This window comes from Maylandia zebra, linkage group LG11, assembly GCF_041146795.1.
Source record: "Maylandia zebra isolate NMK-2024a linkage group LG11, Mzebra_GT3a, whole genome shotgun sequence".
NCBI classification, from domain to species: domain Eukaryota; kingdom Metazoa; phylum Chordata; class Actinopteri; order Cichliformes; family Cichlidae; genus Maylandia; species Maylandia zebra.
In genome coordinates, this window is record NC_135177.1 from 20,222,658 (window position 1) to 20,330,100 (window position 107,443).

Sequence of the window (107,443 nt, forward strand, 5' to 3'; positions counted from 1 at the left end):
CTTCCGTGGAGAATAATCACTTGTAATTATGTCAGTAATTATTATGTCGACTTGCAGGGGGAAAAGAAAAGAAAAATCGAGGTATGTGCTAGTTTTGTTAGGCTGCATATCTTAGAAAAAACACCCCCCTTCAAAAAAAACTTTTGAAGAGGTGACAGACCACGCAGTAGAATATATTTAGCTCAGCACACATCAGAGCCTTTTTTTAAATTGAAAATAAAAGGAAGGAAACAAAAAGACACAAACCCGCAAACTGCCTCTTATTATCATGGGGAGTTTGTTTTAATTAAACCAAGCTTTATGGGACGTTAGTGATAAATTAAGTTCCCCTGGCAGGCTCGCAGGGTTGTAAAAACACAGTGAAGCAGCGCAAAAGTGAAGCGTTTTTTCTCATCCCCCCCGCAAAGGTGAGAAGATGTAACCGTCACCTAACAGATAAAAAGAAAACTTCCACACCTGTACAAACCCTGCCTGTGTACCTGTGTCCTCTGCTTCATTTTACTTTATTATCACAGACTTGTTCGACTTTGTCTGCACATCTCTCATCCCCCTTTTCCCTTTTTGTAGAGGAGTGAAAGGTTTGTGTGTCTGCCCGTTTGTGACAGAGAGAAAATGGGTTTAGGGAATGTCTCTGTTCTTTCTCAGCTGTTTCAAAGTAAATCTAAGACGAACAGAGGAAATAAAGAATTGAAAACATGAGCAGACAGAAGCAGGCGCAGATGTGTTTCTTTTAGTTTCGCTCGCAGGACGACATGGCGAGAAGGATGATGGAGTGAAGAGACACCAGACGTCCTGCGCTTTTTGCAGTCTGTGTAACGCCATCATTCTCCAGGTTTAGAGTTCAGTTTGAGTATCCGGTGTGCACATTTCCATCCGTAATCATTTTGTCCACTGCCTTGCCTCCAATAAAATGATCACAGACGTCCTATTTCCAAACGTGGAACCATTACTTCGCATACAGTTCGTGTTACTTCCTGTCAATCTGCCAGTGTGTCCTGATCAGAGATTTACTGCAGGTCACTGTGGATTGATGACTGCACGAGAACAGTGGTGGTTTATGTTTTAAACACTTTGACTTCATTTCTCTTCTCTCTGTAAAACCTCACCATAAGACTTTTAAAATGAGCGTTATGTCGGATTATAACCACATCCCTTCTCCATTAGAGACACACCCAGGTAATATTACACATCTCCTGTGCATAGACGGAGAGAGGAACAAGCGTTCTGCATCCACATATAAACACACAAATACATGTGTGCTGAGCTACAAATGCTGCTGTCATAACCCCGAATCGAGACTAAGTAGCTAAAATGGTACAAATTTTCACTCTGCAAACATTCACCACTTGTTTTGAATTATGAGGGACCAAAGTGTGAGGACATACAAGACCGAGTACAGACTGTCTCGTTTGTCTTCAACTGGGACAATTTTGAGCAAACAGAAACATGCATTTTTTTCCCTCTCCTGTTTATAGGAAGGTACTTAAGTGACCATCAGTGTCTTGTAGATTTAGAGTCTCTGGGGAACACAAAACATTCGTTCGTGCAATTTAGTGGTTAAGGTCCTGACCGAGCTGGGATATCCGACACCTTATGTTGTCCCATGTTTGGTCATGACAGGATACTTAAGAAGGGAATTTCTAGGATTTTAAGTTACCAAACCACACAGCATGTCAACAAAAAAAAAGGTGTTTATTTCACAATTTTTGAGTGTTGGTAATAAATACATGAGCACATGTCCAACATCCAAGTGTAGTGCATGAAGCACTCACACAGAGCACCTAAACCAGCTCCGTCTTGGTTAAAACACGGAAAACCTCCTGTCATATCTCTGCGTCCGGGTTGGTCCCTTTTACGCTGTAAACTCTAAGGAGTCCGTCTCTGTGTTCTCTTATGTGGAAGGCTTTGGTAGGTTTTCCCTTGAACAGTCCTATAGCTGGGTTAACAGTAGTGTTTCACAGTCGACTGGCTCTACATGCGATTCAGCATTTGATTTGATGACATGCTCCAGTCGAATCAAACTAGTATGCTAACGGTTTACTACCAAGCTGTAGCACAGGTGTCGGCACAGAGCAGACCTGTAAAAATAAACAGTCACTCTTTTTGTTTTAAATAATCACATCATAAACATCTTCAGTGTCAGTTACAAGCACTGGTGTACAGACAATAGCATGAAGTGTAGAGGTGAGTTTGTGTGGAATGTGAGAATGACAGAGTGGATCTCTGGCTTTAATGTTTAGTCCATGAACATGTATCGCTTGAGTGCATTTGTGTCTTTTTTTGTTTTCCTTGTTCTCATTCATCTGTGTTGCATGTGTTTCAGTTTTGTAGCCTGCCGACCTTTTTGGGGTCATTGTGCAGAGAGGCGTGCTGTGACACAGTAGTGTTCCATCTGCATACACAGGACCACGCTGCTTGTTGTGTCAGTGCTAGTTTAATGACGGAGAGCGATCGGTAGTCCACAAGAGCTCGATGTATGGCCACTTGGTCTGTAGGCAGCGCTTCACTGGAGTGTCATCCGTCCGCACCATGGGGTCCTCAAAACCAAGCACCAAAGCAGTCCCCTCCACGTACTCGACCTGAGAGTGCACATAAATGCAGGTTAATACACAGCAAATATCCTCCCCCCAACATCTCTTGAATGACCAATTAACCTAACCTCATGCATGTCTTTGGGCTGAGGGAAGAAGCCAAAGTACTTGGAGAGAGCCCATACAGACATGGAAAATATGCAATCTCTACACAGAAAAGGCCCCTGTTGGGATTTGAACCAAAGACGTTCTTGTTGTGAGACGATGGCGCTAACCGCCCTAAATGCAAATCAGTGTACTTCAATTCTGACTGTTCCTCTGAGGGTGTCAGCAGAAGGGATGCAAGTACACAGCAGTCTTACACAGAGACACAGGCACACAGTCAGCAGGCCTGTTATTCCCATTTGGAGCTATAGGAATGGAAATGCCATCACAACCTGCCTCTTATGTGAGTAGGTGTGCACTTTTGTGTGGGCACACATGGTGCCATTCCTACAATTTCAGGTAGTGGTATGGGAAAAAAATTAGCAATTTTACACACCAGGAAACGTGACAGATGAAGAAACTGATATTTTTGACTGCCAGGTTTGTGCAAAGCCACCAATGGCATCTGCTGATAATCATCCATCAAACTAATCCTGCTTAACAAGCCTGTGTTTGACCATTTATCACAGAAAGCCTGCTGACAGTGGCCTTCGTGTTGAAATGGCTCAGAGAAATGCGAGGCTAAGCCAGGGTTTTCTTTGGATGGACGGACAGGCTATTAGGCTCGCAACAGCTACTGTTTATTTTGGAGTGGCCGGCTGCCACCAGCTGTGTGTATGTGTGCGCATGTATGTATGAATGATGACGGGAAAAGGAGCGGAGGTAATTGGGAGAGAGACAGAGAATATGAAAAGGGAACCAGTGCCATTAGTTACCGTGAAAACCCTGAGTGTCTTACCCTCTCTTTGTGGTTTGACTGTTTAAGACCATTGTAGTGGTAGACGGGAAATGAGTCTGGGATTCCTGAATCCTGAAAAACAGGCACAGAGTGAACGGGGTGAAAAACATGCTGTGTTGTTGAAGACTCTCTGAGCAATCTTTTCTCACTGAGATGGAGGCAGAGACCCACAGAGGCAGAACCTTTGCCAGCTGAAAAGCAAAAGTCAAACTGTCACATCTCTGGCTGCAACCGAAGCTTAATGTTAAATCCCAGGCGTTAAACAGAAATGCGTGCGTAACTCTAAATTACCACAAAACAGCCTACGCTACAAAAAAAATGATCAAAACAATGAAAGTGAGCCAAAACACTTCCAATGACTTTTCTTGAAGGTGCAGAAAGCTAATTGGGTGTGTTTTTTGAGAGCGTGTCCAGCTTCTCGTGTTTATATGGTATATATGAAACTCTAACCCTCGCCCCAATCCCACGTGTGTCTGCATGTGTGTGTGTGTCCAGTTGGCTAATGGTAGTATAATTTTTTTGCGGCTCGGGGCCATTCTTCTGGCGAGTCCCTAAAGCCCTGATCACTTTAACACAGTTCCCCTCCATCTCCCCCACCTCCCCGTCTTCCTCATTCGCCCGGCCTCATAAAAGCATCTTACTGCTCTTTCTTAAAACTTCTCGGCAAGCAGCATCATATGATGGTGAGCACACACAGGCACACATGCATTTCACATGAGACACCACAGGAATGTTATTGGCATAATGCTAAAGCAGCACTCCACATATTCTTTGAAAACAGACCTAAGTGTCACCCATATGTGTTTGGGCACAAGGCCTCCTCCATATGTTTTAACTGTGATATGGATTGTATAACGGATGGAAGGCATTTATCATGCAGGGGCTGTATTGTAGAAGCTGTAGTTGACCTCCATCTTCATGCACACACACACACACACACACACACACACAAGCACACATACCTGATCAGGGAAAAACTCCAACAGGAATGGGCCCAGAAGAATTATGCCCAAGTTCTCTGGATCCAGCTTACTCTTAACCAGAGTCACACTGAGAAGGAGAAGAGATTAAAAAAAAAAGGGGGAGTAAACATACAGTGAGCAGACGAAAACAGACTTACAGACAAAAACAGACCAAAAACAAAACCCAGCATAAAATGCCCCAACAAAACAGATAAAAACAAGTTTCAGGAGAAAGGAACTATCAGCACAAAGGAAACAAGATTTGTGTATGAAAGTTGATCCAAATTTACAATCACCTCATCACTCAGTGTGGATTCATGATGCATGTTTTGGGAAAGCGCGTGCATATTTTCGTGAATACTGTGGTACAACTAAATATACCTCTGTCCAGACATTCCTATGTGTTAGATCAGTGTTATTATTATTCCACTGTGATAGAAAAAAAATCTGATCAGATTGCCCTTTTAAGGCAGTGAGGAGAAAAGTGAGGAGTATACGCAGACACAGAAGGAAAAGAACGATTATTTCTTCATCTGCCGATTTGTTACCAACTGTACATGCAGCAGGAGCACGCAGAGTAAGACTCAGTGTCACTGAGCAACCCTCTGAAATACTAACAGCTTCTAGCTGACCTTCTGCACCTTTTGTATGGAGGAAAGAAAAACACGATGAGAGGAATCAATAAAAAGAAATAAAAATCCCACAATGAAAAAGTTGTGTTGATGGGGCTCAGCAGGGTCAGTTGTTTTTGGTGGGTTATATCAGTAAATGCTGCATGACTTACATCACTTAAAAACTGACTGGACGTGAGATTAATCTGCACACACTGAGTATGCCACATTAATTTCTTCTCAGATCATGTTTGTTTGTTTAGGAATTGCACAAAGACAGTAGATTAGCAAGATTGGTAATATTTGATTAAGATTACACCTAAATATCAAAATGTAGACTACTTGAATTGTTCGTCAGTGAATTTCTTGCACTGGATATGCTGGATTTGCTCAAAACATAGTAAGGGTGCAACAATGCCATCTAAGTGCTTGTAGATCGCAATAAGGAGACTCGTTTATATTCTTCTCACCCTATAATAACATTTCACCTCACTTTTTGGTTCCCATTATGCATCACAGCTGATTACTTAATTTCCAGACATACAGAAAGTGAATCCACATGGAATCCACATGTTCACCAAAACAGTCTATAAGTACATTTCTATTAGTACTTATAGAATCAAAATCAAATTATATAGAAATGTATCCATGTGTTTAAAATCTCAAGAAATAATAATTTGCCAAACATAACAAAAGTCTTAGAGCTGCTGACTGTCAAAGGTCACAGGATAGATGGAAACAAAAAACTTTCACTGCTCTCAATGACGATGTTTACTTCCTAAAGTCTCGATACTGCTATTAAATACTGATGTAATCAAGATGCTATTTTTAACATAGGAATCCCGGTGAGATCTTGTAGTGTGGTAAGGAATGAGACTCTCCTGTTAGCACTGGGAGTCTCCCGTCAGTTTGCTGTGTTTTGTTGTGATGTATCGGCCATCTGGGGGTCTGTAGACCAGATTATTGGTCCGGTTACTTGGCAAGTCCAGTAACTACAGCATTAAGGCTTACTGTTCCTCAGAGGAGAACGTGCTTCTGTTTGAAGCGGCACTTTAAAGTGTTTCCTCGATCTCTCAGTCTTTCTTCCTGCAGTTAACGATCTCCCCGTAAGCCTCAATTTCTGACTCTTTCTTCCCCAGCCTTTATAGCGGGCTCTCTCTGGTCTTGCTTTATAGCAGCCTGGTAGTGAAACATGAGCAAGGAGGTGCTGACCTGGCCTGCCAGTGACTTTGGAGGTAGAATCTAAGAAGCTCTACAGGTGCCACATGGAGACGGACACACACACAAACATGCACACACAAACAGAAAGCGTTGAACATGCAAGCACTTACTATTCAGGCTCTGAGACAAGGTCAAGAGCTTTCATCACATCCTCCAGCAGAGACTCTGGGATGAAACCATTATCTACAGAGAGGGAGCGAGAGAAAGAGACATAAAGAAAGGGTGCTGACTTTAGACAAAACATAAGATACAAACTTGAATTAAAAAACAAGGCAAAGCCTTCACCTACACACATGTGGCATAAGAACTATTTACATCACAAGCCTGGGCAATGAACTCATCTGACACACATTTCACACAGACACCTTGTCTTTTCTCTCTGACCTACATTCCTTAAGCGTGATGATCGCTTTACCTGAGAGGAGAAGCTTTAAACACTAACATGTGTTTCTGTCCGCTGCTGTCTGGCCGTGCAGTTTTATGTCATTTAAACATCAGCATGTGAGCCTGTGCGGTCTCGTGTTTAGATATACACATAAACCCCAAATGCGATCGAAAGAACACTAACTGACAAGTGTGCTGCTAGTTCGCTCTCAAAAACTCAATCTCGTTCTACCAAGACGGAGAGATATTTTCTTAGAGTGGCAGCTGATGGTGTGACAGCGAGCAGAGGGCAGACAGCAGGGACAATGGCAAACAAATGTTTTTTTAAAAAAAAGTGCAGTGGGTTACTGAGTTTGTAGTTCTTGTGAATCACTGTCGTGCGTGTGAATGTTTCTGGCGCCATTTTTCCACAACACAAGGGGCTGTGTTGACCGTACATGCGACACAGACAGATTTATGGCCCTGTTACGCAGCACTCATCTGTACAGTGCATTCTTCCTTCATGTGTGTATACGTATCCCTATAAGATTGTGGGTCCAACTACTGGAGTCCACGCATGTGTTTGTTTGAACAAGTGTTTGGGAGAAAAGACCATATGGCATGCAGAATGTCCTGGCAGATGATAGCAGAAGCGGATTTGACAACAAGCAAAGTGGTATTCTGTGCAACAGGAAGAGACAAATGAAGAACAAGGAAAGTGCAGACGATGGTTGCGTTTACATATTTGTTGTAAAAGCTGTTGGAGCCTGCAAGCTTGTTGTCAGCTGGTAGGATTTAATCATGCGGTAACATCACATCACACCACATTAAAGCTGCGCTATATCATATCCTCAACGTAAAAACGTGATATAAGCAAATGTAATTTGGAGATATAATTTCAGCAGCCAGCCACGTGTCAACATCCTATGACAATTGACCTGAAAAGGGAGCTACTTCAACAACCTCCAACAAAAGCACAATGCTTTGAAAAATATGCACGACAAGTGTTCCTGCCAAAAGCTAGAAACAACACTCGCTTCACCATTTGAGGCAAAAAACACTGTTGAGAACAACCAGGCTACAAAAGAGGAGACACTAGCAGCTGGTGATGCGAGACCCAGATGTAAACAAATGACTCCACCGAGCTTTGCTGGAGCACTCATTAGCTGCACGCCATATGACAGGAAGAGCAAACGGTGGATGGAAATTACTGATGCGGTCAGATCGTGGAAAAGCAGCGTTTTAAGCAGCTGGTTAAAATCCCTCAATCCAAGATTCAGGAGTCAGTATCCCAGGTAGAAAATATTTTTATGTGACCACCTTGCACAGCTCTTGAAGTGTTACACAGGAAAGTTTTGTTATTGTTAAGTGTTAATCAGTTATTATGTACTTTCCATTTAGAGTTTCCAGGTAAAATACTACCAAGGCTATTTTTGGGCTTATATATAATTTACGCTGTTATAACACCACTGCACTATAGCGCTGGCACCTTCAAAATCAGAAAGCGTGTCATCAATGACAGTTATTAATTGTTAAAAAAATAAAAATAAATAAATGCTGCTGCCTGCAAGTACGGATAGTACTTTTGTTTTCCTAGATCGTCATAAATATCTGGATATCATTTAGAGATACCCGCCCCTATACAAAATACAGAAAGACCTCGGCACATATCGTGAATAATGCAGCTTACAGCAATGAAGAACAGCACAGTTCCTTTGAAAATAGGAAAACATAAATATGTGTTATAACTGGTTCCCAGCTGCACACTTTAATAATAAAATAGTTCATGCTCACGTCCTGTGTACGACTCCTGACATCTCTTTACTGCTCACTTCACTCTCTTGTATTCAAGCAGGAGGAAAAACACTGCACGGCAGATGTTAACACTAAATGTTTCATTGCATGTTTCTCTTCTCTGAGTGAACATAAATATCTAACAATATAATCCTGAAGCTGCGTGAATGAAAATTACACACAACATTTTCATTTCTACTGACATGACAACCTGCTGCCTCTGCTGTCATTGTCCCACTCTCTCTGTGTCTTTCCTGTGGTCTTTTTACACAGTGACTTGGAAGTGACAAGAAAGGTTTAAGAAAATGAGGAAGAGAGGGGGAAGAAGCAGGATGGTTGACTCAGCTGTTAGCTGAGCTGATCTCACTAACCTAAACAACAACAATGAAGATCAGAGGAGGGACAGGGACCCTTGTTCTCTTTGCAGAAGAAAATAATGGTGATGAGAACAACAAAGAAAAGAGGTTATGACTGCATCTGCAAGCAGGGAGAAGGAAGGAAAAGACAGTTGGGCCAGGATGTCTTTTTCTCAGTTTGTGTGTGTAGCTGTGTTAGTGAAAGTTCGGAATAACTAAAGTACATCCGTGTGCCAGGTTACATATAACTGGTGTATTAATAAGCAAATAAAGTAAAGTGCTCAATCAAAACCTGTGCACAGCTGGTGACAGACAGAAGGTGAATAACATGTGGACTGTATATGAATCAAACTGAGGCAAGCCAATCAATACTTAGTGTATTACTGGATCAATACTGGATAACAGCCTCAGTGCTGGTTCAGGTGTTCAGGGCAGGGAGCCGACCTCTTAAATTCAAGTCTGTGTTATTCTAAGTTTAGTATGTCAGCCATCAGCAGCAGTGCGCCCATAAACTCTTACATTTTGCAAACAGAACTTATATAGCATGGAGAGAGCTAACAACAAAGGGTGAGTGGCCTGGATGCATTTCACTTTTACTGCTAGAACAAATTCTGTTAGTGGTTTTTTTTTTGCACTGTAGTCTTTGATGGTGAAATCCTTTTTGGTTTCTCTCCTCCAGTTATTTTAGTTTTTTTTTTAAATTATTTATTTTATTTGGTCAAGTTTAGACTTTTGCTGCAAAGCTTTTTAAACTTCACCCATGCCTGGTCTGCGGATAGTGAAATAGACACATTCACAGACTTGGTGAAGCAGGGAGCAGAGGAAGAAACTATTGCAAACATAGTTGAAAGTCTCTTGTGTTTTATCAAACTGCTCTCAAATGAAATAAGTGCAAGTAAATTAGGCATTAAAAAACATTGAAAAGTTTAAAAAAAAAAATGCCCATTTTACTTTTTTTCCTTGGCCTTGTTCCTCAAGTAAAGCCTGATGCTGCCTTACATATAGAAGAGTCATGCAGAGTCTCTTCTTCTCCTTCTGTAGTGAGGACTACTAATTTAAAACTGGTATCAGTCAAAGCTTAAACAGAGCTATCAGTAGTACATCTTAAATGCAAACACTTGATTTTCCGTTACCTTCAGGATCAAATGACTGGAAAACCCTCCTTGCCTGTTCTGATGGAGACTCTGGACCAACCAGTGACATCTCCTATTTGGAGACAGTAGGGACAAAGAGACAAGACATTAAAGACAAGAGCAAGTAAAAAACACGTGTGCACTAGAACGTGAAGAGGTTTAACCCTAAAGTGACCACACACACATCCAATATTTGTATGCAGAGTGAGGAGAGAGAAGGAGAAGAGTTGGGTCATATTTCTGTCATTTCAGATGATCGTCTATATATCGCTATCTTTTTCTTTATCTATATCTCTACTAAGAGCAGATTTCAATTGGTCCTGCCCAAGTTGAGCAATACTAATGCACCAAACCCACTCTATATTCTAAACATGCAGCCAATACAGAGCACCACTCATAGCAGTAGGTTTGTGATTCACTGTTGGTACATTAAGCATGTATGTGTGGAACCTAAGGGGCCTGTGCAATCACCAGAGTTCATTGGGTTATTAACTGATTTGCTGATAAAGTTAGATGGCTTGTTTTCACTCCAAACACAGTGTCAGGAAATCAAGTCTTAAATATCTAGCTTGTGATTTATGACGAGCTCTGCAATGTTTGTATGTTGGTAAAGTTTGGAGAGAGCAACGCTGACAGGCGCAGCAGATGTGAAGAGTTGTGTTTATCCATCTATAAGTGGTTGATACATCGTACAGCATGCTTATGCAAAGCCTTCATTACTCTTTCTATACTGAGGAAATTGGGAATAAAAAAATAAAACCAAAAAAACCCCCCACAACTTATCAGACTGTTAGACTCTGAAATTCTTCCTCCCACTGCATTCCATTTCCTGACTTTGTAATTGACATTTTGTCTTACTTCCCAAAACTAAAAATATGAAAGCATGAACTAAAATCTTCAGGGGTGATAAAGGTTTAGACCCCTTTTTTTGCACACAACTGAGTTCCAATAGTAAAATCAGGAAAGTATTTTGACCCACAAGGAGGACATGACCGCAAGGTTTTTTACCCATTTGGAGTATAAACAATTTTGCCTCTGGACGCTGTTGGATGATGTGTTTGAAAATCAAGTTTGTTTAAAACATACCAAACCCTTAATACAGCACTTTAACCCCAGAGGCCTGCGATAGATCTTGTTGGACACTCCCCCCCAAAATGAAAAGAAACGTCCTGACTTATCTTATCTTGCATTTAGGTATTATTTGATATTTTCAAACTTGGTGTCAGATCTTGTCAAGATTATACAGGTTTTAGAGTCGAATAACCAAAGTGTCTGATAAGCAACACTGAAAGCAATCAGTGATAAGGAGAGCGAAGGTAAATGTTAAAGTGCCCTATAAATATTTTTCATGTGTAAACACTAAAAAGAGTTTAAGAAAAAAAAAAAAAGCTCACGGGAGATGGAGGGAATATTTTTAAGAGAAGAGAAGGTAAAGATGAAATACTTGTTCAAAACGTGAAGACAAGAGTCGGAGGGTTCTCACTGTTCTTCTTTACAAGACTGTACTTATGACAATGAATCACTGGACAAACACATAATGTTTTGGGAGAGCAAATGAACCCTCCACATCTCCTTTAGCCAGCCTTTATTAAAGCTTGAGCCTCTGATCCACACAAGCTGCTTGGGTTTCATGGTCCACTTATTACTGTATTCGGGGCTTATTTAAGGAGAGAGGAGGCTTTTTTTTTTTTTGGGGGGGGGGGGGGGGGGGGGGGGGGGGTTAGGGAGACACGTCCAAGAAGAGATGACTCCCAGCTGCAGGCTCTTCAGATGCAAAGAAAAACAGTCACACCAGCAAACGTACGCTCACACACTTTTCTGTGACAGAGTACAGCAGAGGCCTGATGTGTTAACATTACAGGCTCCATAAATCTGACAGAAGATTTTTCATTAGTTAGATGCGTCTATGCTTCACTTCCAAGATTGAACAATTCCCAGAGGAATCAAGTGCTGAAAAAAGTTCAGAAGGAGTTGAACAAACGTCCGTATCATGAAACATGAACTGTTTTGATAAAATGTAATTAAACCTTCTACCCCAACTGAGAAAAGAATCCTCATTTGAAAGACACGGGGCTTAATTAATTTAAGGCTACATATAGAGGTCGAATAAGCCTCGTGAACTGAGAGTCCGTTTGCAATGTTCACCTGATAATCTAACATTTACAGATTGCGTTCCAACGAAGACACAAACACTACTAAGTGGTCATCAACACACTAAACAAAACATATCATTATGGCCGACCATTATACACAGACTCACACCAATATGAGCACAAGAAAGGGACTAATAAAGACAATGACTCATGTGAGCGTCAAGACCATGCACAGGCACATAAAATGACAGCAAAGCCTACATGACTGTGTGTGCAATGATAGGTCTGCTTGGCCATCTTTGATCTGTGTTTTATTAGAGGCCTGGGGAAGACGCTGCTGAGTTGGAAAACATGTCATGGAGCTAACAAACTCTGCAGGGAAGTGTGTGCATGTATGTTGTGTGCCTCACAATTTCATTCCACTCAAACTAATTGAGTAACAGTTCATGTCAGTGTGTATGTGCGAGCGTCTATGCAAGAGGTAGTGTCAGTGCAACAAATAAATTGCATCCTGTGATGAAATTCGTTTGGTACAATGCTAATGCAGAGAACCAGTGCAATGATACACTGCAGCACCAAAGCCAGGTCTGAGATGCAAACGCTGTTTGTGAAGGAGCACATTCCAATCTCTGCAGTGCAACCTTTTCTGTGCAAACCCGTGACCTCAGCAAGGGAGCGAAAACAAGCTTCTCTAAAGGAACAAAGCAGGAACTACAGTCATGCAATCACAAGGACTTAAATATACAATGTAATGTAGAACATTTGCTCCAAGTAAAACTGCAATACATTTACGGTCCTTGCCAAAAAATTTTAAGAGACCGGAAAGAGGATCCGAGTAAGAATTCAGGAATGTGCGTTTGTCTTTTAATCAACCGTCCTTTTCAGCAAATGTCTTTTTATTAGATCAAGAACATTGTTAGACAAAACAAATTACAGATAGGAAATAAAATTTGTAATTATGCGTATTTTAGGTAATTAACTCATGTTACACAGAGAGGAAGTCTTACTTTAGCCAACAAAATATTTAAGATCACAGACCTACTTGTGCAGTAGCTATTAAGATGATGATAGACGAATACTAATTATTTAGGTTTACTTGCAACCTTCGATTTCATGTAACAGGTGATGATGTTCTTATTCTTTTCAGATGAAAATACTAATTTCTTTTTAAAAAGTCATGAAAGCAAACACATACAGCAAGAAAAACCCTAAGAACAAACATTAAACTGGATGAAGGAGTGTTTTGTGTACTATTGTTATCTGATGAGCACAACCCAATTTTAGGAAGTAATGCCTGTTGGATTTTGCGATTGCCACCTCCGTACCCAATGCCGTAAGAGTACGAGAAATGAGTGCATATCTAATGAGATCAACCATAAACAATCTAATTTTGTATTTTATCAACACAGTTAAAAACAAACAAACATTATTTTTCCTCCCTAGCTTAAGAACAGCAGCTCAAGATTTACTGCAACATGTTAGATAAAGTACAATGCTCGGCTGATCTTTATTATTTGTGTTATGTTCAAGAAATGTTTGCTGACTACTGTCTTCAACGTCACCTCTATCCATCTGCTTTCATGCTGCACTGTGCTCACCAGGCTGAGAGGCTCTCTTAGGTTGACGTCTCATGTCCTTCCTTCTTCCCCTTTCATTCTTTCTCCCTGCCCAGCTCGCCCCCCCTCACTTACCCTTTTCTGTGCTAAATAGGTACTCCAGTTTTGGAGTATTTCCTCCCCTCCCTCCCTTAACTTTTGTTCCATTTTCTTTCCACCTTTCAGCCTTTATCTCCACATGCATGTAGCTACTTCAGGTAAGACAGGTAGACATAGCACTTTACTAGAATTACTCTCTTTCTCACCGGTCCATGCAAAGAGCTATTGTGTTGCTGAGAGGCTTTGAGTGGCCATAGAGTGCGTCTGTAGAGATCAGTTTCAAAACAACAAAGCAGAGGTCTTGGGCAGTGTCTCCCATCTTGTTCCTAGCAGGTAACGACAGACTCACTACATGACAGGCTGAGAAGAGAGTCTGTGAGTGAGGGCTTGTTATGTAGACTGTATGTGCCCCTTTAGTTCATCTTAACTAGCCTGTGTGATCACAAGTACAGAGAAGAACAGAAGCTCCGTGTCTCTCTTGCTACATAATGAGTGAGTGCAGTTTCAGGTGTGACAAAGCAGGATAAGCAGTGATTTATGAAACTGTCTTAGATGGGCAAAAACGTGTCTCACCAGAAAAGAAAGGAGACACCAGAGAATAGTTATACAGTGTAATGATGCGTCTTATAACAAAGAGCAGCACCTGAGGGAAAAGGAAGAATAATGCACACATACAGTGACAAAGATAGACTTTTATCCTACTACAAAGACCTTTGGTCTGACCTGTCACAGATTATTAATGACTGTTAATGTACACCGCTTTGTTAGTTTGTGTTTGCGTGTGGCCCGCGCCCACTGATCATATGGAGACCAGAAATTAATCGTAGATGACCAAACAAATTTCATAAAGGCCCCGCAGATTATTTTCCTGTTGTTGTTTTAAATATTAATTCTTTAAGAACGCAATACATATGTCGTTTTGCAAACATGCACTGATTGAGTAATGATTTGCAATTTACTTTATTACATCAAACACACGAGTTGAAATAATATGTTACACATTACACTGAAGAATACTGTGAGCTGCAGACAAGATATTTGAAAAGGGATGGCAAATGCACCTTAAGTTTGGAATATTTTATGTTGAAGATTTAAGCCATATTCCAGTAGCAGTAAAACACCAATGAATTAAAGCTAACTGTGTCTGCACACAGCTTCTTCCTCCTTACCAGTCCCTGAAAGACATCCTCTGTCTTTGCAGACAGAAGCTGGAGTCTTATGGGACACAGAGCGCCATAGCGGCTGCTCGCTCTCCTAGTAAATCACTGACCCAGAGCACAACTACTGTACACACATGCACACACATAACTCCCCGGAGAAGCGCAGATACAGCCTGTGAACCTCATCACTCAGTGAGGGCAGAGTAAAGAGCGATGAGAAATGTCACAGGGGGGCTACCCCCACCTCCTTTCCTGAGTGACCACCACACTGCTCTTTAAAGTGCATCCTTCCTTTCTACTTCCTTTCCTCCTCTTTCCTTCCCATGAGGGATCAACAATCTGAAGAGACTGGCTAAGGTGCGCTGGGGAGTCCTTCACTTGGGCAATAGACCAAGCTTCAGCTACTTCAAAGAAAGAAGGAAAAGGAAGGATGGAAGAATCTTTTTTTGTTTTTTAAAAAACATACTATATGATACGTCTCATCTGTCACCCATCTCTCCACTTCTTTGCTTTCTGTCCTTTTTCAGGCATCTCAAAAAACTCTCGTCCAGAAACAGATCCCATTACATGCCATTATACACACTCAGACTCTCTCTCTTTCACATGCACACACACATTAATACAACTGAGAACAGAGTGCAGGAGGTATTGTGGGTACAGATCAAAATTGGCAGGATGGTCTTTGTGTAGGCAGATTAGATAAAAAAAACAAAACAAAACACTAATGGCATTAAGCCGATGGCCTGAAAGCCACAGTCACACTGACAACCACTCAGGGGAATACACACCCGTCCCCAGTGACAGAAAGAAGGAGCCACTGACACATCAGAGGCGGGGATCAGGTTTTCTGTTTTTGTGGCGATGGTTCTATATCGGAGCTAAAAGCTACATAACCAGGCACGTTTATTTTTGTACCATAAAGCCCAGAAAAGTATTCTCGAAACACAGATTCACTTCACAGTAGGACAAGGTCACACTGAATGAGGCCCCACATCTGCCTTCCTGACCTCAAGCTCAAAGTTGTAGAGCTCATTACTGTTGGCATAGTGTACAACTAGCCTATGTTCCTCAGTACATGTGCATACATGAATGAGTGTGTTCAAGTGTGTTTTTAGTGTCTAGAGGTACAAATACATCCAGATGAGAACATGGGAGTCATATTTCCTTCAAGAAGCCATCCACCTAAAGCAACACACACACACACACAACTAATGCTAATCAGGATTAGGTTTCATGTGCTCTGGAATGTGTGTGTATATGCGAATATGTCACTAGTGCTGGGGGAATTGTAGAAATTGGTAAGTCATCTGTTCACGCATGACGACTTTAGGTCATAGCGGAGGCAAAATACAATCCACTCACATAGTGGGCATGAGATTATTCTCGTAACTGAGCTTTTAATCAATGATATATTAGCAGGGTAGCGTTATGATGGAGATGATTACTTGGGAATTTTTCCCCCCTTCTGGTGCAATTTTCACAACAGCAGAGATAATCGATTTGCTACAACTGAAACTTCCAGCTTTAATTCACAAGCTAAAGCAGCATATTAAATTACATGTTCACTAATGGAGAAGGCTTGAGTGTATAACTCAGATGCAAGTTGATACAAGTAAAAATGGGACAATAATTCATTCATACTCCCAAAAACCAAAGATTTCTTTTTCCTCCCCTCAGATTTCCAATAACATGTTTGGCCACAATTAGAGCCCCTCTGGTATATCAGGACTGAATCAGTATAGTGTGTTACAGAACACAAATCTCCAGAGCGCCTCAACTTGTAAAGCAATCTCACACAGTGCTACAGTAATATACTAGTGCATCTCATCTTCCTCTTTACAATGTTCCATAGGTTCTCATTTGGGTTCAGGTCAGCTGATTTGGCTGGCCAATCACAGACAATAATAACATGATCAGCAGCATGGTAGCAGTTTTGGGACTGTGGCCAGGTGCTAAGTCCTGTTGGAAAAGGAAATTGACATCTCTATAAGATTTGTCAGCCAATGGAAGCATGAAGTGCTCTAAAAATCTCCCGGCAGTTGGCTGTGTTGACTTGGATGTGATAAAAAAAAAGAAAAGTAACAACTGTTAACATCAGCAAGTGACATATCCATCCTTGCCACTGTTCCTTCAGACTCCAGGACCTTGATTTTCAAATGAAAAGCAAAATGTACTTTCATCTAAAAAGAGAACTTTGAACCACTGTGGAATTTTTTCCAGTTTTATTTCTTTTTAAACCTGGTAAGACGTTTCTGATACTGTGTCTGAGCGGTTTAATATTAGGAATGTGACAGTTGCTGCTCCTTTCCAGAAGAGATCAACCTCAGTCAGCTCTTTGTGGAGCTCTCACCAGTTCTTGAATGGACTTTTCTCGACAAGGTTAGGGTACACCTTTTCCTACCATACTTTTCCCTTGTAGTCGGCTTGCTTTGAAACGTGACTCTTAAAACAGCCAGCCTTTTCAGCAATGACCTTCTGTGCCTTACTGTCCTTAGAAGGGTGTTGATAATCGCCATCTGAACAGCTGTGAAGTAACCAGGCTTCTCTGAGAGAGAAGACTGGACAAGCTTTTATACTGCTTGATTGGCAATTTTCTCAAACTTAAAATATTCTAATAATCTGGGATACTGGACTTCAGATATCAGAGAGTTTTACATGCAATTAATATAGAATATAAGTCTATATTTTTTAACCAAACTACCAAAAATATATTTTCATAATATCCTAATTATTTGAGATACAAGAGTATGTGGGAGTGCATTGACATCTGGGATTATTAACATTAAAATAACTATTATTTCCCAAGTACTAACAAAACAGACACTGGATTAAATACTTAGACCAACATTCTTTGTGCTGTTTGGGGCAAAGTTTTATCTCACTATCTTGTTTTTAGTGTCATTCAGATTATTTTGGCATCTTGGCTCACAGTAAAAATCTCATACCAAACCACTGCCAATAATCAGTTGTGTTCCATTTGCTTACTTACTTACTGACATTTCCTGAAATGCAATGGAAAAATCGTACATGCACTGGGAGCTACTTCTGATTGTTGTTTCAGAGGCTTTAAAGCTCTCGTGACAACGCTGTATAAAAAAACTTGTGCCAGAAGAGAAAAATCTGTGATCCATACTGATGGATTTAACCTGACAGTGAAGGTGGTTAGAAGTGCAGACTCTTGCTGGAGCACAAACTCAGCAGTTTGCATGCTTGCAATACTTTAAAATAAACCACATATTGTTTAGTTGATCACAGATGGTTGATAAATTAAAACTTTGTGTGTTTGTGTTTGAGAAGTGAGAAGGAGCGAGAATGCAGACCATGTCTGTGTGCCAGTATTTGTTAAGTTCATCTTTGGGAACTGAGCATTTTTTTCCCCCATACTTGTTAGGTGAAAAGCCAAGAAAGAGCACCGGCCATATATGACTATCTTCTGTACTCATTTTTCTCCCCCCCTCCCTCTGGTTTTCCCCCCACATTGATATCTGATCTGCACTATTTTAAAGCACCTTCCATATTCTGGTTTTTCTAACCTGCTGAGAACACTGGCTTATGTTACACATTGTATGTCTCTGTGTGTGAATTATATGCTACCTCTCCAATGGATGTGTGTATTGAACTTGCCTTGGTGAAAAATACAGAGAGGTGAGTTTCACTGCCAAGGATCCAAATAGGGAACTTTGGAGACTTGAGGAACGCCCCGACCTGCAACACACACACACACACACACACACACACACACACACACACACACACACACACACACACACACACACACACACACACACACACACACACACACACACACACACACACACAGAGAAAAGGAATGCATAACCTGTGAGTGTCTATTTCAGTAAATTTCATCATGAATCAGTAATTGCTTGAAATGTAACATGCAGATTTTCCATTCAACATTAATATTTAAATAACAGCGGCATGTTATTTCTCTAAAACCCTCGACAATAATATGCATAATGAAATGCTGTAAAATGACAATGATAACTTAAACCGCCATGAATAGCATATAAATGCGCTGCTTTGTAACGTCGATCTTAAGAGCTCTTTAGTTACATTGGCAACCATCTACTTGCCATTAACCTATTACAGCTGCTTACTCACTTTACCTGTTCACAGGCTCCATATCTCAACTTCAGCTATTTTTGGCTTGCTTATATTGATAAATGAGCATTCCTGTTTTTCAAGCCAGCTGAATTATTTTGTGGTACAAGCATTTTTATACGTTTTCGTTGTGATTGGTCAGCCTTTCAGTACACGTTTTCCAAAAATAACTGTTCCTTCCAAACATATTTTCCCCTGGGAGTACAAACTTTGGCCTATGGTTCACAGTTTGAAATGTCAGAATTACAACTAACAACAAGTGTTTGTGTCTTTATTTGTATTTGTAGTCCTCCTTTCAGTTTTCACAATGGGCGTCTTTATTTGCATTCAAGCTTTCTTGAACAAACACAAATCCTCTGAAAGCTCACAAATGACCACCACTGGACAATTTGTTTATACTTTTAAATTATGCTTCGTGAACCTACAGAAAAAAGTTGGCAAGCTGTGTAAAATGTAAATGAAAAAACTGAATGATTTGAATCCATTTCAACTCCATAGCTAATTGAAAACATCTTTAATGCTGGAACTGTAGAAAACTGTAGTGGTTTTTGAAAAACAGAATTGGGACAGCAGCTTTAAGAGACTGGAAAAGTTGGGCAATACTAGACAATCACTTTGTGGAGAATTTTATAACTGATTAGAAACTGGAAACAGTCAGGATGATGGCTGGATATAAAAAGAGCACCCCAGAGATGCTGAATCTTTCAGAAATAAAGATGTGGAAGGCATCATCATTTGTTGAGAGACCATATGGTCATAATGTTAAATAATTCAAGAGTGTTTCCAAACATAAACTACCAAAGACTCGGGGCATTTCATCATCTACAGTTCGTACTACGGCCAAAAGATTCAGAGAATCTGGAAACATATCTGTACGCAAAGGACAAACCAGAAAACTAACATTTTTCTGATCACTATTATTATAAATGGACATAGACTATTGCTGGTAAACACAATTTGCAGCTGTATCCACAAATGCAAGTTAAAACTATGCAACCAGAGAAAAACAAACATCCTGACAAATCCACATTTAAAATTCCTTTTTGGAAATCTTGGACATTGTGTCTCTGAGGAACAAATGAAATGGACTGTCTGGCTTGTTATCAGCATGAATTCAAAATTCAGCATCTATGATGGTATGGCATTATGTGTTTGCATTGGTGCATAAAGTAAGGGCATCTCAACTTAATTCAAATGCATTTATAAAGCACAAAAAACTGAATAGATAAGAATGTGCTAAACATAGGAGCACAGGAGACACAATGGGCAAATCAGACACTCAAATGCCAATTAGTACAAATAAGCTTTGACTCAATGAAGGAACAGATTTGACTGTGAGGGGAATGCTGTTCCACAGTTTGGGGGAAACACAGTGAATGCATGACCTCTCCCAAGTTTAAATCTAGAGCGCAGGACAGTCAGAAGCATCCGATCGATTGAGCAGAGGGACCTGGAAGCAGCGCATTGATGTAAGAGGTTGGACATGTAATAATGAATCAGACCATGAAGGGCTTTGTAAACAAACAGAGCCTTGCACATCGGGCAAATAATCATTATTTCTTAGCAATATATGCAGGAATCAGTGCTACACTTGCTAACCACATAAAAATGTCAAATGCATTTTCAAGAAAGACCTCGCTTGCTTCACTAAGACAATCCTAAACCACAATTTGGACTCATTACAAAAGCATGGCTCTTTAGCGCCCCTGCAGGCCAATCTGTTGCAGAGCGGATATTTTTCAAAAGCCAATACAATTTCTAGGCTTCAAAATTTGATGTTCACGTAGTCAAATGACATGCAACTACATGTAAGTTTCATTTGATTTGAAAACGATGTTTTGTGACATTTTAGAGAGCTTCCAAGCTTTGTGAAAATGTAAGTGTATCTGTGTCTGTACCTTGCAGTAGCGTAGTGATTCCATCAGTGTGAGAAAACCAACACATGCCTGTTTATGAATTCCCTGTAGTTCTGCAAGACAAGAATGGGGAGAAAAAAAAACAACAACAACAACAACAAAATAAGAATTCCAATGATGTCAAACTGGTATTCATTTTTAGTTTTGTGCAGTGCTGTGAGGTTTAAGAGTTATGACAGTCTGGTGACCAGAGTTTAAATCTTAGACCACAAATGACTTCTGCAACTCTCATATGTGTAGATGTTTCTTTTGTGCGGATTTGGTGTCTTTAAGCATCTCCGTGCAATGCTTAATTGAAGTCTTACTCATTCCAGAGCACTCCCTGTCTCCATCCCAGACATTAGAGACAGCATGACCAGTTATAAGAAGGTTCACCAGGCTTTGACTGCAAAAGAGGGGAAAAGACGCATCAAGAGGGTGAAAAAAAAGAAGAAAAAAAAAAAGAAAGAAGATTTGCTTCACTACCTCCCATGGCCATGTACAGGATCTATGAGAGGCTCCATTGTGTCCTGGATCTCATTCCTTATATTTTCAATGCCCTGCACAAACAGAACCAAAGGAAATTAATGTATTTAATTTTTGGTTAAACTGATGAATGACGATGATTTAATGTAAAAAATCAAGGTCTTAAAATTCAGTAGCAGTTTCATTCACATCATAATTATTTCAGTATTGCATTTCTTTACCTTAGTGAGGATGACAGAATAAAGGAAAAGCAAGACTCCACAGCACCCCCTCCAGGTGTGGTAGAGAGACAGCACCTCCTCTCTGAGATGGGCCACTGACATGACCGTCCGTTTGCTGCAGGAGGGAAACAAACACAAGAATGATGTATGAAACACATGTGCTGGGCTTCAGGAGGTGTCAATTTGACAAATGCACTAACTGAGTTTGTGATGCCCAGATGCCCTTTCACAACAGGGCAGGCATCAAATAAATGAGAGGTTGAAGAATAATCTGATCTTTTGTTTGGAGCCACTTCCCTCCTTTGTTCAACCTTGGAAAGTTTGGTAGTGAAGCTATTCGTCTTGGTTTGCGTGCACTTCCTCACAGTGAGTCAGCACTGCTTTTTGCTGACTACCGTCTCAACTGCCAGTGCGCTATTTGATGAAATTTCAATATTTGTCTGGCAAACACACCACTGCATTTATTTGGCTTGTGTTTGTGTGGCAGACGGTGTGAGAGAAAGGTAGTTCTTTTTTATTAGGCAATCAGTGAAAATGCTGAATCAGCAAATTGTGAGCAGTGAGTGAGTGAAAAAGGTAACACCGATGTGAAAGCCAATTCTTGCAGGCTTAGATTAATCTAGTTGAAATGTGCTGCTCTCTAGTACAGTAATGCATATTGACATCTGTCCCACATTGACTTACAAAGTCCAAATCCCTCCAGAATACCAACAGTAATTACTTAATATCAGGATTTTATGGGAATTAAAGAAGCTAATTGTTATATATGGACAGAACATTTACTGTCACTTACTGGAGAACACTGTGAAATTGCTCAAAGCCAAGCTCCTCAGCAGCCAAAGCAGCTAGGCACAATAAAACACACAGAAACCATAGTGTTAGAGCATGTCACATTAAAATACTGGATCAAGTGATTAGTCATTAAAAATTTCTATTTAACAATTAAATATTAAGACAAGTCTTCATTTAAACAGTAAAAATACTTCTGCAGTTTCATTTTCAACGTGCATCTTTTATGGAAATGTGACAGACGTAGGACTCACTGGGTTGCTGTTCCTGTGGTGGCTGACTGCTTGCTGGCTCTGGCATGTCCTGTGTTTGCGACTGTGCCTGTGTGATTGTTTGTGTGCTAGTGTGTGGGCTCTGTCCTTTGGCCCAGGTCACCAGGCAGAACCCCGTAGAGGTGCTGGAGCAGACAGACTCCAGGATTTCGCTTAGCGTCGAACAGAGTGCCATTTTCTGCTCCTCCTCTAACATACACAAACATAAAATGTGCTTTAAAAAAAAAAACAAAAAAACAAAAAACAAAAAAACAAAAAACCAAAACCAGGCAATTCAGTGAATGAGTTGTTTTTTTTTAAGAAATTACCTGACATTTGTCTCCAGTTGGAACTCTCTCTGCTAAAGAGGACATTTTTTAGGAGGAAAGCCTGCAAAGAAACAAACTCTGTAACCAAATTTGCAAGAAATATTGCATGGTGCAATGTGCTTTATCTCTTAGACATTGTTTGTCCAAAATCAGCAATCACAGACTAACAGAAACTAATATTTACTTCATTTTATACAAGTAACCATTTGTATGGGGCAGTGTTGGGACTAACGCATTATTAAGTAACGCGTTACAGTAACTACGTTATTATTGTGGTAACGAGCATGGTAACTAGTTATTATGCCAAAACCAGGAACGTGTTACTTGTTACTGGGATTTAAATATGCTCGTTATTCGTTACTTCGTGTGGTGGCTATCGCGGAGCTTCCACAGATTCAATAACATTTGCAAGTGGTGAATGCCAGCAGGTGGATGGAGGAAAAGGGAGGCAAGAGGAGAGACCCGAAGCGGCCGCCGGTCCGAGTGTCAGGTGAACTGAACTTCAGGTAAGAAGTTATGACCTGCAGTCCATCTGGGTCAGATATAAACCAAGTTTAGGTGGAGTTTATTTTCGTTATGCTGACTTTTTCGTACTGCGTGCTAGCTAGCATGACAGAGTTTCTATACAGCTGGGTGGGTGCTATGTTACTGATGTTGAACTTTATTTTGTTCATAAGGTTAATTATTAGAGTTGCCAACCGTCCCGTAAAAAACAGAATCGTCTCGTATTCAGAGAAAATATTACGCGTTTCGTATTGAGGTGAAAAGGAACAGTTTGTCCCGTAATTCAGCTACAATGAAAAAGACACAAAGCTGGAGTTATTCTGTGTTTACGCTGCACAGCTGCCCCTTTTTCCTCTCATTCTCTCCTCTCCTGTTTCTACTTCAATCATAAAACTTATCAGTGATCAGCGTATCGGCTTTAGCGCAGGTGGCAGAGCAGGTCAGCCACTAATCAGAAGGTCGGTGGTTCGATCCCAGGCTGCTTCCTGGCTGCATGCCAAATATCCTTGGGCAAGATACTAACCCCATGTTTGCCTACTGGTGGTGAGGGCCCGGTGGCGCCAGATTAATTTCTAGTACAGCTGATGTTTGCTGGAGCCACAGCTGTAAAGCTGCTGGTCATGATGTCAGTTTGGTTATGTGGTGAGAGGGAAACATGAAGATGAAACCAGGAGACGTCCTTACTGAATCATCAGAGCTGAACAGGTGATGGAGAAACAGGTTTACCTTTTAGGTGACATGAATGAGTTGAAGGGAAGTTATGAACTGTTTCTGAGAGACAAACAACACCAGGATCCTTTTTTTACTTAGCTGACAGCTGGTAACTGTGCAGGGGCGGGTCTAGCAAAGTGTTGCCATGGGTCCATGTAGGGCATTAACGGGGAAAGGGGGGCACAAGGAAATACTTTTCTTTCTTATTCTCATTTAAAATGTCTAGCTTTTAAAAAAATAATTATCTGAGTTTTTACAACAAACGATTGATAGATTGATGCATATATATATACCATCAGAACAGTGTACATCACTGTCACAACAGCGTTTGTTTTCATTCAAAGGCTTTATGATTTTTCCTATAATGGTGGGCTAGTCATATTCCCCGGGACGATTTTTTTTTTTGTCCCAGTCCAGCCCTGTATGCAGCTCATCTGCAGTCTGGTGTTACCTACATCTTCCTATTCCGAAGGCAGAATTTCCGAGTTCTGAGTACAATCGAAAGCACCTCGACTGCAGTTTTTGTGTTGGATGTAAAAAGCAGGCTAGAATCATGCGGCGGTCAACGACGGTCCAGGCATGGGATTTCTCTCGTGGAAATGTGCACATTATTTTTTTTCCTTTCTATTGGTAGGTGGCACAGTGCACTTGTGGCAAGTAAGCAAGCTAGAAGACTGGCAAACTTGCTGGGTATCCAGTTACGGAAGCAACACATTAACAAGAGAATTCTGAGTAAAACCAAAGTTACTTTCCCTAGTAACTAGTTACTCTGAAAGTAACGAGTAACTTGAAGTAACTGAGTTACTTTTGATAGAAGTAACTAGTAATGTAACTAAGTTACTAATTTAAAGTAACTTACCCAACACTGGTATGGGGTGGCCAGTTATACAAATTTTATTTTTGATCAAAACAAGATGGTCAAGATTAGATTTTTCACAATATTTGTCTCACTTTGTCTTCTTTTATAAATCCAGTGTACCTTTTTTCCTCATGATGGGATCTATTATACTTTTCCTTAATGGTGGATGTTTACATAAAACAAGGAATATGTTTCAAAATGTGAGGTCAGCATATGTGCATATAACGCCTCTTAGCTAAACGCTCAGGTGCTCTAAAGTGAGCCACACATGTCTGGCTGTGAGTAGCCCTACCTACTGTTAAATAACACTCTGTGTTTTAAAACAGAAAATTGTGTTCAAGGGAGGGTAAAAGTGGCTAAAAATGTTTTATAGAATGTGGATAAACTGAAGAGCTACACTACAGCCCAGTGTAAGATAAAATACAATTATTTTAAACTATAAGTCAAACAAAGCTATTTTTGAGACGAAGACCACATCTCCTTTAAAGCAGAAAACCTTATTGTCATCACATAACAGTTGGGGCACATTTAGTTCAGTTTGCATTTATTATAATCTCAATTTTAACCAAAATAATTGCATACAGATATTTTATCATAAATGAGCAGGACAAATTGTCAGAAGGCTGAATACGATCTTACCTGGACAGGTGCAATTACAGCACAGGGCCCTCCTTCAAACTGCTCCAGTGCTGTGAGCTCACTTTCACTAAAAACAAATCCTGTGATAAACAGCAAAAAGATTTTGTGTCAATAACAACTTACAAAAACAAAACAAACAAATGGATATCCAGCTGAAGATCTGAGGGCCACAGACAAAATCAGGGCGTAAACCTCAACAGGCAGGTAAGTATTTATACTTTCATTTTCAGTATTTTACATTTTAACTTTGTTTCAGCTAGAATTTCAAACAAAATCACTGCTTCCTGTCTTTTGGTCTTAAAGTCTGGATACAGTGGATTATTGCTTCATACCCCTTTTGGGGGAAATTAGTTTAAACTCTTATCAACATACTGAGAAAAAGTATCATACCTTGGGCCCATCTGCGGAAAATGGAGACAGACACTCCACTGGAGGGTCTCCCCCAAACCAAATCCACCACATCTTTATTTAACTCTGACATGTTAGCTTTCAGTGTTGGATGATCCAAAGTCAGTCCCTCTTCAGTCCAACAGCCAGGTGGAGAAAAGATAGGTCTGTTTACGCCAACTTGCTTTTTCCTCTTGCTGCTGACAGTTTACTTTCCCGGGCAGGTCGAAACCTGTGGCATTGGCCACAAGCTGCCTGTACACGACAGCCTGACTACAAGTACTGACAGCACACTGGCGGGTAGGAATGACATCAACGTAACCACAGAAGCCTACCAAGTGATAGAAAAGACACCGTGCAGTTTATGAGAAAAACACATATTCATGTTTCGGTCTGTGGCGGAAAATGTCCATTAGGAATGGCAGATTACTTTCATATCCTCGATGAAGACCAACTAGTTTTTTACTTTGGTAAATGAATACTAATTTATACTTCCCGGGGTTATAAACCAGCTAAACATCTACCAGTTACTTAACGGCAATTTAAGAATCGTATATTAAAAACTGATAACTAGATAACAATTTTCTTGTTTTTGGCGACGTTGTTACCTTGCAAGACATTTAAGAAAATAATGCACCAAATTTTGATCTTAAGAACCGAGTTAGTTTGGTAATGTCAACAGTTAGCATTAGCATCACTACTAGCAGCTAATTTTTCATTGCTTTGTCACTCATTTACTTTGCACATTAAAACGACGGCTAGAATCGTTACATGAACTCGTAGGTTTTCGTTAGCTTTATATTAGAGGCCTTAATTACCTTAATACACAGTCCGGTAATGGTATCCTGTATTGATGAAATTTTCTGGTAGCAATTTCACCGTCAACCGCGTCTCTGTCATTCGTTTATTTACAACGGAATTGTGTGGGAAAAAGAGAAGAGCGTACAATTGACGTACTTGCCCATTGGTTGAAATCCAGAAAGTTCCAGATGCGTCAAGGGCTGCGGCGTCAGCGCGTCGCCTCAATAGTCTAGAGACTTGTCAATCATATTAAAGAACCCCGCCCATAAATGGAAAGTGGTTTAACCGAACTAAAGCTCTCCTTAGCAACTTGGAGAAAAAAAATATCATTATTAAAGTCTCGGAAATCTTCTCAATTAAATATTTTTTAAATAAACGGGCTCATACCAACAGGCATATAAAATATCCTCGTTCAGCGTTTCATTTTACCAGCTTTAGTCAGGACCTTTGCTTTTTTGGCCGCTACCCCTCTCCGTAGGAGCAATAGAGTCACCATCCGGCGCATGTGCACTGTATACTTTAAGCTAACTTTAACTTACTGTCCACGCGTGTTTAGAGTCTCACTTTGGGAAAAGTGGGGTTTGAAACCAGGGATTTTAGAAATATACGACGCGTTTTTCTTCAGAATGGGTGGTCAAGCTAAGGGAAAAAAGAAAAATAAACCGAAGAGGAAAGATAACCGTCCAAACAGGGGTGAGTTCACTGGTTTATCATTTTATTTACTGTGTATAACGTCAAATTCGTACACACGTTTATAGAAAGGAAGAACTGTTATGTTTTGTTTTGAGTGCAGCTCTAATAAGAACTATTGTTACACGTGCACTTGTGACATCTCAGCAGATGAAGGATTTGTTGGTTTATCACCTCAAGAAAGGATGAAGGTAAGAATGCAAGAAAAAGCCAAGAAGAAGACAGCGGAGAAGTACTCAGTAGAGCAACTCCTACAGAAGGTAATGTTTACTACATATCCACAACAAAGGCAGGACCCAAATATGTCATTGCCTTAATATCCTTTTATTCTTTAAATTCTAATCAGCTACTGAGCTTTCCTTATGTACTGTGGTGTACAGACTGAAGAATGCATGGACAGTTTTGACTTTGAAATGGCCAGCCTTTTCTGTCGAAGAGCCCTGGATGTGGAGCCCACCAACCTGCAAGTTCTAGACATGCTGGGACACGTTTCCTCTGAATTAGGAGACACACAGAAAGCTAAAGAAATATCCTTTCTCGCTGCTTGTGTCCATAATTTTGTAATTTCACTACACTGCTGTGATAATTTCATTCTACTCTAATGCAGTGATTGTTGTGGCTTTCTTGACTCCCCTCTCACGTATTTCTACGTGCTGTGGAGCTTAGCCCAGATGTTGGCCACAGTAAGTACATGTACCTGGGACAAATCCACACAGGCCGGGAGGCTGTGGACTACTATACCAAAGGCATACAAGTCCTACTGAATACATTGGAGAAACAAGGAACAACAACAACAACAGTAAGTGATTACACATAGGACTACCCCTCTCTGTTTCTCTGGTTATGGAAAGTGAACTAGATGTCATGACTTTGTGTTCAAGGCTCCTGATTTTTTTTCATTTTCAGAAGAGGGTGCTATTGGACAATGCATGTCTTAGTGACATGCATTGTTATGACAGATTTATGTCAAACCTATAAGCATCCTGTTGTTTAACTGTTACTGCAGACCTGTATTACTAATTTTAGATATTTACAAAACACTTTACCGACACTACAATGCACTAAAAACTATGAACTGTGAACTCAACTTTGAAACAAAACAAATTTTACACCGAAAATGTGAAAGAGTAAAATGGTAGTTTTGGAAATGGTCAGATGATGGTAGTTTTACAACTTCTGTCTTTTTTCCCCCTCAAATATAGTTATTTATTTAAAAAAGAAAATATTGCTCATTAAGCTTTTTGCAAAAGCAAAGATAAAATGTTTTCTCATTTAGAGGACATAATAATGTGCCATGCATTACAATGTTAACATTAAATTAGAACACATGGAAGGAAAATAGAATAGAAGAATAAGCTTAAAAAGGTTAGGATACATTGTATTAATTGCACATGTATTAATGGTCAATTTTACATTCACTTATTCAATATTGTTGTTGTTTAACTTTGTGACACCATGTTTATTAATATCATTGTGAGGTCTCTTTATTACTCTCATTCAGATGTCTTAAATATATTAGCTAGAAGTGTCACTTCTAGCTATATAAGTGTGTCAGTACTCAATAACTGTGACAATGAGTCAACATGAACAGAGCAATGACTCTGAAAGTAAATTGGATAAATTTAATTCACGCAGTTTGCAACTCTGATGTTACTGCTTCCTTCCTGCTGTGACATGTTAATATGATTTCAGAGGAAAAGGCTTATTCAGATGGTGTCCCTTTTTATTCTGATCATTTCAAAAAGAAAACCTGTCTTAGATTCTGTTTCATATAAGTCTCGTTCAGTCTCTTTTGATTTGTAATGAGTAATATGAACTTTAGAAACTAAAGAAGTCTGCCCTTTGATTCATTCAGGCTCTGGCTGGAGCTGCTGCCCCACCAGATGAGGACCCCGAACTCCCCACAGAGAAGGATGTTAGTGTAGCCTACTGCTCCATCGCTGAGATTTACTTAACAGACCTCTGGTACTGGAGCACACAGAGTTATGCACTTGACACTGATAGGCCTGCCTTTGGTAATATTTTGAGATTTTCTTTTTCTGTGTGTGTGTGTGTGCATGTAGCATGGAGGAGGGGGCTGCCGACAAGTGCAGGGAGTTCATAGAGAAAGCATTACAGTATCGCCATGACAACCCAGAGGCTCTACAGCTTATGGCCAGTTACCTGTTCAGTACAGAAAGAAACCAGGTCAGTCCTCTCTCTCTCTCTCTCTCTCTCTCTCTCTCTCTCTCTCTCTCTCTCTCTGTCACGCACACACACTTGAGATGAGTTATCACCACATTAAAGCGGGAATCTGCTGAGTTAATAATTCTGAGCAAATTGAATCGTATGCGATTAATCAGCAGATGGACAGGTCATGCCGATAGGAATGTTAATTACTGGGCGGATCATTAAGGTCATGCAGTCATCTGCTAAAAAGAGAAAAGATGAGGGAAAAGCATATTGGACTAAATTTAGAAAACATTCCACAGGACCTTTTGAGTGTAACATTTGACAGTGAGTTTAGAACAATATCCTAAATAAACTTTCTGTATTTTTACATTACATGTATATTTGTGCATGCGGGAGACATTGCTAAATGAAGAGCATCTTAAACCACTGTTAATAGAAGGCATTCAAGGCAAAGGCTTTTTTGAAAGTATTTAAACATGTTTATTGTTTACTTGAAATGTAATCTAATTGAAATATGGCCTTAAATTACCACGTGGAAGTATTTGTTGGCAGTGCTGTCTGCCTCAATCATCCTCAACATGCACTGCTGATACAACGAACAACATTCAGTTCACCTACCACTGTTTTTTGCAAGCTATATGTAATGGGCATTTTCAAACCTCTGTACTGTCTCTCCATACTCTCCATGCACTCATATCACCAAACTGAGCAGCGAAGGATCTGTAATACTACCTGTAAGCTGTAGGGGTCAGGCTGGTTCCAGTCTCACTTCACACCTTTCCACATCCTGTGACAAAGTCTCTTTTTCTTTTTAATTTTTTCTAAGAAACAAGAAAAAATAAATTGTTCCCAAATTAATCCAGGGGTTCTTGGTTTCTGTAGAAAATCCAATAGCTAGTCTGTGGAAGTAAATTATACAGTGGGATTAGTCTGTAGGAACTGATTTGTGTGAAGAGTGCATTCTCCAATTACTAACCCTTACTCCTTACTTACTCCTAACCCTTGCATAAGAAATGAAATGCATATTTTTTATAAAGCTTTTTATATTTATATGCTCTTTTTCTGTGTTCAGGAAGGCAAAGATTACCTGTTGAAGAGTGTTGGAATGTGGCTACCTGCGCTTAAACAGAGAGCAGCTTCGTCCAGCGCAGGGGAAGACATTCAGGTAGGCTGTAGCTGTGGGCTGGTATTTGTCTCACTTCCACCAGCCCCAGTAAGATCCTGGTTTATTTATAAAGCCCCTTTAACTAACAAGATTTTCACAGCATGCTATGCTTTATGCGCAAATATAAGGACAGCTGTACAGATTAAAAACAAAAAAGTAAGAGATAAAGAGGGAATGATAGAAGATGAAAGGTGGAGCACAGACTTCACAAACCTGTATGTATTTGTGTTAGAGTGCACAGAGAGAAAGCAAATAATAAATTCAACACCAGGAAGGGTTTTAAAGTATAAACAAGCAAAGTACAACGTGGAAATTGATAAAGGAAAAATGGCTATAATGTCAAAGCTGGATGGGCTTTGAATAGCTCAAAATAAATTGCAGATTCAAATAATAAAAAAAGTGATGTAAGAGGGTTTGGTGTGATGATTTGATACAATAATCCCAGTGACACCACTCTTATGACTCTTATCTTCGGGAGCAGGTTGATGTGAACACAGCCTGCTGACACTTTGGCTGTGATTAACAGCCACATAGCTGAAAAACGTTTTGTACCTTGAAATTGGATTGTGTTATTATCAGACAAAAGAAGAACTATGTTTGTGGATGCCTGTGAAAGCACTTACTGCAGAGGTGGTTGTATTGTCCTTGTTTTTTGTCTTCTTTCTTTCTCTCCTTCAGAATGAGATCCCTCCGTATGAGTCTCGCATCACCACAGCCAAACTGCTCATTGAGTCAGAGGAGTACGAGGTAAAATGTTTGCTGTGTCGTGCTCGTACACTCCCTTGTTGTTGTTGGTCTGTGTTTGTTTCGTGGTGGGAGGGCAGCCTGGCATTTTTTGTGTGTGCGCACATCTGTGTGTTTGTATGCTTTCCTTTCTGGTGAATAGCACTGAAGGTGGGAAGGCCATGCCTGGTCTTTATCCCCTCTGGAGTTTAGTGTCAATAATTGAAGAGTGGTATTTACAAAAAGGGATAGGGCTAAGGGGGGCACACAAGGGTGGAGGGATTGGGAGGAAGAGTAAAATAAAAAAAAAATAAAAAAATTGAAGCTGTGGTCTGATGAATTGCGGCCATATCTCGAAACAGCATACTTCTCTACTAAATCACTCAGGAATTTCTGGTATTAATGGCTTTGATTTCAGTGGCTCACTGCCTTCAGTTCAGTGCTAAAACTCCTAACGCTGTCATTAACGCTTGAAGTCATTTTCGGTGATTACCGCCACACCAACAGCAGTTTAGCTACTTTCTATTGTGATCCAATGATTAATTTTCAGTCACTCTTGTTGGGTGGTTTATGGTTATTACTTACGGGAAATGAGAACAGTGTCCTTTCCCCCCGCCTTTTTTTTTCTCCTCTTCCCCCTCCTCACACCCAAATAGCTCAGCTGAAGTTATATCTTTGGGTGCATGTGTGCGGGAGATGGGCTGTCAGGTGTATCAGTAAAATGACAACGTCTCGGTCCACAGTTTCTGACATGTCGTTTGTCTTCATCCTGCTGTTGGTGTCATGAAACCCGAACCACAAACCGCACCCATTCCTACTGCTTTATAACGTCAAATATTTTGCCATGTGCTCAAGTATGTGTACACACACACACACACACACACACACACACACACACACACACACACACACACACACACACACACACACATACACACACGCACGCACGCACGTGAAGGGCTATTTGGAGTTTCTGGCAATTGCATTTAAGGGTGAAAGTAGAGTAAAGGCAAACAATTTTCTGTCTGTCTCTCCCAGCCTGGGATTTGGGACTTGGATTTGATAGGATCCTCTCAGCTCTTTGCTTCCGGTACTTCTCTGACACACATACTCACACACACATTCTCTCACTTTCACATTTAGCATCTCTCACTTAGAAGGATCTATGCACAGTTTTATGCTCTTTGTAAACTTTGCGTAAAGTTGTTTACTTCCAGTAGAGTTATTAGTTGGAAGGCTGTCTTTCGAAAATGGTGCCAGAATATAACCAATTGTCTCTTTCTCCCCATTGAATAATTTGTTTGGTCCCCAAAACTGGGCCAAGGCTTTGAAATTTGCATTAATATATTTGCCAAAAAATAACCCCAAACATATTAAATAATTTTTTTTCTTTGTTTGTTTTCTGTAACTGCATACAGCAACGTCTAGTAAATAAATGTTAATTTTAGAATGGCACAAGGTGTAGCGGTACTACCATGTTCTTTGGCAGAAACTTCATCTCATGGTCTTTGTCTGTACTTTTGTGTTATGTGGATTGAATTCAAATTAACTAGGCCACAATAAGGCAGTGTTAGTGTGGTTATTATAGTGCATAGTGGTGGGAAATAGAAGTTTACTCAAAGTCTCCACTCTTCCCCAGAAGTCTCCACTGTCTGGTCTTATTTTCCACCCCACAAATTCAGATCAGCACCAAAATTGAGCGGGTTCTTTCTTTGCCTTATGCTCTATCTCCCTCCACCAATTCTCATCAAAATGAGAAAGATTTTGCTGAAAAACACTGGGAAGATGTTTTCAAGACAAACTGTCTTTAGTGGGTAGACACTGTCACATCTCTTGGGCACTTTACTAGGTCATAGACCCATCTCCCCACCGTCTTAAAACTCAAGGTTTCTTATGAGGGTAGGTGGTTGTCATTAAAAAGCGTCAGCAATAATAATGTCAAACTCAGAGCATGTGCAAATATTACAGTTTATTTATTTTTAAAATACATAGTTATCTTTTATAATAAAAATTTTGTCAAGACTGTGGCTTTCAGTTCTTTTTTGGAGGAAATCTTTAAAAATAAAAAACCTTTGCCACATGAAAAGCTGAATGTGATAGTAAATTTGACTGAGAAAGGGATAAGAGCATGAAAACCATGACATAGGCTGGTTGTACTTGTGCTCCATTGTGCGATTGTCTTGTTTACTTTAAAAAATGTGATAGAAAACATACCAAACACACCGTGTTAATAAATTCATGAAAACATCAGTTTCACAATTGCTGCTCTTCTCTTCAGTCAACTGTTTCTGCAAAACATGGATCTGTGCCACTTAAATTAGAAGAGGAGAAAAAAGTCACCAAAAAGGCTTTTGCGAGTCTTTTTTTCCTCCCTCTTTTGATTAGTTGAATAACTGCCAAGTTTGTTTGTGATTTCCAGAATGGAAATAGATTAAGAGCGCACGAGGGTGCTTGAAAGCAAAAGAAGTGAGAAGTGAGACAAACGTGTTGGTTTTATTGTCAAATATCCCCATATTTGTGAGAGCGCTTGCAGTGCTTAAACAGGTTTGTTATTGGTTTGATTGATGGAAAATTAATTAGGTTTTCATTTGGTTTTTGTCATTTGTCTTCATTAATGTTTGGTTCCAGCGTTTAATATGGGATACTTTGCTGCTGTTAAAAATCTTTAATCTGAATATATCTGATATTTTCAAGCAGTTTGAAGACCATGTTTTCTGAGGTTTCCTGATGTTTTATAGAATAAACTCTAAACAGTTTAATGCAATCAGTGTGGAGATGATTGGTTGCTTACTTGTTTGTTTATCAAGCAAAAATACCAACTATCATATGGTGCCCATCTTTTCCAATATGAGGGTCTCTGTAGTATATGGTAGGAAATATCATTAAAATAGTCACATCAGTCTTCAAGTTTGTTGACCTTTGAATGGGAGTGGGGGCATCAGTGATTTATAGGAATTATGTTAATATATATATTATTTACATACATAATTTATTTTGCTTTATTCTTCTATGGCATAGTTTGCACAAGGTGCTGCAAACATTTTAGACCAGACATCTCTGAATCTGCTGTTCCATCCCACAGGTGCTCTGTTGGATTGAGAGCTGTTGACTGTGGAGGCCATTTGAATGTATTGCCATGTTCAACAAACCACTGGGGTACACCGTGTTGTTCACATAAAGGAATTTACATGGTCACTAACAATACTTGGGTAGGCTATGATATTTAAATGAGGCTCAGGGGCCCAAGGCATATCAAGAAAATATCTCCCACACAATACACCACCACTTATCTTAGCATATCTTATCTTCTCATCAGACCAGGCTGTGTTTTTTCCAATCCTGGGTTGTTCAGTTTTGATGAGACTATGCACATTTTCCGTTTCCTGTTCTTAACTGACAGGAGAGACACCAGGCCTGGCCTTCTGTTTCTCTTCTGCATACTTTGGGTGTCATAAGTGGTTGTTTGAGTTACTGTTGTCTTTTTATTAGCTTGAGGCAGTTTGACTATTCTCTTCTGATGTCTGATATCTCATCAACAAGGCATTTTCTCCCAAAGAACTGCCACTCACTGGATATTTTCCTTTATCGGAGCATTGTCTGTAGCCTAGACACATTTGTGTAGGAAAATCCTAGTAGTTCAGCAGTTTGTAAAAATACTTCTGGCACCAACAACCAAACATTACAAGTCACTTAAATCACCTTTCTTTTCCATTCTGATGCACAGTCTGTAGCCTCAATGTATATCATTGGCTCATTAGATATTTGCATTAACTAGCAGTTTGAACAGGTGTGCCTAATAAAGTGGCTAGTCAATGATGTATTTTATAGTCTTGATTTAAAAAATCAAAAAACAGCGTGGTGACAGCGTTTTCCCTACTGTAACACGCGCACAAACATTACCGTGATCACCCATCACAACCACTGATTCACTTGCCACACAGCAGACAGACAGACAGACAGGTCCCCTCCCCTGACAGCCATTCAAGTGTCTCTTAGCTGAGGCGTCACAGAAGCTGATGGGTAGTTACGCACCTTGTCATTGTCACTCTTCTTTGGCTGTATTTTATTTATTGAATGTTTCTGTTCTTATATTTGTTTCACAATGTACAGCTTGTACTTTCCTATATTGCTTGCAAGTACAGTTAGCAGTGACATCCCCAGGATTTATTTACTTAAGTCTCGATGCCCCTGTTTACGTGCGTGTGCGTGCATGTGTGTGAGATATAGCTTGCCCTTGCTTGTAAAGTGATTTGTCTTTCTCCTGTCTCTGCTGTGCGCTCCAGTAAAATGATTCTGTTAAACAAAATTGCCTGAAGATTACACAAATGCAGAAATGGATACATGAGTGCGCGCGCGCACACACACACACACACACACACACACACACACACACACACACACACTGTGCACATGCCCACGATGGACATTATAAATGAGTTCCTCCACAGAATGCAGGGTTTTTTTTCTTTTGGTTCCTTCAACAGTCCTTAAAATAAGGAGGACAACATGTATGTATCGTCTTGCATGTGTTATTGGTTGTGTGTCTCTGTAGCGCACTGTTGTTTTTCTTGAACCACTTTTGCAATGTTTATTAAGATTTTTTTTTTTAACCTCTCGTCCAATTTTCTGCCTCCCCCCCATCCTCCTTCGTAGTACAGCCTCTTTTTCTCCTTATCTTCATGGGAATATTAATCTTGTTGTTGTTTAGAGCATGAAGCGGCCTAAGAATCTCTGAATCTTTAATTACTCGCCCCTGGGCTGACCGGTGTAGTTAGGAAGATGTGCAGTTGGAGACGATATAATGGTTATCATTGCTCACTTATCCTGGCTCCCAGATATCTCTTGTTCTATTTTTGTAGCTCCAAAACTGCCTGTTCTATCACTTGTTTAATACCCAAGCAGATCTTTTCTCCTATCTTTTATATCTAGTGCTTGGCTCGATTTACTGTGTGTGTGTGTGTGTGTGTGTGTGTGTGTGTGTGTGTGTGTGTGTGTGTGTGTGTGTGTGTGTGTGTGTGTGTGTGTGTGTGTGTGTGTGCGTGCGTGCGTGCGTGCAGCTTGTGTGTCTGTCACTTTGTAGTGATACAGTGAAAGTAGATAGTAGATCATTCTGAAGCTGGACATGAATCCATTCATCATCGGCTGGGATTAGATGTTTTTGTTTGTGTATTTTTAATCAGTCATTAATTAATTAAGGACAATGGTATTTCAGCTGATAATTGGTCTGGCAATCAATCAACTGACTCCCTGACATGCATATTTGCACAATCTTAATGAGATACTCTCAATTAACCTGACACCCCTTACTCTATGCAGCCAACAGACCTCTTTATTGCCACCGGAACCGCATAGACTTAATGAAAAGAGCAGAGAACTCCAACGAGCAGGAGGGGGGGAATTAGGAAGCTCTCCATCTAATAAGACTCCCTTAACAAGAAACAAGTGCTGCTTGTTGTGCTCATTGTTGTGTGCAGGCTTTTTTGTAGTGTGTGACTGTAAAGTGGTGTGTGTGTGAATGCACAGGTCTGTGCGTGTCTTTTATTCTTGCCTTTCACCACGGGTGATTGGCTAACAGTCGCCTCCAACCTGAAGTAGACAAAAATCAATATATCATCACCTGGGGCCTCACACACAAACACATGCACACACATATACCACAACCACAGGTTCCACAAGGAGGGAGACAGAGCAAAACAAACACCCAGCCTACTTTAGTCAAGGTCTGATTTCTGTAATGGAAACTTCCCACAGAAACTGACCCAGACAGTGCTGTGACAAAGGTCACCTAACATTAAACCCCTTTGAGACCTCACATCGCCTCCACAGGACACTACAGGGAGGAAATCAGACAAATGCTTTAGAGGAAGGGGAATACTGGCTCTGGGTTTGGTTGGTCTTTAGGTTTATCGTGTATCCTAAGGAGTGGAGGGGGCTACTATGAATATATGGTATTGACTGCTCTGGTCTTTCCCTGCTGCTCGTCTCCAATAAAGACAAAATGCTGGGAAAAAAGGCAATGGTAGACGGTGGCTAAAGTGACTATCGACTGTGTGATAAGTACTTGTAAGTGTATCTATTGACGATCATGTCTGTTGTCTTGTTGGTATTGACGGTGCTGTGTATGGGTTGCTGACCTGTTCGATGCTTATCAGACCCTCTGATCCATTTGATTGATTGGGCTGACTGGAAGATGTGCTAGATCGTGTGCAACAATATTGTCTTTACCTTTATGCATGTTGGTTTGTCAGTCAAACCTGAGAATAGAGGGAGTACTGATGAATTTCTACAGACAAAAATGAGTGTAGTATGATTGTTGTTTGTAATTTTAATACATTTTTAAAAATGGTAACTATCTGTTTGTCTCTCTTTAAATTAGATGGCAGTAGATGTGTTGGAGAGTCTGCTAGAAGAGGATGACGAAGTTGTCCAGGTAAGCGATGAAGTCCTGTTCCGGCTGTTGTAATTTAAGGTCTTTTTTTTTTTTATTCTACTTTTCATCGTAATTATTTCTCTCTCTGAACTTGAAAATGTAGCGTTTTGCTTAAATGCATGTTTTCTCTTTTGTTATGGGGTCTTTCAAACCGGTCGTGGCAGATATCTGCCCCTCCCTTAACCTGGTTCTGCAGGATGTTTTTTCCTGATAAAAGGGAGTTTTTCCTTCCTACTGTCGCCAAAGCGCTTTTGGCATTATATAAATACAACTGATTTGAATAGGAAGTTGTTGTGAGCACATTTTTCTTGTTTCCAGGTTGCTTACCAGCTTTGGTTGTAGAAAGGATAACATTACCACAGATTTTTAGGCAGGATTAACTTCATAAGCTACCAACCTGTTGGAGGTGTGATCAAAAAGTAGCACAAAAACTTGCCTGATTTAAAATGTGCCTTAAATGTAAGACTAGCCAATCTTCATGGTTATGTCAAGACAGCTTCTAGAATGGTTATTAATTTTAGATCAAGTCCTGTTCTGAGGTGTTACTCTGTGATTTCAGCTTCTGCAAACAGCAAAATTCAGTTGCAAACAGCTTCAGATTTTTTTTGTTATACCTTTTGTGTACCTATGTACAAACTTGCAAACAGCAGAAACAGTGTTGTATGGATCAAAGTGTGGATGTGATTGATACATCTGTAAGTAATCCTGCAGAGACAACTGAACTCACGTATTCGCTCGAATGTCTTTTAAAATTGGCAGATGTGAAAAACTTGATTTCAGTTTGACCAGGGAATACAACCAAAAATACCTACCATTCTACTATTTACCTGTCATAATACTGGTGCCAGGCAAAGTGGGGAAAGAAAGCAGCTGAGTCTGAATTTCAGGGTAGTCTGTCCAGACTAACTTTGGCGATTCTTAATCTTAATCCTGAGTTGCCCATTTTAAAACTTTTTTTTTTTTTTAAATATTTTGTTTCCAATGAGCCAAACTCTTGGTAAATTTTTTTTAACATGGTCTAGAGCAATAGTTCTCCAGGCTTTCTTGTGCTCTCTCAAAATTGTTCTTTGGAGATTGGCTACTTTTTCACTCATTTTCATTTGTTACACCACTTATGAATCATCAAGCATAAAAAAGCCCCTTTACTCAGGGAAAGATCCAGTGTTGTGTATACATATAACAGACAACTTGGCAAACAACCAATTTTAAATTGTTTCCGTAGGCACTTTATTACTAACAGTCTGTCACAAAAACACATAATTTGTTCCCCTTTCTTTTGTCGAATCGATGAAAAATAACAAAGATAACGCAGTTTGACAGGCATAACATACCATTTTTACAACAGCAAGGTGATTCACAAGAGATATTAGCTGAAAAACATTCTCGATATGGTGCGTAGTGTGTCCTTAGAAAAATTAAGGAAGCTGGACAAGTAGAATGCAAAGAAAGACAACAAAAGGACTAAAACAAAAAGTACCTGCAGGAAATGAACAGCGTCTGAAAGTCAAATGATTTAGAAATAAAAAATAAGCAAACATCAAGGACCTGACAAACAAATATTAAAGGTTGCTAAAGGAGGTCATACCAAATATTGACTTTCAAGCTTGTTAGAATTGCGCAAACTCTGTTTTTGCCTTGTATACAGGATTCCCATGTGTGTTTGCATATGTGTCAATAAGTCACTGCACTTGTTACCCATTTTCCTAGCAAATATCTAAAAAATGATTAGAGTGCTTGTGAGTTTTGCTCTCTACTGTATGTGTGCGATAAGATTTGATGTCATTTTTGAGTCCAGTTGATAAGATGTTTATATACAGTCATTGGTCCTCTTGCATACAGTCTTTTTATAATACAGTAGAAACTGCTGGGTAGGTATAAAGCAAAAGCAACTCTTTTTCATTTCAGTGGGAAGGATCATCTCAGTTTATATGCTTAGACAGTATATTAAAAAAATGAATGTAGACTCCAGGTTCGCAAAATTATTGAATTTTGTAAATTTTGGACTTTATGATAAAGCAGTTTGGGCGAGCGTATCTTGTGTTGGCTATAGTAAGAACTTGTCACATTCAGTTTCAAAATGCGAAGAGTGCAATGACCAAAATGCTCACCTCAAGGCTTCAAGACAGAAATACAGTAATCTTTGGATGACGTCATAGCGGTTCACACATCTAGAGCTTAGTTCCTTCTGCTGAGCTCTGTGTACTCCCTGCATTTGCATTGCTTCATCTCAGCACTTATGTGCTCACACATAGAGTCTGGCGCTGAACTTATTAGAGTGAATTGCAGTATTTTTCTGTGCTTTAGTATGAGCTCTGTGCTGTCAGTGTGCTCAAAATCCCCACTGTCGCTGCAATAGAAAGCGAAGGTGTGCCACTAAGTGTCAGACAGAAAAGCACGGTCGTGTCTCTCTCTCTCTCTTTCCCCCACTCCCCCTCAGGCTCAGCCTCCCACACACCCCTCAGCTGACAGATTGAGAGCAGTCATCAGGGGGCTGAACTTTTAAACTCACTTCAGAGACGCACTGCTGTGACACTCAATTTGAGCATGCCCACAGCCAATCAAATATTGGTACTGTCACCAGTTCTGGTGGTCAGAAAGTGTATCGTCTGATCACAACATGGGTACATTGTTAGAGTCATATCTGTGATGTCAGAAATGTATGACAGACACATTTAAAAGCATTATATTCTCTCTCTCTCCCTTTCTTTCACCTCTTTGTCTTACTTTTTCTCTTATTTCTCTCTTAAGTGCAGCAGATAAGAGGTTAGCGCTCTACTCCTTCTTCTTTCTCTTGCATATCTCAAAGTTGGAACCTTACTTATATAACGTTAAGTCTGCAAAAACAAGTGAGCTACTTTCTTGCAAATCTTGTTTCAAAGGTATTCTGTTGATTCATGATGCTTTTGTTCTTCCTTCAGTAGCACCATATGGAAACTGAGATGTGCCTTCACTTTGAAATTTCAATAGTCCCAGCGATTTGATTGACACACACAAAATGTATTTTATTACGTGTGCCTCGGTCTGGGGTTGGAGTAGGACACAGTGGATTCTCTGAAGTTCTTAATTAGCAAACTTTCACATGTTTTAATTCTGAGTGCAGATGCTCAGGCAGACTATACTACAGACGCAAATATTTCACAGTGGACCATCTGCACAGAATTTCCTAGCATTGTTCTGAGTGTTTAAAGACAGGCTTCTTATTTCTGAAGTTAAAATTTTGAATTTAAGTGACCCAATTACACTGTCTCACTTGAATTTACACATTTTATTCTAACTTCTGCATTCAGGGAAATGTTTTAGTGATAAAAATGTCGTACCGCTGAGCCTGCAACAACACTACATTTCTCCAATGCTGCTGTTGTTCTGATAAGTATGGCTGCAGGGGGTAGCCTCCCACTCAGCATGCTGAGTGGCAATTCTGAATTCAGTGTGCCATGCCTTGATGTGTTTGTTAGCTAAATGGTTGATTTGGCAGGGGCGCTGGTCCCTACTGCCTCTGCTCTCAGTGAATAATGAATAAAGCTAATATTTGTGTCTTGATGCTTGAAGAACAGTGGGTGGGTGATCTTTGGCCTGTGATGAGAGGCGATCTCACACCTCCAAGTTCACTGAGAGTTGAACGTGAGAGTGTTTAGAGGTAGAGGATGAAGCACAAGTTAGTGTTTGAGATTATGCAGAGGCAAAAATGTGTTATTGTGAAAAAGAAAGAAAATTAGGTACTTTGGTGTCTTACAGCAAAGTAACTTACAGTTAAAAATATCATTCCCTTTTTGAACTCTGTGGAGCAAATGATCTATTTTAAAAATATTGCTCTAGGTTTTTTGATATATATTCAGCTGAGACGAATCTTAGTGAACTGATTCTAATACTGTGAGTTTGCTAGGTACACCTTTTCAACTGCTCATTAACAGAAATATCTTATCAGCCAGTCATGTGGCCACAGCTTAATGGACATGTAGACACGGTCAAGACATGACTTGCAGTTCTCTGGATGAAAATACCTCGTTCATGCCAGAACTCAGAGGAGAATTGCCACACTGCTTCGAGCTGACTGGAAGGGAATAATAACTCAATACCCAGTTATTAATCCAGAGGTATGGAAGAGAACATCCCTGAATGCTCTTCATTGAAGCAGATGGGCTACAGTAGCAGAAGACCACACCAGCTGCTCAGCTAAGAACAGAATTTGCAGCAGCAAAATTGGACAACTGAAGGTTGGAAAAATGTTGCCCGGTCTGATGAGTCTCAATTTGTGCTGTGACCTTTAGATCGTAGGTCAGAATTTGGTGTAAACAACATGAAACCACTGATCCATCCTGCCTGGTATCAACAGTTCAGGCTGCTGGTGAGGGTTTAATGATTTTGGGGTATATTTTCTAGGCACACTTCAGCCCCTTAGTACCAAATGAGTATCTTTTAAATGTCACAGTTTGCTTCCACCAGGATATTGTGGTGTGACGTGAACAGTGACGTACAGTTCGCTGTGCTCCAATTGCCTCCTAAGTCTCCATATCTCAATCCAGTAAACCAGCTTTGGGATGTGGTGGAAAATTAGATTTTCATCATGGACGTGCAGCTGACAAATCTGGAGCAACTGTGTTATCCTATCATGTCGATATGGACCAAAAATCTCTGGAAGAATGTTTCCAGCACGTTTGTTGAATCTGTGAAGTGGAGTAACATAGTAATAGCAAGGTGTACCTAATAAACTGTCTGGTGTATATGGTACAAAACTCTGATTCATACATGATAAATAATTGTTTTAGCATATTAAGTAATACTTCAAAATGCAGTTTATTTAATCTGGTGTTGTGTCAAAAGATAAAAACATATTTTAAAGCACATATTTGAATATTCTCACATTGATAGTGAGCTAGTAATTCTCTGGTGGGCAAATCAAAAATCCACAATCATATTTATTGGTTTAAAACTGTATGGTATTTAAAAGCTTGACTCAGTAAATGAGTATTGCACAACTGAACAGATGTTTTTCTTCTAAAGCAGACGCAAGTAGTAAGTGGTAGAAAATCCCTCTTTGCAGTTTATGAGCAAGAAAAATACCATGCTGTGAAAACATTTAGACACTTAAAGAAATGAAATGGCATTTATGTTGCATTGTTCTACTCCTATTCACGCCCTTATAAAGGTCTTTATTGAATTTGTACAGTGCTTTGTTTATTATACACTTATGGATGGATGCATTTGGAAGTGTGTGTGGGTGGGTGTGTGGGTGTGGGTGTGTTCTAAGGTGTCGAACCATCAACAGTCTAATTTTTGATAACCTGCTCAACTTCCCAGGTAGGGAGGGGTTTTAATAAGCCTCATGACTGTGACTTATTCACGACTACAAATGTTTTTTGTTTATCAGTTCACTTCATTTAGTGGCTCTTCATGTATTCCCAATGTGTAGGTGATGCATCTCAGTTTGTTTGACTAGTGTGATGATCGTATACTGAGCCAAGTGAAAGAGATGGGGCCATTCAGTTGGCAGCTAGATTACCTGGTTAATTCTAAGAAGGTATTTGGATGTGGTAGCCTAATAACAGCCTGTGCTAAAGAACAGCTTATCTATGATTTAGATGCATTAGAGCTGTTGTTTATCTGTGACATCAGGATTTATTCTGTCTCAGAATAAACCTTTAGGATGTGATTGCATGCTTAGGCTCAAAAAGCCTCGACACAGTAAAGGCAGGGAGTCGGTGTTACTTTATTTGAGGGAAATCTGTGTATATTCTTGCTTTTCTGAGCATTTGATAAACAGAAACATCTATGATGTTTGTGTAAATGATACCCTAATCATCACAACTTCTAAACTAGCAATTATAGTTATTCCTAGGGATTTCTTTTCTTCCTTTCAGTATTGTCGCTTACAAAAATCAACAGATTGTAGAACGTCCTGCTTTGTGAAATATCATGCAGTCACAGATAGAGTCTAAAGTGTTGAGACTCCTTGTTCTTATTTTAGTGTGATAGTTCTTGGAGTCTTTTGCTATATGTTTGGGATCACAAAAACATACTTGTGAGGAATAATAAGGTACAACACTCGAATTATTTGTGGAATCAAACCATATTAAAACCATCATTTAATGTAATGGCTAGTGCAAAACTGCCAACAGTCTAAATTGTGAACATGATATGAATTTAAAGGCCCAGATGTTATTTTCCTGAGGCAATTCATTTTTTCATTATGTTATATTATGTTACAGTTGAGTATTTATTTTACTAATTGCATCTTTTGCTACAGAGAGGGGGAAAACAAACTGAAAATTGTGAAAACGAGAATTTTGAAGTTAATGGGAAGCTACACTTATGGGCTATCATTTGTAAATGAGTACATTATGTCATGATTTTGTCAGGGTGAATTATTATGTGAGTGACTGATTGCCTGTGCGTGTCTGAGACTGTGTATTTCTGGTTCCATGTAAAATGTGCGAAACCCGTTTGTCAAAGACGGATGTTGGATTTCATTCTCTCTGAGGGTCAGAAAATGTTTTCCCCTTGTCGTAACTGACTGTCACTCTAAATCTTTGCACCTCACAACACATAAACTGTCTGTGTCGCTTTGCCTCGCAGGTGTGGTATCTCTCTGGCTGGGTGTGCTACCTCCAGTTGGAAAAGGCAAAGGAGCAGCAGGAGAGGGAAGGAAGAGAAGCAACAGAAGAGGAAAAGGAGGAGGGGACGGCATTGAAGGAAGCTGCCAGATCATACTTGACTAATGCTAAGAAGGTAGTCCAGTCATAATGACCTCATATATATGTTTCTAAGCTAAAAAGCTGGGGTGTAGTGGAAAGAGTGAATAAAAACTGAAAGCTGTCATTTGAAATTATCCAAACCCTTTTATTAAACTTGGTACACAAAGTTAATAAAAGGTTAAGATGACTGCTTTAATGATGCACTGATGACATGTGTTCACTGGCAGTGGTTTTTGGAAGTGTCCCTGAGTCTATGCAGTGTTTTTCATTACACGGTCGCATTTGTTTTTAATGTAGTACTGACTAAAGGTCTGAAGAGCAAGGCAACTCGGCACTGATTTTTAGCCTTGTCCCTTGCTTAGAAAGATTCCTTCAGATTCTCTGCATAATTTAATGTTATGTTGCGTAGATGATGAAATCCACCATTTTTTTTTTTCAAGCACTGTTCCTAAACTTTTGAATCATTTATTCAACCAGAGTTGTAAAGAACTCCAAACCCACCTTAGAATCTGCTTGGAATACCACATAACTTAAATTAAGACGTGTTCCAGCAGGTTTAAACATTTGTTGAAAGTCTGTGTGCTACAATTATTCAGCTATTTGATGATGCAAGTCATTTTTTTAAATGTGCATTTTACATAAAAGCAAACAGGGTTGTAATATGAGCCATTAAATCTAAAGCTCAGTATAGCTGTCAATTATCTGTGATCTCAAAATAAATGATTCTTTGACACTGCACTGCCATTGTAACACATGTGTGTGTACTTCACTAAAGCATGTCCTTTCAGGACTTTTTTTTTTTAACTTCTAGTACATCACATTTATCCATCTTAGTTATCAGAATCCCATGGCCAGTGCCTCATTGTCTTTTGGCCGTATACATGCAAAAATGGAACAAAATATGTTATGGTCCCGACTTCTCAATGGTGATTATTTGTCTTACATTACAGTTAACGAAATGTTTTTCTGGTTCGGCAAAAACAAAGAACATGAAGATGCCACTCTGAGGTCTGACTAATTGTGATGAACATTTCTTCCTATTTTTTCTGTAATTAAAAATAAAATTCTTCCAAATAGATCAAGAACACAATCTTTAGATCAATCTATAATTAACGCATGATTAGCTGCAGACCAATATACAGTTTGTATTTTTATATTCTAGTTATGTGTTTCCTTTCGTAGTTTCTGAGTAGTAATTGTGGGTACAGATGGTTATATCCAGCACACTGTCACAATAGTTAATTCTTCTGAGAGCTGGTTGTCATAGAAAGGGTACATGCAGTACTGCGAATGTGAGACGATCCTAGCTAAGCTTCATTGTTGCTGCGGAAATGTCTTTGTATAATCTCAAAGAAGTGTAAATATACCCCCTACTCTCTTTCCTATTCCCCCTCACACACACGAGCACACTGTCTAATTCATTCTGTCGTTCTGTCAGGGAGTAATGCCTCTATGGAGCAGTGATTCATGTTAGTCTAAAATCCAATAGGCTTGTAAATCAGACAGCACGGAGTGACGGATGGCAGGCCCCACCTCTGATTTTTCTTTTTTTCTTCCACTCTTTGCTTTCCTCTCCATTTCACCTCCTCACCCAACTACACACCCCTTTTCCTTCTCTCCTACCCCACCGTGTTCTTCTAGAGATGAGTAGGGACAGCTTAGTGACAATATATTGACGTCTGTCTCTGTGGCCAGCGGTGTATTGATGGGCCTATCTAACAGGCTTCCACTGGTGATGTCCACAACTGAGATGGGAGCGAGGTGGACTTGGAGCTGCCAAGCAGGAGAATGGAAGAACCTATCAGGATAAAAATAAGTGTGTGCAGTGTGTGAGATTTAATAACTGGGGAGAAAAAATAAAACAATCAGAAAAAAAAATGGAACTGAGAAATAGGGTCATTTAAGTACTAAGCCATTCTTTGCATGGACAAAAAAAAGAATGCAAAGGAATAAAAAGGTGAAAGACTGGTAAAGAATTGGGTGAGGCATCGGAGCATGACAAGTAAACAGCAAAGCAGTTTCTTTGTAGAGTGAGCGAAGCAACAGGCGCAGAATAATGTGAAAGGTAAATGCACAAAGACCTTGAAAAGGTGAGATGGAATGTGGAGGGAAAACAGCCCCCTCGTGGTACATTTAATTCCACAGCTTGGTACACAATGTACAGATGTGTGCATCTGTGCATTGTGTAGCCGCGATGTGCAAACAAAGCTTGGATATAAAAACATTTTTTAATATATCCGAGCTTTGTTTCTGAGCATTACTGTGAGTGTTAATAATTAACGATGAGTCAGTCTGCTAGTTAAAATGGTCTCCAACATGGAAATGAGGCCTCAAAGCCCAATGGCTTGTTTTGGCGCCGGTCCACTTCTGTGCATACTTTATGGCTTTGTCTGTGTGTGTGTGCGCGCATGATATACTGAGCATTCAGGCATTCATAGGTGCTCTTATGTTGATGCATACATTTAATTTAGTTGTGTGTGCCAGCTTGCATGCATATTATTTGTTAAGAAATTGTTTGTCATTCATCTTTTTTCCTGATCGATACTTGTTCACTCTCATGCACTATATTCAGCTGTGAGGCTCTACAAAGGAATGATGGGCAAGAATGGATGGGTCAAGAGGACAAATAGGAAGTGTAGGAGGGAGAGCAGGAGTAGAAAAATAAAAAAATGGGGGGGTGAGGAGGGAACAGATTGGATGTTGGGTGTGTGTAGGTGCGGGGCGTGTAGCTGGTGAATAGTGGCGAGGGTAAAATCAATAGTAAACTGGACGTGAAATGGAATTTGAGTCTCAGCCAGATAGGGTGCGATTGAAGAGGGATCTGCAGTGTATGCACAGAGGACAATGTTATATATGTGTGTGTGTGTGCGTGTGCGTGTGTGTGTGCAAAGAAGCTGCAAGGCAGCTAGGGCAAACAGAGGTCAAAAGCTTTACTATTTGAAGTGTCTGAGACGGTATCCCATGAGCACAGATTGTGGGTAGGATTGGTCTAAGGTGTGCTTGTCATGTAATTTTAATGCCTTTCCCTGCAAGGCTGTGACTGGGGGACTGAGGTGTTAAGTTGTAAGCGTGTGCGTGTGCATATGTGTGTGTGTGAGTTTTTGGCCATCACTTCACATTCAAAGGAGCTCTAATTAGGGGCCAGCCTCAAAACTATATCACAATATTACAAGAAAACGTATTTATTTATGGTTATTTATCTAAAGATGTAGCAAAAAATACTGATCAAAGTTTTATCGATGCTTGCAGACACCAGCATTTGTGTATGTAAGAAATGAAGGGCAATTTTCATCTTCCTTTTCACATGAGCTACTGTCATTGATGGCACGCTTCCTAATTCAAAGTGTGAATCTGTTCAGTCAAGGTACCAGCAGCAGCAGCATTAGTGGTGACTAGGGATGGGTACCGGTGTCCGGTGCCATGATGGCACCGGTTCTGACATAAACGGTAGTAACCAGACCGAAAAGCAGCGCACATTTCGGTGCTTTATTTCGGTGCTTTTTTCCTGAGCTGTGATACACTTTAGATTCTAGCCAATCATTTTACGTTTCCGAGGATAGTAGGCGGGGCCAGGTACGTACGTACGTACGTTCTGTTAAAGCAGAGCTACAGATTAAAAATGCCCAAGGCGAAGCGGTTAAAAGTCTGGCTGTACTTCACAGCAAAATATGCAAACTCAGCAGCCTGCAACAAGTGCTTTAAGCTGATACTGTGATACTGTCAAAGGAGGTAACACCTCGAATCCGATGAAACACCTGGCGACGCATAGCGGTTTTTTTAAAAGCCCAGAAATGCGCCGTATTTGATAGCTTGCTGCGAGACCTCACACCGAGCACATCTACTGCGGGTGGGTTGCCTGTTATGCAACATCCCCCAAAAACACGAAGAGGAGAGTCCTGGCCCCTAGCCCTGCCAGTGTAGCAGGGATGATGACGGCAGCAGCAGCCGTTCTTCTCTGCGTGAGTAGGCTAACCACGTTATTACATTAATGCATGTAAGGTGAACTAGCAAACATCATCATAGCTACATGCTGCTGTCTTCTTGTTTGATGGCAGATACTCCCTTCACCCTGGCTAAAAAGGCTAAAATGACCAAAGAAAAAGTGGAAAACAGTTAAACATGAGAGGTTTAGGACAAAGTTTGTGTTTTTTCCATTGTTTAAGCACTGCTTCCAGCCAAGAGTGATACCATATATGCCCCATAGCTGCAGAAAAGGCTAACATTGATATATTTTTACAAAAAACAGCTGAACATGAGAGGTTTTTGGACCAATTTTGTGTTCTCCATTCTTTAAGCACCGGTTTGAGCACCGTTTGAGCACCGGCACCGTTTCAAAAGTACCGATTTGGCACCGGTATCGGATAAAACCTAAACGATACCCATCCCTAGTGGTGACACACCATTATATCCAAGTTAAATGTAAGCATAAAAGTAGCTGAATTTATGGGTTTTTCTGGAAATTGTAGCACTTTAGAAAAACAATGACTAAAGTAACTTAACCTTGTGAGTGTTCAGGAGCTATGCAATACAACTGAGAAACATTTTATACCTGGGAATGTTTTATCTTTTTAACCAGCTGCTTGAAGCCCTCCTTTACTACCATGTAGCTTCATCAGTAGTGGGGCTGAACGATATATCGCATTTGCGATAATATCGCGACATGATCAAGTGCAATTTTCTAACCGCAAAGGCTGCGATTATACTCTGGACATGTCCAAATTCATGGGCTGCATCCTCCTGAGGCCGCATTTGTAGACAGATTACGTCACAGCGACGCGCCGAAGGCTGTCCAAATTACTACCATATCCCAGAATTCATAGCGCGGCCCAGCCAAACTCCAGTTTCCAACAATGGCGGCCGCTACTAAGTTTTAAAATTACTCATACTAATCTTTCTGGGTCACAAAATAAACTTTTAAAATATTTTCAGGCGAGAAAGTAGTTGTGTAAACATCGAATATCTGCTCGGTTTATCAAGATATCCCATATTTGCAAAAGTGCTTCGACGTTTTCAGAGGCGTCTGCTACCCACCAGCTCGACAGCTAGCCGGGAGCTCGAGGGTTACTGATGCGGCCGAGAACGGCACAACTCCCGGCACATCATTTTCAGATCACCGCGGAGTTTCGCTGCTCGGGTTAAACGTAATATATAAGTCACTTAGACAACCTAAAAATGTTATTGTTGGGCTTTTTTCAGTGTTTTGTTTGTTCGTGAGTAAATCGGTTTGGCTGAGATTAAAGTTATTAGATTAGATAAAATAAAACTTTATTAATCCCCCGGGTGGGTTCCTCCTTGGTTTTCACACAGCTGACTAAACGTCAAACAGAAAACTTATTAAACAGAAGTATGAGACAGTCGAGAATTTACACCAGTGTCTGGTTATATTTTAGATAGCAAGAAGCAGACGGCCGAGTTTATTAAACTCCACCGAGACAGCGGTGACGCTAATCAGAACTAGCCTTCTGATTCAGAAGGCTAGACCGTCCAATTTCACGCCTTTAAATTTTAAAGGCGTGTTTGTGTGTGTGTTTATACAATTGCTATTATGTTTGCACTTTATGTGTAATGTTACTGACTGCAGAGATCAGTAAGATGTGTGTATTTTTTATTTATTAGTTTTATTTATTTAATATTATTTTTTAATTGAATGACTGTCTAGTAGTTCACAGATGTCGAAAAACTGAGTGTGGTAAAGCCACTGATTTTGTTTATGTATATTTCTGCAATCTGCACATTGTACTGACTTTCATTTTAATGTTTACACCAGGGTTCCTTGTCAGCACTTTATGCTCAGATGTTTGTAAGCTAAAAATAAACTATTGTGTATGTTCAAATATACTGTTGTGATTGAAGAAGTTAAATAAAAATGTCAGTCATCAATTCATGCATCACCTCATGTCATCATAACAGAGGTCTGTCTTCCAGGAAAGAACAGTTTAAAATTAATGTAATATAGTATTGGCCATACTATATGATGTATTGCTTGTCTTTGTTTAATAATACAGAAGACAAAGACCTTAAAAAATAATCGCATATCGCATCGCAATCGCAATATTGGGGCAAAAAATCGCAATTAGATTATTTTCCATAATCGTTCAGCCCTAATCAGTAGCTAGCAATGCTTGGTTGTTTATCTTTGGGTCGCGCATCTGCAGCTGCTAGTAGCTCCTCGTCCTTCATAGTGTGGTTCTAATCCACAGTGATTTTTGCCTTGAAGCATGTTTGCTTCATGGGAACTGTTTTCTGGGTTCCCACGAAAGATGTTGGGGGTTGTTGAAGCAGCTTCTTTTTTAAGTAGCAAATTGTCATCTGAGGCTGACATGTGGTTGTTCTGCACACTTTTCCATCATGTCTGAAATTATTAGGGGTTGTTATCGTGGATGATATGATGAGCTCTAAGCACCATTGCTGGTGACGGAGTGTGTTGATGTTTTTGCTGACAGTGATACAGAGAAGTTAAAAGGTAGAAAATGTTTTGAAACAATTACTTTAATTATAGCTCTCATGTTTTTGGGAGTGCTGTGTTTTGGCAAAGAAAAAGATGGTGATAACTTGATTGTAGTCACGGAGAAACTTAAAAGAAGAGTAAGATTTTACCATCATTCTTCAAAATAGTATATGTGTGTGTGTGTGCGCTCGCATCAGTACAAGTGCTTGATGAGCGTAATAAGACCTGTCTGCCTCCTTGACAGGAAGGTCATTTGGCAAGAATGTAAGTGAAAGAAGGCAAAAGGAAAGTGCACTGAGGGAAAATAGTCAGGACACAAGCTGGGAGAATGAAGGTATTACCAAATGAAATAAAGGCTGAGATGAAAGTGGAAGTTAAGCACAGGTGTGGAGCAAAAGTTGAACAATGATGGAATGATTAGGCTTTTACTGCGTAATCAGCCTGTCCTTTTGTGCGAGTTCTAAAAAAAAAGGTTTCTACCAAAAAATGAGAGGAAAATATATTTTCTGCGAAGGGTACGTTTGTGCTTAATAGACTTTCGTCCACTTCGTGCTGGACAATCCTGTTAATCTATGCTGACTCCTACCATAGGAACAACACATCAGACATCTTTGTCTTTGCTTAATTGGAGTGTTGAGTTAATGCATTTTTGACTTTTTCTTCTTTACTGTTCGATATTTCAAAACAAGCAGAAGGCCCCTGCAGGTTTTATTTAATGACCATAAACAGAATGAGGCTTCATTCAGCTCCCAAAGCACCGTTGCTTACTTGAAATAAACATAATTCTGTTTTGAATTAAATTTCATGGGCCCATTCAATTCTATTACCGGTGATCGGAGCTGATGCTGTCGTTATCATGAGCTCAAACTTGCCAACTCTTCTCAGCAGAAATTTCTTCACTGAGTGCTGCCATGTTGATTTATAGTGGATCGCGTTACTAAATGTCGGAGAACCTGGAGCTCAGTGATGAATTATAACTTTCAATTTATTTTTCTCCAGTTCCCAGGTGAACATGCACTGGCAACAGGCACAGCAGAAACATTCTTGAACCTTAAGAAATAACATACAATACTAATACATTTTATGTGCACTCGATATTTTTTTTAAGTTAATTCTAAAGATATTCGATCAAATTTACAACTCACCATCTTTTAATTAAAATTGTCATTTCAGGAATGTCCCATGATGAAATAACAAAATATGTGGCCACACTTTGAACTCTTTGAGGCTCTATTTAGTCATAACACTGGTTTAAGCTTAAAGATGCCAAGATTTTAGTTTGGAGTGACAAGAAGGGACAGGATTAGAGATGAGTACATCATAGGGACAGCTCAGGCGGAGCAGTTTGAAGACAAAGTAAGCGAGGCAAGATGGTTTGGACATGTGCAGGGGAGGGGTAGTGGATATATTGGACAAAGGATGTTAAATATGGAGCTTCCAGGCAGGAGGGAAAGAGAAAGACCTCAGAGAAAGTTTATGGATGAAGTGAGAGGGGACATGTAGAGAGTTGGTTTGACAGAAGAGGATGCTAGGGATGGGGTGAGGCAGATGAACTGCTGTGACGACCAGTTGATGGAAAACAACCAGTTTAAAATAAATACTTAAGGCACTTGTCAGTGTTGGTAAAGATGCTAACAGGCTGAAGAGTATCATTACTTTTGCAGGTATGCTGCTATAAACCAATATATGTTGGCAGAAGTTACATTTTGTTTTGATGATCACCCTGGTAGAACAAAATTTGGTACGTATCCTTTATATAGATACTGAGATATATCTTTGAATATGGGGCACAGCCAAGTCTTTGGTCATTACCCTCTTGAATGCATGCACTAAATGTAATGGCAAATAATCTAATAATTGCTGAGATATTTGGACCCACAAACATCAGATGGAGCTGTATTCACATCTGACAGACAGATCAACATTACCAACCTCTGAACAACAGCTTAAAAAAGGAATAGCAAGCGCGCATCGCTGTCGGTACACCTCTGTATGTGCAGGTGTATAATATGCTGCATGTATGTGAGTGTGTCTGAGTCGTTATGTCCCTATTCAAGCGTGCTTTGGGCAGTGACTTAGGGCTTGAAAGTAGAGCAAAGTGGACCATGAAAAAGTTATACGATCAGCCGCATTCTCCCTCCCTCTTCAGGCAGCTCTCTGAGCCGTGAAAGGGAGAAGAAAAAACATAGGCTGTTGTAAATGAGAAATGCTTGTTTTTTTGCGACGGCAGTGCTGATCTCAGCAGCACTCATTGCGGAATGTGTAAAGAATAGCTCTGGTTTGTTTAGCTAGCTGAAAGTATCACGTTGAATAATCGCACCCTGTCCAGCAGACACAATGTGCTATTGATTTGTAGTACGTATATCTACATATAAATACAATTTCCAAGTAACGCTCAGTATGGTAGAACATAGAGCACCTTTGCAGATGTTCACTGTATCTGCTAGATTATTTCCTTTTTGAAAGACATCCACTGCCCGCTACTTATTACCCAAGGCTGCAGTGTGCAATTATTCTGGGTATTGAGGCAAATCTAGTATAAACCCAACCCAACTTTGTTTGGTGTAGAAAAACATCTCTAGGCATTTCAGAGTGACACTGGCAGAATGTGTGTGTGTGTGTGTGTGTGTGTGTGTGTGTGTGTGTGTGTGTGTGTGTGTGTGTGTGTGGTGCTCTAAAGAGTCTGAGAGGGTCAAATCCCCTCTGCATCAGACCCTGTGCCTGGACCTAGGTCACACTCCACCTCCTTGGAGCTCCAACCTGCAGAGACAGCATCCACTTAAGTACACACACACACACACACACACACACACACACACACACACACACACACACACACACTCTGCACATTCTAACGCTCCAAATGAGTTCCCATGGGACTGCATGTCTCCTGTCAGGACCTGCTGTTGCTTAGAGACTGGTCCTGGGGCAAAGCAGTCACACACACTCTTCTTCACTCTCCTGGCCTTGTTACACTTTTAGTAAGAATGATGGCACTCAGCTGCTGATTGTCCGTGAGCATAAAACACTGTGTGCTTGGTTTTAACTGCATTTGGTAGACGAAATAGAGTTATATTCTTAGATTATATAAATCCACCAACTGCCTTTTCCCCCCTCTCTAGTTTTGTTTCTGGAAAGAGCAGCAAAAATATGAATCGCTGCATCCTCTCTCCCGTGTTTATGTAATGTATTTGCACACAGAAGCGTAGTCTTGTGCTCGCTGTCCTTATTGGTAGCCCGAGTAGTTTTATCACCCAGCTCCATTATTAGTTCAGCAATTACACACAAGCAGAGTATTTTACCAGAGATAAATCTACTAGCTGCTTAGAGAACGGGAGTTTTCTATCTTGCTTTCTCACAGCGTGTTTCACTGGGGTAACTCTGATTATAACACAACCATATGCGCTTCGATTCAGGATACATTTCTCCGTGTCTGTGTGTGCATGCATGTTGAAAGAGGAAGATAAATGGTCTTTCTGCCTCCTCGGCTGGATTGTGCATCAAATGTGCTGATTTGCCAAAATAAAGACAAAAACTGTTTACCAGCGTTTTGTGGGCTGCTGTGCTGACAGAATGCAGATGATTTTGGATATTTCAAATGTCCTAACCGGCACTTAGAGACTTAAAACCTGAGGGCTGCTTACTTCCCTCAACTCAAATCTCCTGCTTATGAATGTGGTAGTGACCAAGCTTCTGCTGAGAGCCTTTCACTCACCATATCATTACTTCAGTTGCCTCTACAGTATAATTTTGCACTTTCTGTTTGGATCTCTGCTTTATAACCTACGTTCTAGTCAACATTTTCATGGTTTCCAGTGTACCCACGACTCTATTATACGCTTGCATCATTCTTTGTTTTTTGTCTTTTTCGCTCTGCCAGCTGTACAATAAGCTTCGATGTGACGACCAGCCGATGTTGGAGCACGTGGAGCAGCTTCTGGGCGAGCTGGGGGGAGAGGTGGAGGGAGAGGATGCAGATCCAGCCTTGGATGAAGATTTTGAACCCTGTAGTGATGATGATGAAGAGGAGGATGCAGAAGCACCCATGGAACACTGACCGCACCTCCCTGCTTGTATTTTGTGATTTCACTTTTCTCCCATCATGTCTCTCTGTAGTTCATGAGATCTCAAAGGTGCCTTTTTTTAAATGGTTTTCCTCTTCCACCTGCTTATCAACGATTAAATCTGAAATCCACTGATATGCACAAAAGAGCGGCATTAAAAGCAGCAGTCTCCTCAATCTCTTTCAGCCAGTTGTTTAATGCTTTCACTGAAATAAGTCCGTACTTGAGTAATGCTTCCCTTAATCTCCTTGACAGAAGTTTATTAAGAAATGAGTTTTAAAGCTTTACATCTCAGCAGCAGCAGAAGCTGAGCACCTTTGAAGGCTTTTTTACCTCTTATGCGCACCCACGCTCGGTTTCTACAAGCAAACATACCCGACACATACAAACAACAACACAAAGGGAGCATGTTAATTACTTCAGCTCTTCCTCAGTACGACAGCAGGAGCGTTCCCCTCTGAGAGTGCAGAGTGAGCCATCTCATGTAAGAGTTACTCGAAATGCCAACTTTACATGCAGCTCTGTTATGTTAAGTTTATGTGCATTTCATTTCATTCTCCTGCTTTAGAGCTCATTTAATTCAACAAGACATAAAAGAGAATTTGACTACCTGATGCAGAAAGCGATTCTCTGAGCTTGACTGTTGAAAGTGACTTGAGCCCTTTCAGAAAGGAGAAACTAGCTTTTAAATGCTCAGGCAGGGTTATGTTTTGTCGTACCTCAATAACGGACAGAAGCTTTTCACTTTCTTTAGAGCCGAGTGCAGCAAGGTGAAGAGAGTGCTTTGAAATCTGAGTGGGTGACTGTGTGCGTGCGTGCATGTGTGTGGCAAGATAATTATGTCGCTCGAACAGTTTTATCAACAGCAGAAAAACCCAAAGTGTGAAACATTCACAACATGGCAGTTAACTAGATGATGACATGTTTGAAAGCTAATGTATGAAAAATTTGAATAGAGTTTTTCCACACTGCAACATCGTATTATCCTTTTGTTGCCTTTCAAACATGCAGGCAGTCAGTCGGCGTCTCTTAGCTGCCTCAGTTTTAAGCATCTGTTTGATTAGATTTTTTTAGCATAGAGAATGCGTGTCTCTATGTAGGTGTATGAGCTGTGACTTTTGCGCTTTGATATATTTTTGGTGCGTGTCGAGTTTTTCTCCCTAGATGCCTTTAGCAGGAGGGACTGCTCCATGCGACAGACATTCACCAACGCACAACCTCCACGGAGTATTTCTCCATGCACCATGCCTGTTAAACATGACACACCACAGGCTTTCGCTGCTGCACGGCCCCTTTGAAGAATTTCATAACCGGTAAATGGGAACGTTATCTGAGATCCCGATCCCGATAGTGACCCGACTGCAAGCTGAGAGGTCTGTTTGGGAATGCGGGGGTTCAGATAGTGTGAGTTGATAGTGCGCGTTAGTGTTTAAGGAGCATAAAATACAGCTCAGGAGAAAAGTTACAGATATAATGCTGTGTGTGTATTTGTATATGCAGCAGATTATCGTAGCTTAATGTGATCTGATGTGTTGTTATTTGTGGACTGGGCTTTGCTCAGAAATATTCAATGTCTGTGATGTTTGGTACATGGTAATGTACCAGTGCAGGCCTTGAGGAATGACTACCTGGAGCGATGCTGTCATCTAGCATTTGCCTTTTATAATTAAAACAAGCTCCACTGTGTGTGTGTTTTTTTTCTGTGCGTGTGTGTGTGTCCGTCCATGCGGCTCATTTGTGGTGTGGTGTGATTAATGACTCCAGGGGCGAGTGAGCACTGGCGGTCAGCCCTTTCTGGTTATTCTGAGCTGACCTAGTGTGAGTGGGCCATAGTCGGCACAAAGCCTTAGGTGATCTCAAAATCCTTGGCCATTCTCTCACCTGTGCATCAGCTTCAGCACCGCAGGAATACTTTCTCTCGCTGAGAGAGGGGTGTGCAGATACTACACAAGGACACACATTCAATCACCGGTAAAGGACACTCACTGTTTGCTTGCTTTCTTTCCAGCTCTGGCTGGAAATTCCTCTCTGAAAGGCCAGAATTGGTCTCTGAGTGTGCCAAAAATACAGTAATAATCATACTTCTATTAATATATGGCCATGCCTTTTTATCTATGAAGTGTGATCGCTTCATTGTGTATATAGGTAATGTCTGAGATGCAGTAAGTTGTTTTTACCTGTGTGCAAAAATGTCTTTGAACACACAGTGCAAAGGTCTCCAATCTCCAGAGAAACCAGTCCATAATTAGGGTGTGTGTCTGTGTGCATTTGTATGTGTGTTTTTTTCTTTCTTTCTTTTTTTTTAAATTTATTTAATAATCGACGGTAATGAGATGAGCGGAGGGGAGAATAATCCTGGATTAACAGCTTAAAAATGCATGTGTTGTCATAACAACCTCCTGATTGGGACTTAATCATTGAAATACAGTCACACAAACACTCATTCTCTCTCTCTCACACACACACAAACTCCCCAATCCAGGAACCACCAGTTGTCCGTGCATCAGATCGCTAGATACTCCTAGCTGTGTGCGTGTGCTGTTTATCCTGTGCTGGTGAATGTGTCGTTGACTTAATTAGAGAGTTAAGCAGGGTGCTCCTCTGAAGGGATTAAGGGGGAAATTATCAGAATCTGGAGACTTAATGCTGAAACCAGTTAAACGGAAGCAGGAGGAGGGGGATCAAAGCTCAGAGGAGAAAAGAGTTTGAGAGGTAGTTTGACTGTTTATACGCACATTCACATGTTCATTTATGTAAACTGTCCCCTTGAAGTCACGCTTAAGCACTCATATTTGGTTTAGGGTATACAAGCAATTTGTTCACCCTTTCAAAGCTGCTGTTTTTTTGCTCTTTTTGAGTCTTGGGCACTCGGGATGCTGGAGAGGCTCATGGATATTCTGGGATGCTAAGCAAGAGCCTAGGAGGCGACAGAAAATCAGATAAGCAGGACAAAGACGATCGGACAAAATCGTCTCGACTGACTTTAGGATTGACAGGAACTGTGCGTCCTTCATCCCCATCATGTTCTTAACGCTGTGGCTGTGCATCCAAATTGTGAATTAACAACGTAATGCAAGTGATGTTATCTAACCAAAGGGTTTTCCTGACAGCCATGAATACATTGACGTTTATCCTCTGCTGTGAAACCATTTCGCCTATAGAACAGTTTCCTAATAGATGAACTGTGTGCACGGCCTGGAAAACCCCGCTGATGAATTGACACACAAACCCCACAGCTTTGTGGGACTTGTGTGATCATTAAAATATTCAGTGAGGCGCAAGGTTATGTCCGTTATGATTTATTTGACTCTTAAATGTAAGATTTGTTGAGGGAAAACTTTGAGGGTTTTTTTTCCTCATTAGTTTTCTGGAGAAACTCTCGTAAATAACTCTCAGAAAAGTCATCTTCATCATTGATCTGTGTTTTTGGTCAATATGGCTATTTTAGACTCTTCCCACTGCTGCTATTGTCTGAGGATTGAATGGGTTTGTGCATCTCTGCACGCTCGCAGTTTGTGTGTGTGTGCATAGTAATCTTTGGTGGGAACATCTGTCTCTCAGAGATAACATAACCGAGGAATTAGGCATGCTGTCTTACCACCGAGCATCACATCTCACTATTACAGCCCCCTAAATTATACCCTATTATACCTCTCTGTGTATATGTGTGTGTGTATGTGTGCAGATGAGTGTAAGCAATGTGCTGACAGTGTCATGTCCTTGGGGGACTGTGCCACATGTTAGAGTATCGCTTAGCCCACCACCTTCCCTAATCCTTAAATCCATTGTAGACCAAAATTCACATAGTCATTTCCACATAATACAAGTCTTACGCAAACAAGTTTTGACTCAACGAGAAAGCCAAGCAAAAAGTAAATAATTGAAATAACACAAAAAAATAGACTAGCAATCTCTATGATAAATTGGCTTTACGTGGTTCAGAATTATACACAGTAATGCAACGTTTTTGATGTAAAAGCTCTAAACAGCCTGGATCCGCTTAGCTTTCCATATATTACACCTGTCTGAGCAGTATCTCTTATGCATCAGTGGTGACAGATTACTCTTTGAAGTGTACTCTTTTATGGAAGTTCAAAAGCTCACAAAAGCTAACAAGGTGATGCATCAAAATCACAGAAAATTCAGAGTCCTATATGATAAAATATGTGATTAAAGGATCATCTCGCTATTCAACTCACGAAAAAGAGAATTTCTACCCTCTTCTTCTTCTTTTTTACATTATTTTCCTTTTTGCTTCAGTGTCATTTGGTGGTTGAATAAAACAGTTAGAATAATACCCTTGCTGTTAGTATAACACCTACACCTAGGAGTGTACAGAGATCCAGTAAAAAGAGGGAAAATTGGAGAGAAACTGTATTACAGTCTCTTTTACAGCACAAGGAAAACTTTTAATGAATGTCACTGTGGGGGGAAGAGGAATAGGAAGGGCGCTGTAATAATAACACCACAAAAGCACATTGCGCTGCAAAGGTGTGTGCAGTACAACAGCATTCAAACATGTAAAAGATATGGTCTGAATGAAGGGAATTGAGATGACAAAGTGTAATGGTGCCTTTCCTTCTGCACAGTCAGAGAACAGCCGGGGGAGCTGAAGGCAGCCCCACTGACCTGGTTGAATCAAAGAGAAGGGCAGGAGGCGAGATCGCAAAAAAGGGAAAGAAAGGAAGCGAGCAAGAGACGGGGAAGTGTCTCATTTATACAACACTGCAATTTAGGTCGATGGAGCATTTCAGTAGCCGTAAGGGGCTCTTTTTGCTCAGTGCAATCTATAGCCTACCCGCAATCTAACAATCAAATGCGGTGCCAATAGAGGCGACCCTGCCTCAGCAGTGAGCTCTCTGTGACTGCTGGTGTATTTTGACCGAGTGCCAGCTTTAGTTTTTATTCCTCATTAATTCTCAGAAGCGATTGACTGAAGAAACCGCTTCCTCTCCATCATAAATCAACTCACACTCCTGAGTGTGTGTGTGTGTGTGTGTGTGTGTGTGTGTGTGCTCACACAGCAGCAAAACATGTACACACCAGGGGGCGAATCTTGGGGCTTAGGTAATGGTTTAATCAGTCACTGACAGAAAGTACAGTGATATTGCGATTGCTAATTTTCATGTGACCCCAGTTTGGATAAGTGTGTGCGTGGGAGCCTAAAAATCTAGTGATATAATAATGTGAAGATTCCGCTATTGCCTCGCTATTCATGGATAAATAGGCTTTTGAAATGACACGCTGTGTTTAGCGTTCAATCTCCACCTCTTAGGTTCTTTTGTGTGCGACTGTTTTCATGGATTTCCCCATTAGAGAGTCGGAGTTATGAACTGGAGCAGTTTGCTTTTATATGATCTCTGTGATTATCAGCATTTGAGGACGCAGAAGTTGCAGCACATTTGAATGTCTCCAAATTAAACTCTGGGAAAGAATGGGGTAATAGTGAGTGTGCGTGTCAGAGAGGGAGAGGTAGCGATAGAAAGGTTTGATGCTGTAACAGCTGCTAATTATTGCTGCTCTATATTTCACACAGTCTGTTTGATCTCCGGTCCTGTGGAGAGAGATAGGGATTCTCGGTTTCTGTTTCTCCCAAATTCGCGCGCTTTACACACAGGCTCAAGGGTCACAGGGAGGAGAAAGCAGACCCATGCTCTAATTACCGAATCTCTGCAAAAGATGACTTATTTGTAGCCAACGCTTCAGGACAGAAAGTGTACATTTTGTGTATTGCTTTTGAGCCTGTATTTATGTCACCCCTTGCTGAAGCCCCCCTCATGTGTTGGGCTGTGTTCACTGATATCACGGAGGGCAAATCAATCCAATCTCTCAAAGCGCTCTGGGTAGTCTAAGCCCATAGACCATCTGGATACCGCTCTGTTCTCTTCTGTGTTCTGCTCCCCGAGTGCCGGCCGCTGCAGTGATCAACTATTTGGCAAGCAGCTTTGACACATCACCAATCACCAGGCTTGAATACATAGCAACAGTTACCAGCATCCATAACCCTTGGCGAGATATGTAAGAAAGTCATCTGTGTGTGTGTGTTTATTCTTGTTTTAGTGATTAAATAAGTTTTTTCTTCTATATACACTTTTAAAAAGTGTTGTTTTGAAGCAGCTAGATGGTGAAATTTGGTTAAAGAATAAACAGATCTTTAAAAAATTGTAAAGGATAATAAGATGTGCAGAATGTTTCGAGTCTTCTTCTACGGCTGACAAAAGAGTCACAATTAGTTTTTCTTTCGTGCCTCTGGGATGGTCAGGACACACAGTAACTGCTTTCCAAATCAACAAATTGCTGCATTTCTAAAAAACATTATGATAGAATAAAAATCTAATAATTTTGTACCATTTTAAAATCATCCATGTGCACTCTTTGACAAAGGCTTGCATGAAAGATGTAACCACTGCAGAAAAACCATGCAGTATTAATTCTTAATTTGGACTTTATCAACAAGAATGAGACGGGGGAGAAAAAAAAAGCATGAAAGCCCATTTATTTTCACTCACGCTTTATTGTAACTTATCAGATTCATTCATTTCTGTCTTACAAACTGATTTGTTAAATGCTTCATGGAGGAAAAAAAAACAGTTTTTAATGTCACACATGGAAGGTTGTGTAAAAGGTCTATCACTGAAGCCATGGAGTGTGGGGTAAGCATTGTACTACTGGTCAAGGTTAAATTCACATTTTATTTTGGTGTTTCTCATCATTCTAATATTATCATATACTGTCAGAATATTTACACTATAGAGAGAAAGCAGGTCTTTACACGTGTCAGATATGGAAATTAGATGTTGTTCTTCCTGCTGTGAATGAGTGTGTGTCATCAGAATTACCTTACACCCGCACATACAGTCCACAAGAAGGTTAAAATGTCTTTGCCATATTCACCGGCCACTGGAGCGTTATTTATGTTAGCTGAAAGTCACTCTCTAACTCAGATAACCTGTATGAAATGGAGATAAGGGGAGAGTATTATCACTGTCTCTGTCCCTGGCATGAAGGATACTTCAAAAGGCAGCTGGTCTGTCTGTGGTTCAGAAGGAAAGAGAGAAGATGACACAAGCTTAGCTTGTCTTTGAATAGCAGGTGCACCTTTCTCTTTATTTTGCTTGTGAATGAGGAATGATGGAAAAAGCAAGGGATCAAAGTCTGTTCTTTCACTGTCTGTTTAAACACAGCAAAGGCTAAATGGAGAAACAAATTCTCATTTGAAAACAGTCAATAGTTTGGCTGTTTGTGTGTATGCATGCGAACGAGCATGTGTGTCTCGGTGTGTATCTGTGTCTGAAGGCATATGTGCAATAAGAGTTGGAGTTGATACTACTAAAAGCACTGATACATCCCGATTTCAAATAGCAGGCCTTTCTTCAAACCATACATTCCTCTTTTCTCTCTCCCACAAGCCAGTGCTGCCAAGAAAGATTAATAAACACGGCACCCACTCTCAAAATCATAACGCCTTCTGTTGAAACTTCACTGGCCACGATCTGTCCATGATAGGCTGTGGATTCAAAGGTTGCAGAGCTACTGGGGAGAGTGGAGAGATTGGGGTTGCGTGGAAAGTGGGCGACTGGGGAAGGAGAAGGGTGGGAGGATGTGATAGCAGGATGGAGGGAAACAGGGAGGAGATGGAGAAAGGGGCGAAGTGAACATGATGAGGGAGGGAAGGGTGGCGAGGGGTGAGGGGGTGAGGAAGTGGAACTGGCTGTGGGTGGATGGCAGGAGAGGGGGGTGAGCTGGAAGTCGAGGAAGAGTGAGGGGGCATGGATAGGCCTGTGTGCTGTAAAATGATGTGATGGAGATTCGAGAGAGGGGAAGATGGTGCGAGTGGGGTGAGGTTTGGGACACCCAGAGCTATGGGCTGACTAAAGTTCTCTTGTGGGTTGACGTGTGGAAGTGGGAGACTGACCTGGAGGGTGTGGTGTACTTGCTTATGCATCGTGTCTGTGTGAATTAACTGGGCTTGAGGCTGCGGAGATGAGTATTGCTCCTCTGAATTCCCACAGTTCTCTGTCTGCAGGTTGTGTGTGTAGTTTGCCTGCGTGTTTTTGTCTGTGTTTTCTTGTATGTTTTCCAGGACTTTCTGCATGTGCTCTCTTGCCTGCTCTTGCAGGAGACGATATTTGTCCATCTCTTCAGCGGTAAAGCTGATCGGCGGAGCTGTCTCTCCACCTGTCTGTTCATCGTCAGTTCTAATCTGTGATGGGCAGGCATTTGGCATGCTGCTGGGATTTGACCCAACTGGAGAGCATTTCTGACTGTTAGTGGTTGCTCCAGGATCTGTGCCACAACTCTTAGCTTCCTCTTCCTCTTCTCTCTCCTTCTCCTGACTCTTCTCAAGCAGCCCCTTTTTCTTCTGAGCCTTTCGCTGAATTGCAGGTAGTTTTCCTATAAGGGGCAGAAGCAACCTAGATGGTTTTTGTAGCAGTAACTTACTGGGGGATAAAGCTGAAAGGGTTGCGCCTGGGCCCCTCGTGTTGACAGAGGCAGAGGGCCCTTGGCTAGACTGTGAATCCTTTAGCTGTGAAAGACTTCGGTCACAATTATGTGTGTTGACACTTGGAACTGTCGGTGAAAAAGTGGATCTGTTGGGAGATGAATGTGTGAACGGGCTCGAGGAGAGGGCAGATGAAATAGACGTGAGGCTGCTCTGCTTTTTTGCCTGCTGACTGGCCTCTGCAGCCCCCGAGGACGTCTTGCAGGAGCTAACTGTCAACCCATCCATAGTGACTCCTGAGCAGGTGCTACTCCTGCTCCACTCCCAGCTCAGCTCAGACATGTTGGTGCTGCTACAAGGGCTGCAAGAGCGTGGGCTGTGGCATCTGCTGTCCTGTGTGTTGATCACACTCTGGCAGCTGTACGTCTGTCTGCTTGTCCACCACTCAGGGCTCGAGAAGTGTGTTGAACTTGAGCGTCTGGTGCCTGCACATATCCTTGCACCGCCCGGGCTGTCTCTGCTGTCAGCTCCTGTCCTGGAGCCTGATGTGGACCTGTGTGTCCCCCTGTCTTCCCAGCTGTCACTGCTGCCCCATGTCCATCTATCCCAGTCGACATCTTCAGTGCTAAGATGTCTGCGCCTTTTGCCCCAGCGCTTAGGACTGGGGCTAAACCTTGCAGCCTTATCCCACTCCACTGCTCTGCTCCTCGAGCTCCACCCAGTCCTTGACCTCACCTCCTCACTACCTCCAGGACAGGCCCCTCTCATCCACTCCCACTCTTCTGTACCTGAAGTCAGGCCTCTGTCTCGGCCACCTGAATGCCCTTGTGCTTCCCTCCCCCTCTCCTCCCAGAATTCACGATGCCTCAAACTCTTCCTCTTACTATGAATGAATTTCCTGTCCCCGTGGAGGAGTTTTCGCTTTTTCATCGAGCTGTTACAGCAGCTGTTGTCAGGGTAACAGCAGTCAATGAAACTCCTGGGGTTGCTATGGTGACCCCTTTCCCAAAACAGCTTTGAGTTACATCCTGGTGAGAAGGAATGTAAGGAGAAGTGAGACCGCCAGGGAAAAGTCGCCACGTCTCCGTCTCGCTTTCCCTCCTTCTCGGTGTCTCGGTCTGCTGTGTGTCTGCTGAGATGGGAGTAGACGCTGGAGTGTTCTGCCTGCTCTCTGTCTGGCTGTGACTGGCATTCAGTGCTGTGGCTCCTATGAGGCCTCCTCTTCCTGACAGAGACAGATACTGGCTCAGCCTCACATCTCCCCAGGAGACAGCTGCTCCCTGCTCCCCCCACCTTCCTCATCCTCGTCTCTCTTTGCCTCCTTTTCTTTCCCCATCTCCCTCCAGTTTCTCCTCTCCTCTCTCTTCCAGTGGAGACTGTAGAGATAACACTCCTCACTTTGCACCTTGCTGATTGGCGCTTGTCTGAAGTTTTTTCCTTCTCAGCCATCTTTCTCTTCCCCAGCTTGTGTTTCTTTGTGCTGGCTTTCCTCTTTTTGTGTGATACTTCAGAGACACCCACATACGGCTGTGGAGCACTGGCACACTTGCACATTGTCTCACTCCCACACTCACACCTGGATGGACTGATGCACATCTCCTGTGTGCCAGGCTGGGTGACAGACTCTAATTTACAGCTCAGGGCTGTGAAGGCTTTCTCCCTGATCCCTCTCGCACCCTCTAATCTGCCTCCCAGAGGATTCTGGAAGTTTGTGTCAGAGCTGTCACTATGAGTGGGGTCAAATGGATGGGGAGCTGCCCGCATGCAGTTCTCCATACTTAGCATGCATCGTTCTTTTTCTGGTCTTCTTTCTGATGATAAAAGGTTTTTGTTCTTTAGGAACAGGTGTGCTTCTGTCTCCACATCGATATGTTGCTCTGCTTTGAAAATTTCTGCAGCTTTTTTCTCCCTGTGTGCTCTCAACTCTTGTCTTATCTGTCTTTGTAAACACGATTGAGTGTCTGGTTTAAGAATAGCTGGTACGCGTAGTTTTGATTCATCTGAAAGGGAACACAACTGATTTTGTTGTGAGTCCTTCAGATCCTCTGCGACTTTTTCTGGCCGTTGAAGGTTCAAGCAGAGCGGGTTGCAGCTGTAGGAGATGTGTGGTTGAGACTTGGTGAACTTAAGCAAACTGACAGGCCATCTCAGACGGGTAGAGCCATCCTTCCCGAGCACACACACATCCTGACTCGCCTCCCGCTCGCTCTCCGTTTCTTGCTTTTCCTCTGACTTGCCTTCTGTGTGTTTGGTATCCGTGTGTGCTACTGCTGATCCTATGCCCCATACGGTCACCTGAGACGCCGAGAACAGCGAATCATGACTCTGATTATCAGGTGCTGATGTGGAAATAGGAAAGTGTTCTTTTACTAAGTCTCTTTTTTCAATCTGTTCCTCCTCCTTTATGGCCTCTCTTGGGAACGGGTGCATGTCGCTTGGTAAGACACTGTCAGTGCCAGACTTATCCTTTTTTTCACTTGCGCTGTGTTTCCTCTCATCTGCTACCCCAATTTCCCTGTCAATATCTTCAATTATTCCCCTTATCCTTTCTTTCATTTGTTCCCTCTTCTCTCTCTCCTCCTCCTCCAGGTCTGAAAAAACAGAGGCAGAAGGCTCCAGCCTAGGCCCCCTGCGTGAGAAACAGAAGGATACTCCAAGTCTGCCTCCCACTCTCCCCTGTGAAGAGAGAGGCAGCTGAGGATACAGGCTGTGGCAAGACTGGGGGCTCACTGCAGGAGTGTTTGTATCGGCTGTCTCAGTCACTAGTGGGGATTCTGCTAGAGCAGTGGCCGGTGGTACTTGGGAAACAGAGTTGCACAGATTTTCTGACGGGTAGCTGACAGTAGTTGTCCTGGGCTGTGTAGAAGTGGATTGCTGGGGCTGGCACAAGGGTTCAGGTCTGTCCTTAGGGCTGCGGTCTCTTTGTGTCACATCTTTATCACGCTTCTGACTCACAGCTCTGACTGTGCGTCTTAGGCCATAGGTCCTTCTTTGGACTCTGCAACGAGATGTGATAGGACAAGCATATGTGACTTTAGCTGATAATACTTGTCTAAGTTTTCCTGGCATCACTCTAGATTTACACAAAGCCACTTACTGTGGCATCGTTTTTGGGTGAGGTTATGCAACAATGCAAACTTTTCTACCACAGCTCAAAGCTGCTGTTACGACACTTACTCTTAAATTTAATGCAGTCATGAAAACATTAATTGTTTGAATAATATGGAAATCGATAGAGTTTTAGACTAATAGATGGCAGAGTATATAAAAAGGAAAGGGACCTAAATTTTTAGTATAGACTCTATCTTTATAACCTAACAAGGAAAAAGAAAGAAAGCAAGAAGAGAAGGAAAGGAAAGGTGCGTTCTATTGGTAGTCACAGTAATGCTGTTCACATATTGCTACCTGATTATAGGAAACACATTTAATTGCACAGGGAATAGTTGCAATCAAGTTGATTATTGCATGATGTATTGTCTTATTGTATTAGTTGTTTTGATTGCTTTAGGTGAGCAAGGCGGGAAGCAAGTTTCCTCTCACAATTCACTTTGCTCATTTTATTTACTCATGGTTATTCTGCTGCTAATTTTTCACTAAAACCTCATGTCCTCCACCTACAAATGAATCAGATGCTCCGAGTGTCAGCAAGAGTGTGTCTTCATGATATATTTACTTCACCTGTGGACCTGTGGCCTAGCTAAGCCAGCTGAGCGCTCTCACATCTGTGGATGCATCCATCAAGCCTACGAATTGTTGACTGGATGTGACGCACTCTGACCCCCTCCCCCAGGACTCTTGCCCCTGGTCTCATTACACACATGCTGCCACATGCACGAATACACACTCCTCCCACTCACCGCTGAGTTTCCTGTTGCAGCTGTGCGAGCTGGTGCAGACGCCGAAGAGCCTTCTCCTGCTTGCGCTGGTCCTTCCATGATTTTGAGGCTACGTTACGAGCAAACTCTCTGTGCTTGAGCTCCTTCAGCCTCTGCAGGAAATGGCAATAAAGAGATAAAGAGGGATGGAGAGAGGGACAGAATCCATATGTGGACGGAGAGGGGAGATGCAAGGGTGGGAGAAAGAGGAGAAGTAAGAAAGAGTTAGTTTTAGGAAGCTCTCTGCAGGCAGCTGTCTTTCAGATCATACACATCAGTCAGCAGTGTTTGCAGATGTTCTCCTCCAAACCTCATGTCCAATTAACTCCATTCAGTCTTCAAGAAAGGACCCTTCCTTCAACACACAGCTTGAAACCAAACACCAAAACTAGTGAATAGTAGATTACATGTGTGGTTGAGATGAGCGGAATAGGCAGTTTCATGATGCTGCTGCTCTTTCTGAACCATTAGAGCAACATTTTTCATTTTGGTTAGCGCCCTTCAGTCCTACTGTGTGCCATAGATTCAGTTTATTAGTTATCACAGCTCAAATAGAGGTACTTTTGAATCTATGAAACAGGGAAGAAGACATTTTGTTTGATGATGTTAGAATGACACACTACCAAACACAAAGGCACAAGATTAAATGCTGTAAAGGCCTGACATTTTCTTCTAGACTGCTTTTTGTGTTGTGTGTGTCTGTGGGCACTTTGTAAGCAAACTGGTTGGTCTTTACCTCCATTATATTACAGGATAATTATTAATTAGTTCAGCTTTACACATGTGTGTATTTATATGAACTTATATGTCTATAGCCATAGGTGCACCAGTTCTCTTGGGGAAACAATGATTCATGCGCCTCTCTCCAGTTTCCATTTTCTGACACACTTTAATCCCTTCTTTATCCATGCTTGGCAGGTATATGTGCACGGATGCTGGTGTCTTTCTTTTTGTCTGTGCATGTCTGAAGGGTAAGGAGGGACTCGGGAGTTTGGGGATAGCTGCAGTATTGTGCACCACCATCCATCCTATTTCCCCTTTTTATTGAATCACATATTCTCATAATCTCAGCTGCTCCATAGCTTACGCATCCAAGATTTGTTGTTTACAATATATACTCTTATCCTGTAGTGCAAGTTGCGACAGGATTACACCGCACTCATTTTTAGATTATGTTATACCATTATCTTATCCATCCACGCAATATGTGTCACACTCAAACACACACATGCACACACGCACGCATGCATCAGATTAGGCTCTTACGCATCAGATTTATTTATACAGTCACTCTCTTTCACACCCAGATGCTGTGCAGGAGCGGACAGTTTTCAGGTTAATCCCAGCTGAGTCTTGCACAAGCTGGTGTCTTTTTACATTATCACTCAATGCTTAGCATCCATGTCAGCTCACTGAAGACAGCATTAGGTATATACCATAGAATCAACACTCATGCGGTTCGTATTCCTTAAAGACACTATCTAAGTTCTTGTGGAATGTCTGCAGATGTGAGCAATCATATGCTAGTGTACATCAAAAAGCCCTGAGTCGTTGTGATGCCAATGGTATTCTATGGGAAATATTAATCTTGTTCAAGCACGGAGGCATTCATAATGAACAACTGTGAATGGAGCCAGCAGGCCTAAGGATGAAAAATTTGTTGCACTGCATTGTGCTATAAAAAAAGAGTTGTTGTACTGTAAATGTCAGTGGCAATGCCTGAGAGAGAGAGCAGTCTGTAATAGATGAAATATATGAGGATAAATACTTCCTGCTTCCTGCCGCATTTGCACTCTTCCAGGTTATTGTTCTCTCTTAAACCATGTCCTACTGCAGGCAGACCTGAAACTATATTTAGAGGCAAATCAAATATTGCACACAGTACCATTTTGGCTCAATACACAGGACAGACATACTTCAACTTTAAAAGTGGCTACTTTTGTCTTCAAAGTTGATGTCATGTCCCCAACTGCAGGAAATGATGTTCCTGCTCTCCAACATGCAAGCCTTGCTATGTGCTGTGAAGCTCAATGCGTCTGTCAAAGCTTCGATCAATATTCCTTTAGATGTGTTAAGGAGTGCTCAGGCTGAGGCAACTATGGATGAGTCAGAGTTGATTCATATCCACTAGGGCCCTAGAATGAAGGATGATGTATTCTTAGGTAGCATTTGAGTGGCCATGCTAATGGGCTGATTGCCTTTTATTTAAAAGGGAGTGTAATTCTGTTGTAATGAGCAATTTCTGTAATCAGCAGTAAATGCTGATAAAGCCCTGTATTCAGACATGTTTATCCCTGAATCGATGACAGCGAAAGAAGACAGAGCAAACGCAATCAGCTTCCATTCTCAAAAGCCAATACTCCTGCAGGGAAACTGTCTTCAGCTAGAATTTCATCTGTTGTCTGCTCTGTGGGCAGAGTGTACATGCATTTCTGTACTTGTGTGTGTGCGCGTGTGTGTTCCTACAGCGCCAGTGGCTACTGTCAGCTCAGTGCCTCATGCAGCTCGTTTCATGTGCCTGCCGCTGGCTAAAACAAAGCATTAACATTGGCCTGCAGTTGCCTCAATTTATTTTCAAAGAACAATGACAGAGGAGGAACAGTCTTATTTAATGTTTATTTCATGATACATAGTGTGGGTGTTCAGAAGTGGGAAGCGGCTTGGCTTGTTTGAGAAATTGCCTGCATTTGAAGATGAGTGTGTACACGGGTAAGTGCATGTCTGTATGTTTGCGCGTGCAAGTGTACGCCTTGGCAAGACAACAGATAGCTGTAGGAGAATGAGCTATCAGAAGAACCTACAGCTTGTTAGTCCAGAGTGGAGGTTGTGTATGAAAATGGATGTGAACGCAGAATGCAGAAGAAAACCTGCTGCTGAGGCTTTTTCTAATGGTCCATTGGCCTTATCTTGTCCAACTGGAATAATGGAATCATACTTAAGCTATGACTAATAGCTCTGTGTTATTTGGTACTGAATATTTTTCTTTTTGAAGGAAGTACAAGCTGAGGAATAAAGTGAATTTTAGATGCATTTTTATGTACCAGTGACATACAAATCAACAGCTCTGAGATTTGGCCTAGAGGTAAAAAAGAACTATTCTATCATGAATTTATGGCTTACAAGCCTGGTGTACATCTGCAATACTGTGTTGTATTTGTTTAAAATAGTCATTTTATTTTTCATGCAGTAATAACTCAGAAGCTATGTTGAAATTTTCCTGGAAATTCCTGGAGACCCTTTTAAGCACTCATACTACACACTGTACTATCACCTTATTTCTAAAATTAGGAGATTTGCTTTGCTTTTAATGCTCTGCTAAATCATTCTCCCTATTTGGTTCACGGAGACATTAGATTCCAAATTACCAAATTAGTGTGCTGTTACTTCTGTTATCGGTGATTTTCTGATATGTGCAACACAATGAAAGCCAGCCAAAGACACAGACCTAGAATCTCAGCTGCATACCAAAACTAAGACACCATCAAGAACACCGAACTTTCCAATATTTGTTATCTTAACCTCACTGTCTGCAAATATTTCTCTAAACTATATCTGAAAAATGTATTTTGAACAGCTTCTGATGTGTTAACTGAAAATAAACAACATGCTGTTTTTGCTTCAAACCTTCATCCAGCAAACCTCTCAGCTTCGAGGGGAAAACTCCGGCTATGCGGGCCGGCCAGTCAGTCAGTGAAAGTTGCCCCATTAGTGATGATGCTGGTGACTTTTTCCGTGTTTAGCCTGTGGTGATGGTGCTGTGTGGATTGCAATCGATTGAGTGTTTTTTGTAAACCGAGTAGAGTTTTTACTAGAAATGTGATCATTTACAAAAGGTGCTATAAGTGAGTATTCATCTGTTGGCATTGCTATTGAGCTACAGTATTTCAAAGAATGCACAGTCTGACTTCTTTGAGATAAAAATCAATAGGTAGATAAATGACCCCCCACCCTTTTTTTTGCTTGAAAATCTAGAAGTTTTGAAACAAGATAAAGTACAAGAAACTTTTGGACTTCGCCCTGGTTTTTGCATGCTGCTTGGATAAAGTTCTTAACATTTGTCAGATCACTGACAACTCTATTGGGTCATAACAATGTCCCTATTTGCCATCACACAATAAGAAAGGCTTTGTGAATAACTTTTTACTTTCCGATAATTCCCATTAATATTACCTTTTTTGATTCATGCCCAGTTTGCAAAGTTATAACGCACATTGTCAGACAAAATGACCCATTTATTAATATCTGTAAACATAAAACTTGTTGTAGCAAAATACTTATTTACTGTGTATGTCTAGTATATACAGCACCACAGTTACTTTATTAACTCTACTATAGCATTTATACTAGAGACTCATTTTTTATTATTATCTTGTTTTTATTATAGCGTCTTTGGATATTTGCTTTAGGTGCTACGACTTCAATTACCCTGTGCTGGATCAATGTGGGCTATTTAATTTTATATCAGCCTGTTCAACTGGAAATCTAAAATATAATTGGAGTGCTGGGTGTGTGCGTATAGGCTGTTTGTGTTTGCTTGTGTGCTTTCTTCAAGTTGAAGTGTGGCACCTCAGTATGTGTGCTTGTAAGAAATGATGCGGTTGTCACACTCCTACTGTTACCTGGTGAGAAACTGTGCCCAATGGGCAGACTGACATGGACATGTAAAGCAGCTTTCCATCAAAACGCATAATACTAACACACCCAAACTCTACAAGAAAATACGGTTAAAAAGAAAAGAGAGAGAGAGAACCCGTGTGTTAGTTTTTGTGTCCCTACACAGTGTGTATGTGTGCATCTCGTGTACCTGTTTGTGTGCATGGTCGTAGGAGTTGATGTGGTTGTCAAACTCCTGGTGTCTGAGGTACTGCTTGTCACACAGCTCACAGTAGAAAAGAGCCTTCAGATCCTCCACCGAGCAACCCAAAGCCCTCTCCGTGCATTCCTGGAGAAAGAGATGGAAAGAATGAGTGAACGTGTTGGACGGATTGGGAAAGAGAAATGAGAAAGACTCAAGCTAGAGGCATAAACAGACAGCGATATAAAGGGTTAGAGAGGTAGAGATAGAGAGCAAGAGGAGTCAGGGAGTGGGGAGGGGGGGGATCAAGAATGGAAGATTGTTAGCCATTTAGAGGAAATCTGCATCCCAGAGAAATCAGCAATATTAGCCTCCGCATGTGCTCTGCATAAAACTGTTAAACGGCTTGCCATTAATGCATGATGCCTTTGCTGCCACTGCTGGAGGCTGGACAAAGCCCTGTGCTCATGGCAACTTGAGCCGGGGGACACGTTTAATACAGCCGCTATAATAGAAACTTGTGTATGTGCTAAAATGGCAAATAGTCTGAATCTCTCTGTGAGGAAACTGATGTTTGACAAATGACACCCCCCCCCCCCCCCCCCCCCCCCCCCCCCAAAACAAAAAAACCCCCTAAGCATCTAAAACGCACAACTTGGACTTTTTGTACAGACAAATACACACAGAGACATGCAGGTAAATAGCACATGGATAGAGATACAGATACACAACCGCTATGCAAATGGCACACGGACCTTAGGGAGTAAATCGCTTGTCTGCATGCTCACATCAGCCAGAGGGCCTTTTTTATGGTCTGAATACATGCACAGTGTTGTGTACAATAGATGTGTTTGCTTCCTTGTGTGTGACTGTGTGTGTGTGTGTTGAGGAGTGTGTGCATTCATGCCATGCTCTGCTTCAGAATGTAATTTCCCTGAGGCTAGGGGCTGCCAATAAACACTATTGAATTCTGTTCTACACTGACATGATGGGAATTTAATTTGAGGTTGTCACTTCTTTCTCTCTCTCTCTGCTTCTTTCCTTTCCTTCTGTCCATCTTCTATCTCTCGCTCCCTCTCTTTTGTAGCACTTATTCCGTCCCTCCTTTTTATGCTCCTCCTTCAAATCACTCTTCTTCTCTTTCACTTCACACTCCCCACTCCCTTTCATCCTCTCTATTTGCCTTTTTCTCCCTTTCTGGCATCCTCTTTTTTTCTGTTTGAGTCCCGGGTCAGGCAGTGACAGAGTCTATTGGCCCCAATTTGTTTCCGTAATATGCCTGCACACAGGAACAGAGGTGAGAGGAAAAGAAGGGGAGGATAAGAGTGCAGGCAAGAGGAGAAATAACCCCTGCCTGCATCACAAACACACATACAGACTCTCACAAGCACCTCAGCGTTATTATTGCCAGTAACAATCATCATTAAGCGTTATTTGCTACATCCAGGTACTCTACTCACATACATTAACCTGCAAAATAACTTGCTCTTCCTCTGGCTGTGCAGGAATTTATCCAGTATGTGTGAAGGGTAAGGGAGGCTGAAGGACAGGGTGGTAGGACTCTCCTATACTAAAATCAACACAAAGGTAACTAATATACATTGATCCTGTGACGTTCCAAGAGTGCATGGTATTGATCTGCCTCGCGGGCTTAAGTCACTGCAAGAAAATGATCCAATCACCCGGAGCAGTGCTCATTTGAGCGCTGCCGGTGTGATAAGATTGAGATAATGAATGCTGTGAATTGGTCAACTGTATGGCTTATGCAAGATTACATAGGAACCGTGTAAGTGAATGTCAGTGGATGTGTGTACATGAGAGGTTTTGTATATTTCTGTGCGCTTGCCTTTCCCAAACCCTTTCTTCTCACCTCTCTGACTCTGTCAGGATAATTACTTTTAACAACGAGAAAAATATACATAGAAAGACGTGAGAAAAGGTGTGAACGCATCATAGCCGAAACGTGCACTTAAGTGTGCGTGCGTGGGCCAACTCGGAGGCCATTTGTTTATGTCAGAAGCGTCTTGGCAAGAGGTTGCCCATTTTTCTTCTGAATGCTGAAATCAAGCGCGCTAGCTTTCATTTGGTTTAAATGTTCACATCTCATACAAGTTTCCACTATAGGCACTCTTATAGAAACACCTCTACATAGTTAGTCCCCTCTTATACACACACTTATGCATGCACAGTCACACATAATGTGTCAACCTGATATACTGGTGCCAAATTAATCTAGACCTCAATTTACCTCACTGGCATGAATCTGTTTGCAGAATAAGCACAACTGATGTATCTGCAGACCTGAATGGACAGTGATTGTTTGCATGATTATGCGTGTGAGTGTTTGTGCAGAGCTGTGAGCTTCCATGCTTTTTTTCTTTTTCTTTGCGCTTATCCACAGTTTGTAGGAGAAGTGCCAATTTATCCCTTTTTATAACTGAAATTGTGCCACAAATAGGAGTCGTTTTGGACCATGACCAGAGTTTCAGACACACAGTTTAATGTCTTTGAGCTGCTGTGGAAATGAACAGGTCACGCTTAAAGTGTTTTACAGACGTGGTTTGTCAGCATTTGAGAATATGTGCACTGCAAACTAATGATATACAATATATTCATGAAAAATGCCCCCAAACATGAATATCCTTTTGGGAACGTCTGGGAGTTCTAGAGATTTAAACTGTGGCAGCACCTTTTCTGATTCACTGCCATCATTACAGTTCAGACTGCCCCTTTTTTTCTTTTTGATGACTCCTATGGTATATAAAATCAAAAAATGCTCATTAGCAGTGAACATGCTGCACTGAGGCTTGTGGAGATGATTTTTAAATAACTGTAACTACATTGTTTTTTTTTAATTCTTCATCTCTGAGTTGACCTTCAAGACTGCTGAACAGCACCATAAATCAAAGAACCATATGATAATATGCTTATCAGTGTCATAATGTAACTCTTACATCTTGACATTGAATTGAACTCAGGTGGAACCATGTCAAGGACAAAGAGGAAGCTGGATGAATTTATGAGGTTTTCAAGTAATTAATTAATAAGATTTCCAGCTAAAGACAGCTATAGGATACTTCACTGACTGAGCTGAATTACAGCAGCAAACCATGCAGGCCATAATGAGAAACTTCTTGCAGAATAATTAGGACCCTTTAAAAATACAAAATGGAGTTGGTGGCATATCTCTGAAATATATTATAACTTAAATATGACTCTTTGAAAGCCACTTGAGCTAATTTCAATAGGATAGTCAAATATTTTGAGTCAAAAAACAAATTTATGTGGTGTCTGTGTAAGAGTGTATGAGTGGTTATGTATTCTGAAAAATCAAAGAAAACTCGGGCTGAAAACACTTTACTTGAAGCTTTCATTTTATGCTCGGCGTGGTAAACAGTGGGAGAAATAGTCTGTAGTCGTTTACAATTTGTTGTCTGCGTGACTGACGTGACAGTTTGTTATGATTTAATCAAATGCATTATAATAAAGAATTAAAATCTCATTCCCTGCCTGCTGCCCTCGAGCTAAATTGTTTCTCCCTCCTCACTGGTCACTTTCTTGTAAGTTGTAATTAAATATTGAACAACATTCTTGTAGATTCAACTCAGTGATAGAATGAAGAACGGTTACAGGCTTTTGCGCTGGTATTATATTAAAGCTATACTGTAACATTATTTTGAGAGCCATTCACTTCTTTGATCTAATGTAAAACAAAAGTGGTTGTTTGGGTGAGACATATGCGGAGAGATCATGACCTCCTCCAAGGACATGATGAATTCACTGCCAGGGAAGTTTCCAAGTGGAGCATGGTCGAAGGAAAAACATCCATTTTTGATAAGGATCGAGGGATGAAGCCAGTCACACTGTCTCGTGAATAGGCGTGCCTATTCACAGCTGCTTGGGGACCCGGGCCCAAAGGGGGACCACAGATTTTATCCCTTGCCAATCTGCAATGACATTTTAGTGGGAAAACTCCCTAATGGTGGCCCTGCTTAGGGTGTGTGCTAAGAACACCAGCTGTTTCAGATTGTGAGCATGTGCTGAGCTCTAATAGGCTTTATTGTAAGTTGCTATTTGATGTTATGTTGTACATAGTTATTATTTGTTAATAACCCAGTTGGACATTTGGTCAGGATATTGGCATTTGTTGAAGCTGGCACCTACTTTGTGCCCCACTAGTTAAAACTGTAGACTAAATTTGATAAGAAACACCTTTTTATTTGACTAAAGAAGTGGAATGGCCAAATAAAAAAGCAATATGTTTACACTTACCACATGACACCCTGAGATATACACACAGCCAACACAGAGATGTTGATATAAAAATATTGTAATTGTATTACTGCAAATTTCGGAAGCATTTCATGTACTTTTTCACTTTATTTATTTTCTGCCTCTCCCTTTCTCTGTATATTCGTCAGTGTGCTTAAAAATGAACGGGAATAGATACAAATCTGAGTGGAGAGCACTTGAACAGTATTGGAAAACAAGTGCAAATTTTGCATCTCCTCAAAATTATGAGGCACTTTGGCTCGGACCTACTCGAATGTAACTGATCAGATGTGATAATTGTTAACAGCACTGCAACACGAGCTTTAATCGCAATCCCGGTTCAGTGTGAAATCCAAAAAATAGGGCGAAACAACACTCGTGCATGCATAATAAATCCACGACGAGAGAGCGAGAGCGAGCCTTGTAGCACAGAACTGATAGAAACAGATTCTCTCTGTTCATATATATTAACTTCCACTGAAGAGAACTTCTACTGCAGGGGGTGGAGGAAAAAATATGGTAAAAACTTGATGAGTATGACCAACTTTGAAGAAACTATTGTTATAGAATTTACCGTCGCAGAGCAGCTGCAGACACAGAGCATACAAAATACAGGCCAATTAGCAGTTTTCTCGTTATTGCTAATTTCGCTTCGCTTATGCATGCCGTCTGTGATGATGCCTTAATCTTACTATTAGAGAGTATATTTTAATTTTTCAATAATGTGCTGTTGTTCTTTTAATTGACTTATATAAAAGGACTGATCACTATGTTATCAGCTGATGCTCCTGTTTGTTATTCACATGAATGTGTGTATGGCCTATATGAAGCATGATATCCAAAAGTGCTCTCTCTCTTTCTCTTACTGGCTGAAATCTTTTTCTTCTTCTCGTTTGTTCTGGAGGTTTTAGATGTTTCAGCGGTAAAGAGATGAAAAGGAGACGAGGTGAGAAGCATAAACTATGACAAACAGACATGTGACTTTACAGAACTTCTAATTGTTACCTCTGGTTTTGAGAACAATTCAATAAACAATTCCAAAAGTTTTATCAAGCCCAATTAAATCTTTAATTATCTTCCGCTATAATTATCACCCTAACTTAGCAACGGCAATGAACAGAAAAAAAATGAATTGAAATTAAAAATAATTCAGCAAGTTTTTTTTTTTTTTTTTGCCTTGTGCTTCGCTCTGCTCTCTCAAATCATTTACATTAATCTGCCACTCTTTTTTCTCTCTACCTGTGTCTAAAGCGCTCCTGTGACGTGTTTCCGTCAGATGCGTTCACACTCCTGCATTTTTTTCGGTAGCCGGTGACAGTTGTTGACCCGAGGCCTAAATTACTCATTACTGTAATGACCTGTAAAGCTCAGTGGCAGACATTTTTGTGCACAAACATGCATGCCAAGCAGGATAGCTTAGCGTTAATGAGCTGATATTTGCAGCCCCGATGTATCTCCCTTGACTGCCTTTAATATGCCTGCGTGCTCTGTGCTACCCAAACATTTTTCCATTTACTGTGGAAAAATCTACGCCCAGGCTTTACGGTGTTTTTGTCTGTGCGCAACTGTCTGATGTTGTTTGTACGTGTGTTTGTATATCTTTGTTTACTCCAGATCGTTACTGCCAGTTAGAGGTATGGCCAAAACAAGTAGATGGAATAACCACAGCCAAAATCACAGATGTGTTGACCATACATATGGTCATTAGGGCTTTTTCACAGCCAAAAGGACAGATGTTTTAGTACCAGTGAGTTTCATAATCTCTCAAACTACCAGCGACTTCTGTTAAAGAGAAAGTAGAAAGGCTAAAATATTTCACAAAGTGAGACTCCAGCAAATAAAAGCACAATGTGTATTCCAGTAAACTTCTGTCAGGTGTGCCATATTTCATTGTTTGTGTGTGTGTGTAAACTGTAACTATCTAAAGCACAATCCTCTACACCATGACATCATCAGTGAGTACCGTGAAGTATAACAAATTGTTACCGCTCCTTCTGACCTTTTAAGCTGAGCTGCATGCACAAACCAAACTGAATAAGTAAATAATGGCGAGAGATTTTATTTGATTATTTCTCCTGCCCCCTTTGTTGCCATTTCTGAAACAAAGAATAGATTCAATCCTTAATTTCTTTGCATCCATTGTAGCTGACATGGACATTTATGTTTACTCTTAAATTTGATTCTTATTTTTAATTGTTGCTATTTCAGTCCAGTAAATATTTACACACATATAGCATATATACAACACATTTGTATGGTCTCTCTATGGACTTTGAATGAGGAAAAATGGGAAAGGATAAAATTCCAGTTTTAATTACACATTGGATGTAATATTCACAATAACAATGAACCTCTGTTTTGTCTAGACGCACAAAAAATGAGGAAACTGGAGAAGTGGAGGACAAAAGAAAAAGTGAGAGGCCTAAAAAAATATCTAATGCAGATAAACAGTATCTGAAAATCATGTCCTTCAGAAACAAAAAAAAATCCATTAAAGACCTGACACAGGACCTGAGAGATGCATCTGGCCCATCTGACACCGTCAGAAATGATCTCAGTGGACGGTGGATGAACCCATTCTTAAGGAAGGGAAACGAGGAGAAAAGGCTGAGGTGTGACAAATTACACATGAAATTTATATAATGCAAAATGACAACAAAGGCGCTTTATATTGTAAGGTAAGTAAGTAGGGTAAGTATTTTACGGCACCCTACAATAATGCAAAGAAAACAGAGAAAACCCCAACAATGATATGTTATTATTTATGAGATGAATATAACAAATAGTTAAATACAGAAAGGTGTATAAACACATAGTGAATGACAAAGGTGACTGAAGAAGAAGCACTCAGTGCATCACTGGAATCCTCCAGCAGCCTAGACCTGTTGCGATGTAACTAGGGATAATTCAGGGTTACCTGATCCAGCCCTAACTGTATACTTTATCAAAAAGGAAAGTTTTAAGCCTAATCTTAAAAGTAGAGACGGTGTCTGTCTCCTGAATCCAAACTAGAAGCTGGTTCCACAGAAGACGCGCCTAAAAACGAAAGCCTCTGCCTCCCATTCTACTTTTAAATACTCTAGGAACCACAAGTAAGCCTGTGGTCTGAGAGCAAAGAGCTCTAATGGGGTGATTGGATAGGGTAGTATAAGGTCAGTAAGATTTTTCAAGACTTGTATAGGAGGAGCAGGATTGTAAATTCTGGATTTAACAGGGAGCCAATGAAGAGAAGCCAATATAGGAGAAATGCGCTCTCTGTTTCTCATACCTTTCAGTACTCTTGCTGCATTTTGGATCAATGGGAGGCTTTTTAGGACTTCCCGATAATAATGAATTACAGTAGTCCAGCCTAGAAGTAATAAATGCATGAACTAGTTTTTCAGCATCACTCTGAGACAGGATGTTTCTCATTTTGAATATATTATGCAAATGGAAGAAAGCAGTCCTACATAATTGTTCAATATTGAAGGAATATTGAAGTTGAATATAGAAGCACATGTCCTGGTCAAAAACAACTCCAAGATTCCTCACAGTGTTACTGGAAACCAAGGTAATGCCATCCAGAGTAAGCATCTGACTAGGAACCATATTTCCAAGATTTTCAGGGCCGAGTACAATAACCTCAGTTTTATCTGAATTAAGAAGCAGAAAGTTAGCGGTCATCCAGGTCTTTTTGTCTTTAAGACATTCCTGCAGTTTAACTAATTGGTTTGTGTTATCTGGCTTCATGGATAGACAAAGTTGTGTGTCATCTGCATAACGGTGAAAATGTATGCTATGCCTTCTGATGATACTGCCTAAGGGAAGCATGTGTAATGCAAACAGAATTGGTCCTAGCATGGAACCCTGTGGAACTCTATAATTGTGTGAAGAGGACTCTCCGTTTACATGAATAAATTGAAGTCTATTCATTATATATGATTTAAACCACTTCAGTGCAGTACCTGTAATACCTACAGCGTGCTCTAATTGTTCTAATAGTCTAGCAGGACAAGCACAGAGATGAGTCCACTGTCAGAGGCCATAAGAAGATCATTTGTAACCTTCACTAAAGCTGTTTCTGTGCTGTGCTGAGCTCTGAAACCTGACTGAAACTCTTCAAATAAACCATTCCTCTGCAGATGATCTGTTAGCTGTTTGACAACTACTCTTTCAAGGATTTTTGATATGAAAGGAAGGTTGGAGATTGGCCTATAATTAGCTAAGACTGCTGGGTCTAGAGATGGCTTTTTGAGTAAAGGTTTAACTACAGCCAACTTGAAGGCCTGTGGTACATAGCCGATTATTAGAGATAGGTTGATCATATTTGCGATTGAAACATTAATTAATGGCAGGACTTCCTTGAGCAGTCTTGTAGGAATGAGGTCTGAAAGACACGTTGATGGTTTGGAGGAAGTAATTATTGAAGTTAACTGTACATAATGTTACATCTGTGAGATGATTATGAGCAAGTTTTTCTCTAATGGTTAGAATTTTATTTGTGAAGAAATGATTTCTCCAGCTTACGAGTTATCTGCTTTAAGGTGAGTGTTTGAGAGTTACACTAGGAAATCAGGTACTTCTCTTTTTCAGAGGAGTTACAGTATCTAAAGTGGTATGCAGTGAAGAAGTATAAATATTAACAAGATAATCAACCTCTGTGGGAGTAGCATTCAGATAGCTGCTCTGAATTGTGTTGGCGCAAGGCACTGAAGAAGATAACAGTGGATGAATTATATCCTTAAACTCAATTACAGCTCTTTCAGAAAGACAGCTGCTGTGATGAAATCTTTTCCGTACCTCTGTGTAATCCATTATTGTAAATGTAAATGTTATTAGGAAATGATCAGACAAAAGACGGTTTTCAGGAAATACTGTTAAATGTTCAGTTTCTATGTCATATGTCAGAACTGGACTGAATAATCAACAAAAAATACTGTCAGCTTTTGATCTATCATGCAATGTCATCTGGAAAGAGTCTCCTGATTGTTGACAGCATCATGTAAAACACACTGTCATTGCACTAAACGCACACCTGGATAAAAAACACACACACAGTGGAACACCTGCAGTCATGATTGGCATCGGACCTCAAAATAATTGAAGCAGTGTGGGATCATACTGACAAAGAGCAGAATAAAAGACAGCAAACAGCCAAAGAAAAGCTTTAAAAGTCCTTCAAGAAGCCTGAAGACCTATTCCTGAGAGCTACTTAAAGAAATGATGAAAAAAGCTTGAGAGTTCAGGCTGTGTTGAAGAATAAAAGTGGCCATAGCAAATTTTGACTTTCAAGCTAGTTGGAAGCAAGTATTCTAGTTTTGCAGTCTATGTTTTATTAAAATGCACATCAGAAAGCCTAGAATTTGTTACTATGTAAATACTTTCAGTCTATCTGTATGTTTGGCTTTCACACATTTCTAAACAATGTTACAGCTGTAAGCAAAAACTGGTCTGAACATATCTGTAAGAATATATATTCTGTTGATAGATTTAAAGGCAATACCACCCAAACATAAAAGAAGTGGAAAAAAATAATAAAAGAACTTTATTCAAAAGCCTCAAAATAGCTGCACTGCTTTTGTGTCGGGCTACAGTAGGGAGTCTGTAGCATCGACAAATTGCAGTGCTCTCCTGTTGAAGCCATAAATCTATGATTAGTCACAAGGCCCAACCAAACGATCACTCAGCAAGCAATCAAAATTTAATTCCCTGTCCATCACAATGCAAGGCCAAAAAGCTCCCACTGCTGATGTGTCCACCCCTCCCTGCCCTCATCCCCTCTGTCTCTCTCTATTTCTCCTCCCTATTCAACAGGGCTACCTTGTTTTCACGGAGTTATTCAAGCGCTCTACCATTGATCAATCCTATTCTGTGCCCACATTTAAAATCTGTCCACCTCTCAACATCGCCACCCTCCTCACTCAATCTCTCTGTGTTCATACTATCCTGAATACAATGTGAACTTAGCCTCTGGCTTGTGCGGCATGAGTTAAACTGATTCACTCGGGTAGAGCATAGCTTACAGACACAAAAAGCAGAGGACATCTTAAGACATTTTCGCCACTTCAACAAACATAACCCATAGGTGCTTTCTAGGATTTTTGTGAATTCAATTTGCGCTCTTTGGGAGACACAAACACAAAAGCGTGAACGCCTGCATGTAAATTCCTGGAATACCCAGGTGTTCTACAAACTGTGGTCTCCACTGTGGCTTTGAATGTATTTTTTATGATCCTACCTCTCACTTACTCGCTGTGCTCTTCAAGGACTTGCATTTGTTTCTGTGAAAAAGACAAAGATTCCCTTCCTGTTCTTTCACTGCACATCAAAGCGAAAATCATATACCAATTACAGGGAGACAAAGGATGGTGAGAACAATGGTGGGTGAGCTGAACTTTACCCGTCGTCTCTGCTGTTTCTAAATGCGTATATTGTCAATGCTTTGTGTGCCGTCTCTTTTTTTGGCAACTCTTGTTTTCCTCTTTGATTCTCTCCAAAGCTGCTCTGAGGGGTGAAAATGATATCAGAAGAGCTTTAGAAGGATAGACTGGTGAGATGTGATGATCTCTTATTCTTTCACTGTTTTCTCTCTGATTGCTCCACCCACCATTTCTGTCAGTTTTTTTATTTATATTTTTTCTTCCTCCAAATTTTTTCCTCCTTATTGGTTCTTCTTTATGCACTAAAAACACTTGTCAGTCATATGTCTTTCAAACCTTGGGCTTATTAGGCTTTTCTCCTCTCTTGCTAAATGTCACTTCCAAAATTAATTTTTTTTCTCCTCCCAGATAGCAGAAAGAAAAAAAAGTAGAAATATATGGACGATACACTCTTGACATTTAAATTACAGACACAACTGAAGACTCTGCATGGATAAATGGATATACAGCACTGTTAAGTTATTAGACCTGCAAACATAAAGCAGACACACACACCCACGTTTTCTTTATACTCGTGTGCTGTCAATCACACTCCAGACAAGGCAGCTGACTGACTGCTTCAAAGGGGATTGAGGAGGATCTGTTAAAGGGATCAAACAAGGGCTGTAATCTGTCAGAGTGCGATGATACAGATTAGAGTGAAAGACAAGTTAAGGAGATGAAGGTAATCAGTTTGGGAAGTGACAGATTTAAAGGAGAGGATTAATATGATCGAAGATTACGCACTACTCTTAATGCTCGACTAAGTCTCGCCAAGTCAGAAACTTGCAAAGATGAGTGGCGAGTACGCGCGAGGAAAGAGTCGCTGAGGAATGATTGCTTTCTTTCAGACATTGTGCTTCCGGATTCTTTTGAAGTTTTCATGTAGGTGAGTGTTTCACTGTATGTGTGTTGGCTCATTTGTGCTATCAGAGGATAACACGAGTGTGTCCAATAAGTGAGTGATCTTTTCTTTGGCACATTACAGTACGAGTGCATGGATGGCTAGAGATACTACAGATCAGAGGCTGAAATTGGAGACTGTCTGGGGACTTACACGCCAGCTGAGTGAATTGCTCTGTCATGCACAACAGTCCAACTTTTTGAAAGCTGGTTTTGCTGTGCTATATGATTTTGTAGCAGTTAAGACCTGGAGCTGGCCAGGATTGAAATCCCGCCAGGACTCTCTTCTCTGCTTTCAACATCCTGCTTGCCACATTCATTTCTTTCTCTGGGTGTCCCGTGCTATCATTCCTAACTTGTATCCAGCCCTCAGTACAGCTGCATTAGTATGTATGGCCGTGTAGCTCAGGGTTTAGAGGTTTATGTCCCCTAATAGACAGAGATTTGTCCTGTCACACCCACAAAGAGCTTACAGCGAGAGACAGAGGCAGAATGGCTCCTTCCACTCTGTGTGTTGTGGGTAAAGAAGGAACATTTATGTTCCCGTCTTATCTCCAGAGAGAAGGTTTCCATTTCTGTACAAATCATAAAGCCCTAATTTGTGCTTTTCTCTTCTTTTCTCCTGCACTTTCCATCTTCTTCTTTCCCCCCTCTTGTTCTCGCTCTCTACCCCTTTCTCTGCCTCTTTTACTCACTATGATTGGATTAAGACCAAAGAAACAGAGTGTGGAGATGAGGAGGGGATGAGAGCTTATTAAGCATGTGAGAGGTGAGATGACATTAAGCTGTACAGAAAGAGATTGAGGAAGAGGTGTGTGACCACATGCACAAGTGTGTGTGTGTGTGTGTGTGTGCATGTGCATGTACCGCACACTTCTGTATTTATCCTTATAGAAGGTAGGGTGAGAAGAGGGAGGAAGTGAGGCGTTTAGCTGTGGAGCACTTTAATCAAGGGGCGAGCAATCCTGCATGACCCACTCTGTCATCCATTATTGATGCCTGCCTCAGCCAGGCTGATGAATCATTAAGCCACTCATCAGGCCTGGGAATTCTGCCTTCTCCTCGGCCGATGACACTCATTTACATAAATCACACGCTGCTATTTTTCACACTCTTGCGCATAAACACAAACACACACCCACAAACAGCCAAATACACAAAGTTCATACATGTTGGCTTGCTCTCTGATGGGCACGGCTCATACAATTTTTAATGCTTTCTGCAAAAAAACCTCCCCAAAAAAACTCATTTGTGTCATACCTTGAAGAGCCAAGTTCATTTGAGCTGTGAATACAGATTCATAAAGGTTATACTGTACATGACAATAGCACTCAACAGCTGCAACCCTACAATACCCAGTGATTAAAGACAATATGCTCAAAATCCCATGGACTGCACAGAACATGTGTTGCCTTTCCTGAAAGACAACCATGTTTTGCACTCAAGCTAAACAATTGTATAACAATGCATAGGTAAGTGGAGAGGAGAGAGTGAAAGACAAGGAGACAAAAACAAGCAGAGAGAAATAGATCTTACAGAGTTTGAGTTTGCCTCTGGGTTATATGGCAGAGGAATCTTAGGGAAACTGATGAGCACCCACGCCATGCAGGCACACACGCACTCCACCAACATATTTCTTCTCATCGTTGTAGGGTTTCCCTTCATCTCCTCTCCTCCCCTCTCCATTCACCTCCACTCCTGCTGTTTCCATGTCTTCCCATTCACTGTTGAAACTAATCCAGTACTACAGGGTAAGAATATACCTCACAGCAAGGGTAAGAAAGCCCCCCCCACCCCAGGGGCGGCTTGTCCAAAAATGCTGAAACACAAACATGCCAAACATACATGCCACAATCAGAGGAAACAGGCACACTGCCCATGAAGCCGTTAGCCAAGGCCTAGTGCGTAGCTGGAGGCTGCTCGTAGACCACTGTGATCCTGCCATCCCTGCAGCACGCAGCCAGGGCATTTCTGCACAATGCTAAGCTGAGCGCCTGCCATCTCCAATCTGCTAAACGCAGGAATGCTGCTGCTCATGATAATTACGGCGGGTTGTTTGCTCCATCACTGTTGATATGAAGACGCAAGCAAACGGCATGAATTATTAGTGTCTGCATCATGGCTCACGCTGCTGGTGGAGGTAACTCTGATATAATTCGATGCACTGTTACTGATGCATGACCGACTGCACTATCAGAATGTCCTAGTAGGTCCTATCTGCTGTAATACATAAACATGAGAGCACATAAGAATGAACACACATGGACTTTCATATGATGTTATGATAATACTACATGTATTTTTGCCCTGCTTGTATTATGATTTTATCAGGTTCACAGAGACTTTAAAAGAAAGGTAATAGCTCAGTAATACCCTTTTCAACGTTCTGAATCCTTGATCCCAACAATGACTTTTTTCAGTAAGTAAAGGTTTCTAACCATGTTGTACTAGATCGATTGTACATGTGCCATCATAGCAACTTGATAGCAGAGCACTACATCCCTATTTTCTAGACAATGGAGAAACCTTTAAATTTCATATGTTTTACAGTAATCTAAGTCACTCCGTTAATTTAATATGTGGTATGACTTTGAGCCGTCTATGTGACTATACTGGCGTACCAGCAGTACACCAGTATAAGTCACATAGATCGCAGTGCACCATTACAGCCTATTCTGTTCAAGGCACAGCAAAGCACAACATGAAAGCCTTGATCTTATGTCAACGAATCCAGGGAAGTAAAACTTGTTCATATGCATTAAAATTCCTCTGCCACTTTGATCTCTAAATGCAAAGTGCCTGCTCGATTTCTTTCAGTCGTAGTTATTTTTATAAATCACCCTTATGCACATGAAAAGTGGAGAAAAAAAAATGATGTGAAGATCAAGCTGTGAAAGAAATCCAAGTTGCTTTATTCAGAAGGAGCCCCTTGGTCCCCGTTAAGCTGGGAGAATTTCCAGGGCTTCTGCTCAACTGGGAGGTGCTGGTTCATAGCCTCTCTTTCAGTGAGTCATCCCTTCTTCAGAGGAGAGATAATTAATTTGTCTGAGCTGCTCTTAACCCTGGCCTCCGTGTCAGCAGCCAAAACGCACGCAGGTAATCAAGAGTGCAGGTGCAAATTTCTGTAAGGCAATGCACATGCAAATATGCAGGCTGTATTTAGCGAGTTGCAGCTACATCACCTATATGAAAGAATGAATCCAGGTAGAGTGGCAGAATAAAAGGCAGAGGAGTAAAACGGAGGTTATTGAAGAACAGAGAAACCGACCATCAAATAAAGCGCACCCTCTCTGCACTTTCGTCCCTTGAAGGATTTTTCAGCAATATTGCTACTGCAATATTACTCCCATCACCCACACGCTCCCGTACAGGCATACTGTACACAGATATGCACACAAACACGCACACAGCATACCTATCGCTCCTCCTCTGTCTCTCTCTCTCACATACACACACACACGCATACACACACAATTCAAACGCCTAAACAGATGAACCTTTGACCTGCTAAAAAATGAATGGGCTTCAGAGATGAGATGAGAAGCAATAGGAGATGGATATAAGAGGTGTGTCAGGGAGAAGGGGCTGAGAGCAAAGGTAGTGGCTAGAGAAATGGTTAGAGGGGAAGACAAAAGCTAGCTGCAAATTATAGTTTAAAAGAAAAAAGGGAGGGTGGGCGGGGAGCAAAGTTTATACTGCAGAGAAAATCATGTCAAGGGAATTAAAGAGGATAAGACCGAACCCAGAATGAGACGTGGCATCCTAATGACTGTGAAGCAAAAATGCTTTCATCTTCTCTTCTCTCACCTGTCTTAGTTTATTTTTTGCAATTTCACATATATATATTTTTTCTAGCACAAGCTCAATGATACACGTTTGATTACTATGATTTGGGTATTTGTGTGTATGATTTTGTTATGAGCGTGTCTTTCAGTTTCCGCCTGAGCTGCTGTTCCAGATGGTTCATCAAACATCCAGTAATTATCAAACACTCACTAATTGTACGTGAGTGTGTGTTTATGTGCTGGTGTGTCTCCAGGTGATTATCTGAAGCTGTGATCACTAATGACCACACAGACAAACATCTGTCCCCAGGTAATATACAGAATGAGAGCTTGGCCATCTGCTGTGCCTGTGAGCAGACACGTATGAGTCTACAGAATTCGTGTCTTTCCCACAACATGCGTATAATGCCAAGATCTGTGCTTTAAAGATGCTTGCTCATCCTGTGGCTATAAAATCAGCACGAGAGGCCCTCGCTATTCTTTTACCACAACTATTACCAAACGCTCAGCCACTCTTTGCCCTCTAGATATGCTCGCACACTCCTACGCAAAGCCCTTGCAGGTTAAATCAGCCCTGCAGGCATCTTTGCCCTCGAAGCCATAGACATCGGACCCAAACTGGAGTTAATAAATTCTTCCAAATTATAAAGAGGTCAGGTAGAACTTTTAGTCCAAATGGAAGGTTGTAAATGTGTAAAAATACAATCTCTCGGGGATGAATCATCAAACGTTTTGTGATTGAAAAATACTTTTTTTGTGGAAGTTCAAATGGTCGTTGAATTCATTCAAGTCAAAGCTGTGTGTGCGTGTGTGTACATCTGTGTGTGTGTCAGGAGGTAGCAAGTCAAAGATGCACAAATAAAGACTTGTCAGTAAAATATATAAAGATCATCTCCATCTCCAATGAACAAGCGCCACAAAGCTAGCGCGCACACAGGAGTAGAAGCACAAAGGCACCTACAGATAAGTAAAGGCTGAGGATGCTCAAACATCTTGCATCTCCTTCATTTCTCCATTCCTGAGGGCACGCTGCGCTGTTGTTAAGAGACTGGCAGGTTATGTCACCTCAGACGCTGGGTTCATTTACAAGCTACACAATGCATTCCAAACAAACAGGGAAGAAACTTGCAGGGTAGAAGGAAAAAAAGCTAAGGTGGATTAATAAAAAAAAATAAAATGAAGAAAGCTGAGAATCAAACTGGAAGAGCCAGAAAATAGAGAAGCAGCAGAGTATAGGCAGCACTATTCCTCTGGGGAATCATCCTGGTTATCAAGTAGAGGTTATTATGCTATGAAGCACTAATGAATTCATTAGCTAAATGAAATGTCAATAAAGGCTTGAGAGAGTGTTAAAATCGATGCCAACTGTCTCTTTCTCCTGCTCGCCCTCCTCCTTCTTTTCATCCTATCTCACCCATCTGTCCCAATTATCCACCTTTCTCTCCAACACACACACACACACACACACACACACACACACACACACACACACACACACACACACTCTCCAGAGTGTTGAGCGTAAACTGTGATGGAGGACATTAGCGGTGATCAGTGGGAGCACTTTGCAGTGGTCAGCAGGAATGGTCCAGTCATACAGAACTTTCACATTCAGCAGCACTCACCTGCTCACTCTCAAACGGCTCTAATGCCACTTAATGGCTGACTTGGTGCGTGTGCACGTGTATGTGTGCAATAACATTAGACTTTGTGTGAGCGACTGCAGCAAAGAGAGCCTTGACTCCGCAGCTGTGACAACACAGCAAGTCAACAGCTGCTCTTGAGCTTTTCTCACAGACATTTCTTCATCTCAAGCTAACGTTTAACTCTTTTTCTTTCTGACATTTGCTGAACCGCAATTACCACCTTGATCCTCTCTTCTGAGTCCTTTTAACACTGAGGCTGGATCACTTACTATTATGATCATCATTTAAGGCCCCTGGGTAAGATTCTTGTGGAATGCATTAGCGTCCACGAGAAAACTAGCAAGCTAAATAGCCAACCGGCTGGCTCATCTCACCTCTGTCCCCTTATTATGGCTTAATATTTAAAGCTAACCACTTGGCTCGCTCTGAACACGGCACTGTTTTTGTGCAGCTAAACAGTTGTTTCAAGGTAATTGTTCGGGGCATATGTTTAAATGCCACCTCATTTACATAAACACTGTTCAGCTCCCTGTGGAATCAATGAAAACAGGGGGGAGCAAATGTGGAGTCACAAACACACACACACACACACACACTGCCGCATTGGCACTCACTTTGACACCATGCTGGATAGCCAGTGATCTGTTTCCTGCAACGGCAGTGAAATATACATCAAAGTGGTCTTCAGGGGATGAACAGTAAGTATGCACATACACACACATACACACAGTCCACCCCCACTTCTAGTAGAATATTATAGCCGTGAATGTGTGTGTATGTGTGTGTGTGTAAAGGAAAGCGAGAGAAAGACAGTTTGGATCCATTGGAACTGAGAGAAGCATCATGCATGACTTTGTCCTCTTTGCACACACCTTTTCGCTCCTGCTGTCCTCCCTCAATGTTGACGCCGAAACCAAAAAAACCAAAAAACCTTTGAGGTGTTAACAAGAGATTTAGGAGTGACTCATCAGTGATGATTAAGTACTAATATACATGCAGGATCCGAAAGTTAGAAACATCCAAGGGGCCTATCGCAGTGACTAATTGGTAGCAATAAAGTAGTAATAAATAAAATCCCAATCTAGATCTCCCATGCTACACTGTGTGGATGCTAACTAAGCAACAAAACAAAAGGATTTTAACAAACACAATTCTTTTTTTTGTGGTAAAAAAGGGGGCAATGTGTGCATTGATTGGCACCCAGTGTTTGCTTAATGCCGCCTTATCAAAGTGTAGACACAAGAAGTTACTCCTGACAAATCCCAGCTGTAAAATCCTTTGTAGTCAACTGATCTGAGCTAAATCAAAGAGCGTCTGCTGTTCTGCCTGGCGTGGCGTTCCCTACAACAGGACGGACGGGGGCAAAAGATGCTGCTCAGCATGTTTAACCACCTTGAAGAGATGCGTTCAATTCACTGGTTCCTGACTGAAGGGCTAACTTTCACCTAACGCAGGCAGTCACATTTGAACTCCTTGACCACGACCGCAGATTCTGTATCATGCTGACAGGCTCGAGCCTTGTCTAAACTAATATGGATAAATCTGAAAGCGAGGTTTTTTTTTTGACCTTCTAAACATGCTTGGCCAGCGTTTTGCTGAACTTTCCACATGTAGATTTATGTTCATTAGTTTGGACATGGCCTTGGAGGTAAATGATGTCCTTCGTACCATGAATAACACCTGAAAAACAGAGCTTGTAGTCTAAAAAATGTATTCAGTAAAATTCTAACTTCTATTTTTACTTGTCTCTGTCTGTTCACATGGAGGTCAGCTACAGTTAAGCCTGTAAGCTGCTATGGATTCAATGTTTTTTCTTTCTTTCTTCTTTTTTTTTGTCAGGAACGCTTGAATCTACTGTATACTACGGGTGAAAGGGAATCTTCAGAGCAGCTGCTGCTCATGTTTTTTGCTTGAATGGTTTTCTTTGATGGGATTTCTTCTTTTTGATGATATTTGAAGGGTTACAGATTTGAAATGTGGCCTGTAGAGATTCCTAATTTTCAGTGTCATATCTGTTTTGATGGTTCACTGTAACAGTTCAACTATTTATAATCATGGGGCTTTTATGCTGAAGCCATGATGCCGTATCACATCAGGTAAATCCCAGGTGTGAATAATAAAATGATGATGGCAGTTTTGCTGTTTTCATATTGTTTCTGCTTTTATCATATGGTATAAATCAAGTAGCATTTTGCCAGGATCGCACCTGTGTGTTTCTATTTTAATGTGAATTTTCAAAAGGGTGAAAACTCCCAATATCATAATGGCTTAGGTTTGTTGTATATACACATATAAACCTACAGCTTATTAGCATTTTATTGAAAAGAGAATCAAATGGGTTGTTGTTTATTACTTATTGATTTTGTGATGTGATATCTGTTCCTTAAATGTGGAAATGTATCCAATCTCAGCTTGAGTGCTGCTCTCTCAAAGCACGTTTTAATGACATTTTACTTCCACTTTTTTATCTTATTAACCACCTCGTGACAAATCTGTTTCCAATATTGTTCTGCAGTCGCTCGGGGAGAGAGGCGCACCTCTTTGTCTTTATTGCTGAGTGACTGGGCACCCAGACAGAGCCTCTGTGCTTGGGTGCAGGTAAAAGACATTATGTTGCTTTTAACTTTCACTCTGAGTCTTACTTTATAACATAGCAGAGATCTCAGCATAGCCCACGTGTCCATCAATTCATATAAAACTGATTAGTTAGCAACTTTGAACACATCCTTGCCACCATCTGATATGTCTTAGCTTTAAACCTTTATCATAATAACCCCAATGAAGCCTGGGAGGTGATATGCGTCATTCACGCAGTAAAGTTGTTCTATATACTACGTAACCACTGCAGGAGCTTTGACCTCTTTAGAGTTTTTCCTCGCCTCCATACAACTTGGAAAAAGGTAAAACTGCACCAGAACTGTTCCAGAAACCTCTAAATTACTCTGATATTACACAACATATATCTGGATACAATATATCCTTTATACTTAGGCCAATTGCACCCAATGTATAATCTGGTATTAAACTGCTTCACACGTACTTTCTCAATGCTAAGGATGAGGATACTAACGGATTTTGGTGTGCGGGAAACAACTGTAAGCTCATCCTATGTGTGTCATGAAAGTTTGACAAATCTTTAAAAGACATGCTACACTCTAACGGATTACTTATCCCAAACAAGTGACAAGTAGTTCAACGATTCTTCATAACATGCCGAATTTGGAAAAGAATGGCTGCCCGGGAGCCTATGCATTCATTAGTCTAAAAATATAGACATGCCTAAAATAGTCATTAAGCTTCAAATGAATTCAAGTAAGAGTTCCTTTGAGAATTTAGAGTGATTTCTGGGAGGAGGTTAAACTTGTTGCAGGAGCAATAAAGACTGAGTGTTTAATGATCTTACAAGAAGATAAGAGGGTTCTGAGAAATGATCAAATACAACAGAAGAAGCCCTAATTTGTAGAAATGGAAACATGTGCTGCGCATGCTGAATCTAAACTGTGTGGCAGACGCACAGAAATCATTTCCGTGTGTTTAAAAGTTTGCAAGAATATTCCTTGCACCATCTCTGCCAGTCTGACTGTGTCTGCTCAACACTGTTCGCTCATTCCCATCACACAGTGAACGCGGGCCGAACATGACAGACTGGTAATGACTTCAGTATGAACACACACATACACACACACACTCACGCACTTATACACACATACCAGCTGCTCCTTTCCTCCTTTCTCATCAAACTTGTCATCAGCTCCGCCAGTTTGTCTCGTCTCACATTAAGAGCTCATGAATAATGTGTGATTACCAGAGACCCTTGGAGCAGCTCCTGGATGTACAACACACAAAACGCAAAACGTAGGCTACAAACGGCGAGAGATATGGAGATGCAGAGACCACCCTAATTCACACGGTCTAAAATATCACATACATATTTACATTTGCTGCCATTTCTTTTGCTTCTCTCTATGCCTTGTTTTCATTGCTCTCTTACTCTTACTCTTTTTTTTTTTTTTTAAAAACCCTTTCTACTACACATATTCCTTTATCCATACAGGTGTGCACACAAACATGCACAGACCCTCAAATACACTGAAAGACAGTTTACAACTGAATGCCAGTTTCTTGGCTCAAAGGAATCATGAGCAGCGTGGAAAGGTCAGGAAACTATACTCTACAAGCCTAGACTGGTTTTTCTCTCTTTCTTTCTTACACACACGCACACACACACACACACACACACACACACACACACACACACACACACACACACACACATACAGAGAGAGAGAAAACAAACACGTACAAATACTCCCCAGGTAATTAGGCCTATTTTTGTCAGGGCAACTCATTTCCTCCTCAAAGAACTAATGTAATTTGATTTGTTTAATTCCCATAGCCATGAGAGGGAGAAGGGGGCAAGGAGGGACAATGGCTTCATGGTTGGATACACCAATTTTTTTCCCTAAGCTTAAAATATTCACATCTCCTGCCCCCCCCCCCCCCCCCCCCCCCCCCCCCCAAATCAAAAAATATCCTTAAGGCTCAGGAAATTATCATCCTCTGCAGAAATATTCACCTATTCAGTACCGTATGACAGCACGGCTGGGTCTGCTGGGCACTTGAGTGTTTCTCCCACAGTTTACACACACGGACACACACACACATTTTCCTCCCTATACTTGGACTTCCTATGACATCACTTAACTTTACATACGTTATAAATCCCATATCTCCAAAAATAGAGGGAAAAAAAACACTTCACTTGAACTCTTTCAAACTTGATTGCTCAAACCCACACACATCTAGAGAAATCTGTCAGAGCCTGTATGCTGTCCTACCGGTGAGTCACTGTTTGCGGATGGACACAGAGGTCCTCTGAAGACTCCCTTGACGCGCCTGAAGTGTCCATTACTCAGGTGTGTGGAGCTGATAACCAGGTAGTAGCACGCGCTGCACGCCATCCCGGGGGCCTCGCGAGGTTTGGGGCCCATAAATGTTTTTTTTCCCACGTTGGTCCTGGGTGTCGGCGGTGTCCGATGAGCGCCAAGTCAAGTCCTGCTGGAAGGCTGTGCAGGTAGGAACGTTGTCGGAGCGGTGCGAGAAGAGGAGGGGGGTCTCACTCCTGCTGTCCTCTGTTGGAAAGTCTCTGTCTGCGCGAGAAAAAGACAAGAGAGGAGAATTGCTGTTTATTAAGACTGTACCTGCTTCTTAGATGCGCGCGTTCGTGTAAATGCGTGAACACAGAAGAGACAAAAAGACTAAAAAGAATGAGAGACAGTTTCATAGATGAGGATGCTAGAGCCTACTGACCGAGCTCTGATGCTGGAGTCTGCGTTTGGCATGCTGTCGTCGGCCAGGCTTAAATAAATGAATGAGCGCCTGTGGAGTGCCAGAGGAAGAGAGGGATCCATCCAGTCTCTGTTTCACACACACCCCCTCTCTCGCTCACCCCTCCTCTCGCTCTCTCTTCCCCGTCTCCCCCCCTGTCCACTGGTCGAGTCTGTAAAGTGCAGGCAGCCTCAGCCAAACAGCAACAGCGGCACCCCAATTTGAGTTCTCAGTAAAGAAGAGTGCAGCAGACACTCTCGCAGGTGCGCCTTCTCTTCACGCACCTCCAACAGAAAAGAAAGGGAAAACATCTGACCTCTCTGTCTCCCCCCCCCCCCCCCCCCACACACACACACACACCTCCCCCTTCCTCCCTTCTGCTCTATATTTATTGGCAGAGTGGTTTACAGTCACCTGTCTTGTGAATGAAATTCCGCGGTGCTTGGAGGGAGGGACGGTAAATCCATCCAGAGCAGAGCTAGTTGTTATTATCGTTCTCCAGCGCAGGCAGGTGGAAGTGGCTCAGATTCTTTCTCAGAAACACACACACACTCTCTCTTCTTCTCTCCCCCCTCCTCACCCCCGCGATCTGTATGTGCGTGCGTGCCTGCTTTCTCTCCTAGGGGGCTGCACCGGACCGGATTTCTGTCTGCTGTAGACTATAATATGCAGTCCGTGTCCGCGTGGGTCTGGGATGGACGGGGATCACTTCAGTGCATGTTGTGCTTGAGTAACTCCGAACTGAAGCCCCCCCGCACTTTCTCTTTTTTCCAGCTTTTCTTCCCTTTTCTTTAATTCTTATTGTGCGCATCAACAAGGAAATGGGAGAATCTATTTTGAACTGTATATCCTTGCATGTGATTTAAAGATTTAAACCCACCGATGGCAACCCGTGTTGACGTCCATCTCTCCCTCTCATGCCCCCCCCCCCCCCCCCCCCCCACACACACACACACACTGAAGGCGCGAAAGTTAAAGCGTCATGGTTTTATAAGATCCTGGCATCGTCTGGTGGGGGAGAGGAAATCTCTCTCACTTGCAATCTCGGGGCTGATGATTTGATTACAGATAAAAGCGTATTTCCCCGGCTCGGCCTGTCAAACTGCGCCTGTTGCCGTCAAAGAGCAGCTCTGGAACAAGCAGCAGCTGAGGCTCACGGTGTGTCTCAGCGGCGTATGGCTCTGTTCCTTAACGCGGTGCTGAAATTAAACCGCGAACACCCACAGCAGTGCACGGCGCGTCATGCATATTCAGCCTGGGATTAGGGTGCCTTTTGTGCTCAACGTCAACCCTGAGCGCTGCAGACAGCTCTGGATTTTAGAGGTAAACACTAAAGAGGACACCAAAGGACGCGTTTAAAAAAAGTGAAGTCCACTTTGCTCGCTTTTCGTGTTTTCTGTGTGGGTGGATGGTAATATACACCCACGACGAAGTTTAAGCAACTTCTACTTTGCAATAAATGATAAAACCGACAGATTCAGATGCTGATCGTGTAACTTTTGACAGTCTTTATATTGTTGCCGTTGCTGCTGTTATTAACGCAGGGGTAAGTAAAGCTTTAAGGACAACAAATATGTAATGACGAAATCCGAACAACACAAAAAATCCGTTTTCACTTTCAGTTTAAAAGCAGCAGCAAAATCTACTCTTTGTGAGACATCTGGGCTTCCACATATTTGTAGCACACAACTGTGGTTGATCCTTGTGCTCTTGATTTGCAAACATTATGTCCGCAGCAGCCTCTTACTCTTTGTCAAACTGTTGTGGCTCTGCACTCGACTCATTTTCCTCTTCAATAAGTTTCTTTCTAGTCCTAGAGGCCAGTTTTCTTGCACTTCTCAGCCCTCCTGAACATGTGTGAGCATTATTACATGAACTGGTCTCAGATGCACTTGGGTTTTGGTTTAAGTTCATTATAGTCCGAGAGAGTGTGATGCTGCTCTTTGGTCCTCTGGAACTCCATAATGGTCAATTGAGTGCTTGCGGCATGGCTGGCTGATAGATCGGTAATTACATTTACCCACCCAGTGCAAGCCTGTATCACAGGCAGAGATTTGCTTCTGTGGGTGTCTGTTTGTGTTATTAAGTAACAGCAGACAAGCAAACAATCTATTTTGGTTCATCTTTGGTTACAACAGCCCACCTCTGTTTTTAATCTGATGCATGCATCAACATAATAAGCAATGGGAGGCCATACATTCTGTGATACAGACCTAACCTTGGGACTTCTTTATGGCACAACTTTTATTCAAAAATCTTTCCAAAGCAAAACTTAAATTAAACCTTATTGATTCTCTCTGAGGCACATTCTGGTCTCCAGATTAAGCACTAACCATGGAAGATGTTTTAGATTTTGCTTGCACATAACGCATCTAAGTTATGTCAAGGTTTTCAATCATTAAATTCACATTTTTCTATCTCTTTATGAACGACATCTATCAGAAATCGTGTTTCAGTTTGTGTAATACTTCGTATAAAGTCTTGTGCATGTCTGTTCTTATAAACTTGGTGATTCATGGTGACAGTAAAATAATTATATGATATAAATCATGTCTGTGTCTGCCTATGCTTTTTCCTTTTTTAAAGGAGTATGTACTTGGGCTCATGTAGGCAATATTTCTGAAGTGTTGGCTAATCGTGAATTTTTTCCACCAGTGTTCAAGTTTGCATGCACATTCCCTATCGCAGCAGTGTTTCTTCTGCTCATTCAAATGAATCTCATTTCCTGCTGTGAGGCTAACCCTGTGAACAATTTATTTTCTGAACATCCTGGGGTCAACAGTAAGTGTTTGAACATGTATGTAAGTATGTGGCTGCAAAAAACCCTATGAGAATACCTGTTCCCTACCTCCTCTGCAGTCTAAATTCAAACATCATGCTGCTGTCGCAATTTTCTCCTCCAGCTGCCTCTGCTCATAATACTAACACAACCCCCTAATGACAATAAAACTGACTGGGCGCCAGGAACACATACAGTCATGTGAAAAATAAAGTTTTTGCAGAAGTCTTTGCAGCCCTGTGAAAAACTATATGCATCCCATGATTCAGCAGCTTGTAGAGTCACCTTCGGCAGCATTAATGATGTATGATTTTATCAGTTTCTCACATCACTGTGAGGTATTTTGGCCTGCTCTTTTTTTTTTAACAATGTTGCTCCAGTTCAGTTGTGTTTTGTGGGCATTTGTTTAAGCACAGCTCTCTTAAGGTCCCATTTCAATCAGGTTGAGGTGCGGACTTTGACTGGGCCATTTCAACACTTTAATTCTTTTCTTTTTTCCAGCCATTCGTTCCATCAGCACTTGAAGTTTTTTAATTGACCGATGCATTTCAGCATGTAGCTGGGTCTTCAAGAACAATACTGCAATCAGCACAGGAAAAAAATCAGAACGGCAAAACGTGTCCAGTATACCTATCTACCAATCCACTCAGTTGTGTGATTGCACAGAAAAACAAAGTAAAATATATTTGTGATATGAGGCTTTATTTTTAAGTGTCCTTCATAGTGGATGTTTGTAACATTGGATAAGGAAAAACCTAAAACACCCCCCAAATTTATATGCTTCCTGGTTTGGTACCAAACATATCTAAGTTTGACATTAATCAGTCCTAAACTGGCCTTTTATCACACTGACAGCATATCAGCACAAGCACCTCATACCAACTGTCAGGGGTCCAGGACACTGTTCTTGTGTTTTCCTTCAGATGCAACTTTGCAAACCTAAGCTGTGCTGCCATGTTCTCTTTAGAGAGAAGATGCTTTCTTTTTGAAACCTTTCCAAACAACCCATATTTGTTCAGTCTTCTTGTCACAAACTTTAACATTCAACACGCTAACTGAAGCCTGTAGAGACGTAGATTTTGGATTATTTTTTTAAAAGATTCTCTGAGCATTGCACAGTCTGACCTTGGGATGAATCTGCTAAGACATCCACTTCAGGGATGATTGTGAGCTTATGTCCAGACCAGCAAACTGCCAAATCTTCTGCTTTTATAGAGATGGATACACTTGCTAATTATCAGCTAATGGTTATCAGCACCTGGAACAACTTACCCCCTTAGTTCCTTTGGATGTCCTTCGTTTTTTCCTCAGTCATGTGAAATCTTTTCTTTTTCGCATGACCATAAATGCCAGCAGATATTCGCACTTGGTTCATTCACATGTGTCTAATGCCAATCTGAATGAACCAGAGTGTGTGATCTTTCTAGAGTTGGGAAGTAACAATGTAAATTTACCCAATTATGTTTCTCTAGTACAGTTTTGAGGTACTTGTGCTTTTTATTTATACTCTTTTTTGCTACTTCTTCCTTCTACTAAGAGAAATCTGCATGTCTTTTATTAGTCTGTTTTAGTCCCTATAGACATTTTTACATAATAGATGCTATAATAACTTTTAAAAATACAAAACAACACATGGTTAAACTCAGTTTCCCACCTTTTTGGCTTCTGATATTGTACAAAGAAGCAGTGTGTAGTTAATGAAAGCCACATTTCAGATGTCTGTGAGTTGGTTCACCAAATGCTGCTTTGTTTTGCCCTTTCAGCTTTTTGCATGGTTTTGTTTCAATAAAAGGTCGAATGGTCAGATATCTAATTAAAATATCAAGGACTGGACATAAAGTCCATAAAATGAAAACAAATTTTGTGCCTCTGCTCTCCTCTCTCATTAGTCCTCCCAACTTCTTAGATTTATCTGGTATTCAAATAAATAAATAAACAAATAAATAAATCTGTTTATAAAGCAGCTCAAACTAATTTTATCTCCAGCAGCTAGAAATGAAACAGGCTGCTTACACACTAATGCTTCCTCCAATAATAATCCAATGATGTCATTTCAGTAAAATAATGTACCAATCACAGGCACCAGAATAGTTCTTTTGCTTTAATATTTTAACTACATTTTGCTTTCACTTATTTTCTTTCACTCGAGTAGTGTTTTTTTTCTTTTGCCATGCAGGACTTTTATTTGTAATCAGATATTTTCAATAAAGATCCATACTTTAACTTAAGTAAAGGATTTGATTACTAAAACCGGTGTTTTTCTTTCTTTGTTTTTTTTAAACCACTTTACCGCCTGGGAATACTTTTTCCTTGACACACGAAAAAAGAAACCAATTTCACACAGGAAATTACCTTCATGCTGTCTTCTAGCAAAAGGTTTAGTTAATGTCTTACACACTTAAGCACTGCTAAGTAATGCATTTTCTACGTCTTATAGTGCCAGTGAAAGCAAAACAGTGTAACCTAAACAATAATGTAGTGCAACACAGTGATACAAACCCTTAAAAATGGTGTCTGATAAACAAGCTTCTTTGTGGTTATTAATAATGTTAACAGTAATGCTGGGGATCAGACGGTGCACAGTATGCAGAGGTGTTGTGCACTGATTCACTACCTGCTGGTAATAGTGGGCATATGTGCAGGAAGGGGGGGGGGGGGGGGGACTATTTGCACTGATCACCCACAAGAGGAAAGCCAATGTGTATATTTTAAACACTCTAATTCCCTGAAGTACCTCCCCTCTCCCCTGCTCTCTCCCTGCTCCTGGTGCACTCATTACTGTTGGAAATGATGCAGTAATACTGAGAGGAGGGAGGCGGGTGGGGGAGTTGGAGCAAGTAGCAGACAGTGAGTGAGACAGAAACAGAGAGAGAGAGAGAAGCAGAGGGAGAAGGCAAATTCGTGGTGGTATTTATTTCCCCCTGTTGCTGCCTCTGGGTCTTTTTTCCCCCTCCTCGCTTTCTTCTCTCCTTATAAACCTTTGAAATATTACAGTTAGCTTTTGGGCGCATATTGCTGTCTTTTATGCACAGCGGATGAGATTGCTTCTGAATGCATTATGATCCAGTGTTGGTTAAGTGTGCGCCTGTGTGCCCGTGGTATGTCTGTGTGTGTGGGACACCAGAAGTGGGTTTCCTCTAAACACCCACCGTGGCATCAGTGTGAAAATACTGAGCAAAAAATTTGTGTACGTGTGGAGGCAGATAAATATTCTGACAGAAGCATTTCTGTACCACTCGTATAAACAAGACCAGAGTTCCATAGAGGGGGTGGTTAAGGGTGATTTCTTTTAACAGCTAAATATTGCACAGTTCAAGGCAAGCCGAAGCTCTTTTCCAATGCCGCACTCAGTTTATGAACACAACATACCTGAGCTATTATCTGAGACACACCATCATCTGTGAGTCGCTCTGACCGCACTGTATGTTGTTGGTAATCGCTTGCAGCACCCAGAAGAAATTCAGATAAACATAAAGACATCTTAATAGAAGATGTTCTCCATGCTCTTAATAGACCGATACTTTCTGATCTAAATTGCAGACAGACCGCTAAACGAAGCTCTAGGCATTTCATGCAATTGTGGAGAGGGTTTAAATTAATATATAAATGTTCATATGGAAGAAACAGTATTAACCAAAATAGAGTTAGGGGCATCTCAATAATGATGTACTGATGCAATATTACCGGTGATAATGTCCTGAATACTTTTTGAATTTGCTTTGTTTACTTATTTTTTTTCTAGGCTTTTGTGCAGCTGTCACTCTCAAGCAAAGACCCTTTCAATTCACCGTAAAAGTGAGCATGGAGGCTATGGAGATAATAACCTAACCTCCAAAATCCAGGGACAGGCCATCCTCTGGCACAGATATATGACCATCAATAACCTTTGGATTAACAAAGACTGGACAAAGAAAAGGAGAAGCACCTTTTCTTGAAGCAAAACTTTTAAGAATTTCAGCAATAAGACTGAAACACATTGAACTTTACAACAAAAACGTGGCCATATTTAAAAATATCTTTGAGATGTCTCTCTCTGGGCCCCAATTTCCTTTGCTACAGACAGAGAGAGATGTTGATTTCGCTCTCCTTTTATTATTCTAAATTGAATAATTTGGAAATGGTTAAATATGAGCCTGTGATGTTTGGTTTCATAGGAATCAAAATGGTAATAGTAGTAGTAATAGTAGTAACAAGAGCCCAAAATGTCCCCAGTATAACTATTAATCTAAGGTCTGGTTTCTTTTATAGTTTCATTAGAAGTAACCCCAAAAGCCACATTTGTACGAATCACCTTTGACTCTTTATTGGGCAGGAAGGAAGAAGTCAACACTGCCACCTGTGTAGAAAGATCAGTATGATTGTCAGATGCTTTTTTTTGCATTCAGTCCTGTGAAAAACAAGACTTTCACAGGAGTGCACAGAGTCCACATAAGTATGCCTCATGATTTAATAACGTTCAGAACCACCTTTAGCAGCAATAAACTGAAGCAATATGGACCAATTTTTAGCTGTCAGACAGACGTTTGCACATTTGACTTTAAATAGTTTGGAATACAGAAGAGTTCATGGCTGCAAAACAAGCAGAAATCATCAGCTTCCACCATTGTGCTCGACAGTAGGTAAGAGTTGTTTGTGCTGATGTGCTCTGCTTGGTTTTCATCAAAGATTTCATTTTGGTCAAAGAGCTCCACTTTCTCGTTTGTCGAGAGGACATTATTGCAGAGGTCTTGTAGTTTGTTAAGCTACACTGTTGCAAACATGTACATTTGCACCAGGGATGATTGTGAGACCGTGTCAACACACAGCTGAACATTCAACACCAGCCAACTGTCAAAAATATCTCCTTTTAAGGTTGTACAAAGCTTTTTTAAAGGACTGAACATTTTCTGTTTCACAGAAACTGAGTATGAAAACTCCTTCATTCTGGATGCAACTTTTGCTCATCACCCTTCAGCTTGATGCTGATCCACAGATGATTCTGCCTCACCATGGCTCAGCATCACACGTGCAGTAACCAAACCATCTTCTCCGTTAACTTGGTATTCTGAATTCACAGTTGTCTTGTTTTGTTTTTCCGAAACACTAATCTAAATTCATGACCACATTTATTGACTGTTAAGGTGATGTCAAGGCTAAGATCACGTCATTCACATTTGATTCACATCGATCGTTTGTTATTAGTGTAATTGGCATCTTTGTTGCTTGCTTGCTTACTTGATAAATGATAAAAAGAAACTCTAAACTCTATTATTAAGCTGAATGTGTCTCTGAGGCTGTCACACGATAGTAAATCATAGATAATACAATATTGCCCCATTATCAATCAAATTTCCGTACAGTGCATTCAAATTGACATATATTAGTATGAAATTAGGATACAAATATTTATACAATTATCTGTGTGGGAATTTTTTCTTTACCGCTGAATGTATTTATTATTATCTGTGAGCATGAGTGTGTGTGTTGCCACTTACAGTACCTAAATGTGTGCGCATAAACTATGCACTTGCACAGTTTGAGTGCAAGCATTTGTACTCTCACCTAACGTCGGTTTCCAAGAGTTTGCCTCAGTGAGAATATAAAACGCCATGAACAGTTGCGTCTGCATATGGGCAAAGTCATGCACACATTGGTCTTTCACTGCAGATTGATGGGAATGAAATATTCCTTAATCTAAATGTAAATGGAAGTGAAATTTACCGGTGGGTTCTATGTAATTACCACTGCCACAATTTATTATACTTGTGTTTGTGTAAGGTGGAGAGCAAGAAAAGGAGAATATGAGAGACAGAAAAACGGAATTGGAGTGGTGGAGAAAATAAAGAGAAGAAATTCGAAGGCCTGTGGAAGGCCTATCAGAATGACAGAAAAAGAAAGGGGAATGATTTATATTTAGGTATGGTTTCATGCTTGAGCAAAGTAGGTGTAGACTCATGCTTAAGCGAGAGAGAATAGGAAATAAGAAGCTAGTCAAATCTCTTCAAAAGCGCCCACTGAGACAGAACCCCGAAAAAAGGAGGGGAGGGTAAAATATGGGACAAGGGCCAGACTTTGGTTTGGCTGAGCTGACAACCTGACTTAGATGCGGACCTGATATCATGGGCGGTGGTCAATTAGTCACTCTCTGGTAAAGGATGATATGTGTGATATATGGTCAGAGTATGAGTAGTGTTCTGTCCTGACTTGAACCCTGCTGGCCCCGCAGTCGATGTGAAATCATGTCAGAGGCAGATGCACTAAGAAAGATAGGCATCATTAAGGTGTGCTGCTGTTCCAATGCTATTAATGAGACCACAACTCTCACTCATACATATTTGTAGAAAGTGTGTACGTTTATTTGCGCATATTTTTCATTTAGTTTCTCACTGCGCGTTTGCATCTGTATTTGCATACGTTCGCTCAAGCTCCTTCTGCCATGTTCCGGTGGGTAAAAGTTTGAAGATGTAGTTTTTAATGCACTTCACCAGAAATTCATTTCACATATCTCACAAAATCCTCCCAGCACCTCCACTGGAAGCTAATTAGCATATATTCTCCTGCAGATGAAAGTAATGGCCTTAGAGTTAGCACTGATATAGACATACACAAAACCAAATCCAGAATGGGTCGTTATCTGTCCTGAGTGTGTGTCTGCTCGGACACACATCCATTGGCTTCCCGGCCCGTTTTGTAAATTTCTCTCCTTTTGTTATTTGTGTTTGCAAGTCACTGCATGTGTGCCATGAACTTTTACTGCATCGATCAACCCCATACCTGTTCGGCATTGTGGAGCCCTATTCAAAATGCTATTCACTACATCAAAAGATGCTGCTGTGTCTGGCTGCCTGAAAGCACATGAATATGTTTCTCTTGTTTGCGACAGTAGAGAGTTGTTTAGAATGGCACTTAGGTTATTTATTGGAATATCAGTGGTACTGTGTAAATAATACATAAGGTCTGTTGATGGGTCGTTGCTTCGTCCCAGAGGACAGTGTGAAACACACGGAGGAAGCACACACGGCCAATTTCAGTCAAACAGGGGAGCACACTCAAGAGTCCTCTCATCTACAGTTATTGTACTTCAAAGCAATGACAGTTAAGATTAAATGCGATGTTAGGGAGCGCAGAGGCTGCGCCACCCCACATCAGTAATTGTATAGGTGGAGAGGAGAAAAGGGGGGTTAGAACAGAGTGGAGTGAGTAAGGAGGACAGCTATCATAGCGGTCCAAGCTGATTTGGAGAAGCCCTTATCGGGCCTGGCTTGGTGCCCCTCTGCGCTTGGCTGCAAGCCACGCCAAAGAATGCCTAGTAGGGTCAGAGGAAGTGAGGTCATGTGAATCACGGACACACTTAAAGATCCACTTGGCAGCAAATGGTGAATTCATCACTGAAGGTCAGACATCCACCACCTAAGAGAGAAAGACTGGCGTTTTGCTGCACTAGAAAGCGATAGAAAGGGTCTATAAGGGAAGACAGGGAGTACAGAAGGAACGAGAGAAACAATTTCCATCTTTCTTTCTGTTGTTCTTTCGAAACAGAGAAGTGCAGCTGGTGCAGAGAGCAGTATGTTGCAGTAACATATAGCCCACCAAGGGAGCTTTATAGTGTTGTTCTTATGCTTGTGCTTAAAAGGAGAGATGCCATGCAGATAAACAGCAGCTGCTCCTCTATTCATTTTGTCCTTTCTTCCATCCAGATGCACGCACAAACACATTTTAATCTCAACAAAAGAACTGTATTTCTCAGAGAATTCAGCGCAAGCTTGTATCTGTGTATCTTAGCTCTGGAGTGTGTCATCCCAGTGGTGAAAGCTTTTGGAGCCAGAGGACCAGTACAGTGACCCGACTCAGCCTGCTTTAATCTAATCAGTCTCTTCAACTTCCTAATAGGCTGGTTTCCCAACAGTCTGCTCCACTGGGACAGATGCTGCTTTTATCTGTTGTACGGCTGTTTACTGATCAGGGGTCAGGAAGCTGCCTCACTGTACAAGAAACCAAAGCTCCATCACAGCACATTACATCCAGGCTTACAGTGATTAATGTGCTAGGGTTTCCACTTCTGTGTTTACTCTATGCACAAGCGTGTGTGTGTGTATGTTTGTGCGTGGCCTTTAATGTGCATGGCTGGGTCTATCAGCTGGACTTTAATCTAATCTGGTAGCAACCCTGCCACGGTGACCTGTAATGATTTAGAGCTGACCCCATCTCTCTAACTCAATACACTCGTTTCCACTCAGCTGCAGCGTGCATTTGTGTGTATGTGTATAAGTGTAAGATCAAGCTTGCTTATTTGTCAACGGCCTTGTGTCATAATGCCCCCTTAATCTCACCCCTCACATGCTCAGTCATCGATCTTCTCATTCATACACTTGAGTTCAAAAGCAGCTCACACATAGCCACTGTTATTCTCTGTCTTTCTCTTCCGTTTACCTCTTGACCTTCAGTTTGAGTTTATGGGAATAACCTCCAATCCTGTAAACAGGCCACAGCCACCCCCCCCCTCCCACACACACACACACACACACACACACATACACACACATACACACACACAAACGTACATGGGTACACACAGATAATGGTTATTGGATTCATAACTGGGGAGACTCCTATCCTCATGCTCTCTGTGCAAGATGAGAGGCGGTGAAATGAAATTCTCCCACAGCAAAGCTCTGCTCTTACCTGGGATTTAGAAAAGCTCTCTCTCGAGAGAGAGAAAGCTCTCTCTTTCTCTCTCTCGCTCTCTCTCTCTCACACACACACCTCAAGGCTAGAAGAGGAAGTACATCCAAAGACTGAGAAAAAGAGTGGAAAATAAGCAGAGAGAGCAAATGAGAGTCAGGGAGACATCGAGGGATTACAATGAGGCAAACTGGGAATGGTAGCGGTATGACAGGGAGGGGAAAAGAATCTAGGAAGATACTCAAAAAAACATGAAGTGAACTGAGTGTCAGACAAAATTGATCTGTCTATCTAAGAGGCTGAAAAGAGCCACCCTAGGTGACCAAGAATGGTCCAGGGACTAAGAGGAAGAAAGAAAAAAATAGCACCAGGGAACTTAGTCTTTGGCTACTCTTTCACCCTCCAAAAAAAAAAACACAAAATAGTCAAATCTTTTAAGATTTTTCCTCAAAACGATGTTAAAAACACCCCTTGTGAGTTTGCTGTTGTCATAACTAGAAAATAAAAAAGATTATTTCACAATGTAAAATAACCTACATCCTCAGAAAAAAAAACAGGAAAAGAAAAACGCCCTGCAAAAAGAGCTGCTGTAACCCTGCAGCAACCCAGTTCATTTTATACCTAAAAGAAACTGAAACATTACATATGCAGTTTTATTTCAACCTGTGATCAGTTATACTTCAAAAGAATCAGTCTTCTGAGGTAACATGCAAACATGAATAGTGACAAAAACACAATTTGTGGTTGTCATAATTACAGCAGTACAGTGCATAACTCAAGGAACGGTTCTCTTAAGAATCATGCATTGATTAAATTGAGACCACGGCAAGACAGTGAATCTCTCAATAACCTGCCCAAAGCAATTAAATGGCTGCCATGACTGTGTCCATAAAATACTGTGTTTCTTTCACACACTCTCAGAAATAGAGGTACGAGAGAAGAACATTTTTGTACCTATAGGTACATTTTTTTAAAATGTTCCCTTAAAAGTACAATACTGGTCTTTAAAAGTCCAGAAATGCCCCTTTAAAGGTTCAATTTTAAATAAAGTACAAATCTGTACCATTTTGACCTGTACTGCAGTGACAGTGGCAGAATGTGGTAATGGGTCAGCATGGGAAAATCTGGATGGGCCTGGTTAATTGTAAAATTCATATGAGATTTGAGTGTGCTCATAAAAGCTACATGTTATAATCAAATCTGTTGGTCCTCTCCTCTGTACGTAAATTATCCTATGATGCAAAGAATATCTGTAACCTACCTTTGTGTAAGTTATGTTAAATTATATTAAAAAACACACACACAATGACATGCAGGCACAACCAAATGATGTTAAAAAAAACTGGTCCATTTCCATT

General features: G+C 41.0%; 3 protein-coding genes across 7 annotated transcripts; 1 reads left to right on the plus strand and 2 right to left on the minus strand.

Moving 5' to 3' along the window:
- Positions 1-1,673: 1,673 nt before the first annotated feature.
- Positions 1,674-27,096, minus strand: mindy3 (MINDY lysine 48 deubiquitinase 3). Of its 2 annotated transcripts, none has more exons than XM_076889974.1 (16): positions 26,973-27,096; positions 26,019-26,346; positions 25,629-25,708; positions 22,916-22,976; positions 22,590-22,796; positions 22,340-22,391; positions 21,547-21,661; positions 21,326-21,399; positions 21,166-21,245; positions 20,843-20,913; positions 18,447-18,527; positions 9,915-9,987; positions 6,379-6,451; positions 4,437-4,524; positions 3,475-3,546; positions 1,674-2,579 (listed from the first exon to the last, which is right to left on the minus strand). In XM_076889974.1, exons 2-16 carry the CDS (start codon positions 26,107-26,109, stop codon positions 2,430-2,432), a joined length of 1,368 nt encoding a protein of 455 aa, XP_076746089.1. In that variant the 5' UTR covers positions 26,110-26,346; positions 26,973-27,096; the 3' UTR covers positions 1,674-2,429. The 2 variants fall into 2 exon arrangements, with proteins under 2 accessions (XP_076746089.1, XP_004541474.1); XM_004541417.6 differs by lacking the exon at positions 26,973-27,096 and adding an exon at positions 26,834-26,966.
- Positions 27,097-27,175: 79 nt separating this feature from the next.
- On the plus strand, positions 27,176-56,886 carry si:dkey-12j5.1 (uncharacterized). Of its 3 annotated transcripts, none has more exons than XM_004541418.3 (11): positions 27,176-27,509; positions 27,654-27,766; positions 27,887-28,033; positions 28,147-28,305; positions 29,362-29,471; positions 29,570-29,693; positions 30,751-30,843; positions 31,522-31,590; positions 37,943-37,996; positions 44,570-44,722; positions 55,017-56,886. In XM_004541418.3, the coding sequence occupies exons 1-11, from the start codon at positions 27,320-27,322 to the stop codon at positions 55,191-55,193; spliced, it is 1,389 nt and encodes a 462-aa protein (XP_004541475.1). In that variant the 5' UTR covers positions 27,176-27,319; the 3' UTR covers positions 55,194-56,886. The 3 variants fall into 3 exon arrangements, with proteins under 3 accessions (XP_004541475.1, XP_004541477.1, XP_004541476.1); XM_004541420.3 differs by having other exon boundaries at positions 28,147-28,299; XM_004541419.3 differs by having other exon boundaries at positions 27,657-27,766.
- Positions 56,887-61,698: 4,812 nt separating this feature from the next.
- On the minus strand, positions 61,699-95,173 carry znf804b (zinc finger protein 804B). Of its 2 annotated transcripts, none has more exons than XM_024804328.2 (5): positions 95,060-95,173; positions 94,156-94,467; positions 72,323-72,460; positions 67,501-67,631; positions 61,699-66,641 (listed from the first exon to the last, which is right to left on the minus strand). In XM_024804328.2, exons 2-5 carry the CDS (start codon positions 94,306-94,308, stop codon positions 62,657-62,659), a joined length of 4,407 nt encoding a protein of 1,468 aa, XP_024660096.1. In that variant the 5' UTR covers positions 94,309-94,467; positions 95,060-95,173; the 3' UTR covers positions 61,699-62,656. The 2 variants fall into 2 exon arrangements, with proteins under 2 accessions (XP_024660096.1, XP_024660095.1); XM_024804327.2 differs by lacking the exon at positions 95,060-95,173 and adding an exon at positions 94,628-94,924.
- Positions 95,174-107,443: the final 12,270 nt, after the last annotated feature.

Coding starts and splice junctions, on each gene's coding strand:
- mindy3 (XM_076889974.1), bottom strand. CDS start 26,109: ATGTCAGAGTTAAATAAAGATGTGGTGGATTTGGTTTGGGGGAGACCC. Junction 22,797..22,915: donor CAACTGGAGACAAATGTCAG/GTAATTTCTTAA, acceptor TGTGTATGTTAG/AGGAGGAGCAGAAAATGGCA. Junction 22,392..22,589: donor ACCACAGGAACAGCAACCCA/GTGAGTCCTACG, acceptor TATTGTGCCTAG/CTGCTTTGGCTGCTGAGGAG.
- si:dkey-12j5.1 (XM_004541418.3), top strand. CDS start 27,320: ATGTGCACTGTATACTTTAAGCTAACTTTAACTTACTGTCCACGCGTG. Junction 29,472..29,569: donor ATTTACTTAACAGACCTCTG/GTACTGGAGCAC, acceptor GTGTGCATGTAG/CATGGAGGAGGGGGCTGCCG. Junction 44,723..55,016: donor ACTTGACTAATGCTAAGAAG/GTAGTCCAGTCA, acceptor TCGCTCTGCCAG/CTGTACAATAAGCTTCGATG.
- znf804b (XM_024804328.2), bottom strand. CDS start 94,308: ATGGGCCCCAAACCTCGCGAGGCCCCCGGGATGGCGTGCAGCGCGTGC. Junction 67,632..72,322: donor ACGACCATGCACACAAACAG/GTACACGAGATG, acceptor CATTTCCTGCAG/AGGCTGAAGGAGCTCAAGCA. Junction 66,642..67,500: donor CTGCAACAGGAAACTCAGCG/GTGAGTGGGAGG, acceptor ATCTCGTTGCAG/AGTCCAAAGAAGGACCTATG.